This window comes from Salvelinus namaycush, chromosome 14 (genome assembly GCF_016432855.1).
Source record: "Salvelinus namaycush isolate Seneca chromosome 14, SaNama_1.0, whole genome shotgun sequence".
NCBI lineage: Eukaryota > Metazoa > Chordata > Actinopteri > Salmoniformes > Salmonidae > Salvelinus > Salvelinus namaycush.
The window spans coordinates 42,469,085-42,613,263 of record NC_052320.1 but is presented as its reverse complement, the minus strand read 5'-3'; the positions used below and the strand labels follow the sequence as shown (position 1 = coordinate 42,613,263).

Sequence of the window (144,179 nt, the reverse complement as noted above, 5' to 3'; positions counted from 1 at the left end):
GGGTAGATTTTATATAGAAAACATTGTTTTCTGTAAAATGTTGGGAAAGGGGTCAAAACGGCCAGTTGTTTGTGAAAGTTTAAAAAACACATGGTAGTGCATTTAGTAAAACTGCTGTAACGTAAGTTCCATACTGAATAAACCTTCTCCGCATTTGACAAGCAGAGAAGTAGAGGGAAGTTTTAATCCAATATATTTTTGTCAAAAATCTTTGGTTTAGTGGTCAAAATTGATAGTTGTTTTGAATTAATGAATCTGCTAACTTCTGACATTTTTTACCGAAGCCAGAAAAACAGGCGAAGGGTTACAAAAATAGCTCTAGTTACAGATTGGTAGCCCCGATTTGAAATCCGACTTCTTGCTTGAAAAGCAGAAGAGTAGGGGTAGATTTTATATAGAAAACATTGTTTTCTGTAAAATGTGGGAAAGGGGTCAAAACGGCAGTTGTTTGTGAAAGTTTAAAAAACACATGGTAGTGCATTTAGTAAAACTGCTGTAACGTAAGTTCCATACTGAATAAACCTTCTCCGCATTTGACAAGCAGAGAAGTAGAGGGAAGTTTTAATCCAATCTAACAGAAAAAAATGTTTGCTATATAAAATCTTCCCCTACTCTTCTGCTTTTCAAGCAAGAAGTCGGATTTCAAATCGGGGCTACCAATCTGTAACTAGAGCTATTTTTGTAACCCATCGCCTGTTTTTCTGGCTTCGGTAAAACATGTCAGAAGTTAGCAGATTCATTCAATTCAAAACAACTATCATTTTGACCACTAAACCAAAGAGTTTGACAAAAGTATATTGGATTAAAACTTCCTCTACTTCTCTGCTTGTCAAATGCGGAGAAGGTTTATTCAGTATGGAACTTACGTTACAGCAGTTTTACTAAATGCACTACCATGTGTTTTTTAAACTTTCACAAACAACTGCCGTTTTGACCCCTTTCCCAACATTTTACAGAAAAAAATGTTTGCTATATAAAATCTTCCCCTACTCTTCTGCTTTTCAAGCAAGAAGTCGGATTTCAAATCGGGGCTACCAATCTGTAACTAGAGCTATTTTTGTAACCCATCGCCTGTTTTTCTGGCTTCGGTAAAACATGTCAGAAGTTAGCAGATTCATTCAATTCAAAACAACTATCATTTTGACCACTAAACCAAAGAGTTTGACAAAAGTATATTGGATTAAAACTTCCTCTACTTCTCTGCTTGTCAAATGCGGAGAAGGTTTATTCAGTATGGAACTTACGTTACAGCAGTTTTACTAAATGCACTACCATGTGTTTTTTAAACTTTCACAAACAACTGCCGTTTTGACCCCTTTCCCAACATTTTACAGAAAAAAATGTTTGCTATATAAAATCTTCCCCTACTCTTCTGCTTTTCAAGCAAGAAGTCGGATTTCAAATCGGGGCTACCAATCTGTAACTAGAGCTATTTTTGTAACCCATCGCCTGTTTTTCTGGCTTCGGTAAAACATGTCAGAAGTTAGCAGATTCATTCAATTCAAAACAACTATCATTTTGACCACTAAACCAAAGAGTTTGACAAAAGTATATTGGATTAAAACTTCCTCTACTTCTCTGCTTGTCAAATGCGGAGAAGGTTTATTCAGTATGGAACTTACGTTACAGCAGTTTTACTAAATGCACTACCATGTGTTTTTTAAACTTTCACAAACAACTGCCGTTTTGACCCCTTTCCCAACATTTTACAGAAAAAAATGTTTGCTATATAAAATCTTCCCCTACTCTTCTGCTTTTCAAGCAAGAAGTCGGATTTCAAATCGGGGCTACCAATCTGTAACTAGAGCTATTTTTGTAACCCATCGCCTGTTTTTCTGGCTTCGGTAAAACATGTCAGAAGTTAGCAGATTCATTCAATTCAAAACAACTATCATTTTGACCACTAAACCAAAGAGTTTGACAAAAGTATATTGGATTAAAACTTCCTCTACTTCTCTGCTTGTCAAATGCGGAGAAGGTTTATTCAGTATGGAACTTACGTTACAGCAGTTTTACTAAATGCACTACCATGTGTTTTTTAAACTTTCCCAAACAACTGCCGTTTTGACCCCTTTCCCAACATTTTACAGAAAAAAATGTTTGCTATATAAAATCTTCCCCTACTCTTCTGCTTTTCAAGCACGAAGTCGGATTTCAAATCGGGGCTACCAATCTGTAACTAGAGCTATTTTTGTAACCCATCGCCTGTTTTTCTGGCTTCGGTAAAACATGTCAGAAGTTAGCAGATTCATTCAATTCAAAACAACTATCATTTTGACCACTAAACCAAAGAGTTTGACAAAAGTATATTGGATTAAAACTTCCTCTACTTCTCTGCTTGTCAAATGCGGAGAAGGTTTATTCAGTATGGAACTTACGTTACAGCAGTTTTACTAAATGCACTACCATGTGTTTTTTAAACTTTCCCAAACAACTGCCGTTTTGACCCCTTTCCCAACATTTTACAGAAAAAAATGTTTGCTATATAAAATCTTCCCCTACTCTTCTGCTTTTCAAGCACGAAGTCGGATTTCAAATCGGGGCTACCAATCTGTAACTAGAGCTATTTTTGTAACCCATCGCCTGTTTTTCTGGCTTCGGTAAAACATGTCAGAAGTTTGCAGATTCATTCAATTCAAAACAACTATCATTTTGACCACTAAACCAAAGAGTTTGACAAAAGTATATTGGATTAAAACTTCCTCTACTTCTCTGCTTGTCAAATGCGGAGAAGGTTTATTCAGTATGGAACTTACGTTACAGCAGTTTTACTAAATGCACTACCATGTGTTTTTTAAACTTTCCCAAACAACTGCCGTTTTGACCCCTTTCCCAACATTTTACAGAAAAAAATGTTTGCTATATAAAATCTTCCCCTACTCTTCTGCTTTTCAAGCACGAAGTCGGATTTCAAATCGGGGCTACCAATCTGTAACTAGAGCTATTTTTGTAACCCATCGCCTGTTTTTCTGGCTTCGGTAAAACATGTCAGAAGTTAGCAGATTCATTCAATTCAAAACAACTATCATTTTGACCACTAAACCAAAGAGTTTGACAAAAGTATATTGGATTAAAACTTCCTCTACTTCTCTGCTTGTCAAATGCGGAGAAGGTTTATTCAGTATGGAACTTACGTTACAGCAGTTTTACTAAATGCACTACCATGTGTTTTTTAAACTTTCACAAACAACTGCCGTTTTGACCCCTTTCCCAACATTTTACAGAAAAAAATGTTTGCTATATAAAATCTTCCCCTACTCTTCTGCTTTTCAAGCACGAAGTCGGATTTCAAATCGGGGCTACCAATCTGTAACTAGAGCTATTTTTGTAACCCATCGCCTGTTTTTCTGGCTTCGGTAAAACATGTCAGAAGTTAGCAGATTCATTCAATTCAAAACAACTATCATTTTGACCACTAAACCAAAGAGTTTGACAAAAGTATATTGGATTAAAACTTCCTCTACTTCTCTGCTTGTCAAATGCGGAGAAGGTTTATTCAGTATGGAACTTACGTTACAGCAGTTTTACTAAATGCACTACCATGTGTTTTTTAAACTTTCCCAAACAACTGCCGTTTTGACCCCTTTCCCAACATTTTACAGAAAAAAATGTTTGCTATATAAAATCTTCCCCTACTCTTCTGCTTTTCAAGCACGAAGTCGGATTTCAAATCGGGGCTACCAATCTGTAACTAGAGCTATTTTTGTAACCCATCGCCTGTTTTTCTGGCTTCGGTAAAACATGTCAGAAGTTAGCAGATTCATTCAATTCAAAACAACTATCATTTTGACCACTAAACCAAAGAGTTTGACAAAAGTATATTGGATTAAAACTTCCTCTACTTCTCTGCTTGTCAAATGCGGAGAAGGTTTATTCAGTATGGAACTTACGTTACAGCAGTTTTACTAAATGCACTACCATGTGTTTTTTAAACTTTCCCAAACAACTGCCGTTTTGACCCCTTTCCCAACATTTTACAGAAAAAAATGTTTGCTATATAAAATCTTCCCCTACTCTTCTGCTTTTCAAGCAAGAAGTCGGATTTCAAATCGGGGCTACCAATCTGTAACTAGAGCTATTTTTGTAACCCATCGCCTGTTTTTCTGGCTTCGGTAAAACATGTCAGAAGTTAGCAGATTCATTCAATTCAAAACAACTATCATTTTGACCACTAAACCAAAGAGTTTGACAAAAGTATATTGGATTAAAACTTCCTCTACTTCTCTGCTTGTCAAATGCGGAGAAGGTTTATTCAGTATGGAACTTACGTTACAGCAGTTTTACTAAATGCACTACCATGTGTTTTTTAAACTTTCACAAACAACTGCCGTTTTGACCCCTTTCCCAACATTTTACAGAAAAAAATGTTTGCTATATAAAATCTTCCCCTACTCTTCTGCTTTTCAAGCACGAAGTCGGATTTCAAATCGGGGCTACCAATCTGTAACTAGAGCTATTTTTGTAACCCATCGCCTGTTTTTCTGGCTTCGGTAAAACATGTCAGAAGTTAGCAGATTCATTCAATTCAAAACAACTATCATTTTGACCACTAAACCAAAGAGTTTGACAAAAGTATATTGGATTAAAACTTCCTCTACTTCTCTGCTTGTCAAATGCGGAGAAGGTTTATTCAGTATGGAACTTACGTTACAGCAGTTTTACTAAATGCACTACCATGTGTTTTTTAAACTTTCCCAAACAACTGCCGTTTTGACCCCTTTCCCAACATTTTACAGAAAAAAATGTTTGCTATATAAAATCTTCCCCTACTCTTCTGCTTTTCAAGCACGAAGTCGGATTTCAAATCGGGGCTACCAATCTGTAACTAGAGCTATTTTTGTAACCCATCGCCTGTTTTTCTGGCTTCGGTAAAACATGTCAGAAGTTAGCAGATTCATTCAATTCAAAACAACTATCATTTTGACCACTAAACCAAAGAGTTTGACAAAAGTATATTGGATTAAAACTTCCTCTACTTCTCTGCTTGTCAAATGCGGAGAAGGTTTATTCAGTATGGAACTTACGTTACAGCAGTTTTACTAAATGCACTACCATGTGTTTTTTAAACTTTCCCAAACAACTGCCGTTTTGACCCCTTTCCCAACATTTTACAGAAAAAAATGTTTGCTATATAAAATCTTCCCCTACTCTTCTGCTTTTCAAGCACGAAGTCGGATTTCAAATCGGGGCTACCAATCTGTAACTAGAGCTATTTTTGTAACCCATCGCCTGTTTTTCTGGCTTCGGTAAAACATGTCAGAAGTTAGCAGATTCATTCAATTCAAAACAACTATCATTTTGACCACTAAACCAAAGAGTTTGACAAAAGTATATTGGATTAAAACTTCCTCTACTTCTCTGCTTGTCAAATGCGGAGAAGGTTTATTCAGTATGGAACTTACGTTACAGCAGTTTTACTAAATGCACTACCATGTGTTTTTTAAACTTTCACAAACAACTGCCGTTTTGACCCCTTTCCCAACATTTTACAGAAAAAAATGTTTGCTATATAAAATCTTCCCCTACTCTTCTGCTTTTCAAGCAAGAAGTCGGATTTCAAATCGGGGCTACCAATCTGTAACTAGAGCTATTTTTGTAACCCATCGCCTGTTTTTCTGGCTTCGGTAAAACATGTCAGAAGTTAGCAGATTCATTCAATTCAAAACAACTATCATTTTGACCACTAAACCAAAGAGTTTGACAAAAGTATATTGGATTAAAACTTCCTCTACTTCTCTGCTTGTCAAATGCGGAGAAGGTTTATTCAGTATGGAACTTACGTTACAGCAGTTTTACTAAATGCACTACCATGTGTTTTTTAAACTTTCCCAAACAACTGCCGTTTTGACCCCTTTCCCAACATTTTACAGAAAAAAATGTTTGCTATATAAAATCTTCCCCTACTCTTCTGCTTTTCAAGCAAGAAGTCGGATTTCAAATCGGGGCTACCAATCTGTAACTAGAGCTATTTTTGTAACCCATCGCCTGTTTTTCTGGCTTCGGTAAAACATGTCAGAAGTTAGCAGATTCATTCAATTCAAAACAACTATCATTTTGACCACTAAACCAAAGAGTTTGACAAAAGTATATTGGATTAAAACTTCCTCTACTTCTCTGCTTGTCAAATGCGGAGAAGGTTTATTCAGTATGGAACTTACGTTACAGCAGTTTTACTAAATGCACTACATGTGTTTTTTAAACTTTCACAAACAACTGCCGTTTTGACCCCTTTCCCAACATTTTACAGAAAAAAATGTTTGCTATATAAAATCTTCCCCTACTCTTCTGCTTTTCAAGCAAGAAGTCGGATTTCAAATCGGGGCTACCAATCTGTAACTAGAGCTATTTTTGTAACCCATCGCCTGTTTTTCTGGCTTCGGTAAAACATGTCAGAAGTTAGCAGATTCATTCAATTCAAAACAACTATCATTTTGACCACTAAACCAAAGAGTTTGACAAAAGTATATTGGATTAAAACTTCCTCTACTTCTCTGCTTGTCAAATGCGGAGAAGGTTTATTCAGTATGGAACTTACGTTACAGCAGTTTTACTAAATGCACTACATGTGTTTTTTAAACTTTCCCAAACAACTGCCGTTTTGACCCCTTTCCCAACATTTTACAGAAAAAAATGTTTGCTATATAAAATCTTCCCCTACTCTTCTGCTTTTCAAGCAAGAAGTCGGATTTCAAATCGGGGCTACCAATCTGTAACTAGAGCTATTTTTGTAACCCATCGCCTGTTTTTCTGGCTTCGGTAAAACATGTCAGAAGTTAGCAGATTCATTCAATTCAAAACAACTATCATTTTGACCACTAAACCAAAGAGTTTGACAAAAGTATATTGGATTAAAACTTCCTCTACTTCTCTGCTTGTCAAATGCGGAGAAGGTTTATTCAGTATGGAACTTTACGTTACAGCAGTTTTACTAAATGCACTACCATGTGTTTTTTAAACTTTCACAAACAACTGCCGTTTTGACCCCTTTCCCAACATTTTACAGAAAAAAATGTTTGCTATATAAAATCTTCCCCTACTCTTCTGCTTTTCAAGCAAGAAGTCGGATTTCAAATCGGGGCTACCAATCTGTAACTAGAGCTATTTTTGTAACCCATCGCCTGTTTTTCTGGCTTCGGTAAAACATGTCAGAAGTTTAGCAGATTCATTCAATTCAAAACAACTATCATTTTGACCACTAAACCAAAGAGTTTGACAAAAGTATATTGGATTAAAACTTCCTCTACTTCTCTGCTTGTCAAATGCGGAGAAGGTTTATTCAGTATGGAACTTACGTTACAGCAGTTTTACTAAATGCACTACCATGTGTTTTTTAAACTTTCCCAAACAACTGCCGTTTTGACCCCTTTCCCAACATTTTACAGAAAAAAATGTTTGCTATATAAAATCTTCCCCTACTCTTCTGCTTTTCAAGCAAGAAGTCGGATTTCAAATCGGGGCTACCAATCTGTAACTAGAGCTATTTTTGTAACCCATCGCCTGTTTTTCTGGCTTCGGTAAAACATGTCAGAAGTTAGCAGATTCATTCAATTCAAAACAACTATCATTTTGACCACTAAACCAAAGAGTTTGACAAAAGTATATTGGATTAAAACTTCCTCTACTTCTCTGCTTGTCAAATGCGGAGAAGGTTTATTCAGTATGGAACTTACGTTACAGCAGTTTTACTAAATGCACTACATGTGTTTTTTAAACTTTCACAAACAACTGCCGTTTTGACCCCTTTCCCAACATTTTACAGAAAAAAATGTTTGCTATATAAAATCTTCCCCTACTCTTCTGCTTTTCAAGCAAGAAGTCGGATTTCAAATCGGGGCTACCAATCTGTAACTAGAGCTATTTTTGTAACCCATTCGCCTGTTTTTCTGGCTTCGGTAAAACATGTCAGAAGTTAGCAGATTCATTCAATTCAAAACAACTATCATTTTGACCACTAAACCAAAGAGTTTGACAAAAGTATATTGGATTAAAACTTCCTCTACTTCTCTGCTTGTCAAATGCGGAGAAGGTTTATTCAGTATGGAACTTACGTTACAGCAGTTTTACTAAATGCACTACATGTGTTTTTTAAACTTTCACAAACAACTGCCGTTTTGACCCCTTTCCCAACATTTTACAGAAAAAAATGTTTGCTATATAAAATCTTCCCCTACTCTTCTGCTTTTCAAGCAAGAAGTCGGATTTCAAATCGGGGCTACCAATCTGTAACTAGAGCTATTTTTGTAACCCATCGCCTGTTTTTCTGGCTTCGGTAAAACATGTCAGAAGTTTAGCAGATTCATTCAATTCAAAACAACTATCATTTTGACCACTAAACCAAAGAGTTTGACAAAAGTATATTGGATTAAAACTTCCCTCTACTTCTCTGCTTGTCAAATGCGGAGAAGGTTTATTCAGTATGGAACTTACGTTACAGCAGTTTTACTAAATGCACTACCATGTGTTTTTTAAACTTTCACAAACAACTGCCGTTTTGACCCCTTTCCCAACATTTTACAGAAAAAAATGTTTGCTATATAAAATCTTCCCCTACTCTTCTGCTTTTCAAGCAAGAAGTCGGATTTCAAATCGGGGCTACCAATCTGTAACTAGAGCTATTTTTGTAACCCATCGCCTGTTTTTCTGGCTTCGGTAAAACATGTCAGAAGTTAGCAGATTCATTCAATTCAAAACAACTATCATTTTGACCACTAAACCAAAGAGTTTGACAAAAGTATATTGGATTAAAACTTCCTCTACTTCTCTGCTTGTCAAATGCGGAGAAGGTTTATTCAGTATGGAACTTACGTTACAGCAGTTTTACTAAATGCACTACCATTGTGTTTTTTAAACTTTCACAAACAACTGCCGTTTTGACCCCTTTCCCAACATTTTACAGAAAAAAATGTTTGCTATATAAAATCTTCCCCTACTCTTCTGCTTTTCAAGCAAGAAGTCGGATTTCAAATCGGGGCTACCAATCTGTAACTAGAGCTATTTTTGTAACCCATTCGCCTGTTTTTCTGGCTTCGGTAAAACATGTCAGAAGTTAGCAGATTCATTCAATTCAAAACAACTATCATTTTGACCACTAAACCAAAGAGTTTGACAAAAGTATATTGGATTAAAACTTCCTCTACTTCTCTGCTTGTCAAATGCGGAGAAGGTTTATTCAGTATGGAACTTTACGTTACAGCAGTTTTACTAAATGCACTACCATTGTGTTTTTTAAACTTTCACAAACAACTGCCGTTTTGACCCCTTTCCCAACATTTTACAGAAAAAAATGTTTGCTATATAAAATCTTCCCCTACTCTTCTGCTTTTCAAGCACGAAGTCGGATTTCAAATCGGGGCTACCAATCTGTAACTAGAGCTATTTTTGTAACCCATCGCCTGTTTTTCTGGCTTCGGTAAAACATGTCAGAAGTTAGCAGATTCATTCAATTCAAAACAACTATCATTTTGACCACTAAACCAAAGAGTTTGACAAAAGTATATTGGATTAAAACTTCCTCTACTTCTCTGCTTGTCAAATGCGGAGAAGGTTTATTCAGTATGGAACTTACGTTACAGCAGTTTTACTAAATGCACTACCATGTGTTTTTTAAACTTTCCCAAACAACTGCCGTTTTGACCCCTTTCCCAACATTTTACAGAAAAAAATGTTTGCTATATAAAATCTTCCCCTACTCTTCTGCTTTTCAAGCACGAAGTCGGATTTCAAATCGGGGCTACCAATCTGTAACTAGAGCTATTTTTGTAACCCATTCGCCTGTTTTTCTGGCTTCGGTAAAACATGTCAGAAGTTAGCAGATTCATTCAATTCAAAACAACTATCATTTTGACCACTAAACCAAAGAGTTTGACAAAAGTATATTGGATTAAAACTTCCTCTACTTCTCTGCTTGTCAAATGCGGAGAAGGTTTATTCAGTATGGAACTTTACGTTACAGCAGTTTTACTAAATGCACTACATGTGTTTTTTAAACTTTCACAAACAACTGCCGTTTTGACCCCTTTCCCAACATTTTACAGAAAAAAATGTTTGCTATATAAAATCTTCCCCTACTCTTCTGCTTTTCAAGCAAGAAGTCGGATTTCAAATCGGGGCTACCAATCTGTAACTAGAGCTATTTTTGTAACCCATTCGCCTGTTTTTCTGGCTTCGGTAAAACATGTCAGAAGTTAGCAGATTCATTCAATTCAAAACAACTATCATTTTGACCACTAAACCAAAGAGTTTGACAAAAGTATATTGGATTAAAACTTCCTCTACTTCTCTGCTTGTCAAATGCGGAGAAGGTTTATTCAGTATGGAACTTTACGTTACAGCAGTTTTACTAAATGCACTACCATGTGTTTTTTAAACTTTCACAAACAACTGCCGTTTTGACCCCTTTCCCAACATTTTACAGAAAAAAATGTTTGCTATATAAAATCTTCCCCTACTCTTCTGCTTTTCAAGCAAGAAGTCGGATTTCAAATCGGGGCTACCAATCTGTAACTAGAGCTATTTTTGTAACCCTTCGCCTGTTTTTCTGGCTTCGGTAAAACATGTCAGAAGTTAGCAGATTCATTCAATTCAAAACAACTATCATTTTGACCACTAAACCAAAGAGTTTGACAAAAGTATATTGGATTAAAACTTCCTCTACTTCTCTGCTTGTCAAATGCGGAGAAGGTTTATTCAGTATGGAACTTACGTTACAGCAGTTTTACTAAATGCACTACCATGTGTTTTTTAAACTTTCACAAACAACTGCCGTTTTGACCCCTTTCCCAACATTTTACAGAATTTTTTTTGCTATATAAAATCTTCCCCTACTCTTCTGCTTTTCAAGCAAGAAGTCGGATTTCAAATCGGGGCTACCAATCTGTAACTAGAGCTATTTTTGTAACCCATCGCCTGTTTTTCTGGCTTCGGTAAAACATGTCAGAAGTTTAGCAGATTCATTCAATTCAAAACAACTATCATTTTGACCACTAAACCAAAGAGTTTGACAAAAATATATTGGATTAAAACTTCCTCTACTTCTCTGCTTGTCAAATGCGGAGAAGGTTTATTCAGTATGGAATTTACGTTACAGCAGTTTTACTAAATGCACTACATTGTGTTTTTTAAACTTTCACAAACAACTGCCGTTTTGACCCCTTTCCCAACATTTTACAGAAAAAAATGTTTGCTATATAAAATCTTCCCCTACTCTTCTGCTTTTCAAGCAAGAAGTCGGATTTCAAATCGGGGCTACCAATCTGTAACTAGAGCTATTTTTGTAACCCATCGCCTGTTTTTCTGGCTTCGGTAAAACATGTCAGAAGTTAGCAGATTCATTCAATTCAAAACAACTATCATTTTGACCACTAAACCAAAGAGTTTGACAAAAGTATATTGGATTAAAACTTCCTCTACTTCTCTGCTTGTCAAATGCGGAGAAGGTTTATTCAGTATGGAACTTTACGTTACAGCAGTTTTACTAAATGCACTACCATGTGTTTTTTAAACTTTCACAAACAACTGCCGTTTTGACCCCTTTCCCAACATTTTACAGAAAAAAATGTTTGCTATATAAAATCTTCCCCTACTCTTCTGCTTTTCAAGCAAGAAGTCGGATTTCAAATCGGGGCTACCAATCTGTAACTAGAGCTATTTTTGTAACCCTTCGCCTGTTTTTCTGGCTTCGGTAAAACATGTCAGAAGTTAGCAGATTCATTCAATTCAAAACAACTATCATTTTGACCACTAAACCAAAGAGTTTGACAAAAGTATATTGGATTAAAACTTCCTCTACTTCTCTGCTTGTCAAATGCGGAGAAGGTTTATTCAGTATGGAACTTTACGTTACAGCAGTTTTACTAAATGCACTACATTGTGTTTTTTAAACTTTCACAAACAACTGCCGTTTTGACCCCTTTCCCAACATTTTACAGAAAAAAATGTTTGCTATATAAAATCTTCCCCTACTCTTCTGCTTTTCAAGCAAGAAGTCGGATTTCAAATCGGGGCTACCAATCTGTAACTAGAGCTATTTTTGTAACCCATCGCCTGTTTTTCTGGCTTCGGTAAATACATGTCAGAAGTTAGCAGATTCATTCAATTCAAAACAACTATCATTTTGACCACTAAACCAAAGAGTTTGACAAAAATATATTGGATTAAAACTTCCTCTACTTCTCTGCTTGTCAAATGCGGAGAAGGTTTATTCAGTATGGAATTTACGTTACAGCAGTTTTACTAAATGCACTACATTGTGTTTTTTAAACTTTCACAAACAACTGCCGTTTTGACCCCTTTCCCAACATTTTACAGAAAAAAATGTTTGCTATATAAAATCTTCCCCTACTCTTCTGCTTTTCAAGCAAGAAGTCGGATTTCAAATCGGGGCTACCAATCTGTAACTAGAGCTATTTTTGTAACCCTTCGCCTGTTTTTCTGGCTTCGGTAAAACATGTCAGAAGTTAGCAGATTCATTAAATTCAAAACAACTATCATTTTGACCACTAAACCAAAGAGTTTGAAAAAAGTATATTGGATTAAAACTTCCTCTACTTCTCTGCTTGTCAAATGCGGAGAAGGTTTATTCAGTATGGAATTTACGTTACAGCAGTTTTACTAAATGCACTACATTGTGTTTTTTAAACTTTCACAAACAACTGCCGTTTTGACCCCTTTCCCAACATTTTACAGAAAAAAATGTTTGCTATATAAAATCTTCCCCTACTCTTCTGCTTTTCAAGCAAGAAGTCGGATTTCAAATCGGGGCTACCAATCTGTAACTAGAGCTATTTTTGTAACCCTTCGCCTGTTTTTCTGGCTTCGGTAAAAAATGTCAGAAGTTAGCAGATTCATTCAATTCAAAACAACTATCATTTTGACCACTAAACCAAAGAGTTTGACAAAAATATATTGGATTAAAACTTCCTCTAACTTCTCTGCTTGTCAAATGCGGAGAAGGTTTATTCAGTATGGAACTTACGTTACAGCAGATTTACTAAATGCACTACATTGTGTTTTTTAAACTTTCACAAACAACTGCCGTTTTGACCCCTTTCCCAGCATTTTACAGAAAAAAATGTTTGCTTCATAAAATCTTCCCCTACTCTTCTGCTTTTCAAGCAAGAAGTCGGATTTCAAATCGGGGTTACCAATCTGTAACTAGAGCTATTTTTGTAACCCTTCGCCTGTTTTTCTGGCTTCGGTAAAAAATGTCAGAAGTTAGCAGATTCATTCAATTCAAAACAACTATTATTTTGACCACTAAACCAAAGAGTTTGACAAAAATATATTGGATGAAAACTACCTCTACTTCTCTGCTTGTCAAATGCGGAGAAGGTTTATTCAGTATGGAATTTACGTTACAGCAGTTTTACTAAATGCACTACATTGTGTTTTTTAAACTTTCACAAACAACTGCCGTTTTGACCCCTTTCCCAACATTTTACAGAAAAAAATGTTTGCTATATAAAATCTTCCCCTACTCTTCTGCTTTTCAAGCAAGAAGTCGGATTTCAAATCGTGGCTACCAATCTGTAACTAGAGCTATTTTTGTAACCCTTCGCCTGTTTTTCTGGCTTCGGTAAAAAATGTCAGAAGTTAGCAGATTCATTCAATTCAAAACAACTATTATTTTGACCACTAAACCAAAGAGTTTGACAAAAATATATTGGATTAAAACTTCCTCTACTTCTCTGCTTGTCAAATGCGGAGAAGGTTTATTCAGTATGGAATTTACGTTACAGCAGTTTTACTAAATGCACTACCATGTGTTTTTTAAACTTTCACAAACAACTGCCGTTTTGACCCCTTTTCCAACATTTTACAGAAAAAAATGTTTGCTATATAAAATCTTCCCCTACTCTTCTGCTTTTCAAGCAAGAAGTCGGATTTCAAATCGGGGCTACCAATCTGTAACTAGAGCTATTTTTGTAACCCTTCGCCTGTTTTTCTGGCTTCGGTAAAAAATGTCAGAAGTTAGCAGATTCATTCAATTCAAAACAACTATCATTTTGACCACTAAACCAAAGAATTTGACAAAAATATATTGGATTAAAACTTCCTCTACTTCTCTGCTTGTCAAATGCGGAGAAGGTTTATTCAGTATGGAATTTACGTTACAGCAGTTTTACTAAATGCACTACATTGTGTTTTTTAAACTTTCACAAACAACTGCCGTTTTGACCCCTTTCCCAACATTTTACAGAAAAAAATGTTTGCTATATAAAATCTTCCCCTACTCTTCTGCTTTTCAAGCAAGAAGTCGGATTTCAGATCGGGGCTACCAATCTGTAACTAGAGCTATTTTTGTAACCCTTCGCCTGTTTTTCTGGCTTCGGTAAAAAATGTCAGAAGTTAGCAGATTCATTCAATTCAAAACAACTATTATTTTGACCACTAAACCAAAGAGTTTGACAAAAATATATTGGATTAAAACTTCCTCTACTTCTCTGCTTGTCAAATGCGGAGAAGGTTTATTCAGTATGGACTTTACGTTACAGCAGTTTTACTAAATGCACTACCATGTGTTTTTTAAACTTTCACAAACAACTGCCGTTTTGACCCCTTTTCCAACATTTTACAGAAAAAAATGTTTGCTATATAAAATCTTCCCCTACTCTTCTGCTTTTCAAGCAAGAAGTCGGATTTCAGATCGGGGCTACCAATCTGTAACTAGAGCTATTTTTGTAACCCATCGCCTGTTTTTCTGGCTTCGATAAAACATGTCAGAAGTTTGCAGATTCATTCAATTCAAAACAACTATCATTTTGACCACTAAACCAAAGAGTTTGACAAAAATATATTGGATTAAAACTTCCTCTAGTTCTCTGCTTGTCAAATTCGGAGAAGGTTTATTCAGTATGGAAGTTACGGAACTTATGTCTTGTGTATTGTTTCAAAACGTTGTGGTTTGTAAAGTACTTCACACTAACATTGGACCATCTTCACGGTTCAGCTGCAATGTGTATACTGAAATTAGCACTGTATGTGTAACTAAACTTATATATGGCAGAGGCTCCTCCTAAAACCACAAGGTTATTTCAAGTAATCCCCAAATGTAGTCTATGTGTCATCACATAGACTACATGTATGTTTTTATCTTCATCACCTAGGTGTTGTACTGAGGAAACCTAGTTTAAATGTCTCACTGTGGCTCAACCACTGATATTTCTATGGGCTTCCACGGCTCCAAACACTGCTGAAACGTCCGAACCCTGTTAAGGTAACGGGGCTATATATCATCCAAACAAAGCTAGATCCTCCAGCCATGACCTAGTCCGCCCCAAGGCTGTTATGTATATGTGGCTCCACCACTCCAACCACTGCTGAATCGTCCGACTGCTGTTCTGCTAACGGGGCTCACAACATCAAACCACTGCTGAATCGTCCAACCCCTGTTATGTATATGGGGCTCCACCACTCCAACCACTGCTGAATCGTCCGACTGCTGTTCTGCTAACGGGGCTCAAAACATCAAACCACTGCTGAATCGTCCAACCCCCTGTTATGTATATGGCGCTCCGAACAATCAACCACTGATGTGGCTTCCGAACGCTGTTATGTATATGAAACTCAGATGGTCCAAGCTCACTCACCCAAATAATATTATGTCCATGGGGCGCATACATCCACACCTGCTGAATCGTCCAAACCCTGTTATGTATATGGGGCTCCGAACACCCAACCACTGATGAGTCTTCCGACCTCTGTTATGTATATGAAACTCAGACAATCCAACCAGTGCTGTATCCTCTAGTTATGACCGAATCCTCCCATTACTGTCATCTCTATGGGGCTCAAACAATGTGAGATGTTCAGCTTAGCTAGGTCAGTTACAGAATGACAAGGTTTTCTGTTTGGGAGTCTAACGGGGGCGGAGTTACTAACTGCTTGCCATTCTACCTACGACTGTACTATCCAACCACAATTAGGTATAAACAACATAACCTTATAAGGTATCGTTTCTTCAGCCAGCACCCTTTTCAGAGCGCATAGAAACAATAAAGGCAACCTGCAATGTGAACATTGGAAAGTGCTATGTCTACCAGTTACACCGTTTGTCGATGGTGGGTGATAATGATGAATCTGACAAATACATAGTCACAGGTCTATTAAAGGAGGACCAAGCAATCCGGTAAGCACGGCAACTACACCATACACCATAATAGTGAGTAACAGAAACAACTGGGAATAACTTTGATGATTGTTGGGAGCTATAACAGTTGGTTAAGCATGGCAGTCATAGAATGCGTGCTTTTAAAGGCTATTTGTGATTTTGCTCTCAGTTGTACTCTACGTGGCCCGTTTGCATGTGTCTATGTGTATATATAAATTGGAACAGTAAAGATATTTTGTCACTCAGGTTTATTGTCCAGTATATCAACAAAGCATATAAGTGGTTTAAATGAGCATACACAAGTTGTACACATCAGCAAGCCATAGGGTAATACAGACATGTTGCAATGGCACATTTATAGAACTAGTACTGTTCAGTGTAGTAAACACAGTGTATCATTGACTCTAGTCTAACATGTCCTAGGGAATGAGGCCAGCTATGTACTTGTTCAACTGGTCTGCCTGGCTGTTTTGTCTGATTTCCCGCAGTGTTTTGTAAATGGTATCCAGGTAATGGATCATGTCATGTTGCACATGATCCTTGAGCACTTTTGCAAGGTCAGTTGCATTTCTGATAAGTTCAACCTTGCTGCTTGGTAGGTTCAATGTCCATACGAATCTTTTCAAATGTCCTCTGTTAAGGTCAAAAAGTATATTCAACACCTTCTCCATCACCGCACCTTTATGTGTATCGATAGCCATGCCATATGTAGCGAAGGTCACAGGCTGTAGCTGACTTGAGGTGTGAGTAGAGTCACTGCCTTTGACGGGCTTCACCAGGTCATTGCGATGGATTTTTGCGAGAAGGATGTTCAACACTGCCCGTGCTTCAGCACCGTACCGCAATGCGATAGCGTCTGCTAACCGGGTTCTATCTATCACAGAATCCAGGTCCACAGTACTGCTGCGTTGTTGACGCTTGATCTCTATCTCGCTCAAAAGAAACTTAATCGTCTCAATAACTGCACTTTGGCTCTGCTATGCCTAATAATGTATCAAGATGTCTTGTTTATAGACGGATTCTGGTTGGATGTGTGTTGGACAGTCGTATATGTGGTGTAACGTGATTCCGCTATAGATTTACATTACATTTAAGTCATTTAGCAGACGCTCTTATCCAGAGCGACTTACAAATTGGAAAGTTCATACATATTCATCCTGGTCCCCCCGTGGGAATTGAACCCTGGTCCCCCCGTGGGAATTGAACCCACAATCCTGGCGTTGCAAGCGCCATGCTCTACCAACTGAGCCACACGGGACCACAGCATATACAGTGCATATACATATACAGTGGTCTGATACATGCTCTAGGGTTGGATGACTGAGCCCACCTTGGACAACAGGGGTAGTGTTGCCAGAATGAGTAATAGGGGGTTGGAAAGGTCGCATCTGTATATAACAGCAAGGGTTGGATGATACGGTGGTGGTTCGATATCCAGCTCCCAAGGAGGTATCATTGCTGTATTATACTATTCAGGTAGATGCTTAGAGCTTGGTCGTAAGTGTAATCGGATCAACATACAGTATATACTGTCCTCTCCTACGGTGATCTGAGATCCGTGACAGGTACACCGTAGGACCGTAGAGCCGTGGGTTGTGTCAATGTATAAGTAAGAAGGTTATTTCCCCACTCTTGTCTCTGTGTAACACCTTAAGCATGTCTCTCCAATTGTAGTAGAACGTGGGCTTGTAACTACCCACTGAGCCTTGAAAGTTGACACGGTAACCTGGATAGGCATCTATGTACACCTCCGCAAGCCCGACATCAAGGGCCAGTTTAACATTGAAGTAATATACGGGACCGCTCGGCTGAGGCTCTAGGTGTAGACCTTCGGGACTGACCATCTGTGCGACGGCAGCGGACTGGTTGAACAGGAGACAGAGGATACAGCAACAAGGGTTGATCTGCTCAGACTCTCCGGTTTTTGCTGTGCTCAACATAAAGTTGCTGTAAGACTCGGGTGAAATCAGTGAGGGTAGCGGCTTGGGGGTGTTCGGAACGTTCAACAGCATACCCTTACACGAGGCTCCGTTTGCACACAAAGGCAGTGCATGCTCGTTTAGCATGCTCAACAACAGGGCTCTGTCGTACACGTTCCGAGCCAGGGACCTGCCTGGTATAGCACGCTCTGCTAGGGAGGCTACAAGAGGACATAGGTTCCTGGCAAGGAGTTGCATCACGGTCAGCACGGGAGTGCAGCTACCGCACATGGGGTTTCGGTCACTGTCGGAATGGCAGGTGCACACTTGAGGCGCGAAACACTCGTGGAACAAGGTTCTGATATCCGAAGCTGACAAGTGTCTACTCTGCGATACCTTGTCGAAAACGCGCAATCTGATCAAGTCCCTATAATTGGCAATCTTCTCCTCGGCATATGACACCATGGTGTGGCTGTCGGTTTCCTCGACCGTAAGACTGGCGCTGCACCATAGTGTACGGGTCTCACGTCCTGGGCTGCGATCCACGCTCCGGGAACACTTCAAACACGAGGTGCCCTGCTTCTTACATTCAGAGGAGCAGCTGGGGCACATCCAAACGCAGCACACTTTCTCCTTCAGGCCTTGGAAGCAGGCGCAGATTGAGCAGATGAAGCCTGGTAGGGTTGGACACTTTGTAAAGTGAGGCTTGGTCAAAAAAACGGGTTGTTTCTGAAGCAGGTCGTGCATACCCTAACGTTACACTGGCAGCGGACTTTAATCCCCGCTCTTTGCCTGTCTTTACTGCTTTTAACCAAGGACACTAGGCAAACGAGACACTTGGCTCTGGACACTTTGAGATGCTTCTTATTGACTTTCCCAATGTTTCTATATTTTACTGTGGCTACTCTCCTGTATAGGTTTGTTGCTTTTCGGACTGAGCTCACTAGTGTCTCTGTGCGCCTCTTTCCGCAATCTCTCAGCAGGCCCTCGGGAACATCACCGGTGAAGAACGGGTTGTCTTCGATGGAAGGGCTGTGCTTTCCGCTGCACAAGGCGCTATCGCTGGATCCCATCCCTGTGATAGGTGACATGATATATGTACCCGGAGCGGAAGGTTTCAGGTTGAGTGATCTGACAGAAGAGATCGTTAAGCCTTGCCAAGCTCACAAGTACAACTTTAAACACACAGCGGAGCTGTTGCTTCGGTACGCTCCAAGGGATAGTCAGTGCCCTTGTGAGAGTTCCTCTTGTGTGTCTGTGGACCAGGGGAAGGACATATCGGAAGTACCATCTCTCCTTTTGTACACAATGACCCTGACAAAGCCCTCAGTAAAAGACCAAGGGGAGGAGGGAGAGGGGGGAAGAAAGGGGGTTCCGGGCGCACCACCAGAACCCTTTGGGCCTACGAAACTGACAACGTAGTAACGGCATACAGGTGGCTGATGCAAAATCGAAGCTACAGGTACACAAAGTGCTGCGACACAGTGATTGTGTATCAGCTGAGGAAGTCTCAAAGTCTCCCTTCGGGTCTGTACTTGTACAGAACTCACCCTCCTCACTTTGGATGCACACCGGAGAGACCCTTGACTGTTGTGGACCAGTTCAACTTTGTCAGTCAATCCAAGCAGGTCGCTGGTACAGTTATTCAATTCTAAGTACACTCCTATCCCCGAGTCATTCTTATTCTTTATCATATATTCTGTGGTTGTACTGACCATCATTTTGCGAACATCACGGTCACACTTGCCATTGTCTCTGATTACACCCATTAGTGCAGCTACGGTGTGGAATCGGCAGTAGTTATCCGATGCCACTCTGACAACCTTAAGATCGTTCAGCCTGCAGTAGGCTCCTAATGTGCCCTTGTGATAGCAGTCAGCTGTATGCGGCTCATGGGTATCGACACGGGTAGGTTCAGATCTTTGACCATCACGTACCAGACGCCATTATTGTAGCAGATGGAACCGGGAGCCCATAGGCCATGGTAGTGTTGGTTCGTGATATAATAGTTGAAGCCGTTGACATTTACCTCCATGTTGACTCCACACAGGCCTCCTACAATTGCCGTGATGGGTATAAATTGGGACTCTTGATAGCACGCGCCGTTGTGCATTGCATTTATGTCATTGCAGACTCCAAGCGACGTGACAGTGGCCGTTTCGAGGCTGAAACTTTTCACTGCTAGGTGTACCATCACGGCCAGGGATGGCGTGTATGGTTCCTCAGGTACAGCAGTGGCAGTCAAGCCTGGCCCCCGTGATGTTGTTACGGGGCCACTCTTTGAGTACATGAAAAGGACCCACAGTGCCTCTATGAGTGTACCATGGGTGATGAGACATGTGCTCACGTCCACGCTGACCTGCGTCTTCATGTACACAGTGGAGGCGATGTTTCCCATGCAAGGCGTTTTCAATACAGTAGCTGAAACAGGTTGCTTGGTGTCTAATCCGGGGCTCAATCGTGTCACAGTTAGGAGTCTGTGGCCTTTGTGAAACCCAAACTTATCTACATTCTCCACCAGTATCCCTTTGCATAACCGCCGATAGTTGATGGCATCTTCTCGTTCGGGTACCCCAGGTGCCTCATCTTCACTAGATTGGGAGTGAAGTTGGGGTGCAAGGGAGCCAGATGGCTCAGAGGTCCAGCTCTCACCTGAGGGCTGATCTTCTTCAAGGTCATCTGAATTGAAATAGGTCTCCTCCGCTGCGTCTTTGATTGCATGTGTAAAGTGTCATCGATTCCTAACCGATCCTGATCCTCGTTACAAACCCAGAGCGAATTGCACCACAGGCCAAACTCGCTGTCAGGTCCATGCAGGGACTGAGCGATCGGTCTAGCGTGACACCTAGTTAAGCTACCCTTGATGCTACTTTGAAGCCCGTGCGCCAGAGTGCCAAGGTACGCGAAGGGAGATTCATTCTGTTCGAGGTACGCCTCGTCCCGGTGCTCCTTGACGAACCACCTGTCTCGGCTCTCTATTGCGCTCTTGACACTGTTCGGAATCAAGTTAAGATTACTAGCGTAGGGCAGCTGCACCAGCAGTTCCAGAATGTATAGCTCCGCGATGCGTAGTACGGTGTCCGTGTCGAGCAGGTCACAGAACACTATCCGTAGAGCCTGTACGATCTCTCTAGTGTCGAGGACTTTGCAATCGTAGGAGCTAGGCATAGGTGTTTGTCAGCATCAAAGCCGGTTCAGGACAATCGCTTCTTCAACGTGGGTTGCAAATGCAACGTCCCAATGTACACCAGCACGTACCAGGCTGCGAAGTACAACATCCCGGCAGAGGTAACTGTGAGGTGGGCGCCTGTGGTGTCATCAGCCTTGGCTAACTCAAACACGCGTGCACCGCAAGCTGCGAACGTTAAAGCTATGGTAGAGCTCACGAGTTGATCAGGCACACTGTCACCCTCTGCCGCAAAGCACGGTAGCAAACCTTTGTGCAACAGCTCGATGGTTAGGTTCTTTTCTGATTCGCTTATCAGCCTGAGACCGACTAGAGTGTTGACGGGACCCAAAATGTGCTTTGTGTAATGATCGGAGCTGACCTTGACACGGCCCCCTGTGCTCATGGCTATGAAACGTTCCAAAACTTCTGGCCTTACGCATCTCCACCCTCTCGCTAGCAGCTCAAGTGTGTACACGGGGCTGGGTGACACAGGGAGGGCCAGCGCTTTGAAAAGCTGATAACACGCTCTGGTGCTGTTGACAAAGACGGGCCATATCCTAGCTGAGAACCTGAGCGTGTTAGGAGTCCTCAAGGTGAGGTCGTCGAGAGCTGAGGCTGCAACTCTAGGGAAACACAACACAAGGGCTCGTGCTATCACGTCTACCTCTTGGGCTCTGGCTTCCATATCATCTGGGGCCTTGGTTAGTAGGTCCACGGCTGTCGAGATGTTGAAGTCGTCCTCGCTTCTAATCGGGTACACGACAGGCTCTCACTTTGGGGAGAATCTGTCGTTTTGAATAATGAACTGTAACAGCTTGTGGTTGGGATCGGGGCCGCCGTTGTCCTACCTGTGGTTGGGGCACTTGCCTTTGGTTTCAGATACGACTGGCAGGTGATCATTGGCGAACATCACAACGAGAGCCTCTAGGTCAGACGACGCTGCCTTCACTTTGTAGTCCTGGTACCTTGCTGAGTGTATCACTGTGGACTCTGTCCATGCTTCTAGCAAGTGCAGGACATCACACCTCTGAGGCCTGTGGATGTGATACAGGAGCCAGCACAGCTGAATCACAGCTTCGTTTCGCACCAGCCAGTCGCGCTAACGAGACGCCTCCACTGCGACACACCCCATGAGAAACACGCACGATGTCAGGAGTCGACTCTGACATTGGACACAGGTTCTCCTGCTAATGCGACCTTCAGAGCAGCGCACTGCCTGCACAGCGGACCAAGGAGTGTAGCCGCACCATCTCATCTTGTCCAAGATGAACGTTACCATTTTGTCACTGTGCGCATTGATGGGGTGATCTGACATTTTCGACAGTGAGCAAATACCATGGAACCGGTCCTGTTTTTCATGACACTGTTCCAATCATAAAACTCCTGGGCCCATCCTAGCTTCAGCTCGTTGTTGGTCTCGCCTACTTCTTTGCGCTCTTCGATCCAATCTGAACGAAAGATTTCATGAAGCACCGGAGCTAGCATGGCGTCAGACAAAGGGCCCGAATAACTCTATGCCTTCGTTCATGTTGCTTTTGTTCAACAGCCACTTGTTTGCCAGATAAAGTAGCCCATCGTCGTTATTTTGTTCAAGGACTATTCTGTTTAGTTCTGGCATATGTGTGCAGATCAGACCTGCTTGTCTCAACCGCAATAACAAGTGGCTACACTCATCCTGTTCAGATAGCCATGTGCCGTTAGGCGACACGTCCTGCGTATGTATCGCACCTTGTAGGGATATAACCGCGCCATTGTATACATAGAGTATGGGAGTCTCAGACTTTTCAAATGTTTTACATTTGGCCTGAGTTGCCTGGTCGGTAGCTTCGAACACCACCACGTAAGGTACCATGCGCTCGGTCCGCGCTACTTGGAAGGGTACTTCGGGGCTGTTGTGTATGCAGTTGCATCTTATTGACTCTGCTTGACTCCAATAATGAGAACAGTGTAGACACGACTCGTAGTCGACATCGTCCTCTTCTCGGTTATCTTCTCCTCTGCTGTAGAGCAGGTAATCACAATCCGAATCCATACTGTAGGAGCCCTATCCGCGATACAAGTGCTAGATTAGTACCTACACACACCGCTCCAACGTTGCCTCGCAGCCGGCGGGGTTTGGTCACTGCAAAACGTTCATCTCAGCGTACCGGCACCGAGACACCGAGTCTCTGAGCTCTGTTTGAACATGAGCAACTTGCAGCTCGAGAGAGCCCTGGTTCCTGGTCATCTTTCTCACTTGGGAGACAAGCATAGACCTCTCGTACAGCAGAGTCTTCACGGAGATCTCCCCAGCCCCGACCAGGGCCTCGAGTACCGTGAGGTCGCTGCGGATGTCAAAGTGCAGATCCTTCATGCATGAGTCCCAACTACACGTTGCTGAACTGCTGTCTAAACGGTTGCGGATGTCCTGTATCGAGGCGTCAACGAGCCCTCTACTTTTGTTCCCCCTAGGCGCTGACGAGAGGTTGTAATCTATATTCTTGAGCGCCCGGGCGCAAGCTTCTCCCACGGCCCTGGGGGTGATAGAGCCCACCTTGTGTAGCATGCGAGCCAAGTAGGCCTTTGCCTCAGACCAAGGCTCTCCGTGGCTTACACCAGGCCTGTCCTGAGTCAGGTTGATGAACTCCATCACCGTGATGTCCCTTGATACCTTGGAACACATCTCTCTCCACACCTCTATGTATCTAACGTACAGTTTGGTGTAGCACTGGAGGATCATCCTGAGTGTCTCGTGGTCGGTATAGCACGTGTTGAGGGCTTCGTGTACGGCAACAATGTCACTGTTGCACTTACCATCTTCACGCTCAGGCTCAGTTTTGACAGCATCTAGAGCCTGTCTCTTTGCAGCCAGCCGAACCATCTCCTGCACGAGGTTGTTGCGCCCGAGTGCAGCCTGCACCATGTAGTGGAGATGCTCGTCGCTCAAGTCAACTCGGGGTACCTCTCTAGGATCTTCTTGAAGCCTATCATAAGCTCAGAAACGGTCTTGGTGTAGCTGGCGAGGGTCCATCTGTAGTTCTCAGCTGCGGCCAAAACTCCAAAACGTATAACTCTAAGCAGGTTCCTATGTACATCGTCGAAGGAATATTCCGAACTCATACTGATGTCATGGAAATAATCATGATTCTTCACGCTCTCATATTCATATTTCACAGAGCCTTCTTCCATTGATTCCACCGTGTCTCCCTTTACAGGGTCCAGCGCGCTGGTTGATCGAGCCGAGCCTGGCCTCACAGAGGACATCGCCTCAGCCCTGAAGACATTGTCATACTTTGAGAAGATATCTGTAACCACCCTGGTCAAGGTGGCTCTCAAGGGGAGAGAATGATCAAAAGTGTCAGCCCTCTTCCAGAGCGAAAGGGTTCCCTTCCCGCTGGCCATTGCATTGATACAAGCCTACCCGTTCGTGCTGGATACAACTCTATCTCTGCTATGAGCCCCAACAAGTGTAGTGCGAAATCTCTCGTTCGTATGTGTGATAAGTACATCTTCTACATCTACACCTGTCTCAGATGGCAAAAGCTTCGGCTCACGGGCGATGAACTATCGAGCCCATTCGGCGCCCACAGTGAGATGTTCGCCCAGTTAGATCCTAAATGGCTATCTAGGTTCATGGTGAGGTGCAGGGTCTTGTACGAAGAGGAACTCAAGAGATCTCTTGGTTTGTCACCCCTCAGTATATCCAATAACGTGTACAGGGTGCGGACCGGCCAGGGTACGTTCACAAAGTTTAACAGCAGAGGTCATGTCGTCCATATCGAGAATTACACAGACCTCCGTCTCCCCAGGAAACTGTCCGTTGGGGAGACTGCATTTGCAGTCTTTGAGGAGACCCTATCCGTGTTCTCAGACGTGGCGTTTAGGATACAAGGCGGCGGAGCGCCATCGCCTCCTTCCCTGGTGATCTGTCGACGCTCAGACTCACATGGTTCCGTGGCAGGCTTGTATTCAAACTGGCGGACGTGTTACACTGTCAAGGAGCGCGACTTTTGAGGCCTGAAGGTGGGAGCGGGCTACATCTACACAACAGACGGTGTATCTCTGTAAAGCAAAGACACAGGTGAGGAGGAAAGTAACTACGCCTGTGAGGAAGAGAGTGAGTGTCGTAGCTCTGATCGCGAATCCGAGGATGACACGGACGATGAAGATCGAGTCATAGCAAACATATCCACAGTCATCGCCACCAGTTCGAGGACCGGACAGAGAACGGGACATTTGGTCCTGTTTGGCCGCGGGCGAGGTTGCAATTCAAGTTTCAAGTGGATCACCATCGGGATACGGACTCTGGGGCTGGTTAACCTGAGAATATTGAGGGCTTGCGGGGTCTTCAACTCAAAGCACGGATACAGCAGAGCTGTGTTGAAGATGCCGAACACGACCGGCGTTGTACCCCAACCCAGCTGGGCAGGGGAACCTACATTGCTTACCGATGACTTCTGTGTCATTGTACCGGAGAAAATACCCAGCCCTGCAAACGCAGTTACTCGATACCAACGACTGCTTCTTTCAACTCAATTACTCTCCCAAGAGCGGCAGGACGAAAGTTGATTCGGGTTCCTTTGCCGATGGGGTTATAGTCGTGAAGATGTCGAGGATTGAGCAGGCCATATGTAGCGAGAACGCGAGAGGCTACGAGGAACATAAACTCTTTCGTCTCTTCAAGACCTGTCGCAGGAAGGTACAACAGTGCCTGTTCGACGTGGCCGTCGACAACCCCGATATCTGAGACCCTGGATGTAAACAGCCTCTGTACAAGAGATCTTGGCTTAGGTTGCAAAGGCAGAAGCTGGGCTCCTCGGTGGCCCTGTCCACCATAGGAGATGTAGAGTTCTTCCCTTCTATCGAGATAGCGAAAGAAACCGAGTTGAACGAGAGTGACGAAGATATGCTATCCTACTCCCTGTCGGAATACAATCTCAACCTCACAATCAAGTGTTACCCGAATCACTACTCCATGGTCAGGGCAGACAGGGCTCCAGGTGAATGCAGCTCCCTTTACGAGGCGTGCTTAGGCGAGGCAGTGGTACTGGGACACTGTGCCAGGGTTTCTGTCACACGCGGTGCCAAGAGGAACTTTGACGTGAGCGCCTGTCTGACCTGGTTCTACAGATCGGTTCACCCGTGCGTACCGGACATGACCGTAGGAGACATGATGCTCGACTACGAGTTCACCGTGCACGGCAGGGGCGAGCTGTCGCCGGTCTACGCTCTCCTGAGCCATTTGGCGGAAAGCTGCAGGGTAAACTGCTTCCCCATGTGCAAGTTGATCACCCTCACTAGACACAGAGGATCATCGGTGTGGACGAGGGGCACGGACGAGCCGTTCCACTCGTAGAGGCTGAGGACAAACACCATCGGGACCTTCTTGTGCGCTCAGTATCACAGGCTAGCGCCTCTGCTGTCGAGGTGTTGCAACCCCTCTCCCATACAGGCTTTCGAACTCTGGGAAGGGTGCGAGCTGTTGCCTCGCGGAGACGAAGAGCAGCTCCTCTTGCGAGCCTACTCCAGTACGCTGGGCCCCGTGTTTGAGTTTGAGAAGGTGGACTGTTTCCCGAGTAAGGTCAGGACCAGTCTGGGCGATTGGACGTTCATGCGGCTAGCGAGCAGGTCCTACGGTGTCAACCGATACCCTGGCACCACGGTAGTAGACGGCTCCACTATAGCGTTCGCGTCCGAGTCCCCGCTGTTTTACCTGAGGGACGAGGGGCCATTGGTGCAGAAGCTGGAGTCTGTGGCAGTAGTCGTAGAGAGCAGCTCTCTGTACAGAACGGATGTGTTGAAGAAAGAGGACCCCGAGTGGCCAGGTCCCGATCTGATAGACTCGCGAGAACGCATCAAGTGTAAAAATAAGAGCTCCGTTATCAACAACATGTTCATGCACAGCGGAGGACGGGACCCCTTAGAGGGGTACGAGGCAAACCAGAGGTCTTGGAAAAAACTGATAGCTACTCAGTGGACGTTCCAAAGGGCCCCCGGTGAGGCATCGCAGGATCAAGACTGGGAGCTGGAATACTCTCTCTCCGAGAACCTGAACTCGATAGGGAGCCTGGGTTCTCACGTAGCTACTGTAAAGTGACTGTGTGACGCTCCTCCTGCCAGTGTTCCATTGGGGCTGAATAGTTCTCGAGGCAAAGGGGTGATAGGAAGGCTCCCAGCGCTCGAGCGTGTGGAGACAGACTCTAGAACGGCTCGAATCCGAGACCCCGCGGCGTGGAAAGGCTTTGGCGACTTTTGCCCCCGGGTGCTGACGTGCCCTACCGAAAAGGTGTGGACGAGAGGTATTTGTAAGGTGGTGAACAAAGGACTCAATATGTTCAGACGTGACGCTCTGGTGCCAATCTCCAACCTAATCCTGATAGTCGAGCCCGGAGAGTGGTATGAGTCCCCCTGTCGCGATTGCAATGGCCACAGTGATGACACCAAGCGGGACAGTCCGGTTGACGTGAGTCTGATTTACCACAACGAGGTATGCTCAGCTTCAGAGTTTGTTGCGGCCCTAGCATGTAGAATGCTCTCGGGAGAGGTGCATGAAGAGCTCGAGATAAAATGCCTAAGACGTGGGGTCTAAAATTACCTGCAGCGGGCACTGGCCTGGTTCGTGGGTGCATCGGGACCGTTCAGATCCCGAACGGTGACTGTCTTCACGCCCGAGGCTGACTCCAGTACACAATGGTGGACTCACAAACTTACCGGTTTAGACGTTCTGAAAACAAGTAGCACCGGGTATCTAGTCTCCTGTAAAGAGCCTTGCTGCACAAGGGAGGACGTAACCGTTCTGCTCGCAAAGTCTAAAGGGGTTATTCGTGTCAACTCCTCCGGAAACCTGGTGTGACAGTGGCCGTTTCGAGGCTGAAACTTTTCACTGCTAGGTGTACCATCACGGCCAGGGATGGCGTGTATGGTTCCTCAGGTACAGCAGTGGCAGTCAAGCCTGGCCCCCGTGATGTTGTTACGGGGCCACTCTTTGAGTACATGAAAAGGACCCACAGTGCCTCTATGAGTGTACCATGGGTGATGAGACATGTGCTCACGTCCACGCTGACCTGCGTCTTCATGTACACAGTGGAGGCGATGTTTCCCATGCAAGGCGTTTTCAATACAGTAGCTGAAACAGGTTGCTTGGTGTCTAATCCGGGGCTCAATCGTGTCACAGTTAGGAGTCTGTGGCCTTTGTGAAACCCAAACTTATCTACATTCTCCACCAGTATCCCTTTGCATAACCGCCGATAGTTGATGGCATCTTCTCGTTCGGGTACCCCAGGTGCCTCATCTTCACTAGATTGGGAGTGAAGTTGGGGTGCAAGGGAGCCAGATGGCTCAGAGGTCCAGCTCTCACCTGAGGGCTGATCTTCTTCAAGGTCATCTGAATTGAAATAGGTCTCCTCCGCTGCGTCTTTGATTGCATGTGTAAAGTGTCATCGATTCCTAACCGATCCTGATCCTCGTTACAAACCCAGAGCGAATTGCACCACAGGCCAAACTCGCTGTCAGGTCCATGCAGGGACTGAGCGATCGGTCTAGCGTGACACCTAGTTAAGCTACCCTTGATGCTACTTTGAAGCCCGTGCGCCAGAGTGCCAAGGTACGCGAAGGGAGATTCATTCTGTTCGAGGTACGCCTCGTCCCGGTGCTCCTTGACGAACCACCTGTCTCGGCTCTCTATTGCGCTCTTGACACTGTTCGGAATCAAGTTAAGATTACTAGCGTAGGGCAGCTGCACCAGCAGTTCCAGAATGTATAGCTCCGCGATGCGTAGTACGGTGTCCGTGTCGAGCAGGTCACAGAACACTATCCGTAGAGCCTGTACGATCTCTCTAGTGTCGAGGACTTTGCAATCGTAGGAGCTAGGCATAGGTGTTTGTCAGCATCAAAGCCGGTTCAGGACAATCGCTTCTTCAACGTGGGTTGCAAATGCAACGTCCCAATGTACACCAGCACGTACCAGGCTGCGAAGTACAACATCCCGGCAGAGGTAACTGTGAGGTGGGCGCCTGTGGTGTCATCAGCCTTGGCTAACTCAAACACGCGTGCACCGCAAGCTGCGAACGTTAAAGCTATGGTAGAGCTCACGAGTTGATCAGGCACACTGTCACCCTCTGCCGCAAAGCACGGTAGCAAACCTTTGTGCAACAGCTCGATGGTTAGGTTCTTTTCTGATTCGCTTATCAGCCTGAGACCGACTAGAGTGTTGACGGGACCCAAAATGTGCTTTGTGTAATGATCGGAGCTGACCTTGACACGGCCCCCTGTGCTCATGGCTATGAAACGTTCCAAAACTTCTGGCCTTACGCATCTCCACCCTCTCGCTAGCAGCTCAAGTGTGTACACGGGGCTGGGTGACACAGGGAGGGCCAGCGCTTTGAAAAGCTGATAACACGCTCTGGTGCTGTTGACAAAGACGGGCCATATCCTAGCTGAGAACCTGAGCGTGTTAGGAGTCCTCAAGGTGAGGTCGTCGAGAGCTGAGGCTGCAACTCTAGGGAAACACAACACAAGGGCTCGTGCTATCACGTCTACCTCTTGGGCTCTGGCTTCCATATCATCTGGGGCCTTGGTTAGTAGGTCCACGGCTGTCGAGATGTTGAAGTCGTCCTCGCTTCTAATCGGGTACACGACAGGCTCTCACTTTGGGGAGAATCTGTCGTTTTGAATAATGAACTGTAACAGCTTGTGGTTGGGATCGGGGCCGCCGTTGTCCTACCTGTGGTTGGGGCACTTGCCTTTGGTTTCAGATACGACTGGCAGGTGATCATTGGCGAACATCACAACGAGAGCCTCTAGGTCAGACGACGCTGCCTTCACTTTGTAGTCCTGGTACCTTGCTGAGTGTATCACTGTGGACTCTGTCCATGCTTCTAGCAAGTGCAGGACATCACACCTCTGAGGCCTGTGGATGTGATACAGGAGCCAGCACAGCTGAATCACAGCTTCGTTTCGCACCAGCCAGTCGCGCTAACGAGACGCCTCCACTGCGACACACCCCATGAGAAACACGCACGATGTCAGGAGTCGACTCTGACATTGGACACAGGTTCTCCTGCTAATGCGACCTTCAGAGCAGCGCACTGCCTGCACAGCGGACCAAGGAGTGTAGCCGCACCATCTCATCTTGTCCAAGATGAACGTTACCATTTTGTCACTGTGCGCATTGATGGGGTGATCTGACATTTTCGACAGTGAGCAAATACCATGGAACCGGTCCTGTTTTTCATGACACTGTTCCAATCATAAAACTCCTGGGCCCATCCTAGCTTCAGCTCGTTGTTGGTCTCGCCTACTTCTTTGCGCTCTTCGATCCAATCTGAACGAAAGATTTCATGAAGCACCGGAGCTAGCATGGCGTCAGACAAAGGGCCCGAATAACTCTATGCCTTCGTTCATGTTGCTTTTGTTCAACAGCCACTTGTTTGCCAGATAAAGTAGCCCATCGTCGTTATTTTGTTCAAGGACTATTCTGTTTAGTTCTGGCATATGTGTGCAGATCAGACCTGCTTGTCTCAACCGCAATAACAAGTGGCTACACTCATCCTGTTCAGATAGCCATGTGCCGTTAGGCGACACGTCCTGCGTATGTATCGCACCTTGTAGGGATATAACCGCGCCATTGTATACATAGAGTATGGGAGTCTCAGACTTTTCAAATGTTTTACATTTGGCCTGAGTTGCCTGGTCGGTAGCTTCGAACACCACCACGTAAGGTACCATGCGCTCGGTCCGCGCTACTTGGAAGGGTACTTCGGGGCTGTTGTGTATGCAGTTGCATCTTATTGACTCTGCTTGACTCCAATAATGAGAACAGTGTAGACACGACTCGTAGTCGACATCGTCCTCTTCTCGGTTATCTTCTCCTCTGCTGTAGAGCAGGTAATCACAATCCGAATCCATACTGTAGGAGCCCTATCCGCGATACAAGTGCTAGATTAGTACCTACACACACCGCTCCAACGTTGCCTCGCAGCCGGCGGGGTTTGGTCACTGCAAAACGTTCATCTCAGCGTACCGGCACCGAGACACCGAGTCTCTGAGCTCTGTTTGAACATGAGCAACTTGCAGCTCGAGAGAGCCCTGGTTCCTGGTCATCTTTCTCACTTGGGAGACAAGCATAGACCTCTCGTACAGCAGAGTCTTCACGGAGATCTCCCCAGCCCCGACCAGGGCCTCGAGTACCGTGAGGTCGCTGCGGATGTCAAAGTGCAGATCCTTCATGCATGAGTCCCAACTACACGTTGCTGAACTGCTGTCTAAACGGTTGCGGATGTCCTGTATCGAGGCGTCAACGAGCCCTCTACTTTTGTTCCCCCTAGGCGCTGACGAGAGGTTGTAATCTATATTCTTGAGCGCCCGGGCGCAAGCTTCTCCCACGGCCCTGGGGGTGATAGAGCCCACCTTGTGTAGCATGCGAGCCAAGTAGGCCTTTGCCTCAGACCAAGGCTCTCCGTGGCTTACACCAGGCCTGTCCTGAGTCAGGTTGATGAACTCCATCACCGTGATGTCCCTTGATACCTTGGAACACATCTCTCTCCACACCTCTATGTATCTAACGTACAGTTTGGTGTAGCACTGGAGGATCATCCTGAGTGTCTCGTGGTCGGTATAGCACGTGTTGAGGGCTTCGTGTACGGCAACAATGTCACTGTTGCACTTACCATCTTCACGCTCAGGCTCAGTTTTGACAGCATCTAGAGCCTGTCTCTTTGCAGCCAGCCGAACCATCTCCTGCACGAGGTTGTTGCGCCCGAGTGCAGCCTGCACCATGTAGTGGAGATGCTCGTCGCTCAAGTCAACTCGGGGTACCTCTCTAGGATCTTCTTGAAGCCTATCATAAGCTCAGAAACGGTCTTGGTGTAGCTGGCGAGGGTCCATCTGTAGTTCTCAGCTGCGGCCAAAACTCCAAAACGTATAACTCTAAGCAGGTTCCTATGTACATCGTCGAAGGAATATTCCGAACTCATACTGATGTCATGGAAATAATCATGATTCTTCACGCTCTCATATTCATATTTCACAGAGCCTTCTTCCATTGATTCCACCGTGTCTCCCTTTACAGGGTCCAGCGCGCTGGTTGATCGAGCCGAGCCTGGCCTCACAGAGGACATCGCCTCAGCCCTGAAGACATTGTCATACTTTGAGAAGATATCTGTAACCACCCTGGTCAAGGTGGCTCTCAAGGGGAGAGAATGATCAAAAGTGTCAGCCCTCTTCCAGAGCGAAAGGGTTCCCTTCCCGCTGGCCATTGCATTGATACAAGCCTACCCGTTCGTGCTGGATACAACTCTATCTCTGCTATGAGCCCCAACAAGTGTAGTGCGAAATCTCTCGTTCGTATGTGTGATAAGTACATCTTCTACATCTACACCTGTCTCAGATGGCAAAAGCTTCGGCTCACGGGCGATGAACTATCGAGCCCATTCGGCGCCCACAGTGAGATGTTCGCCCAGTTAGATCCTAAATGGCTATCTAGGTTCATGGTGAGGTGCAGGGTCTTGTACGAAGAGGAACTCAAGAGATCTCTTGGTTTGTCACCCCTCAGTATATCCAATAACGTGTACAGGGTGCGGACCGGCCAGGGTACGTTCACAAAGTTTAACAGCAGAGGTCATGTCGTCCATATCGAGAATTACACAGACCTCCGTCTCCCCAGGAAACTGTCCGTTGGGGAGACTGCATTTGCAGTCTTTGAGGAGACCCTATCCGTGTTCTCAGACGTGGCGTTTAGGATACAAGGCGGCGGAGCGCCATCGCCTCCTTCCCTGGTGATCTGTCGACGCTCAGACTCACATGGTTCCGTGGCAGGCTTGTATTCAAACTGGCGGACGTGTTACACTGTCAAGGAGCGCGACTTTTGAGGCCTGAAGGTGGGAGCGGGCTACATCTACACAACAGACGGTGTATCTCTGTAAAGCAAAGACACAGGTGAGGAGGAAAGTAACTACGCCTGTGAGGAAGAGAGTGAGTGTCGTAGCTCTGATCGCGAATCCGAGGATGACACGGACGATGAAGATCGAGTCATAGCAAACATATCCACAGTCATCGCCACCAGTTCGAGGACCGGACAGAGAACGGGACATTTGGTCCTGTTTGGCCGCGGGCGAGGTTGCAATTCAAGTTTCAAGTGGATCACCATCGGGATACGGACTCTGGGGCTGGTTAACCTGAGAATATTGAGGGCTTGCGGGGTCTTCAACTCAAAGCACGGATACAGCAGAGCTGTGTTGAAGATGCCGAACACGACCGGCGTTGTACCCCAACCCAGCTGGGCAGGGGAACCTACATTGCTTACCGATGACTTCTGTGTCATTGTACCGGAGAAAATACCCAGCCCTGCAAACGCAGTTACTCGATACCAACGACTGCTTCTTTCAACTCAATTACTCTCCCAAGAGCGGCAGGACGAAAGTTGATTCGGGTTCCTTTGCCGATGGGGTTATAGTCGTGAAGATGTCGAGGATTGAGCAGGCCATATGTAGCGAGAACGCGAGAGGCTACGAGGAACATAAACTCTTTCGTCTCTTCAAGACCTGTCGCAGGAAGGTACAACAGTGCCTGTTCGACGTGGCCGTCGACAACCCCGATATCTGAGACCCTGGATGTAAACAGCCTCTGTACAAGAGATCTTGGCTTAGGTTGCAAAGGCAGAAGCTGGGCTCCTCGGTGGCCCTGTCCACCATAGGAGATGTAGAGTTCTTCCCTTCTATCGAGATAGCGAAAGAAACCGAGTTGAACGAGAGTGACGAAGATATGCTATCCTACTCCCTGTCGGAATACAATCTCAACCTCACAATCAAGTGTTACCCGAATCACTACTCCATGGTCAGGGCAGACAGGGCTCCAGGTGAATGCAGCTCCCTTTACGAGGCGTGCTTAGGCGAGGCAGTGGTACTGGGACACTGTGCCAGGGTTTCTGTCACACGCGGTGCCAAGAGGAACTTTGACGTGAGCGCCTGTCTGACCTGGTTCTACAGATCGGTTCACCCGTGCGTACCGGACATGACCGTAGGAGACATGATGCTCGACTACGAGTTCACCGTGCACGGCAGGGGCGAGCTGTCGCCGGTCTACGCTCTCCTGAGCCATTTGGCGGAAAGCTGCAGGGTAAACTGCTTCCCCATGTGCAAGTTGATCACCCTCACTAGACACAGAGGATCATCGGTGTGGACGAGGGGCACGGACGAGCCGTTCCACTCGTAGAGGCTGAGGACAAACACCATCGGGACCTTCTTGTGCGCTCAGTATCACAGGCTAGCGCCTCTGCTGTCGAGGTGTTGCAACCCCTCTCCCATACAGGCTTTCGAACTCTGGGAAGGGTGCGAGCTGTTGCCTCGCGGAGACGAAGAGCAGCTCCTCTTGCGAGCCTACTCCAGTACGCTGGGCCCCGTGTTTGAGTTTGAGAAGGTGGACTGTTTCCCGAGTAAGGTCAGGACCAGTCTGGGCGATTGGACGTTCATGCGGCTAGCGAGCAGGTCCTACGGTGTCAACCGATACCCTGGCACCACGGTAGTAGACGGCTCCACTATAGCGTTCGCGTCCGAGTCCCCGCTGTTTTACCTGAGGGACGAGGGGCCATTGGTGCAGAAGCTGGAGTCTGTGGCAGTAGTCGTAGAGAGCAGCTCTCTGTACAGAACGGATGTGTTGAAGAAAGAGGACCCCGAGTGGCCAGGTCCCGATCTGATAGACTCGCGAGAACGCATCAAGTGTAAAAATAAGAGCTCCGTTATCAACAACATGTTCATGCACAGCGGAGGACGGGACCCCTTAGAGGGGTACGAGGCAAACCAGAGGTCTTGGAAAAAACTGATAGCTACTCAGTGGACGTTCCAAAGGGCCCCCGGTGAGGCATCGCAGGATCAAGACTGGGAGCTGGAATACTCTCTCTCCGAGAACCTGAACTCGATAGGGAGCCTGGGTTCTCACGTAGCTACTGTAAAGTGACTGTGTGACGCTCCTCCTGCCAGTGTTCCATTGGGGCTGAATAGTTCTCGAGGCAAAGGGGTGATAGGAAGGCTCCCAGCGCTCGAGCGTGTGGAGACAGACTCTAGAACGGCTCGAATCCGAGACCCCGCGGCGTGGAAAGGCTTTGGCGACTTTTGCCCCCGGGTGCTGACGTGCCCTACCGAAAAGGTGTGGACGAGAGGTATTTGTAAGGTGGTGAACAAAGGACTCAATATGTTCAGACGTGACGCTCTGGTGCCAATCTCCAACCTAATCCTGATAGTCGAGCCCGGAGAGTGGTATGAGTCCCCCTGTCGCGATTGCAATGGCCACAGTGATGACACCAAGCGGGACAGTCCGGTTGACGTGAGTCTGATTTACCACAACGAGGTATGCTCAGCTTCAGAGTTTGTTGCGGCCCTAGCATGTAGAATGCTCTCGGGAGAGGTGCATGAAGAGCTCGAGATAAAATGCCTAAGACGTGGGGTCTAAAATTACCTGCAGCGGGCACTGGCCTGGTTCGTGGGTGCATCGGGACCGTTCAGATCCCGAACGGTGACTGTCTTCACGCCCGAGGCTGACTCCAGTACACAATGGTGGACTCACAAACTTACCGGTTTAGACGTTCTGAAAACAAGTAGCACCGGGTATCTAGTCTCCTGTAAAGAGCCTTGCTGCACAAGGGAGGACGTAACCGTTCTGCTCGCAAAGTCTAAAGGGGTTATTCGTGTCAACTCCTCCGGAAACCTGGTGTTACATTCAAACCCAGGGACATTGAAAGTCTCTGCGATGCAAGGGGAAGCAGGCGTGCACGCTCTCATCAAGACACCCCTGGACAGCGCGCAAGGAGAGGAGAGTGACAGTTCGGAGGTACACGTTCGTTGCAACCGTTCTCTTACAGAATTCTGTGTCTACCGAAGGGAATTCGAGGCCCGGAAACCTGGAAGAGACCCTTGCCGTGGTCAAAGAGGGACCCGGGTTCATTTTGCACCAAAGTGTCAGAGTTTATGTACAGATGGGTGTCTGGGCGAGCGGACTCCACTGAGGCACTCGCTCGAGACTCAGCGGGTTGCTTTTGGTACGGCAAGCAGCTGCGAGAATGGAAGAGGTGCTCTGATGGGAAACTGATACCTAGGAGAGAGAGGTTTTGGTACCTGATCGACTACAGTCCTTTGCTAGACATAAGAAAGGTGAAGTCGTGAGCTGCGATGAAAGCAAACCCGTGAGCTACGATGAAAGCGAACCCGTGTTCTCTGACAGCAACGGAGAGTACTCGGATGGGGACTCTGAGGATGACAGCGGATCCAGGGGAGTTGATGATCACGACGACAGCGGATCGGAGGGAAGTGTAGCCGATGAAGCCGACAAAGAAGATGCGAAAGAAGACCAAGACCACAAAGAAGATGAGCAAGACGACAACGAAGAAGACCAAGACGAAGAAGACCACGACGGGACCCCAGGGCCCATTATGGTCAACTCTGAGTGGCGTGAGAGGGGAGTTTCATGTTTCATGTTACTCAATTCATGTCTCGAAATTGAGTTCATCCCCAGGCTCCCTCGTGACGGAGTACATGTGTTTTTCGAACCCGTCCACAACGAGGACTACAGGACCAAGGCGCAATTGGGCAACAACGGCAGGCTAGTAAAGTATTACAAACCTCACAAGTTCTTCTCCACGATGTTTACACCGTGCTTGTTTACGGGTGCGGACTGAGACCCGTGTTTGTACACGGCGAGTCGGACACCGCTGGGTCTATGGTTCTTAACACGGTAATGGCAACGCTTGCCCTAGCCGAAAGAGTCTCCCTGGATGTATATCCTATAAACCAAAGGATTGCGATTGTGGTGAGTGAGGGGAGAGAGGAGATGCTTAAACTAGCTTGGGAGATCAGCCGCTGCATTGTCGTTGCCACGGGCTGTAGGAAGAGAGCGGGCGCCCTAGCCTACGCGTTCAGGGAGTTACCAGCCAACCTAGAAAGTTAGGCCAGCTTGCAATGGGCGGGGAATGACAGGCTCACCGCTCACTACGCATTGCCAGAGAAGTTTATCGGTGACGCTGGAATATCTGCATTTGCGCAACTAACGACACTTTGGCCCTCTGTTTCCAAGAGAAGCGACGTGAACCAACCAGCGTGCTCACGAGACCCCAGATGGATAGGACTCATGGTGTGTCTAGAGGAGTGGGAGGGACAGACTCAGATCACAGATGCCGTAGCCCCGGGAGCGCTAGAGGCTCTGATGTCGAGCATCAGGAAGGGCGAGAATGACAATGACAGTGATCGACCTGTACAATTTGGCGTGCAGAGCGAGATTACTGGGAGAGATTGACTCACGCCTGGAGATATTCCTAGACTCATTTGAGGAGCCCAAGCGATCGTCATCAACACCGGAAGAACCTTGTGAGAAACAGGAGAATGAATACACAGTGTGGCTCACGTGCCGAGGCTTAGAAAACCATAGTCGGTAACCCAAATCAACCGCTTACACTGTCAGAAGCAGTCGGTGTATTCGCGAAGCTGGGCAGAGAAGTCATCACGTGCTCCCACGAAGAGTCCCTCAACACCTTGGATTCCCTGCAGGACTTCTTTTCGCTCATGCTCCGGTACCCCATGGTGCCGCAGCTGGCTATGGACACCAAGGAGTGTCCCGAGTGTTTATTCAAAATGGAAATCACGGTCGATACCTGGGAAGAAGTGAGGAGGAAGATTATGTGCTACCACTTCACGCTCAGGCACGAGCAGTTCACGTTCGGACAGAAAGACATCCCCGTTGAAGCTGCGGAATCGTGTCAACTACGCATCGATGACAACGACGAAATGGTGCGAGCCGGACCTTGTGGTAGTGTTTTCCTAACCGCTGACAGCAACGATGATCAATGCACCGGTGAAAACCTGAAACCCATCAAGTTCCTAGAGCAGTTGGAGTCCCTGAAGAGACGTGATGAGATAACCAAGCAGAAGACGTTGGGTAAAGACATATTCCACCAACTCCAATCACATAGCCACACACTGGAGGAGCTAGAGGCACCTAGATATCTGAGCTCCTATCCCCTGCGTTGCCTCTACCAATTTTACGGATCTCTGAATAGGAGTCGGGAGAGAGCCCAGTTCCTGTCTGGGCAGTACCCCGAAGCGAAGCGGGACAGACTCAGGGCTCTGTTGCAAGTCGAAGATCTGAGAATGAACCTAAGGTCAACCGCGTCCACAGGCACCAACAATAAGCTGCTCTCTTACATGTGCATGGTGATGATAGGGCACGTGCGTAGATACAAGTTGAGGTATAACTGCACGGCTGAGAGAGTCGTGTTATTCAATTACTTGATAGCATCCAGCTTCCCTATAGAGACTGCGTTAAGTCTGGTGAAGAGCATAGTCCAAGAGAGTCTCTATGATCGCTTTACCCTTGGACAAGGGGGTTGAGCAACAGTTGAAAAAGACAGTCCAACCTACCACCTATAACAGAAAGATAGCTTCTCTCATATGGTTATTCTCCCACCTCACTGCCTACTGTACGCTTCGACAGCTGACTCATGGATACGTACGAATGGAAGTCTCACCAAAGGACATGGCCTGTGAAGGAATCTACGTCTTTGACCAAGATCATGTTGGCTTCAGATTGTCCCGAGCGCCTGGGCTCACAGATGCAACACATTCCGTGTGTCCAGGAGCGGCAGCCTCGGCATACATGCCCTTCTCACGAGTTTTGGAACTGCTTGCACTGCGGGATAGTGTTCAGGAGAGACTTTGCCGATAGAGTCATCAGATCCGGCCCCGAGCACTCGTACGACGCACTGGTGCAGTTCGGTGACGCCTCATAACCAGCATTGTCAACTTACAGTGGAAACGCGAGGCATTGGAAAAGCACAAGTCGGAGCGCTCAAAATACTCTGATGCCAATTACGAAACATTACTCTGTGATTACATGGAAAAGAGACAGAGTCGGCAGGCTGTGCGCCCTAGGCAGCAACGTAAGAGTAATGCTACAATTAAGTGGAAAAGACCTGTGTGCATGCAAAACAAGAAGAAGAAAGGGTCGGGTAAATCACTGAGTGAAGGACAACCCCAAGGATCACCTGTACCACTTTGACACTATGGACACCAGACTCACTTGAACCTGTGTTGTTAATATTGTCGTGTCTTTGGCTATGCCGGATTTTGAGTAGAACCATGTTACTCTGGGTAACGTTCAACAAAACTGCCTGCATGTTATCAAATTGCGCGCTCCTATTTGTAGATAACTCAACAGATTTATCTAGTTTGGAGTGGACTACCTCGTATTTAGTTTTGGCTAAATCGAGTTGTTCCTGGAGACAACGATTTTGTTGAAGAGTTTGTGCTCGTTCATCGTCATAAGTATTTGCAATTACTTTCAATTGTTCAGATTTCAAATGCAGTTCCTCGACTAGCAGAATGTTTTCATTTCCTGCTTTTGTCAATAGTTGCTCAGTTCTCTCCACCTGTCCCCTCATGTTAGCCATGTCTGGCACGTGCTTCAGCTGTGCATGGTGGTATTGGACCGATGCCACATTTTTATGGCGATACATCAGTGCAAAAGTGGGGAGAACCGTCACAAAGCCTGTGTTTGATGGTTGATTTTGGAGATCGTTCGCAATTTCGGCTGTTTTTCGCTAATGGCATAATTAGGGTTGGTATCGCTGCTGAGGTCAGAGATCAATCCTTTTATGGGTGGAGGTTCACTACTTAGCGGAGGAGTGGTGACCACCTCCTTTGATAGCTTGCACATTATTAGAAAAATTTAGAGGAAAAATGTTCCCTAAATTGATTCAAAGTTTGGGTTTGGAATTCATTGGAAGCTGCAAAGACAAGTTTAATCTATTTATAGATGTTGACGAACTAAAGTAGTGTACATTTAGTTCTAGGTTATGCCCATTTCAAATTGAATCCATGAAGAATCATCTGTTTTCAAAATATCCAAAACAGAGAAAGTTGCTGTAGACAGCTGCACTTCCCAGAAAGACAGATTTGCGCAACAAACGGACACGTCTGTTGCTGTTTATAAGGTTACAACTGTGAACACGCCTACACAAGGCATGTATCCAATCATTGCTGAATTAACAGTAGTATTTAGAATTGTGGTATAATCACAATATAGCTTGGTTTAAGTATATGAATATTCATTGTCCTACTACCAAAGACTGTCTATTATATTGACAAATAGTCAAGAAACTGCCCTAACAATGGAAATACATGTCCTCGAAGACAAAATAAAGGCAGGAGAGATCAGGTGGGATTATTCTAGCCAATGAGAGGGCAGATACACTTGTGAACAACAGAGATAAATAGAGTATTCATCTTTGTATCTGTGACAGCATCGTTGAGACCAATTTACTTAATCTTCATTGGCTGATTGCTCCCAAATCATAAGAATCCCCACCCAGTTGACTAGGCCTACTTTAAATTGAGGGAAGCCCCCAATGGCCATGCTAAAACAGGTTATATCAATCATCACTCCTCTATCTATGACAACAGGCACAACTCTGATATAAAGTCTTTTTTTTCAGTTGCTGAAATGCCTCGTGCGTCCACATATATCATTGCATTCGAAACAACCTAACCATTACGAAACTTCTATTAGATCAAAAAAGCCTTACGTAGAAAATGTACAATTACATATTTTTAGACCAAATTCGACACTCTCTCATTGACCTCATCCATACAACAATTTCTTACTTCATGGGGTTATTTACGTGGACAGATTTTGGGCAGAGTAAAACCTCTAGTTTCACCTCTTCCTTTCTGCTACTTATGCTTGTCTATGAATTACTGTGCTTCGAGTACATTCCGGTAAATGAGCGCTCTTTTGATGAGAAGCACCAACTAGTGGTCTTTGTTAATGCTTTTGCATTCAGCAACTGACTTTTGCACGCACACATATTAAATATTTTACTATAGTTCTGTATTTAACCCAACCCCTCTGAATTAGAGGTGTGTGGGGCTGGCTTAATCGACGTCCACATCATCAATGCGCGGGGGGGAGCAGTTGTTGCAGCCACATTTCCAGCACACATAATAAGGGTTGTTGATATTTGATATACTTAATCGTTGCAGATTAAGTTGTGAAAGAAATGCTGCCAGAAAGTTTGTTTATTTTGGGTGGGAGTATATGGCGCCGAAAGAAGCTCTGCTTACCTTATTTACATATGTATTCAGACCCTTTGCGAAGAGACTCAAAATTGAGCTCAGGTGCATGCTTTTTCCATTGATCATCCTTGCGATGATTCTACAACTCAATTGGAGTCCACCTGTAGTAAATTCAATTGATTGGACATGATTTGGAAGGTCCCACAGTTGACAGTGCATGGCAGAGCAAAAACCGAGCTATGAGGTCAAAGGAATTGTCCGTAGCGCTCCGAGACAGGATTGTGTCGAGGCACAGATCTGGGGAAGGGTACCAAAACATTTCTGCAGCATTGAAGGTCCCCAAGAACACAGTGGGACCATCATTCTTATTCTTATTCTTATATATTCTTATTCATTCTTATTATCAATCTTCAATGGAAGAAATCTGGAACCACCAAGACTCTTCCTAGAGCTGTCTGCCCGGCAAAACTGAGCAATCGGGAGAGAAGGGCCTTGGTCATGAAGGTGACCAAGAACCCAATGGTCACTCTGACAGAGCTGCAGAGTTCCTCTGTGGAGATGGCAGAACCTTCCAGAAGGACAACCATCTCTGCAGCACTCCACCAATCAGGCCTTTATGGTAGAGTGGCCAGACGGAAACTACTCTTCAGTAAAAGGCACGTGACAGTCCGCTTGCAGCCAAAAGGCACCTAAAGACTATCAGACCATGAAAACAAGATTCTCTGGTCTGATGAAACCAAGATTTAACTCTTTGGTCTGAATGTCAAGCGTCACGTCTGGAGGAAACCTGGCACCATCCCTAAAGGTGAAGCATGGTGGTGGCAGCATCATGCTCTGTGGATGTTTTTCAGTGGCGGGGACTGGGAGACAAGTCAGGATCAAGGAAAAGATTAATGGAGCGAAAGACAGAGAGATCCTTAATGAAAACCTGCTCCTGAGCGCTCCAGAGGACCTCGAGGCAAAGGTTCACCTTCCAACAGGACAACGACCATAAGCACACAGCCAAGATGATGCTGCTGGAAGTTGTGTTGGAGGGCCAGTAGGAAGCACCATTTCCTCTGGTCTAAAAAAATATCCCAATGCCGCAGGGCAGTGATTTGGGACATTGCCCTGTGCAGGGTGAAAGTCTTTCGGATGGGACGTTAAACGGGTGTCCTGGCTAAATTATCAATCTGGTCTTCATACTGTACCATCATGGCCACCTAATCACCCACAGCTTACAATTGGCTCATTCCTCCTCTCCCCTGTAACTATTCCCCCAGGTTGTTGCTGTAAATGAGAATGTGTTCTCAGTCAACTTACCTGGTAAAATAAGGGTAAAATAAAAAAATACTCCCTGTTCATCCATGACTGCATGGTCACACACACTTCCAACTCAATCATCAAGTTTGCAGACGACACAACAGTAGTAGGCATGATTACCAACAATAACGAGACAGCCTAGAGGGAGGAGGTGAGGGACCTGGTGGAGTGGTGCCAGGAAAATAACCTCAACATCAACAAAACAAAGAAGCTGAGCAGCAACACTCCCCCTCAAACCTGGCAGAGCTTGAGCGAATATGCAGAGAAGAATGGGATAAGCTCCCCAAATACAGGTGTGCCAAGCTTGCAGTGTCATACCCAGGAAGGCTCGATGCTGTAATTGTTGCCAAAGGTGCTTCAACAAAGTACTGAGTAAAGAGTATGAATACTTAGGTGAATGTGATATTTTTTATAAATTACCAAATTCTTAAAGAACAGTTTTTGCTTTGTCATTATGGGGTATTGTGTGTAGATTGATGAGGAGAAAAAAACGATTTAATCAATTTTAGAATAAGGCTGTAACTTAACAAAATGTGGAAAAAGTCAACGGGACTGAATACTTCACGAAGGCACTGTATATATATTTTTTGGTAAATTTCTTACATTTTAGCCCAGAACGTTTTTTTTGTGTTATTACATACAGCTGGGAATAACTTTTGGATATCAGAGCAGCAGTAACGCACCAGCATTGCGACCAGAAATACGACTTTCCCGAATTGGATCCATTGTTGGTACCCCCCAAGGCAATTGAACTTATCCCAGAGGCTGCTCCAAGACGTCGCTGGTGGAGAAGAGGTATTCGGAGGGGACTTCTAGTCCGACTCAGGAGGCGTAAACACCATCCACCGCTTCGGAGTATATTACTTGCCAATGTTCAGTCAATAAAGTAGACAAGGTCAGGGCGAGGATGTCCTTCCAGAGAGACATCAGGGAACATATTCTGTTTCTCGGAATCATGGCTCTCTCCGGATATACTGTCCCCGTCCATACAGCTAGCTGGGTTCTCAGTAAATCTCGCAGACTGGAATAAAGAACTCTCCGGGAAGAAGAAAGGAGGTGGTGTATGTTTCATGAATAACTAATTGTGGTGTGATTGTGGTAACGTACAGGAACTCAATACTTTTTGTTCACCCAACCTAAAATGCCTCACAATCAAATGCTGACCCAAGATAATTCTCTTCGGTTATAGTCACAGCCGCGTATATTCCCCCTCAAGCCGATACCACAACGGCCCTCAAGAAAGTACACTTGACTTTGTGCAAACTGGAAAACACATATCCTTAGGCCACATTTTATTTTTTTACCACCTTTTCTCCCCAATTTCATGGTATCCAATTGTTAGTAATTACTATCTTTTCTCATCGCTACAACTCCCGTACGGGCTCGGGAGAGACAAAGGTCGAAAGCCATGCGTCCTCCGAAACACAACCCAACCAAGCCGCACTGCTTCTTAACACAGCGCGCCTCCAACCCGGAAGCTAGCCGCACCAATGTGTCGGAGGAAACACCGTGCACCTAGCTACCTTGGTTAGCGCGCACTGCGCCCGGCCCGCCACAAGAGTCGCTGGTGCGCGATGAGACAAGGATATCCCTAACGGCCAAACCCTCCCTAACCCGGATGACGCTAGGCCAATTGTGCGTCGCCCCACGGACCTTCCGGTCGCGGCCGGCTGCGACAGAGCCTGGGCGCGAACCCAGAGTCTCCGGTGGCACAGCTAGCGCTGCGATGCAGTGCCCTAGACCACTGCGCCACCCGGGAGGCCTCCTTAGGCCACATTTATTGTATCCGGGGACTTTAACAAGGCAAATATGAGGAAAACGTTTCCAAAGTTATGTCAACACATTGCATGTAGTATTTAAGCTTAAAAAACTCTGGACCACTGTTACTCTCCTTTCCGGGATGGCTACAAGGCCCGACTCTCTAAGGCAAATCAGATCACGACTCTATTCTGCACCTACCTTCATATAGGCAGAAACTCAAACAGAAAGTACCCTTGCTAAGGTCTTGTCACGACTTGCCCTGTTGGGTGAGGATTATAGGCGCCCCATCTCTCTCCCCCTCCAGTTTAATGATCGGTCGTGAAAACTCTGCTTTTGGGCTCTGCAGTATTGAGAGTGGAATGTGTGACTGTGGAACACAGAGAGACTTGGCATAAAAAGGTTGAATGATGAAACAATATATCTGTATTCCAACCAGTTGTAAGGGTCCGTGGGCAGTTAAATAACAATCCTGTTGAATTTGTTAATAATTTGCAATGTAACTAAGGACAGTAGAACAACATAACTGTATCTCTGAATGTGTATAATTCTCAGTGATCAGAATCACATCCAAATGTTGGGGAACTGATATGATTAAATATGAAACTATTTGTGAGAAGGTGTATTGTGATGTTAGCCTTCCAAATGAGAGAATTGTTTTTCATATGAAGTCTTAACCAAGTCAGTGGCCATGCCCACGTGAACACAGACATTATGACAAAAGAGGGGAACGCCCCTTTTTTTACCCGAGTGCTTAAATAGCACTCGTGACAAAATGTACATTTAGTAAAAAAAACGCAGGGTCAGGAATCCCCAAGGTTGAAATGGCTACTACTCTATAGACCATGCATGCGGACGGTGTGAACCTTTCACGTCCTGACCATAGAGAGTCCTTATTTTCTATGATGGAGTAGGTCAGAGCGTGACTGGGGGGTTAGTCTAGTTTATATTTTCTATGCAGGGTTCTAGTTTTGTTTTCTATGTTGGTGTTTGGCACGATTCCCAATTAGAGGCAGCTGGCTATCGTTGTCTCTAATTGGGGATCATATTTAAGTAGCATTTTTCCACCTGTGTTTGGTGGGATATTGTTTATGTGTAGTTGTACGTCAGCACTCCATTGTCGTCACGTTTTGTTATTCTTTATTGTTTTGTTATGTGGTTCACTTACTTTAAATAAATAAAGATGTGGAACCCAGATCACACTACACGTTGGTCTGAGTATGCTTCCAACAATCATGACAGAACCAGAAGTCACGAATGGTTAAGAAATCTATAAAACTAAAGACTACACATTCACAGTCTGCAGCTGTATATGTAAAATAGTCTATGAAACTCGACCGAAGAAGAGAGTGAAGAACAATTTCCTTTCACCACTATAGATACCTATAAAGTATCTATTCTAGTAGCCTCAACCGAGAACCACCGGGTGGTACTCGTGAAAGATCCATTCTAGAGAACACTTCCCTATCAAACAACCGCATGGTATTCTGAAAGATCCCTTCTGGAGAACATTTCCCTATCGAACGACCATTGGTATGTCTGACATATCCATTATAACAGAGCTACAACTACGGAATTTGATCTCTGGTGGACAAACCAGAGACTTTCTGTCGACTGACTCTCCAGCAGACGGACCAGCGATTTCAACAGAGAGGCAAGACATACAAGTGTAAATATATACATTGAAATTCCTTTCGAATGAGTGGTTGTTCATGTGAAAAGTATTAGCAATTCAATGAGCCTAGTTATCAACTGTGTGTATTGGGTCCCATTCTGTCTTTCCCGCTCTCTATCTGACCCTTTTCCATTGTCTACCAAGCCGTCATATAGGTTTAGTCCACTAGGGACCTTTCATTGCATTGTGTTAGTAACCAATAGCCAACTGTTTGTGTGTTTATGTAATTCTGTGTGATTATTTAGTTAGTAAATAAATAATTCAGCCAATTTGTATATAGCGGATTCATCATTTATGCTAGGGTTCGTGTAGATATCCAAGGATTTTGCGACATTCAGAATGAGACTGATAGAAGGTAAACAATTAATTCATGACTGATTGATGACTGAAATGTAAGAGATATATTTATATCTAACAGTTAATTCGGAAAACTAACTCTTTACAAACGTTTTCCGTGGTGCCCCAAGATTACTACTTAGTTAGTTGTTACATGGTAATTTAATCATCGTAATAATTAGACATAATTAATCTATTTGATAAAACAATCGTCTTAACATCAATGATAGTCCAAAGACACGACTGTCTATTCAACGCTGGTCTGAGCAATCGGAATCGATACTTCAAAATTGCTTTGATAACTCGGATTGGGATATGTTCCGGGTTGCCTCTGAGAATAAAATCGACTTACACGCTGACTGAGTTAAACAGGAAGTGTACAGGGGATGTTGTTCCCACTGTGACTATTAAAACCTACCCAAACCAAAACACATGGATAGATGGCAGCATTCGCACAAAACTGAAAGCGTGAACCACCGCAATTAACTACGGAAAGGTGACTGGGAATATTGTTTAATACAAACATTTCAGTTATGCCCTCCGTAAGGCAATCAAATAGGCAAAACATCAGAACAGAGACAAAGTGGAGTCGCAATTCAACGGCTCAGACACAAGACGTATGTGCAAAGGACTCCAGACAATCACGGATTACAAAGGGAAATCCAGCCATGTCGCGGACACCAACGTCTTGCTCCTGGACAAGCTAAACATCTTCTTCACCCGCATTGAGGATAACACAGTGCCACAGACGGGGCCCGTTCCCAAGGACTGTGGGCTCTTGCTTTCCGTGCTCAAGAGCACGTCCTCAAGAGCATACACAGACCAGCTGGCAGAAGTTAAGGACATATTCAACCTCTCCCTATCCCAGTCTGCTTTCCCCACTCGCTTCAAGATGTCCACCACTGTTCCTGTAACCAAGAAAGCAAAGGTAAATTAACTTCTTTGGGCTGCAAGCCCGAAGCCGGGCACAATATGACAACAGCCACTTCAAGTGCAGGTTGCGAAATTCAAAATATATTTTTTAGAAATATTTAACTTTCACACATTAACAAGTCCAATACAGCATATGAAAGATAAACATCTTGTGAATCCAGCTAACATGTCCAATTTTTAAAATGTTTTACAGCGAAAACACCACGTATATTTATGTTAGCTCACCACCAAATACAAAAAAGGACAGACATTTTTCACAGCACAGGTAGCATGCACAAAACCAACCTAACTAACCAAGAAACAACCAAACTAACCAAGAAACAACTTCATCAGATGACAGTCTTATAACATGTTATTCAATAAATCTATGTTTTGTTCGAAAAATGTGCATATTTGAGCTATAAATCAGTTTTACATTGCAGCTACCATCACAGCTACCGTCAGAAATAGCACCGAAGCAGCCAGAGTAATTACAGACACCAACGTCAAATACGTAAATACTCATCATAAAACATTTCTGAAAAATACATGGTGTACAGCAAATGAAAGACAGGCATCTTGTGATTCCAGCCAATATTTCCGATTTCTTAAGTGTTTTACAGTGAAAACACAATATAGCATTATATTAGCTTACCACAATAGCCAGAAACACAAGCCATTTACCAGCAGCAAAAGTTAGCGATCGTAACAAACCAGCAAAAGATATATAATTTTTGACTAACCTTGATAAGCTTCATCAGATGACAGTCCTATAACATCAGGTTATACATACACTTATGTTTTGTTCGAAAATGTGCATATTTAGAGCTGAAATCAGTGGTTATACATTGTGCTAACGTAGCATCTTTTTCCCACAACGTCCGGATATTTTTCTGACACTCACATATTCTGACCAAATAACTATTCATAAACATTACTAAAAAATACATGTTGTATAGGAAATGATAGATACACTAGTTCTTAATGCAATCGCCGTGTTAGAATTCTAAAAATAACTTCATTACGACATGCAGTTTACGTTATGGCGAGAGCGTGCCCAAAATCTGGGCGCAAACTACTAGTTCACATGTTCGACAGATATATGAAATAGCATCATAAAATGGGTCCTACTTTTGATGATCTTCCATCAGAATGTTGTACAAGGGGTCCTTTGTCCAGAACAATCGTTGTTTGGATTTAGAATGTCCTCTTCTCCAGTCAATTAGCACGGAAAGCTAGCAAAGTGGCGCGAAGCTCTCCTTCCTGAACATACGCAGACAAAGCAACACGCCTAACGTCCCGAAAAATTTTCAATAATCGAATAAAACTATATTGAAAAAACATACTTTACGATGATATTGTCACATGTATCAAATAAAATCAAAGCCGGAGATATTAGTCGTCTATAACGACAGCTTTACAGAAGGCAATACCAGGTCACTTCTCGCGCGTTCCAGAAAACAGGAAATTGGGGTCACGTCATGCCAAGAGCTTTTATTCGACCTCAGATCATGTTATACACTCCATTTCTTCTCTCACTGCCTGTTGACATCTAGTGGAAGGCGTATGAAGTGCATGTATACTAATAAATATCAAGCACATTTATAGGCAGGCCCTAGAACAGAGCATCGATTTCAGATTTTCCACTTCCTGTCAGGAAGTTTGCTGCAAAATGAGTTCTGTTTTACTCACATATATAATTCAAACGGTTTTAGAAACTAGAGAGTGTTTTCTATCCAATAGTAATAATAATATGCATATTGTACGAGCAAGAATTGAGTACGAGGCCGTTTGAAATGGGCACCTTTATCCAAGTTACTCAATACTGCCCCTGCAGCCATAAGAAGTTAACTAAATTACTATCGCCGCGTAGCACTCACTTCTGTCGTCATGAAGTGCTTTGAGAGGCTAGTAAGGATCATATCACCTCCATCTTACCTGCCATCCTAGACCCACTTCAATTTGCTTACCGCCCCAATAGATCCACAGACGATGCAATCACCATCTCACTGCACAATGCCCTATCCCATCTGGACAAGAGGAACACCTACAGTTGAAGTCGGAAGTTTACATACACTTAGGTTGGAGTCATTAAAACTCGTTTTTCAACCACTCCACAAATTTCTTGTTGACAAACTATAGTTTTGGCAAGTGGGTTAGGATATCTACTTTGTGCATGACACAATTAATTTTCCAACAATTATTTACAGATTGTTTCACTTATAATTCACTGTATCACAATTCCAGTGGGTAAGAAGTTTACATACACTAAGTTGACTGTGCCTTTAAACAGCTTGGAAAATTACCGAAAATTATATCATGGCTTTAGAAGCTTATGATAGGCTAATTGACATCATTTGAGTCAATTGGAGGTGTACCTGTGGACATATTTCAAGGCCTACCTTCAAATTCAGTGCCTCTTTGCTTGACATCATGGGAAAATCTAAAGAAATCAGCCAAGACCGCAGGGGAAAAAATGTAGACCTCCACAAGTCTGATTCATCCTTGGGAGAAATTTCCAAATGCCTGAAGGTACCACGTTCATCTGTACAAACAATAGTACGCAAGCATAAACACCATGGGACCGTTATACCACTCAGGAAGGAGACGCGTTCTGTCTTCTAGAGATGAACGTACTTTGGTGCGAAAAGTGCAAATCAATCCCATAACAACAGCAAAGGTCCTTGTGAAGATGCTGGAGGAAACAGGCACAAAAGTATCTATATCCACAGTAAAAGGAGTCCTATATCGACATAACCTGAAAGGCCGCTCAGCAAGGAAGTGGCCACTGCGCCAAAACTGCCATAAAAAAGCCAGACTACGGTTTGCAACTGCACATGGGGACAAAGATCGTACTTTTTGGAGAAATGTCCTCTGGTCTGATGAAACAAAAATAGAACTGTTTGGCTATAATGACCATCGTTATGTTTCAAGGAAAAAGGGGAAGTCTTGCAAGCCGAAGAACACCATCCCAACCGTGAAGCACGGGGGTGGCAGCATCATGTTGTGGGGGTGCTTTGCTGCAGGAGGGACTGGTGCACTTCACAAAATATCATGAGGTAGGAAAATGATGTGGATATATTGAAGCAACATCTCAAGACATCAGTCAGGAAGTTAAAGCTTGGTCGCAAATGAGTCTCCCAAATGGACAATGACCCCAAGCATACTTCCAAAGTTGTGGCAAAATGGCTTAAGGACAACAAAGTCAAGGTATTGGAGTGGCCATCACAAAGCTCTGACCTCCATCCTATAGAAAATGTGTGGGCAGAACTGAAAAAGAGTGTGCGAGCAAGGCCTACAAACCTGACTCAGTTACACCAGCTCGGAGGAATGGGCCAAATGGGCCAAAGTTCACCCAATGCTACCAAATACTAATTGATTGTATGTGAACTTTTGACACACTGGGAATGTGATGAAAGAAATAAAAGCTGAAATATATAATTCTCTCTATTATTCTGACATTTAACATTCTTAAAATAAAGTTGTGATCCTAACTGACCGAAGACAGGGAATTTTTACTAGGATTAAATGTCAGGAATTGTTTAAAACTGAGTTTAAATGTATTTGGCTAAGGTGTATGTAAACTTCCGACTTCAACTGTATGTAAGAATACTGTTCATTGAGTAGAGCTCAGCCTTCAACACCATAGTATCCCCCAAACTCATCATTAAGCTCGGGGCCCTGGGCCTGAACCCCACCCTGTGCAACTGGGTCCTGGACTTCCTGATGGGAAAATAACCTATCCCTCAACATCAACAAAACGAAGGGACCGTGGACTTCAGGAGACAGCAGAGGGAGTACGCCCCCATCCACATCAAAGGGACCGCAGTGAAGAAGGTGAAAAGATTCAAGTTCCTCGGCGTACACAATATTGTAACAGATTGTGTGGTGAAGGTGCAACGACGCCTCATCAACCTCAGGAGGCTGAAGAAATTCGGCTTGGTTCATAAGACCCTCACAAACTTTTAGATGCACCATTGAGAGCATCCTGTCGGGCTGTATCACTGCCTGGTACGGCAACTGCACCACCCGCAACCGCAGGGCTCTCCAGAGGGTGGTGCGGTCTGCCCAACGCATCCCCGTTGGCACACTGCTTGCCCTCCAGGACATGTACAGCACCTGTTGTCACAGGAAGGCCAAAAAGATCATCAAGGACATCAACCACCCGAGCCAAGGCCTGTTCACCCCTCTATCATCTAGAAGGCGAGGTCAGTACAGGCGCATCAAAGCTGGGACCAAGAGACTGAAAAACAGCTTCTATCTCAAGGCCATCAATAGCCGGTCTCCACCGAGCACCCTGTGCTGAACTTAGTCACTGTCAGTAGCTACCACCTGGACTCAACCCTGCACCTTAGAGGCTGCTGCCCTATGTACATACACATGGAACACTGGTCACCTTAAATGTTTACATACGGTTTTATTGATTTCATATGGTGTATTCTAGTCAATGCCACTCCGAAATTGCTCATCCTAATATTTATATATTTCTTAATTCCATTCTTTTACTTTGAGATGTGTGTGTATTGTTGTGAATTGTTAGATACTACTGCACTGATGGAGCTAGGAACACAAGCATTTTTCTACACCCACAATAACAGCTAAATATCTGTATGTTACCAATAAACATTTATTTGATTTTGAGTAAAAGACCATTCCCACAAGTGAAGGAAACAGTGAAGGGTGGATGCTGGTGGGTGGAAATAACAGAAAGAGCAAACAACTCCTCACATAAATGGTAATTCCATTGCACTTGTTATCCATAAATCAAATTAAGTATTCAGGTAGAACGCAAATAAACATTTAGAACTGTGTATCCATCTGAGTGGGTGCAGAAGAGTACACACCATGAAATTAAGTACAGTTACAGCAAAAATAAACAAAAGTGCTGTTTTTCAGAAAGATATCCTCTTTTATTCCAAGAAAAAAGGTATTTCCATCCCAAACAATAAAATAAACATATTAAATCAATCATTAAGAAGATAATACTTTTTTTTTGTTTTATATGACAATATTGGTTGTGTTCAATTAAACATGCAGCTTGAAGGGACAGTAAAAAAAAAAGTCAACTTCATCTCCAACACAAGCCCATTATCAACATAAACTACTGTCAAAAGTTTTAGAACAGCTACTCATTCAAAGGTTTTTCTTTATTTTTAATATTGTCTACATTGTAGAATTTAGTAAAAATGACGAAAAACCCTTGAATGAGTAGGTGTTCTAAAACTTTTGACCGGAAGTGTATATGAAAATAGCGCTTTTCTACGTTTAGTAGTCAAAAAGATAGAGGAAGACACAGCTGAAGTTGGAAGTTTACACACAGCTTAGCCAAATACATTTAAACTCAGTTCTTCACAATTCCTGATATTTAATCCTAGTAAAAATTCCCCGTTTTAGGTCAGTTAAGATCACCAGTTTATTTTAAGAATGTGAAATGTTAGAATAATAGTTTATTTCAGCTTTTATTTCATTCATCACGTTCCCAGTGGGTCAGAAGTTTACATACACTCAATTAGTATTTGGTAGCATTGCCTTTAAATTGTTTAACTTGGGTCAAACGTTTTGGGTAGCCTTCCACAAGCTTCCCACAATAAGTTGGGTGAATTATGATCCATTCCTCCTAACAGAGCTGGTGTAACTGAGTCAGATTTGGAGGCCTCCTTGCTCGCACACTCTTTTTCAGTTCTGCCCACACATTTTCTATAGGATTGAGGTCAGGGCTTTGTGATGGCCACTCCAAAACCTTGACTTTGTTGTCCTTAAGCCATTTTGCCACAACTTTTGAAATGTGCTTGGGGTCATTGTCCATTTGGAAGACCCATTTGCAACCAAGCTTTAACTTCCTGACTGATGTCTTGAGATGTTGCTTCAATATATCCACATAATTGTGCACCAGTCCCTCCTGCAGCAAAGCACCGCCACAACATGATGCTGTCACCCCCATGCTTCACGGTTGGGATGGTGTTCTTCGGCTTGCAAGCCTCCCCCTTTTTCCTCCAAACATAACAATGGTCATTACGTCCAAACAGTTCTATTTTGTTTCATCAGACCAGAGTACATTTCTCCAAAAAGTACGATCTTTGTGCAGTTGCAAACCGTAGACTGGCTTTTTTATAGCGGTTTTGGAGCAGTGGCCACTTCCTTGCTGAGCGGCCTTTCAGGTTATGTCGATATTGGACTCGTTTTACTGTGGATATAGATACTTTTGTACCTGTTTCCTTCAGCATCTTCACAAGGTCCTTTGCTGTTGTTCTGGGATTGAGTTGCACTTTTCGCACCAAAGTACGTTCATCTCTAGGAGACAGAACGTACCTCCTTCCTGAGCGGTATGACGTCTGCGTGGTCTCATGGTGTTTATACTTGCGTACTACTGTTTGTACAGATGAACGTGGTACCTTCAGGCATTTGGAAATTGCTCCCAAGGATGAACCAGACGTGTGGAGGTCTACCATTTTTCCCCTGAGGTCTTGGCTGATATCTTTTGATTTTTCAATGATGTCAAGCAAAGAGGCACTGAGTTTGAAGGTAGGCCTTGAAATACCTCCAATTGACTCAAATTATGTCAAATAGCCTATCAGAAGCTTCTAAAGCCATGACATAATTTTCTGTAATTTTTCAAGCTGTTTAAAGGCACAGTCAACAACATAACAACGTATGTGAACTTCTGGCCCACTGGAATTATGATCTGTAAACAATTGTTGGAAAAATGACTTGTGTCATGCACAAAGTGCATGTCCTAACCGACTTGCCAAAACTATAGTTTGTTAACAAGAAATTTGTAGAGTGGTTGAAAAACGAGTTTTAATGACTCCAACCTAAGTGTATGTAAACTTCTGACTTCAACTGTAAGTGTTTCCAATAACATCAACCAAATAGTAGGCAATGCCTACACATAATTGGTTAAAATCACATGATGTGCATCAATTATGTAATTGGAAACATGCCATTTTCACATATGTTAATGTTGGGGTGGTGCTGGAGATGAATATGAAGTTTAAAAAAATCGGAATTTCCCTTTAATAAGTCCAATGATGGTGTCAATGGTATTAGAAAGGAAGGGGTGAAGTCTTATTATGCTGGATCTTTATTGGTAGGTGTGGACAGGTAGAGATGGAGGGATAGGGAGAACAGAAGACTGGATGGTTGCATGATGACGTTTGGATTTTTCTCTTGTTTTGTCCTCTTCCTTTCAGGGGAAGTTGCTTGTGTGTGCTTGATCCCCTTTATCAACTGCTGTCCGGAGAAGGTTCTCTATGCATAGAATTCTTCTTCATGCTGTCAAGGTACTCTTGTTGTGAAACAGCCAAGACTGAGGCCAGAATTTCATCATCCTCCCAGTCTGTTAAACCTACACCATAAAAAGAGAAAAAAATACATTCAAAGGCAACACCTACAATTGTAGTTATTTTAAATCATGAGGGGTACTGAAATTACTAGTTTGTAACATATCTTTAGTTGCTGGTTACATTCTGTACATTGGAGTGACAGTGGATAACAAAGGTTTTGTTTGGTTTTGGGATGATAAAGCGTGTTCTCAAATAAAAATGGGGTGGCTATGCACCCAATCACAACCCAGCAATTTGAGAGGGAGGTAATTTCAGGTTAGGTGCATCTGCTCTCAGTTGTGCCACTGTACCACACCCTGGATTAAAGTTTCTACTATTATATGTTTATTATTTGCTTTCCGATACAGTGTAGCTAAGCAATCAAACACTTTATAATGATAAATTATCAAACAAAATATATGTCAGACCGAGGGTGAACCAAATACTTTGCAAAGCAAAAAATAACTCATTAATCTCTACTTGCTGTGTTGTTATTCAAATGTCTTCACTCTAGCAGCAGCTAAAGAGCCATGCTTTCACAGAGGTGTAATAATATCTGTCTATAACACTGTGATTGATATTACTTATGTTAAGGATTGCAGCTAAAACAGTAGTAATTGCCTAAAGGGGACAAATAAAGTTTGAATTTAATTGAATGCATTCATTTGAATACGTTTTTAAGTGAAGAGCTATGCAATGATTACTTTACCAAAGGAGGTGGGTGACATTTTTTGCATGATAGCACGGTACTCCAATGCAGGGTACAGAGACTTTAGTGTTGAAGAGGTGGGTCTATCAGGCCTAACACAAGCCTGGTTGCTGGGACCTAGAGTAGGGAGCAGAGAGAGGAAACCCATAATCAAAACATTTATGTTCAATTCATTTGATATGCCACCCTCTAAGTTGATTCAGGACACTTCTTAAGGTTTGTCACAGTGACTTACCAGGCGCACAAGGTGATGGGGGCTTGGACATGATGAGGGCCGCTCCACCCATGGAGGTGGGCTTTGTGCTTGTATCTGAGTGGGAGGGGTCAGTGTTCTCTGGTGAGGGAGCTGAGCTGCGCTGCCAGGGCGAGCGAGCGCTCCACTCTTCCAGACCACTGCATGTTGCTGCAGTGGCCGAGCTGCAGGTGGCACTAGCCTTACTTGGCTGGGAGGAGAGGGAGACAACAACCTCATTAAATGCCAGCTGGTGCAACATTTCAATACCCGATACTAGATTCATATGAACCAAATGTGCTAGTATTGTTTTTCTAAGAAGGATGTCACTGGAATGATTTTCAATCTACCATTTACTTGCACATTCTCTCTCACCTGCCGTGCCTGCTTTTCCTGGTCCTGGAGCCACTGCAGGTAGGACTCCCTGGCCACCTGCTCCTCGATGGCCTCATTGGTAGCCTCCCAGTCTGTTGCTCTCTTCTTGTCTTCCAGCATCTGTTGCTCGATCCACGACTCCTCTGAGGTTTTAATGGCGTTCTTCATAAGTGACTGGTCTGCATACTGCTGGGAGGGAGGGAGAGGCAGAGGACAGAGGTCACTAACTGGACATGAAACCAGACATAGCAATCAAAAAACAGTGAGATGGATATAGTTTAAGTGAGTGAATATAAGTGTGGAAATGTGTACTAACCAAATAACAATAGGTAACAACCAAGTAACAATAGATAGTAGCAATGTGTACAAAGTAGCAATGTGTACTGTACCAATATGGATCAACCAAGACAAAGTCTTCAAATCTTCCACACTTTAAGATTTGACCTGGTCCTCAAATTAAAATGGTATATTTTCCCATTTAGGCTATTTTTCTTCCTCCGCCTGTTTCGATTATTTATATTGACAGACCAGTTCCCTCCCTACTGCTGCCACCTCCATTTTTGGAGTAGTGCTGCAATCAATTGATTGTAATCTCCAATTTACAATATAATTTAAAAACAAAAACCCCTTCTCAAACATATGTTCCATGAACACAGGTCTTTTATCAAGCACATTTGAGTTCAAACATAATATTTGTGGTAATACTTGTTCAATCTTTTCTGGGGGATGAAATTCAAACCATTGCTTGTCTGTAAAAGAGAGATACATGGAATAAAGATTCATTTTCAATTAATTGAAAATGAGAAATGGCAATCTGCACAAAGTCAAAAAGGCCGGTATTAAACAAGGGTTGAGCTTTTTTTAGTAATCTACTTCAGAACCATTTTGGGTTCAAGTAAAACTTTGGTATAAGTGAAGCTTTTAGAGAGAAGTTTAGTGCTTTTATACTGAATAATCGCAGCCCACCCAGTTTATATTCATTATATACTGTTGATAGTCACGCTTGATCTTTTCTAGTTTAGTATCCCATATAAAAGCAAAATATTTTTTTCTCATATGATTTGAAAAACAAATCATCAGGAGTAGGCAGCTCCATAAGTGAGTAAACTGACATATGCCTAAGAAGTTAACTTCTTATGGCTGCAGGGGCAATATTGAGTAGCTTGGATGAAAGGTGCACAGAGGTGCCCAGAGTAAACGGCCTTCTCCTCAGTCATAGTTGCTAATATATGCATATTATTATTTGTATTGGATAGAAAACACTCTGAAGTTTCTAAAACGGTTTGAATTATGTCTGAGTATAACAGAACTCATATGGCAGGCAACAACCTGAGAAGAAATCCAAACAGGAAGTGGAAATTCTGAGGCTGGTCGAGTTTCAACCAAGATCCCAGTGAAATCACAGTGAGATATGAATGAGTATTCACTTCCTACGGCTTCCACTAGATATCAACAGTCTGTAGAACTTTGATGACTCTACTGTGAAGGGGGGCCGAATGAGAGGAGAATTAGTCACCACTGCCATGAGGTGACCATTCTTTGACCATGCGCGTTCACATAAGAGGGAGCTCCGTTCCATCGCTCATCTGAAGTCAATGTAATTCTCTGGTTGGAACGTTATTCAAGATGTATGTTAACCTGTCTGGCACCGGGGTTCCGCTAGCGGAACTCCTCCCACATTCCACTGAAAAGGCAGAGCGCGAAATTCAAAAAAATATTTTTTCTTTCACACAATATCTTTCACACATTAACAAGTCCAATACAGCAAATGAAAGATACACATCTTGTGAATCCAGTCAACATGTCCGATTTTTAAAATGTTTTACAGCGAAAACACCACATATATTTATGTTAGCTCATCTGTTAATCATATCAGTGACTCTTCTCAGATCTACACATATAGCTGGGGATGCAACCAAAGAGAAAGCCCTGTTTACATTCAATCTAGCATCTAAGCATTCAAACGTGTAGCATTGCACCTGCTTTAACTTCTTCTGGCTGCAAGCCCGAAGCCGGGCACAATATGACAACAGCCACTTCAAGTGCAGGGCGCGAAATTCAAAATATATTTTTTAGAAATATTTAACTTTCACACATTAACAAGTCCAATACAGCATTTGAAAGATAAACATCTTGTGAATCCAGCCAACATGTCGATTTTTAAAATGTTTTACAGCGAAAACACCACGTATATTTATGTTAGCTCACCACCAAATACAAAAAAGGACAGACATTTTTCACAGCACAGGTAGCATGCACAAAGCCAACCTAACTAACCAAGAACCAACCAAACTAACCAAGAAACAACTTAATCAGATGACAGTCTTATAACATGTTATTCAATAAATATATGTTTTGTTCGAAAAATGTGCATATTTGAGGTATAAATCAGTTTTACATTGCAGCTACCATCCCAGCTACCGTCAGAAATAGCACCGAAGCAGCCAGAGTAATTACAGACACCAACGTCAAATACCTAAATACTCATCATAAAACATTTCTGAAAAATCGATGGTGTACAGCAAATTAAAGACAAACATCTTGTGAATCCAGCCAATATTTCCGATTTTTTAAGTGTTTTACAGCGAAAACACAATATAGCATTATATTAGCTTACTACAATAGCCTACCACACTACCGCATTCATTCATCAAGGCACGTTAGCGATAGCAATAGGCACGTTAGCGATAGCGAATAAACCAGCAAAAGATATTAATTTTCACTAACCTTCATATACCTTCATCAGATGACAGTCCTATAACATCAGGTTATACATACACTTATGTTTTGTTCGAAAATGTGCATATTTAGAGCTGAAATCAGTGGTTATACATTGTGCTAACGTAGCATCTTTTTCCCAGAATGTGCGGATATTTTTATGACACTCAACTATTCTGACCAAAAAACTATTCATAAACGTTACTAGAAAATACATGTTGTATAGGAAATGATAGATACACTAGTTCTTAATGCAATCGCCGTGTTAGAATTCTAAAAATAACTTCATTACGACATCCAGCTTAGTTATAGCGAGAGAGTGCCCAAAATCTGGGCGCAAACTACTATTTCACATGTTCGACAGATATATGAAATAGCATCATAAAATGGGTCCTACTTTTGATGATCTTCCATCAGAATGTTGTACAAGGGGTCCTTTGTCCAGAACAATCATTGTTTGGTTTTAGAATGTCCTCTTCTCCAGTCAATTAGCACGGAAAGCTAGCAAAGTAGCGCAAAGCTCTCGCACACAACGCAACACGCCTAACGTCCCGAATAAATTTCAATAATCTAATAAAACTATATTGAAAAAACATACTTTACGATGATATTGTCACATTTATCAAATAAAATCAAAGCCGGAGATATTAGTCGTCTATAACGACAGCTTTTCAGAAGGCAATACCAGGTCCCTTCTCACGCGCTCCAGAAAACAGGAAACTGGTGACACGTCATGCCAAGAGCTTTTATTCGACCCCAGATCAAGTTATACACTCCATTTCTTCTCTCACTGCCTGTCGACATCTAGTGGTAGACGTATGAAGTGCATGTATACTAATAAATATCAAGGACATTTATAGGCAGGCCCTAGAACAGAGCATCGATTTCAGATTTTCCACTTCCTGTCAGGATGTTTGCTGCAAAATGAGTTCTGTTTTACTCACAGATATAATTCAAACGGTTTTAGAAACTAGAGAGTGTTTTCTATCCAATAGTAATAATAATATGCATATTGTACGAGCAAGAATTGAGTACGAGGCCGTTTAAATTGGGTACGATTTTCCCCCAAAGTGAAAACAGCGCCCTCTGTCCTCAACAGGTTAACAACATTCTAAAGATTGATTCAATACATCGTTTGACATGTTTCTACTGACCGTTACGGAACTTTAGGACATTTCGTCAGGTTTTAGTGAACACGCTTCGTGACTTTGGAATTGTTTACCAAACGCGCTAACCAAAGTAGCTAATTGGACATAAATAACGGACATTATCGAACAAATCAAGCATTTATTGTGGACCTGAGATTCCTGGGAGTGCATTCTGATGAAGATCATCAAAGGTAAGGGAATATTTATCATGTAATTTCTGGTTTCTGTTGACTCCAACATGGCTGCTAATTTGACTATTGTTCTGAGCGCCGTCTCAGATTACTGCATGGTTTGCTTTTTCCGTAAAGATTTTTTGAAATCAGACACAGCGGTTGCATTAAGGAGAGGTATATCTATAATTCCATGTATATAACTTGTATTATCATCTACATTTATGATGAGTATTTCTGTTGAAATGATGTGGCTATGCAAAATCGCTGGATGTTTTTGGAACTAGTGAATGTAACGCGCCAATGTAAACTCAGATTTTTTTATATAAATATGAACTTTATCAAAAAAAAACATACATGTATTGTATAACATGAAGTCCTATGAGTGCCATCTAATGAAGATTATCAAAGGTTAGTGATTCATTTTATCTCTATTTGTGCTTTTTGTGACTCTTATCTTTGGCTGGAAAAATGGCTGTGGTTTGGTGTGACCTAACATAATCGTTTGTAGTGATTTCGCTGAAAAGCATATTTGAAATCGGACACTTTGGTGGGATTGACAACAAGTGTATCCTTAAAATGGTGTGAAATACTTGTATGTTTGAGGAATTTTAATTATGAGATTTCTGTTTTTTTAATTTGGCGCCCTGCACTTTCACTGGCTGTTGTCATATCGATCCCGTTACCGGGATTGCAGCCATAAGAACTTAAATTAAAAAGGTAAGATTTTTTGTGAATATTTTAAATGAAAGACCAAGAGGATAAACAGCAGACATTTTTTTTTACAGCCCGTTTTGCTGATATTTTCCAAAGGTGCCAATATAAGTGGAGGGCACTGTAAATTGTTCTTAACTATGAAGTTGTTAATGTTCTTAGCTTTATTCTTTGAAAATAGACACGTAAAAAGATGCTGGGGATGAGAATGCACATCTTCAATATTTATACCCATTGTTTCTCTTGTCCCTTTTCCACATTCTAAAATGGATTTAAAAAAATGTTCCTCATCAATTTACACACAATAGCCCAAAATCACAAAGTGATAATAGGTTTGTAGAAAACGTTAAAAAAATTCTACAAAAAAAGAAATACCTTACATAAGTCCTCAGACCGTTTGTAAATTCAATTGATTGGACATGATTTGGAAAGGCACACACTTGTCTATATAGGGTCCCACAGTTGACAGTGCATGTCAGAGCAAAAACCAAGCCATGAGGTTGAAGGAATTGTCCATAGAGCTTCGATACAAGATTTTGTAGAGGCACAGATCTGGGGAAGGGTACCAAAAAATGTCTGCAGAATTGAAGGTCCGCAAGAACACGGTGGCCTCCATCATTCATAAATAGAAGAAGTTTGGAACCACCAAGACAAGACTCTTGCTAGAGCTGGCCGCCCTGCCAAACTGAGCAATCGGGGGAGAAAGGGTCTTGGTCAGGGAGATGACCAAGAATCCGATGGTCACTCTGACAGAGCTCTAGAGTTCCTCTGTGGAGATGGGAGAACATTCCAGAAGGACAACCATCTCTGCAGCACTCCACCAATCAGGCCTTTATGGTAAAGTGGCCAGACAGATGCCACTCCTCAGTAAAAGGCACATGACATCCCACTTATAGTTTGCCAAAAGGCACCTAAAGGACTCTCAGACCATGAGAAACAAGATTATCGGGCCTGATGAAAACAAGATTGAACTCTTTGGCCTGAATGCCAAGCATCACATCTGGAGGAAGCCTGGCACCATCCCTACAGTGAAGCATGGTGGTGGCAGCATCATCCCGTGGGGATGTTTTTCAGCGGCAAGGACTGGAAGATTAGTCAGGATCGAGGGAAAGATGAACGGAGCAAAGTACAGAGAGATCCTTGATGAAAACCTTCTCCAGAGTGCTCAGGACCAAAGACTGGAGTGAAGGTTAACCTTCCAACAGGACAACGACCTTAAGCACACAGCCAAGACAACGCAGGAGTGGCTTCGGGACAAGTGGCCCAGCCAGAGTCCGGACTTGAACCTGATTGAACATCTCTGGAGAAATCTGAAAATAGCTGTGCAGCGACGCTCCCCATCCAACCTGACAGAGCTTGAGAGGATTTGCAGAAAAGAATGGGAGAAACTCCCTGAATACAGTTGTGCCAAGCTTGTAGCGCCATACCCAAGAAGACTTAAGGCTGTTATCACTACCAAAGGTGCTTCAACAAAGTACTGAGTAAAGGGTCTGAATACTTAGGTAAATGTGATATTTCAGTCTATTTTTAATACATTTGTAAACATTTCTAAAAACCTGTTTTTGCTTTTTAGAATAAGGCTGTAACCTAACAAAATGTGGAAAAAGTCAAGGGGTCTGAATTCTTTCCGAAGGCACTGAATATCATTCCTGTAAGACGAAAAAGGCATGGCATGTTGCACAAGCCCTTCGCTTTTAAAATGGCTGTGTCCCTATGGGAATTTGCACATGTTTAGAGCACCAATCAGGTAAAAGATTAAACCAGTTATTATTTTCAACAACAAAAAATCATTTTGGAACAGTAATTGGCATCATATTTTATTTCAAACCTAGTCTTTCAAATTCCTTGTCCCCCAACACCCCCCCCCCCCCCCCCCCGAAGAAAAAAACAAACAAAAAAACTGTACATTTCAGGGGGTTTCTCGGGCTCTGTAGTAGTCACGTTGTTTCACCGTTCTTACCTTTATAACAGTACTAAGCATGTGATTGTAGATTTGAAACCAAAATGTACTTTACAATTTTATGCATTATTTAGAAAATGCATAGGTGTCAGAGTTTGAGAGGTTATTAAGCTATGATAACACAACAACTGTCACCTTTATAACACTTTCCCACTCCAACTGACAGCCTGGCTGGCTGACTGTGTCTGGACGGACCCATGGACGTCATCCATTTCATCCAAGCCTGTATAACTTCATGCAGCTAATCAATTCAGTAAGATTTTATGTAATCTTCATGACAGAAGAAGACAATGGAAGTGATGACAACACTAACAACAATGCCAGCTAACTGCTAATGTTATCAACGAATCAAATTATAATTTAACTAAACTTAAACGGCCTGTCACTGAACTGACACTGCAATGTAAGATGCATCTGTGCCTCAGAGGCAATGCAGGCTGGAAAGCATAACATGTCAATGCACTGAAAGCCAACAACAATTTAGGCAATAGTGCTTAGAGAGACAAAGGGGTCAACTGAGTCACACAAAGGAAGTGAGCCACACCGTCATTAACAGGGTCATTATCACCACCATCATGGGAAGAGAATAAAGGTGAACCTAATGACTCTCTCCAGAAGACACATAACACGTACGCTACCATTTGTCCTCAATCACTTGTAACCACAAAAAAATATGTATTTTCTAATAATATAAAAACTACAAGGATATATTACTCACTTAAGTGTTAGGTCCTACAGACAAAATGTAGGTACCCACCCCTGGTTTGAAAGCAGGAAGTCCAAGGCCTACTCCAATTGTGGCTTTGTTGGGGTTCACCACAGAGTTGTAGTGAATGTTACGATGGTAGCTGACTCTGATTGGTTCGTCATTATTTTGATGAATGCCATGGAATGTGTTGATTGGTTCTGGAAGAGGGGGGGGGGGGATAGTTAACAGAACTACTTGATCAATGTAGTGCACTACTATGTCTACACATTCAGAAATCAAAGGTCAAGAATTAAAAACTGTGTACAGTACCAGGCAGCTCTGCTGATCATGCAGCTGGCATGGCCCACTACTGAAAAACACACCTGTGCCCTCTTGGTAAACTTCCACTGGCCGATTGTACATCTCTGCCATAGCCTGCATCTCGATGTGATTCCCGTGGCAGTTGTTTTTCCTCTTCCTGTTGATGTATGTGGTGAAGTCTTCTGTCACGTAGTTCGAGAAGTAGTCTGCATTCTTCATCTGAAATTACAGTACACATTTCATTAAGAAAAAGCCCAACAGGTGAAATTTGACTGGTAACTATGGTAGAAAATTACAAGATTATGTTTTAATAATGTTTATGCATCAAATAGCTTTGATGAGTACTCTCTCATCTGTGTCTGTGGGACTGAGTTGGGCCTCTGGCAATTGATTTATGATAGCTTGGTGATAAAACCTACAGCCTGCATTCCATATAATGAGTTGGTGTTTGTGAACTATGAGGTTTGAAAAATTAAAGGAGAGCTGCACACTCTAGGAGCTCAGATGCAATAACTGAATAACCTAATGTGTACTATGAGGTACCAGGAAGGAAATGTATCTGGTGTGGATAGCTGACGAGAGGAACCTTGTCTTTGGGGCCAAAACCTGGTTTATATGCAATTAGAACAGTCTCCACAGTAAATGTTATCTGGCTGGGGGGGTTACTTCTTTCTCACATACAAAACCTCACCTTTGACCCATTCCACACATCTGTTGTTTGTCACGTACTCAGAAGGATGTGCTTAGTCTATAAAAGGAAGTAAATCATCTCTGCTCGTTGTGTTCTCAACAATCACCTCCCGGGGTGGTTGTTGACGGCTCCATTACTGCAGTAATTAAATAATAAAGTTCAATTGTTTTGAAGAAATCTAAAAGTCTCTCTCCTTTGGTTAGAATTAATTCCACAACATAACCAAAGAAAGAAGACAACTTACCAAGTAGTCCATGCAGTGTTTACGAACAACTTCATGCATATCTTGGTCTCCATATACTTGATCAGCTGCAAACAAGAGGGAATCAGGTGTTACAACATGCATACCAGTTCAACAACATTCTCATCTATTCAGGCACATTTTCAAGTCTTTCTGATGAAGTCTATATTAAATGAATAAGTATGAAATAGCCTTTGATTGACAAAGTATGACAAAGCATATTTAATGCAATTGTATGTAGTTTAATCAATACAGATCTATAGGACCATTTTATTTAACCTGTTTGGGCTGCAGGGGCAGTATTGAGTAGCCGGATAAAAGGTGCCCATTTCAAACGGCCTCGTACTCAATTCTTGCTCGTACAATATGCATATTATTATTACTATTGGATAGAAAACACTCTCTAGTTTCTAAAACCGTTTGAATTATATCTGTGAGTAAAACAGAACTCATTTTGCAGCAAACTTCCTGACAGGAAGTGGAAAATCTGAAATCGATGCTCTGTTAAAGGGCCTGCCTATAAATGTCCTTGATATATATCAGTATACATGCACTTCATACGTCTTCCACTAGATGTCGACAGGCAGTGAGAGAAGAAATTGAGTGTATAACTTGATCTGGGGTCGAATAAATGCTCTTTGTATGACGTGTCACCAGTTTCCTGTTTTCTGGAGAGCGCGTGAAGGGACCTGGTTATGCCTTCTGTACAGCTGTCGTTATAGACGACTAATATCTCCGGCTTTGATTTTATTTGATACATGTGACAATATCATCGTAAAGTATGTTTTTTCAATATAGTTTTATTAGATTATTGAAATTTTTTCGGGACGTTAGGCGTGTTGCGTTGTCTGCGTTTGTTCACGAAGGAGAGCTTAGCGCCACTTTGCTAGCTTTCCGTGCTAATTGACTGGAGAAGAGGACATTCTAAATCCAAACAACGATTGTTCCTGACAAAGGACCCCTTGTACAACATTCTGATGAAAGATCATCAAAAGTAGGACCCATTTTATGATGTTATTTCATATATCTGTCGAACATGTTGTACTAGTAGTTTGCGGCCAGGTTTTGGGCACGCTCTCGCCATAACGTAAACTGCATATCGTAATGAAGTTATTTTTAGAATTCTAACACGGCGATTGCATTAAGAACTAGTGTATCTATCATTTCCTATACAACATGTATTTTTTAGTTATGTTTATGAATAGTTATTTGGTCAGAATATGTGAGTGTCAGAAAAATATCCGGACGTTGTGGGAAAAAGATGCTACGTTAGCACAATGTATAACCACTGATTTCAGCTCTAAATATGCACATTTTTTAACAAAACATAAGTGTATGTATAACCTGATGTTATAGGACTGTCATCTGATGAAGCTTATCAAGGTTAGTCAAAAATTATATATCTTTTGCTGGTTTGTTACGATCGCTAACTTTTGCTGGTCGAGAATGGCTTGTGTTTCTGGCTATTGTGGTAAGCTAATATAATGCTATATTGTGTTTTCGCTGTAAAACATTTTAAAAATCGACATGTTGGCTGGATTCACAAGATGTTTATCTTTCAAATGCTGTATTGGACTTGTTAATGTGTGAAAGTTAAATATTTCTAAAAAATATATTTTGAATTTCGCGCCCTGCACTTGAAGTGGCTGTTGTCATATTGTGCCCGGCTTCGGGCTTGCAGCCAGAAGAAGTTAAAGCAGGTGCAATGCTACACGTTTGAATGCTTAGATGCTAGATTGAATGTAAACAGGGCTTTCTCTTTGGTTGCATCCCCAGCTATATGTGTAGATCTGAGAAGAGTCACTGATATGATTAACAGATGTAAACATGTAGGGTAGCCCAGCCTGAGAAGTAACTCATGCAAGAAATTGCTATGTGTTGTCTTAGGAATTCAGCATTCTCTGTGTTGGTCTTGGAGGTTAACTTTACAGTAATACTATTATTATTACAACTCAGGTTTTGAATCCAAACAATTTATATTCTTATAAAAGGGTCTAAGATTAATTGTTCTTTGTCTTATTTGTTCCTGACCTGCTGGGGTGAGATACTCTTTCTTTCCTTCTCTCTCCACCCCATGGACTTTTGGGGCCTGGCATTTCAGGCTATGATTTCTCTCTCTCCATGATTAGAATAATTCCTTGTACTGCTTGTTAATGTCTTGTTACTTAAGATTTATGCCTTGTATGTGAATATATATTTTTTTACAAAGTAGTTAAATAAACTTGTATTTAGAATTCTATTCTCAGACATTTCTTCATTGCCTATTACTGTAACTCAACCATAGTCTCCTTGCATATTCCGATTTATCAGAGTCAGATGAAGACAACTAATTTAATGAGCTAATTGCTTAGTCTTATTAGGTGTCACGTGAGGTATTTATAATAGCATACATGAGAAATATTATTCCCACTACAAACAAAGCTAAAAGGGTTTCTCTCCACAGCCCCCAAAAAGTCCCTTTTTTCCCCTCTACAAGCACTGAATATGCAAATGAGCATCAGCTTCAGTCACATGTTAAATCCGCAAAGACTGGGAAACTCTTGGTCAATTTACTTTGTCAGTCTCAACCTGCTCTAGAAGGGTGGGGACAGAAATTTGTGAAAAAAGTTTGCAAATGATTCCTTCTTTTTGAACAGCTCTTTTTACAGTCATGATTTGTTTTTCATAGTGACTCCTTCATTTTAGACGTTTGTTTTGACTTGCTGGCCGCAATGAGTCCTACAGCAAGTTTGATACACGCTCCTCAGGCTCAGTGACTCCAGAGACATGCTGCAACCAACAACTGTCTGTCATGCAGGTACTGTATAGGCGTATGCATGCAGGAAAATAGATAATGCTGTAGGCAGCATAGAGAAGAAAAATATATGTTCAGAACTGATAATTGATCGCATGTGCAAGAATGAATGCAATTAATTGATTATTGAATGTTATGGACACAGCTTTGTAGAACCAAACATACACAGCCTTTGCTCAACAAACTCGAACTCGAGAACGAAATGCTTCGAGGCTGCAGTTTGAGTCAAGCAATGCATTCCACCAAGAGTTGTTCATAATGTAGTCGGTTGCGGCCACAACTAGACCTCGTTTCAAAACTATAATAAAGTATCCAAACCAAAAACCATGGATTACAGGCAAAATCATAGAATGGAGTTGAGATGGCTGCTGTTTTACGGGCTCCTAACCAATTGTGCTATTTTGTGTGTTTTTTCACGTTGTTTGTAACTTCTTCTGTACATAATGTTTCTGCCACTGTATCTTATGACCGACAAGAGCTTCTGGATATCAGAACAGCGGTTACTCACCTCGAACTGGATGAAGATTTTTTCTTTAACAAGTCGGACGCAAAGGATTTACTTCAGATACCCGACCAGGCCCAAATCTACGTAATTTGCATGAAGAGAAGACGCCAATACAGGGGACGTAGGTCCGGGTGCCTTGTGAGAATTCGTCGGAGAGTGGGTAACCCGCCTCTACCATCCATCCTATTGGCCAACTTTCAAATCATTGGAGAATAAACTGGATGAGCTCCGTTCAAGACTATCGTACCAACGGGACATTAAAAACTGTAATATCTTCCGTTTCACGAAGTCGTGGCTGAACGACGACATGGGTAATAAACAGTTGGCTGGTTTTTCCATGCATCGACCGAACAGACCGAACAGCTGCCTCCGGTAAGACAAGGGGTGGCAGTCTCTGTCTATTTGTCAATAACGGTTCGTAGCTGTCTATTTACCACCACAAACTGATGTGGGCACTAAGACCACACTCAAAGAGCTGTATAAAGCCATAAGCATACAAGAACATTCTCATCCAGAGGCGGCGCTCCTAGTGGCCGGGGACTTTAATGCAGGGTAACTTAAATCTGTTTTACCTCGTGTCTACCAGCATGTTACATGTGCAACAAGAAAGAAAAAAAAACAACTCTAGACCACCATTGCTCTACACAGTTGCGTACAAAGCTCTCCCTCGCCCTCCATTTGGCAAATCTGACCATAGTTCGATCCTCCTCATTCCTGCTTAAAAGCAAAAACTAAAGCAGGAAGTACCAGTTACTCGCTCCATACGGAGGTGGTCAGATGACGCAGATGCTAAGCTACAGGACTGTTTCGCTAGTAGAGACTGGAATATGTTCCGGGACTCATCCGATGGCATTGAGGAGTATACCACATCAGTCACCAGCATCATCAATAAGTGCATTGATGACGTTGTCCCCACAACTAGAAGCCATGGATTACACTGAGCTAAAGGTCAGAGCTGCCACATTCAAGGAGCGGGACTCTAACCCAGTTGCTTATAAGAAATCCAGCTATGTCCTCAGACGAACCATCAAACAGGCAAAGCGTAAATACAGGACATGACATGGCTTGCAAACTATTACGGACTACAAAGGGAAGCTCAGCCGCGAGCTGCCCAATGACACAATTCTACCAGACTAGCTAAAGTACTTCTATGCACGCTTCGAGGCAAGCAACACTGAAGCATGCATGAGAGCACTAGCTGTTCCGGACGACTATGTGATCACGCTCGCCGTAGCCAATGTGAGTAAGACCTTTAACTTCTTATGGCTGCAATCCCGTTAACGGGATGATATGACAACAGCCAGTGAAAGTGCAGGGCGCCAAATTCAAAACAGAAATCTCATAATTACAATTCCTCAGACATACATGTGTTTTATACAATTTGAAAGGTAATCTTGTTGTTAATCCCACCAAAGTGTCCGATTTCAAATATGCTGTTCAGCGAAAGCACCACAAACGATTATGTTAGCTCACACCAAACCACAATAAGCACAGCCATTTTTCCAGCCAAAGATAGGAGTCACAAAAAGCACAATAAGAGAGAAAATGAATCACTAACCTTTGATGATCTTCATCAGGTGACACTCATAGGACTTCATGTTACACAATATATGTATGTTTTGTTTGATAAAGTTCATATTTATATAAAAAAATCTGAGTTTACATTGGCGTGTTACGTTCACTAGTTCCAAAAACATCCAGTGATTTTGCATAGCATCTATTCAACAGAAATACTCATCATAATTGTAGATGATAATACAAGTAATACACATGGAATTATAGATATACCTCTCCTTAAAACTTCTTGTGAATAGGGGGCGCTGTTTTCACTTTGGTGTTTTCACTTTCACAATGCCCAATTTAAACGGCCTCGTACTCTATTCTAGATCGTACAATATGCATATTATTATTACTATTGGATAGAAAACACTCAAGTTTCTAAAACTGTTTGAATTATATCTGTGAGTAAAACAGAACTCATTTGGCAGCAAACTTCCAGACAGGAAGTGAAAAATCTGAAAACGATGCTCTGTTCCAGGGCCTGCCTATTCAATTGCTTAATATTTATGGATTTGCATGCACTGCATACGCCTTCCACTAGATGTCAACAGGCAGTGGAAGGTGGAATGGGGTGTCTAGCTTGATCTGAGGTCGAACAAGAGCTCTTGGAATGACGTGACCAGAATTTCCTTTCTCTACCTAGGCGCGGGAAGGACATCAACATTGGCTTCTGAAAAGCGTTCGGTATACACGGTGGATGTCTCCGGCTCTGATTTTATTTGATAGATGTGATAAAAACATCATAAAGTAGTTTTATTCAACCGAGTTGTATCAGTTTATTCAACGTTTATTGCGACTTTTGGAATTTTCCTTTCTTTGCGTCAGAAGATGGGCATGTTCGCGCCACATGGCTAGCTAAGGTTGCTAATTCGACAGGAGAGAAGGACATTCTAAAACCAAACAACGATTTATTCTGGACAAAGGACTCCTTGTACAAGATTCTGATGGAAGCTCAGCAAAAGTAGGAACAATTTATGATGTTATTTCGTATTTCTGTGGAAAATGTTGAGTCCTATTTTCCGCCCTTTTTGCGGGCGCTGTCTCGCTATAACGTAAGTTGTTTGTTATGGTAAAGTTATTTTTAAAAATCTAACACGGCGGTTGCATTAAGAACTAGTGTATCTTTCATTTGCTGTCCAACATGTATTTTTTAGTAAAGTTTATGATGAGTTCTTTGGTCAGATTAGGTGAGTGTCCAAAATATCTCCGGACAATTTGGTGAATCGATGCTACATATTCACAACGTATAACCAGGATTTGCAGCTCAAAATATGCACATTTTCGAACAAAACATAAGTGTATTGTATAACCTGATGTTATAGGACTGTCATCTGATGAAGTTGGTCAAGGTTAGTGATTCATTTTATATCTTTTGCTGGTTTTTGCGAATGCTATCTTTGCGGTGAATGAATGCGGTTGTGTGTTTGGCTATTGTGGTAAGCTAATATAATGCTATATTGTGTTTTCGCTGTAAAACACTTTTTAAAAAATCGGAAATATTGGCTGGATTCACAAGATGTTTATCTTTCATTTGCTGTACACCATGTATTTTTCATAAATGTTTTCTGATGAGTATTTAGGTATTTCACGTTGCTCTCTGTAATTATTCTGGCTGCTTTGGTGATATTTTTGATGGTAGCTGCAATGTAAAACTATGATTTATACCTCAAATATGCACATTTTCGAACAAAACAAATTTATTGTATAACATGTTATAAGACTGTCATCTGATGAAGTTGTTTCTTGGTTAGTGACTAATTATATCTCTATTTGGTCAGTTTTGTGATAGCTACCTATGCGGTAGAAAAATGGTGAAAATATGCGGTTGAGTCTTTTGCTATTGTGGTTAGCTAATAGAAATACAGTGTTTTCGCAGTAAAACATTTTAAAAATCGGAAATGATGGCTGGATTCACAAGATGTTTATCTTTCATTTGCTGTATTGGACTTGTGATTTCATGAAAATTATATTATATGATATCCCTGTCGCGTTAGGCTAGGCTATGCTAGTCAGCTTTTTTGATGAGGAGGATCCCGGATCCGGGAGAGAGAAGCGGTAGAGGTTAATGCAACCGCTGTGTCAGATTTCAAAAAAACTTTACGGAAAAAGCAAACCATGCAATAATCTGAGACGGTGCTCAGAACAATAGTCAAATTAGCCGCCACGTTGGAGTCAACAGAAACCAGAAATTACATGATAAATATTCCCTTACCTTTGATGATCTTCATCAGAATGCACTCCCAGGAATCCCAGGTCCACAATAAATGCTTGATTTGTTCGATAATGTCTGTTATTTATGTCCAATTAGCTACTTTGGTTAGCGCGTTTGGTAAACAATTCCAAAGTCACAAAGCGCATTCACTAAAACCTGACGAAAAGTCCAAAAGTTCCGTAACAGTCAGTAGAAACATGTCAAATGATGTATTGAATCAATCTTTAGAATGTTGTTAACATAAATCTTGAATAACGTTCCAACCGGAGAATTACATTGACTTCAGATGAGCGATGGAACGGCGCTTCCTCTTATGTGAACGCGCATGGTCAAAGAATGGTCACCTCATGGCAGTGGTGACTAATTCTCCTCTCATTCGGCCCCCCTTCACAGTAGAGTCATCAGACAAAGTTCTACAGACTGTTGACATCTAGTGGAAGCCGTAGGAAGTGAATACTCATTCATATCTCGCTGTAATTTCAATGGGATCTTGGTTGAAAATCCACCAGCCTTCCTGTTTGGATTTTTTCTCAGGTTTTTGCCTACCATATGAGTTCTGTTATACTCACAGACATAATTCAAACAGTTTTAGAAACTTCAGAGTGTTTTCTATCCAATACCAATAATAATATGCATATATTAGCAACTATGACAGAGGAGCAGGCCGTTTACTCTGGGCACCTCTGTGCACCTTTCATCCAAGCTACTCAATACTGCCCCTGCAGCCATAAGAAGTTAAACAGGTCAACATTCACAAGGCCGCAGGGCCAGACGGATTACAAGGACGTGTACTCCGAGCATGCGGTGAACAACTGGCAAGTCTCTTCACTGACATTTTCAACCTCTCCCTGGCCGAGTCTGTAATACATATGTTTGGAGCAGACCCCCATAGTCCCTGTGCCCAAGAACAACAAGGTAACCTGCCTAAATGACTACTGACCCGTAGCACTCACAACTGTAGCCATGAAGTGCTTTGAAAGGCTCACATCAACACAATCATCCCAGAATCCCTAGACTCACTCCAATTTGCATACCGCCCCATCAGATGACGCACTCTCTATTGCACTCAACACGGCCCTTTCCCATCTGGACAACAGGATCACCTACGTGAGAATGCTGTTCATTGACTAGAGCTCAGCATTCAACACCACAGTGCCCTCAAAGCTCATCACTAAGCTAAGGACCCTGGGACTAAACACCTCCATCTGCAACTGGATCCTGGACTTCCTGAAGGGCCGACCCCAGGTGGTAAGGGTAGGCAACAACACATGTGCCATGCTGAACTTAAACAAGGGGACCCCCAGCGGTGCGTGCTTAGTCCCCTCCTGTACTCTCTGTTCACCCATGACTGTGTGGGCAAGCACGACTCCAACAACATCATTCAATTTGCAGACGACACAACGGTGGTAGGCCTGATCACCGTCAACGATGAGAAAGCCTATAGGGAGGAGGTCAGAGACCTGTAAGTGTGGTGCCATGACAAAAACCTCTCCCTTAACATGATCAAGACAAAGGAGATGATGGTAAACTACAGAAAAAGGAGGGGCGAAAACGCCCCCATTCTCATCGACAGGGCTGTAGTGGAGCAGGTTGAGAGCATCAAGTTCCTTGGTGTCCACATCAACAAACTATCATGGTCTAAACACACCAAGACAGTTGTGAAGAGGGCACGACAATGCCTATTCCCCCTCAGGAGACTGAAAAGATTGAGCATGGTTTCTCAGATCCTCAAAAAGTTCTACAGCTGCACCATCGAGAGCATCCTGACTGGTTGCATCACCTCCTGGTACGGTAACTGCTCGGCCTCCAACCGCAAGGTGCTACAGAGGGTAGTGCGTGGGGCCAAGCTTCGTGCCATACAGGACCTCTACACCAGGCGGTGTCAGATGAAGGCCCTAAAAATTGCCAAAGACCCCAGCCACCCTAGTCATAGACTGTTCTCTCTGCTACCGCACAGCAAGCAGTTCCAGAGCGCCAAGTCTAGGTCCAAAAGGCATATTAACAGCTTCTACCCCCAAGCCATAAGACTGCTGAACAGCTAATCAAATGGCTACCCTGACTATTTGCATTCACGCCCCCGCCTTTTTTACACTGCTGCCACTCGCTGTTTATTATCTATGAATTATCCCCTACCTACTTGTATATATTACCTCAATTACCTCGACTAACCTGTACCCCCGCACATTGACTTGGTACCGAATGTATATAGCCTTGTTATTGTTATTTTATCGTTGCACTTTTATTTTTTACTTGTAGTTTATTTAGTAAATATTTTTCTTAACTCTATTTTTCTTAAAACTCCATTGAGGTCTACACCGGTTGTATTCGGCGCATGTGAAAAATTATTTGATTTGAAATCCATGCTGGGCTAAAGGCTAGAGCTACCGCTTATAAGGAAAGGGACATGGAAAAGAAAGCCCGCTACAACCTCTGAGGAGACATCAAACATGCTAAAGGCCAATATAGGAGGAAGGTTGAATCCTACTACACCGGGTCCAACGCTCGTCGCATGAGGCAGACGATAACAGATTACAAAGGGAAACCCAGCCGGGAGTTGCCCAGCGATGCACAACTCACATGAGCTAAATGCCTTTTGATCCCCATTGTCCTTGTTCCCAAGAGCTCCTGATGGGCCGCCCCCAGGTGGTGAGGGTAGGCAACAACACCTCCGCATGATGATCCTCTACACGGGGGCCCCCCCGAAAACATGACAGTGGTAAGCCTGATTACCAATGGCGATGACAGCCTACAGGGAGGTCAGAGAATAACAACGTGGTGCCAGGACAACAACCTATCCCTCAACTTCAGTAAGACCAAGGAGCTTATCGTGGACAATATGATAAACAGGGGAGAGCATGCCCCCATCCAAATCGACAATGCTGTTGTAGAGCAGGTCAAGAGCTTCAAGTTCCTTGTCATCCACATCACTAAGATCTTAACATGGTCCACACACACTCATACAGTCGTGAAGAGGGCATGGCAGTTCCACTTCCCCCTCAGGAGGCTGAAAAGATTTTACATGGGCCTTCATATCCTCAAAAATTTGGGCTGGGGGAGAGAAATGTGAGTGAGACAGATTAAGTGAATGAATAATGTTTGTGGTGGAAATCAGCTTTGAAATCTGCATATTTTTCATTATTGTTTGGATATTATCACAAAGTACTAGGGTAGTGAACTTATGTTAGTTTCAGCTGTAAAATAGCAAGGAAAGTTAATCTACAAAGCTGGAAGCTACCTGTATCTTCTTCCATTGAAAAGTGTTCTAGCCTGTATGGACATTGTTTTGCGAACAGTAATTAACAGCTTCAACATTTCTACGTGCCGCGTCACATTATGGAAGTGTGTTAACTTCTGTGCAGCATGAGTGGGGAGCTAAACAAGATGCAGCCCAGACTCCCAGTGCAGGCTAGCAATGAATATGAGGTGCAGGCACGGTGCGCTCTGTGGGAGACATCGTTTCCACTGATAGACAGACCTGAGACACACATTTGACAGACGACCGAAAGTAACACAAATTCTAGTACTGAAATGTTTTTCATGTTCTAGTATCGAAAAAGATTTGAAGTATTGGTATACTGTGCAATACTAATGATGAGTGTAAACGTGTGTGTATATGTGAATGTGTCCGGGTAATAGGGATCGGAGGTATCCAGATTTTCATTTCGTCATACCGTCCTTTTCTTATCCCGGTATTTACAGAATTACAAGGTTGCAAGATCAAGGTTGCAAGATCGAATCCCCGAGCTGACAAGGTAAAAATCTGTCGTTCTGCCCCTGAACAAGGCAGTTAACCCACTGTTCCTAGGCTGTCATTGAAAAGAAGAATTTGTTCTTAACTGACTTGCCTAGTTAACTAAAAGGTAAGATAATAAAAAAAGTTACCGGCTTAGTACACAAGGGGCGCCCAAAAATGCAACAAAGCCCATTGGGTGTCTATTACCAGAATGCTTACAAAATTAGCACAAGTAATAGCGAAATTTCATGTAGGCTGCTAGCTAAATATGCTAACGAACGCAAACGAAAATAAACGAATTGCTAAAACTGCCGATCCAGCTCATGAAGTTATACATATATAGGTAGGAGCTACTGAAAATAATTTTTGGTGAGTTTGGACATTTGCAAAGGAATGTGAACGAGAGACATTATACAAATGAACAAAGTTTTGACGCATGCTTGTCTGAAGGAAGAACAGTACTGGCTCTGGAGCAGCATGTGTACACGCTATGTCTGTGTGGAGTCTGGAGTCACTAGGGCAACGGCCTGCTTGGCTCGGAAAAGATGAGGGTGGAGCAGACAGGCCGAGAATGTTTTGTAAAACACAGATCTAAAATGCATCTTATTGTAATTTCTGCTCGGCATCAGACAACTTTTGTGCATCAGTTGCACTTCTCCACTCCGATGAGAATTCACAAATGGGCATTCTATTAGGAAACAGAGCTCTGACTGATGTGTAGCTACTTTTCTCTGGTACTTTTCTAGGTGTAGCCAGACTACTTTTACCGGTAAAATGCTAGATTAACTTTAAGCAAAACATTTCCATGATAAACATTAGAAATATGAATTTTTATAAAAAATACCTTGCTTTTTTTTTTGTTGCTTCATTTACTTGTGTGGCTGCTAGATAAATAGCGTTGCACTTATGTTGTCATGTGATGAAAATGAAGCCATTTTCTACCGAATGTGTTGCACTAATGTATTTTCTGTGAAGGAAAACTATAATTGCACATCCCTGATCACTATCTTGAAGCAAAATAACTAAGGCTGTCAAATGATAAAAATAATGAATTGCGATGAATCACGTAAAATTCTGTAGTTAATTGCCGTTAATCGCTAATTTTGTATTTCATCAAATTTGGTGCTAAAGAAAGAAAAAAAGCAGTTTATTGTGTTATAGGTATGTAAGAACCGAAGCACAAAAAATATTCTGTATCAGAATGTTTAATAGCATATTCACCATAAACAAGTTAAGTAATAAAAAAGTTATGTATTTGTATTTATTATGGATCCCCATTAGCTGCTGCAAAAGCAGCAGCTACTCTTCCTGGGGTCCAGCAAAATTAAGGCAGTTTATACCATTTTAAAACATTACAATACATTCACAGATTTCACAACACACTGTGTGCCTTCTCCACCACTATCACATATCTACACTACTAAATCCATGTGTATGTATAGTGCGTATGTTATCGTATGTGTGTATGTGTGTGAGTATGCATGTGTCTGTGTCAATATTTGTGTTGCTTCACAGTCCCCGCTGTTCCATAAGGTGTTTTTAAATCAAATTTTACTGCTTGTGTCAGTTACTTGATGTGGAACAAAGTTCTGTGTAGTCATGGCTCTATGTAGTACTGTGTGCCTCCCATAGTCTGTTCTGGACTTGAGGACTGTGAAGAGACCTCGTGGCATGTCTTGTGGGGTATGAATGGGTGTCCGAGCTGTGTGTCAGTAGGTTAGACCCGACAGCTCGGTGCATTCAACATGTCAATACCTCTCATAAATAGAAGTAGTGATGAAGTCCACTTTCAGCCAGGAGAGACTGACATGCATATTATTAATATTAGTACATCCAAGGGCCAGCCGTGCTGCCCTGTTATGAGCCAATTGCAATTTTCCTAAGTCCTGTTTTGTGGCACCTGACCACACGACTGAACAGTAGTCAAGGTGCGACAAAACTTGTTGATAGTGTTGTTCAGAAGGCAGAGCAGCACTTTATTATAGAGACTTCTCCCCATCTTAGCTACTACTGCATCAATATGTTTTGACCATGACAGTTTACAATCTAGTGTTACTCCAAGCAGTTTAGTCATCTCAACATGCTCAATTTCTACATTATTACAAGATTTAGTTGAGGTTTAGGGTTTAGTGAGTGTTTTGTTCCAAATGCAATGCTTTTAGTTTTAGAAATATTTAGGGCTAATTTATTCCTTGCCACCCACTCAGAAAGTAACTGCAGCTCTTTGTTGAGTGTTGCAGTCATTTCAGTCGCTGTAGTAGCTGACGTGTCAAATCAAATTTTATTTGTCACATACACATGGTTAGCAGATGTTAATGCGAGTGTAGCGAAATGCTTGTGCTTCTAGTTCCGACAATGCCGTAAAAACCAACGAGTAATCTAACCTAACAATTCCACAACTACTACCTTATACACACAAGTGTAAAGGGATAAAGAATATGTACATAAAGATATATGAATGAGTATAGTGTTGAGTCATCCGCAAACATAGACACTCTGGCTTTACTTAAAGTCAGTGGCATGTTGTTAGTAAACATTGAAAAAAGCAAGTGGCATAAAAAGCTACCCTGGGGAATTCCTGATTCTAACTGGATTAAATTTGATAGGCTTCCATGTGTCCTGTGTCCTGTTAGACAAGTAACTCTTTATCCACATTATAGCAGGGGGTGTAAAGCCATAACACATACATTTTTCCAGCAGTAGACTATGATCAATAATGTCAAAAGCTGCACTGAAGTCTAACAAGACAGCCCCCCCCCAATCATTTTATCATCAATTTCTCTCAGCCAATCATCAGTCATTTTTGTAAGTGCTGTGCTTGTTGAGTGTCCTTCCCTATAAGCATGCTGAAATTCTGTTGTCAATTTGTTTACAAGAGGTATTTATTAGAGAGGGGTAGATAAAGAATTTGTTCGGACGCCAGGCAGGTATTAACCATGCAGAAAGGAAAAGAGTAGAATAGAGAGAGTACCACTACCAGACCCATACACATCAGCAGAAGAGACTGCCTAGAGTGTAGCCTGTTTACCAGATAGCCAGTGGAGAGAAAAGAGAATAATTGTACGGCCGAGTGTAAGAGTACAGACCTCACTGTTCATCTCCAACATCTGGGAGAGCTGCCACCTCTCATCATCCGACAGACATGCCTGTTCCACTGCTTGTTTGATGTAGAAATCAGCATCAGGTTTGCTTTGCTCTCGGATAGAAGGGGGGGGTACGGCGGTAATCAGGGTGATAGTTGGGTTCTCTGACTTCACTGGTGGAATGTGTTTTTGTCTTTGTCTCTTTGTATTTTCTGTCTTTGTCTTCAAACTTGACCTAGTCCAGATTCTGCATAATGTAGCAGGCTCCAGCCTGAAATCAGTGCATTACCAGGTTGAAATGGATGAGACTGGGAATAGTCAGAGTGCAGCCGATAGGATGGTTCAGACATCGAGATGGTCAGTCCACTGAAGAACAGGAAGTCTAGGCCAAGGACTACAGCAAATGCAAGGCTTGAATGTGCAAGAATAGCCACAGGAAGGTTAATAGTCTCATCATACAGTTTTATTGTTATACAAATCCAGCCCAAGGGGTGGTAGGTTATCCATTGGCCAAGTACAATGGTCCCTCCTCCCATGTTCGTAGCTCCTCATGAGGTAATTCCATGTTCTGCCACAGGGCCTCGTGAATCAGTATGTAAGTTGCTCCTGTGTCGATTATGGCCTGCCCTCTCCAGTTCCTAACAGTCAGAGGAACCAATAGTTGTTGCGGAATAGGAATAAGACCACTAGTTGTGCTGCCTAAAGGCTTCATGGTGGGCATTAAAGCTGACCCAATTGTATGCAAGCCACCACGCCTGTCTAGACTTTCGGTCTTCTGTCCTTTCTGACCCTTTCCTGAATCCTGACACTTACTTACTGACTTTATTGTCCCCATGGGGAAATTTTGTTGCAGTGTCATGTACACATTTAAAGTGGCATTTAAATACAAAACAAAATTGACAATACAACTTTCATAACAGTTACGTACCAATAAAAATAATAATAAGAAATAAAACATTTAAAAAAAATAAAAGACTAGCCTGCTGGCCTTAGGGAGTCGATGGGAACATTCGCCCGAGCTATTTAGGAGGGATATCACACCTGGCACAAATTATTGTCTCGTTCTGTTTTTCCTGCTGAGGGGTGCCCTATAACTGCGCCCCGAGGGGAGTAGTTCAAAGTCCAAGTACAGGGCGTGGCTTGGGTCTAAACTGATTTTGTGAGCCTTACGGAGGGCCCTGACCTTAAAGATCTCATCCAGGCCTGTCTCTTTGACTCCAAGTACCTTGCTTGCTGTGGTAATAATCCTTCTCAGCATATTTCTCTGGCTGACAGTGGCATTGCCAAACCAACAAATACCGTAATTTCCGGACTATAAGCCACTACTTTTTCCCACGCTATGAACCTCGCGGTTTATACAATGACGCGGCTAATTTATGTTTTTTTTTTTTTCCCCACAAGATTCATGCCGCCAAAAAACTGAGCACCGTCACATAATGTGACGTAAATCAAGCGCGCTCAAACTTGCCATCATTCTGATTACGGTAGTCATTTTGTCACCCTCATCATGGCAAAGACACGGAGAAATGCATATGATGCAGCTTTCAAGTTGAAGGCGATCGATCTGGCTGTTGGAAAAGGAAATAGAGCTGCTGCACGGGAGCTTGGCCTTAATGAGTCGATGATAAGACGTTGGAACTGTGCAGATCCGACTGAAAGCCAAAACAATCGCCACCGCAATGAAGTTTGACTTTCTTGGTAGGCTACTGTTTACTGCTATTTATTTTTTATTGTTGTTACAAGCCGTGTTTCGTTAAAGCCTATTTATTTTTGTTACAAGCCGTGTTTCGTTTAAAAGCCTATTTATTTTTGTTACAAGCCGTGTTTCGTTTAAAGGCTGTGTAAAGTTAATTTGTTTCAATGTACCGGTAGGCACTTGCGGCTTATAGACATGTGCGGTTTATTTATGTACAAAATACATATTTGTAAAAAATTCAGTGGGTACGGCTTATATTCAGGTGCGCTTAATAGTCCAGCAATTACGGTAATACAAAAAGTTAAAACACTCTCAATAAAAGATTTGTAAAACAGAGTCAATATAGTACAGTCTACATTAAAAGATCCCTTCAAGCCTATCAACTCCCGAGATTAGGCTGGTGTAACCGATGTGAAATGGCTAGCTAGTTAGCGGGGTGCGCGCTAATAGCGTTTCAATGGGTGATGTCACTCGCTTTGAGACCTTGAAGTAGTTCTTCCCCTTTCTCGTGATGGGTAACAACGCTTCGAAGGTGGCTGTTGTCGATGTGTTCCTGGTTCGAGCCCAGGTAGGGGCGAGGAGAGGGATGGAAGCTATACTGTTACACTGGCAATACTAAAGTACCTATAAGAACATCCAATAGTCAAAGGTATATGAAATACAAATGGTATAGAGAGAAATAGTCCTATAATAACTACAACCTAAAACTTCTTACCTGGGAATATTGAAGACTCATATGTTTCATATGTTCTCATGTTCTGAGCAAGGAACTTAAACATTAGCTTTTTTAGATGGCACATATTGCACTTTTACTTTCTTCTCCAACACTTTGTTTTTGCATTATTTAAATCAAATTGAACATGTTTCATTATTTATTTGAGGCTAAATTGATTTTACTGATGTATTATATTAAGTTAAAATTAAAGTGTTCATTCAGTATTGTTGTAATTGTCATTATTACAATTTTAAAAATAAATAATAATAATAATACATTTTTTAAAATTAAAATTAAAAAATATTTGGCCGATTAACTTCTCTAGGGTACGTGAGACGGTAGCATCCCACCTCTTCAACAGCCAGTGAAACTGCAGGGCGCCAAATTCAAATACAGAAATACTCATTATAAAAATTCAGAAAACAAAACATATTTTACATAGGTTTAAAGATTAACTTCTTGTGAATCCAACCACGGTGTCAGATTTAAAAAATGCTTTACGGCGAAAGCATACCTTACGATTATTTGAGAACATAGCCCACCAGACAAATCATTACAAACAGTAACCAGCCAAGTAGAAGAGTTACACAAGTCAGAAATAGAGATAAAATTAATCCCTTACCTTTGATGATCTTCATATGGTTGCACTCAGCAGACATTAATTTACTCAATAAATGTTCCTTTTGTTCGATAAAGACTCTTTATATCCAAAAACCTCTGTTCTGTTCGTGCATTTTCTTCAGTAATCCACAGGCTCAAACGCAGTCAAAACAGGCAGACAAAAATCAAAATTGTATCCGTAAAGTTCATAGAACCATGTCAAACCATGTTTATATTCAATCCTCAGGTTGTTTTTAGCCTAAATAATCGATAATATTTCAACCGGACAATAACGTTGTCAATATAAAAGGTAAACAAGAAAGGCACTCTCTCGGTCTCGCGCATGAAAAAGCTCTGTGACACTTTAGGGTCCACTCATTCAGACTGCTCTTACTTCCTCATTTTTCAGAATACAAGCCTGAAACAATTTCTAAAGACTGTTGACATCTAGTGGAAGGCATAGGAACTGCAATTGGAGTCCTAAGTCAATGGATACTGTAATGGCATTGAATACAAAACCCCCCAAAAAACTACTTCCTGAATGGATTTTTCTCAGGTTTTCACCTGCCAAATCAGTTCTGTTATACTCACAGACACTATTTTAACAGTTTTGGAAACTTTAGAGTGTTTTCTATCCAAATCTACCAGAGCCCGAGTAACAGGCAGTTTAATTTTCATCCAAAATTCCGAATGCTGTCCCCTACCCTAGAGAAGTTAATCAGTATCGGCGTTGAAAAATCATAATCGGTCGACCTCTAGTCTACACCCATTCAGCAACGTTCACACCCTCTTCAGCTTTAGGCCCACCAATCTCGTTTCGCTCTCGGAGCGTTCAGAGCACACACTTGAGGCTCTGGCCAATGATTTACTTACATCTGGATAACATGAAAACAGTCTAACCAGCTCTGCTGGCAACAATTTCATTACTCGTTTTTGCCGACGTTTACTAACACTGGCCATATTCAACAGGCGTTGTACACTTTAACTTAAGACATGTAGCTAGGTAGGTAAATAATGAACCTAGCTAGGTAAACAAAGTGTGCGATCCCACACGTCACGTAACGTTAGCTAACAAGCCAGCCAGCTAACACTAGCTAGTTAACCAAGTCAACCAGGTTCAATGTTAGCTAGCTAACATTAGGCGCTAACTAGAAAAGCAAACAGCTCTGGGATACAAATAATATCAGCATGGGAGCCAGCCAGCTAATGTTAGCTAGCTAGCTAACAGAACATTTTAGCTTGAAATGAAAGCACTTTGTCAAAAAAAAGAAACGTGTAATATCTGAAAATGTAGCTAGCTAACCCTAGACTATCTTACCTGTATACATGATCAAGCATGATGGACATGTCTCCCTGTCACAAATGCCATGCCATGGTTGCCCTTAGTTTGAAGATGTAATCCGGAGACAGGTGTTTTCTCCATCTCTTTAGCTATCATACTCTAATTCCACTGATTTCAAAACTTGATCCTCCAGAAAGTGGAGAGCAACACTTATGCAGCTCCAATACACAATAAATGTTTTAAAAAGCCGTGTTTGACAGGATTACCAACACAGACTGACCAGCTCAAATAGACAAAAGCCTTCCATTTGGCAGATCAATCCAAACTCCTCTATCAGCATGTCCAGCCCACTCATTATCTCAGCCAATCATGGCTAGTGGGAAGGTTGCTGGCTTTTCTGTGGCTTAACCAACAGGGCTCATAATTTAACAATTGTATTCGCACAGATGGCATATCGGTTTGTTATTAAGGCACATGAAAGTTTACGTTCAAAGTTTTTTGATTAAAAACATTTTTTTTAACGTTCAAACGGCTTTCCTGTGAAGTCGTGACTTGCGACATACGAATACTTTCCTGACGGAAATCCTTTGGAGTGACGGAGAACTTTAACCCTTGGGGAGATCCCAATTGTCCATCACTTGTTTTTTTGTTTGTTGCAAATATGAAAACCACACCACGAAAAAACCATATAGAATACATAAATTTAAAAAAGTTTGTTAAAACATAAAAACCTACTAATTCTAAATATATAAATTAATTGATCAGCAATCACAAAAAAACTAACATTTATTTTGTTTAAATGTTTGTGAATATGAGAATGTGAGAGTTAGGCTATATGGAGGGGATTATTTAGTAGTTTGGTTCATCAGGCTGACCCCCAGTGTTGAAGTTATTGAGGGATGAGGATGTTTTAGCAATGTGAAGACAGAGTATGGTACCTCTGTATCTGCATCTGATAGAGAATTGACTATGTGAGGTGAGGCAGTGGGGAGGGTGAAGGTTATCGCAATGTCTTGTGTTATATAGATGGATTTAAGAATTAACCTGGAAGAATCCATTGAAGGGTTTCGGTAAACTGTCTGGGAGGTATGAGTATTTGTAGACGAAAGTACGTAATTGGTAAACATAAATAGACAAGATATAACCCAAGATAGAGTTTCTTAAACAAATGTGCAGATGGAGCAAGGTATTTATAGCAGGTTGCTAGTCTTTAAATGTATTTTGTATGATGAGTAATTTGTGTTGGTAGGAGGCATATGTACTAGCCCAGACCATATTATAGTAAATGAGATATGGATAAATTAAACTATAGTATAAAGTTAGGAAGCAAGCCTAATGAACCAAACCATTAATCTTTCTGATGATACCAACCGATTTCATCACTTTGCTGTAGTACTAAGATGGCGCTGACAGAGGGCTGCCTCGCTTCTAGTCCTTAGGAAATTTAGCAGTATTCTGATTCCAGAGGCTGATGAAAATTACAGGCCTCTCTCATCTTTTTAAGTGGGAGAACTTGCACAATTGGTGGCTGACTAAATACTTTTTCGCCCGACTGTACATGTGGAAGCTATGCTCATGAAAAATGAATGCTTTGCACATGAACGACCGCTCATTCGAAAAGAAATGCAACACATATTTAAGCTTGTATGAGTGCTGAAACCACTCGTCCATCTATGGTGAGTAGTAAGTCTCTGGTTGTGTAAGTCTCTGGTTGTCCACCAGCGGTCACAATGTCCTTAGTTGTAGGAGGCTTCTTTGTCTCTGAGTGTTTGTTAGACTGGATACATCAGACGTACCGCACGGTGTTGAGAGGGGTCTGTTCTTCCTCCTGTTTGTTAGAATAGAGACCTCAAAGGTATATCACATGGTGGTGATAGGGAAATGTTTCTCTTTTCTTCAGTCGAGTTTCCTAGACTACGTTATATACAGAGCTGCAGGCAGTGCATGTCTTAGTCTAATCTTCTTCTCTGCTGAAAGTTTCAGAGTTTCTAACCATTTTGTAATGTTCAGCTCACGCTGCACGTGTACTGGTCTTGTAGTTATAAACCATTTCAACATGTAGGCACCGCTCCACGCTTTCTGGTCTAATGTAAATTTCATTAGCAGTCCTTTCATGCACTCACCTTGGAGGGCGGTTACATCACGTTGCCACAATGTCTGTACTCACGTGGGCATGGACAAAAGTTTATAAGTTTACAATTATCTAAAATTACATTTAATCTTCTCATAAATAGTTTCATATTTAAATCATATACGTTTTACAACATACAATCTGATAACTGGGACATATACATTTGTAGAGTTAGTTATTTAGTTATACCACAAAACCAACTTTTGACAGGATTTATTGTTTGGATCCCCACTAACCATTCCAGACGTTTGAATTTCAAAACTAACGTTCCAATCTTTTGATGTTTGAAGTTTTGGCAAGTCTCTCTCTCTACACACAAAGGATTTTGACTTCTCCATACTGCAGTGCAGGAGAGAGAAAGTTTACAACCGGTTGTTAAAGTGGGGGGGGCTCTATTTGATCCTCATCCAAGAGGGAAAGTCATGACAATCTCCCACGCCATCAATGTCCTTCACTAGAATTTATGCAATCTGGAAACCATATATCCTGAGGCTGCATTTATTGTAGCTGGGTATTTTAACAAATAAAATTTGAGAACAAGGCTACCTAAATTCTATCAGCATATCGACTGTAGGACTAGAGCTGGAAAAACACTGGATCACCGCTACTCTAACTTCCGAGATGCATACAAGGCCCTCTCCCGCCCTCCTTTCGGCAAATCTGATCACGGCTCCATTTTGCTCCTACATTCCTACAGGCAGAAACTCAAACAGGATGTACCTGTGCGAAGGACTATTCAACGTATGTCTGACCAATTAGAATCCACGCTTCAAGATTGTTTTGATCACGCAGATTGGGACATGTTCCAGGTAGTCTCAGAGAATAATATCAATATATACGCTGATTCAGTGAGTGAGTTTTTAAGTAAGTGTATAGGAGATGCTGTACCTACTATGACTATTAAAACCTACCCTAACCAGAAACTGTGGATAGATGGGGGCACTCACGCAAAACTGAAAGTGTGAACCAACACATTTAACCATGGAAAGGTGACTGGGATTATGGCCGAATACAAACAGTGTAGTTATTCCCTCCGCAAGGCAATCAAACAAGCAAAATGTCAGTATAGAGACAAAGTGGAGTCGCAATTCAACGGCTCAAGACACGAGCCGTATGTGGCAGGGTCCACAGACAATCACGGACTACAAAGGGAAAGCCAGCCACGTCACGGACACCGACGTCTTGCTTCCAGACAAACTAAACACCTTCATTGCCCGCTTTGAGGATAATACAGTGCCACCGACTCGGCCCGCTACCAAGGACTGTAGGCTCTCCTTCTCCGTGGCCGACATGAGTAAGACATTTAAACGTGTTAACCCTCGCAAGGCAGCCGGCCCAGACGGCATCCCTAGCCGCATCCTCAGAGCATGCGCAGACCAGCTGGCTGGTGTGTTTACGGACATATTCAATCTCTCCCTATCCCATTCTGCTGTCCCCACATGCTTCAAGATGGCCACCATTGTTCCTGTACCCAAGAAAGCAAAGGTAACTGAACTAAATGTGTATCGCCTCGTAGCACTCATGTCTGTCATCATGAAGTGCTTTGAGAAACTAGTCAAGGATCATATCACCTCCACCTGTCAACCTAGACCAGGGGTGGGCAATTCCAGTCCTCGAGGGCCTGATTGGTGTCACAGTTTTGCCCCAGCCTCAGCTAACACACCTGACTCCAATAATCACTGAATCACAATCTTCAGTTTAGAATGCAATTTGATTAATCAGCTGTGTTTGCTAGGGATGGAGAAAAAGTGTGACACCAACCATGCCCCCGAGGACTGGAGTTTCCCACTCCTGCCTGAGACCCACTTCAATTTGCTTACCGCCCCAATAGGTACACAAACGATGCAATCGCCGTCACACTGCCCTATCCCACCTGGACAAGAGGAATATATATGTAAGAATGCTGTTCATTAACTGTAGCTCAGCATTCAACACCATAGTACCTGGGTCTCAACCCTGCCCTGTGCAATGGGGTCCTGGACATCCTAACAGGCCGCTCCCAGGTGATGAAGGTAGGAAACAACATCTCCACTTTGCTGATCCTCAACACTAGGGCCTCACAAGGGTGCATGCTCAGCCCCCTCCTCTACTCCCTGTTCACCCAAGACTGCGTGGCCATGCACGCCTCCAAATCAAACATCACATTTGCAGACGACGCAACAGTAGCAAGCTTGATTACCAACAACGACGAAACAGCCTACAGGGAGGAGGGGAGGGCCCTGGGAGTATGGTGCCAGGAAAATAACCTCACCCAACGTCAACAAAACAAAAGGAGATGATCGTGGACTTCAGGAAACAGCAGAGGGAGCACCCCCCTACCCAAATCGATGGGACCGCAGTGGAGAAGGTGGAAAGCTTCAAGTTCCTCTGCATATACATCACTGACAAACTGAAATGGTCCACCCACACAGACAGTGTGGTGAAGAAGGCGCAACTGCGCCTCTTCAACCTCAGGAGGCTGAGTAAATTTGGCTTTGCACCTAAAACTTTAACAGATGCACAATTGAGAGCATCCTGTCGGTCTGTATCACCGCCTGGTGCGGCAACTGCACCGCCCGCAACTGCAGGGCTTTCCAGAGGGTGGTGTGGTCTGCCCAACGCATCACCGGGGGCAAACTACCTGCCCTCCAGGACACCTACAGAACCCGATGTCAAAGGAAGGCCAAAAAGATAAATCAAGGACAACCACTTGAGACACTGCCTTGTCACCCCGCTATTATCCAGAAGATGAGGTTAGTACAGGTGCATCAAAGCTGGGCCCGAGAGATTGAAAAACAGATTCTATCTCAAGGCCATCAGACTGTTATATAGCCATCACTAGCACATTAGAGGCTGCTGCCCTATACATAGACTTGAAATCACAGGCCACTTTAATAATGTTTACATATTTTGCATTACTCATCTCATATGTATTCTGTCAAATTCTACTGTATCTTAGTCTATGCCACTCTGACATTGCTCATCCAAATATTTATATATTCTTAATTCCATTCCTTTACTTTAGATTGTGTGTATTGCTAGATATTACTTGTTAGATATTATGGCACTGTTGGAGCTAGTAACACAAGCATTTTGCTACACCCGCAATAACATCTGCTAAACACGTGTATGTGACAAATAAAATGTGATTTGATTTATTCAAAGAATTTGTAAACATTTTATAAGTGTGGCAGATGAACTGGTCACTCTTGTGGGCTTACTTTTTAATACGTTTGTTGTAATCACCCAATAGAAGAAAAAAACGTATCTTAATTATTAATCAAATCCCAGGTTGATGCAAGGATAAATTAAATTACCAATGTTAGAATCGGGTGGCCGATAGATGCATCCAATTACCACTTTTTTACCACACAAAAAAATTAGGAGGGAATTTCTATGAAAAGAGATTACATTTTAATCAGATGTACATTACATGACCAAAAGTATGTGGACACCTGCTCATCTAACATCTCATTCCAAAATCATGGGCAATAATATGGAGTAGGTCCCCCCCTTTGCTGCTATAACATCCTCCACTCTTCTGGGAAGGCTTCCAACTAGATGTTCCATTCAGCCACAAGAACATTAGTGAGGTCGGGAATTGATGTTGGGCGATTAAGTCTGGATCGCATTCAGCGTTCCAATTCATCCCAAAGGTGTTTGATGGGGTTGAGGTCAGGGCTCACTGCAGGCCAGTCTAGTTCTTCTACACCGATCTCGACCAACCATTTACGTATGGACCTCACTTTGTGCCCGGGGGCATTGTCATGATGAAACTGTTGCCATGAAGTTGGAAGCGCAGAATCGTCTAGAATGTCATTGTACGCTGTAGCGTTAAGATTTCCCTTCACTGGAACTAAGGGGCCTAGAACGAACCATGAAATAGAGATCATCATTCCTCCACCAAACTTTACAGTTGGCACTATGCATTGGGGCAGGTAGCGTTCTCCTGGCAGCCGCCAAACCCATTCGTCCGTCGGACTGCGAGATGGTGAAGCGTGATTTATCACTCCAGAAAACGCATTTCCACTGGACCAGAGTCCAATGGCGGCGAGCTTTACCACTCCAGCTGATGCTTGCCATCGTGCATGGTGATCTTAGGCTTGTGTGCGGCTACAAGGCCATGGAAACCCATTTCATGGAGCTCCCGACGAACAGTTCTTGTGCTGACATTGCTTTCAGAGGCAGTTTGAAACTCGGTAGTGAGTGTTGCAAAGGACAGAATTTTTCCACGCTGCACGCTTCAGCACTCGGCGGTCCCGTTCTGTGAGCTTGTGTGGCCTACCACCACGCGGCTGAGCCGTGGTGCACCTAGCAGTTCCACTTCACAATAACAGCACTTACAGTTGACCGGGGCAGCTCTAACAGACCAGACAGTTGACGAACCGACTTGTTGGAAAGGTGGTATCCCATGACGGTGCCACGTTAAAAGTCACTGAGCTCTTCAGTAAGGCCATTCTACTGCCAATGTTTGTCTATGGAGATTGCACAGCTGTGTGCTCTATTTTGTATACCTGTAAGCAATGGGTGTGGCTGAAATAGCAGAATCCACTCATTTGAAAAGGTGTCCACATACTTTTGTATATACAGTGTAAGTGCAAGGTCCTCTCTTACAAAGAACTGAAAACGTTTATGAACAAAAATGGACACTCCTCCACTCACTCTTGATATTCTACAGTGGTGAACAGCATTATAAGGAGACATGTCAAAGCATGGTTGTCTCTTCAGTCAACCATGTTTCTGAAAGGGCAAAAATGAAAAATTCATGATTGAAAGAAGGCAGATAATGCACAAGGTGGTCATGATTTTTTAGGAAGACGCGAAGGTTCAAATGAAAGGTAGAAAATAAGCTTGTCTTGGAATTAGATAAACTGCTACAGGTTGTTAAATTGCTAACCATTATAGTAATCACAAGTGATAGACAAATCTCTGTTAAATTTCAGAATTTTTTTATCTGGAGGAAATTAATGATTAACAGCAGCCGTCCAAGCCACCTACTTTTTTTCAATCTTTACTTGAGTAAAGCCAGTGTGGCTATTATGCATGTGGATGACTCAACACGATACACGTCAGCTACTACAGCGAGTGAAATCACAGAAACACTTAACAAAAAGCTGCAGTTAGTTTCAGAATGGGTGGCAAGGAATAAATTATTCCTAAATATTTAAAAAAACATTGAGCAGAGATCGGCTGATCGTCCTCTAGTGGCAAAATAACAGCCCAAAATGCACAATTCAAGAGGAGAATAATTATTCTATCAAGGATTTATTTTAAACAGAGACAAAAGACATGTGACACAATGTGAAAATTGCAGGAAATGAAGAAATTGATTCAAATTGTGGAAGTGAATGCTGGAATTAAACAATTAACTATGTTAATTAGCAAAAGCTGTGTGCATTAAGAAAATAGGTTCTTGTCTCAAATAGAAGCCTGTTGTGTTTTATGGTATATAAATATGTATAGTGTAATTGTTGTTTATTGAGGAATTTGTATTTATTACGGATCCCCATTAGCTGCTGCCAAGGCAGAAGATACTCTTCCTGGGGTCCAGCAAAATTAAGGCTTTTTATACAATTTTAAAAACATTACAATACATTCACAGATTAGCCCTCAGGCAACTCCCCCACTACCACATATCTACAGTGCTAAATTCGTGTCTGTGTGTGTGTGTGTGTGTGTGTCTGTGTGTGTGTCTGTGTGTGTGTCTGTGTGTGTGTCTGTGTGTGTGTCTGTGCTGCTTCACAGTCCCCGCTGTTCCATAATTCGTTTTTTACATATAATTTTACTGCTTGCATCAGTTACTTGATATGGAATAGAGTTCCATGTAGTCATGGCTCTATATAGTACTGTGCGCCTCCCATAGTCTGTTCTGGACTTGGGGACTGTGAAGAGACCTCTTTTTGGGTATGCAGGACTCATCTGCAAAAGAGACCGTGGTCTCAGCATGACTCCATGCTTGAATAACAGTTCAATTAAAATGGTTTCCTCCATCAGGTAACAAAACATTTAGTGAAATGTTTTCCCATTGAGTGAGAAGGAAGTAGCCACGTATTTTATGAGCACATGGCTGAAAGGGAAGTGGTAGGGTCATTTCAGGCCTGCTCTTCTTTAACTCCATTCTTGTTGGACTATCCCAATTGTTTGAGAATGGACTGATTTCACAACGGAAGTACTGGGACTGTGAAGGGAAATGTTCCTTGTGGGAATTCATACATCTAGGTCAATAGGAATGTGGTTTCCATCCGCGCCTAAGGGGCAAAACCAAGCTATGAGACCATGATATGAGGAGCCATTCACAGCCTGTTCTCACACCTGCAGATGGACGGGTCATGGCTACTCTCAATCGACAGAACACATTTTTTTCACAACAATGCCTAAAACAAATGCATCAAAACCTTTAAAATGTAAGCCAAAATAAAGTTGTTTGGGTCAGGAAAATTAACAGATTGATAAATCATTGTTTCTATACAAGTTAGAAGAAATTTACGATGAATTCCAAGAAAAGAAATGTATATGTATATTGTCATAACTTTTTTTTTTTATATAAATATTATCCACTTCACTCATGATTTAAATATTAAACAGACAGTTCTCAATGTATAAGAATTTCCATGTGCTTTTGACTGTGTTTAAAGTAATTCCACAATAGAATTCACTATGAATTGCCATGGTAGAGTAGAGTCATCTAGTGTTATAAACTGAAATGACTAAACGTTACCTTGATACATTCAATGTCTGGAAGACAAAATGTAGACTAACGACACTAATGTGAAGAATTTGTACATCATATTCAAGCTTCTCCATGGAATCCATTATTGAGTACTACCATCAAAATTATTTCAGCATTTCATTGGAGCATTTCAAAGCAAGGTGATCAGCACATTTTTGCTGCAAGTTTTGTGTTGATGGACTGAATGATTTTATAGACGAGGCCTGGGTCTATTGGAGATCAAATGAGAAGAATGTCTACTTACCAACAGCCCTGAAGAGACATGCTCCATCCTCTTTCATTTTTTTTATGACGAATCCTTTCTTTTCCCCAAGTGCTTTCTCAAACCAGTGCTCCTGCTAAGAGAAACAGAAAACCTGTCATTTAATGCAGTGGGTTATATAGGCAGGCCTAGCCTATAGGAGGTAATGTTACATTACTGTCTCAAGTGAGCCACGACCTTCCAAGAGCAAAATTAGGCTACTTAAATTTTGTTCGTTTTAACTACACATTTGTTTACAAAGTCTCCAATGAAATTTTCCGTGCCCATTAAAGCGCTCCCGAGTGGCGAAGCATTCTAAGGCACTGCATCTCAGCGCAAAGAGGCGTCACTACAGTCCATAGTTTGAATGCAGGCTGTATCACATCCGGCTGTGATTGGGAGTCCCATAGGGCGGCACACAATTGGCCCAGCGTCATCTGGGTTTGGCCGGGGTAGGCCGTCATTGTAAATAAGAATGTTCTTAACTGACTTGCCTAGTTAAATAAAGGTTAAATAAAATTTAAATATTTTTTTTTTTATTAAAATAAAAAGCGGACCTGAGTGCCAGCAAAGTGTGAGGTTGTAGCGAACATCCTCCAAGCCATCTACGCCCTCTCGAGAAGTAACACACTAAACCAGGGATCATCAACTAGATTCAGCCGGGGGGCTGATCTGTTCTTGAACAGATGGTCAGGGGGCCAGAACATATTTACAAATAATTATTTTACTGCAAATTGACCGCAAGAAACCCAAAAAGATATACTGCTGTATTCGACTAAAACATAATGATTTCAAACCTTGCATACATTTGCATACGATCACATACAGTGCATTCGGAAAGTATTCAGACACCTTGACTTTTTCCACATTTTGTTATGTTATAAGGCCATTCTAAAATGGATTATATAAAAATTGTCCACATCAATCTACACACAATACCCCATAATGACAAAGCGAAGAAAAATAAATTGCTGCCAAAGGTGCTTCAACAAAGTACTGGGTTAAGGGTCCGAATACTTATGTACAGTTGAAGTCGGAAGTTTACATACACTTAAGTTGGAATCATTAAAACAAATTTTTCAACCACTCCACAAAATTCTTGTTAACAAACTATAGTTTTGGCAAGTCGGTTAGGACATCTACTTTGTGCATGACACAAGTCATTTTTCCAACAATTGTTTACAGACAGATTATTTCACTTATAATTCACTGTATCACAATTCCAGTGGGTCAGAAGTTTACATACACTAAGTTGACTGTGCCTTTAAACAGCTTGGAAAATTACAGAAAACGATGTCATGGCTTTAGAAGCTTCTGATAGGCTAATTGAAATAATTTGAGTCAATTGGAGGTGTACCTGTGGATGTTTTTCAAGGACTACCTTCAAACTCAATGCCTCTTTGCTTGACATCATGGGAAAATCAAAAGAAATCACCCAAGACCTCAGAAAAAAACCTCCACAAGTCTGGTTCATCCTTGGGAGCCATTTTCAAACGCCTGAAGGTACCACGTTCATCTGTACAAACAATAGTACGCAAGTATAAACACCATGGGACCACGCAGCCGTCATACCCTCAAGAAGGAGACGCATTCTGTCTCCTAGAGATGAACGTACTGTGGTGCGAAAAGTGCAAATCAATCCCATAACAACAGCAAAGGTCCTTGAGAAGATGCTGGAGAAAACAGGTGCAAAAGTATCCATATCCACAGTAAATCTAGTCCTATATCGAAATAAGCTGAAAGGCTGCTAAGCAAGGAAGAAGCCACTGCTACAAAACCGCCATAAAAAAGGCAGACTACGGCTTGCAACTGCTCATGGGAACGAAGATCGTACTTTTGGAGAAATGTCCTCTGATCTGGTGAAACAAAAATAGAACTGTTTGGCCATAATGACTGACCATTGTTATGTTTGGAGGAAAAAGGGGGAGGCTTGCAAGCTGAAGAACACCATCCCAACTGTGAAGCACAGGGGTGGCAGCATCATGTTGTGGGGGTGCTTTTCTGCAGGAAGGACTGGTGGACTTCACAAAATAGATGGCTTCATGAGAAAGAAAAATGATGTGGATATATTGAAGCAACATCTCAAGACATCAGGAAATTAAAGCTTGGTCGCAAATGTGTCTTCCAAATGAACAATGACCTCAGCATACTTCCAAAGTTGTGGCAAAATGGCTTAAGGACAGCAAAGTCAAGGTATTGGAGTGGCCATCTCAAAGCCCTGACCTTAATCCTATAGAACATTTGTGGGCAGAACTGAAAAAGCGTGTGCGAGCAGGGAGGCCTAACAAACCTGACTCAGTTACACCAGCTCTGTCAGGAGGAATGGGCCAAAATTCACACAACTTATTGTGGGAAGCTTGTGGAAGGCTACCCGAAACGTTTGACCCAAGTTAAACAATTTAAAGGCAATGCTACCAAATACTATTTGAGTGTATTGTAAACTTCTGACCCACTGGGAATGTGATGAAATAAATAAAAGCTGAAATAAATCATTCTCTCTACTATTATACTGACATTTCACATTCATAAAATAAAGTGGTGATTTTTAAAATAAAGTGGTAACTGACCTAAAACAGGGAATATTTACTAGGATTAAATGTCAGGAATGTCAGTTTAAATGTATTTGGCTAAGGTGTATGTAAACTTCCGACTTGCAACTGTGTGTGTGTGTGTGTGTGTGTGTGTGTGTGTGTGTGTGTGTGTGTGTGTGTGTATTTAAAAAAATATTTAAATAAATTTAAACAATTTAAAAATACCAATAATTTATTTATATATATATATATATAAATAAATTAATTATTATTTTTTTTTTTTTTTTTTTTTTTTATACAAATCGGCCGATTAATCATTATCGGCTTTTATTTGGTTCTCCAATAATCGGTATCGGTGTTGAAAAATCATAATCGGTCAACCTCTAAACTGAACCATGCCACAACTGCGTCACGGCACATGCACAAAAGTTATCCACCAATCACAATCTTGGGCAGCCTTTCCCAAGTTGTAACCATGCCCATGAAGTGTAGTGGCAAGCACTCTACCAAAATGGACAATGAGGAAGCAAGCTCAGCAAGCCCAGGATGAAATCATCCCCAAAAAGGGCATCAATGTTTGTTCTATAATAAGGCAGTGGTTCGGGTTTGTGAGGTCAGATGCTCAGCAAACTTATGTCCTGTGCAAAGTGTGTCGAAAAACAATTGCTATGAAACGTAGCAGCACAACTAGCCTCTCCCAGCACCTGAGACAGGAACACGAAGTGAAATGGGAGGAATGTATGGAAATACGTGATGCTGATGTTTCCAATCATCCCACTCCCAAAAAGTCCTGTAAATAACCATAGCCACATAATTTTCAAATGTCATCCCATATGACAAGAACATTTTGAGGTAGGAGATAAAAGATGTGGTGACCTATCACACCTAGCAAAATATATGGTCCCCATCTATACAGTGGAAAAGTCCAGCTTCAAAAAGCTGCTAAACACAATTGACCCCAAATATCAGCTACCAAGCTGCAGGTATTTTGCAGAACAAGCATTGCCACGGTTATACATTGCTACCCATGAAAGAGTCACCGAGAAGCTGGCTAATGTGTCTTACTTTTCTACCACAATCGATCTATGGTCAAGCAGAACATCGGACCCATACCTAAGCTTGACTGTCCACAACATACAGTGGCAAGAAAAAGTATATGAACCCTTAGGAATTACCTGGATTTCTGCATAAATTAGTTATAACATTTGATCTGATCTTCATCTTGGTCACAACAATAGACAAACAGTGTGCTTAAACTAATAACACAAGAATTATTGTATTTCTTGTTTAAATTGAATGCATAATTTAAACATTCACAGCGATCTCAGAAGACCTAAGATTAAGAATTGCTGACTTGCATAAAGCTGGAAAGGGTTACAAAAGTATCTCTAAAAGCCTTGATGTTCATCAGTCCATGTTAAGACAAATTGTCTATAAATGAAGAAAGTTCAGCACTGTTGCTACAGCACAGCGCAGAACTGCAACAGCACAGCGCAGAATGCTCAATGAGGTTAAGAAGACTCCTAGAGTGTCAGCTAAAGACCTACAGAAATCTCAGTAACATGCTAACATCTCTGTAGACGAGTCGACGACACGGAAAACACTAAACAAGAATGGTGTTCATGGGAGGACACCACAGAAGAAGCCACTGCTGTCAAAAAAAACATTGCTGTACATCTTAAGTTCACAAAAGAGCACCTGGATGTTCGACAGTGCTTCTGGCAAAATATTCTGTGGACAGATGAAACTACAGTCGAGTTGTTTGGAAGGAACACACAACACTATGTGTGGAGAAAAAAAGGCACAGCACACCAACACCAAAACCTCATCCCAACTGTAAAGTATGGTGGAGGGAGCATTGTGGTTTGGGGCTGCTTTGCTGCCTCAGGGCCTGGACAGCTTGCTATCATCGACAGAAAAATGAATTCCCAAGTTTATCAAGACATTTTGCAGGAGAATGTAAGGCTATCTGTCCGCCAATTGAAGCGCAACAGAAGTTGGGTGACGCAACAGGACAACGACCCAAAACACTGAAGTAAATCAACAAGAAGAAAATACGCCTTCTGGAGTGGCCCAGTCAGTCCTGACCTCAACCCAATATAAAATGCTGTGTCATGACCTCGAGAGCGGTTCACAAAAGAGATCCCAAGAATATTGCTGAACTGAAACAGTTTTGTAAAGATGAATAGTCCAAAATTCCTCCTGACCGTTGTTCAGGTCTGATCCGCAACTACAGAAAACGTTTGGTTGAGATTATTGCTGCCAAAGGAGGGTCAACCAGTTATTAAATCCAAGGGTTCACATACTTTTTCCACCATACACTGTGAATGTTTACACGGTGTGTTCAATAAAGACATGAAAACGTATAATTGTTTGTGTGTTATTAGTTTAAGCAGACTGTGTTTGTCTATTGTTGTGACTTTGATTTTATAACCAATTTATGCAGAAATCCAGGTAATTCCAAAAGGTTCACATACTTTTTCTTGCCACTGTAGATGAAGACTGGAGGTTACTAAATGTATGCCTCCAGATATCATACTTACCCCAGTGAAATAATAGCCCAAGGTCTCAAAGATGCACTGGCATCGTGGAAGCTGAGCGAAGACAGACAGTTGTGCATGACAACTAACAGCAGGAGCAACATGATAAAAGCATTGGGCTTGAACAAGTGCTTTGGACACAAATTATGCTTTATACATACATACATACATACAAAAAAATGTTATGGTCTGAAAGACTCACGGATTGACAGTGCCATCGAGGTACGCAAAAAGGTTGTCCGCAGCTTCTCTTCCAGCTGGAAGAAGAGGCGAGATACAGTTTTGGTACACTCTATCCACTCACCAGCTCATCACAGAGTCCCCAACCAGGTGGGGTTCAGAAGAGAAGATGATTGAACGAGTACCTGGAGCAGGAAAGTGGCATAGCCCGGGTTCTGGGCTCAGAGAAGAAAAGCAGGCACCTGGTGCCCAGCTAACAGGATAGCGTTGTGTTGGAGTCAGTGAACAAGGCCATAAGCCTACTACAAGAATTCACTGACACGCTGTCTGGTGAGGACTACGTTAGTGTCTCTTACCTCAAGCCTCCGGTCAAAGGAGGGTGAGAACAATCTCACAAAACAAATCAAGAGCATCACACTGGAGTATCTAAATGTGAAGTACGATCCAGCTTGCCACAGTTGACCTCCTGGATATGGCGTCTTTGATGGATCCCCGGTTCAGGACAAAAATACATAGCAGACAAGATTGAGAGCATCAAACGAAGAGCGGTTTTGGAGCTGAAGTCTCTGCTAGCTGAGAAAAGTACACCTTAGCCTGGCACAGCTTTGCATGTGCGCCAAGAAGAAGCTGAACCTGTGGCTAAGAGCAAGAAAACACTTGCAAACTTCTTAAAAAAGACAGTGCCGTATGCCTCCCAGTCAGAGGAGAACTCCATCAAAAATGAGCTGTCAAGCTACTTGATGTCCCTTGACACAGACCCACTTGAGTGGTGGAAGCTTCATGAGGCCAACTTCCCAAGACAAACCTATGTTGCTAAGTACCTATGCATTCCTACTAGTGTGCCCTTCAGAGAGGGTCTTCAGCAAAGGTGGGAACATTGTAACATGCCACAGGGCACACCTAAAGCCAGAGTCAGTAGACAGGCATGTAATTCCTTTTCAGAAACAAGCAAAGGAACTTTGATTTCTTTGACAGCAATTTAGTATTTGTTTTGCACATTGCTTTTTCAGGGATACAAGGCATTTTTTTCTCTCCATTATTATAAAAAAAATCCTATGTTTCATGATGACAGCCTGGCAAGTGATGTTGTTCATTTGTTAGTTTTGCACATATAGGCCTTGTTGATACAAAAAGTGGCATTGTTTATTTCTAATTTTAATAAATGAATTATTTGAATTATGTCTGTCTTTTTTTTTTGTTTAGAGAAAAACAAGAAAAATTGAGATGTACAGTATTATCGTGAATCGTCGAAACCGTTTTTTCAGATATGCACCTACTGTAATGTCATCTGCCTGTATGGAACATTTTATTTTTGCTGCTAATAAATGGGCAAAAGACCCAACCAATAATCTATGTTTGGAAAGCCATTTATTTGTTTACATATTTATGAACATTTGCAATCTCACCTTTGCTAGAGTAGTTCAGGAAGGTTAGCCACTGCCACACACAGTGACATTCCTATCACTTCTATGATCTGAGTCCACCTGTGTCATGTGTCATTTTGGTGCCATTAAAAATAAATAAAAGGCTTTTCTCATTTAGCTGTGCATTATCTCCAGCGACCTTTTGACCCGGAATTTGGACACAATTTTTTTTTTATGTTAGTAATTTTAGCAGACAGTTACTCAGAACATCTTACAGGAGCTCAAGGGCACATTGACAGATTTTTCACACTGGGCTCGGGAATACGAACCAGCGCCCTTTTGGCAACGCTTTTTAACCACTAGGCTACCTGCCATAATATCTCAACAACGGTAAAGCCTACATAAATGAAACAATGTGCACTGTGCTTCTGGGAGTCTTGTTTTATTCAGCACGTTCTGCTCTAAAAGCAATGTTAAGTTTACCCCCCTAATACCCTAGTAAAGTCAGTTACTTTCAAGTTTACTCAACATTCTGACTTGTAATGGGATGTTCTGGCATGCTGAGCATACTTGTTAGAGATTAGTCTTTCACTCTAGGATTCTAAAAGACGCTACATTTTACACTGGTTTACCTGCTCTACTGTCGCTAGGTCCTCAGACTGCAGTCTTGAAGCATTCTCGTACTCGTCTTCACTGTTGTAACCCGCACCTTCCTCCGAATCAGCACTGGGACCTCCGCCGCCACCTCCAACTACGCCAGGTGTTCCACCACCAGCCACACCAGTGCAGGTTGCTTGTCTTCGCCTTTTACTCAGACCGGGTCCCAAACAGCAACTTCCAATTCCTCCACCACAGCAAATGCTGCATGACAGTTCCCCGCGTGTCCCAGTAACGCATGTTATTCCTCCATTCCCATCCCCAGGTCCAACAGGAGAGCCTGAACCCATGGGAGGAGGCGAGGCCTGCTGCGGCCGAGAGCTAGCCTCGTTCCGTCTATCTTCCCTTGTCGAAGGTGGAGCGGGATGATACGACCATGGCGGCGGCGGCGAGGCCCTTGGTCTTGCACCTGTACGACCTCCGTGAGGATGTTGATGCGTGTCAGAGCCACTTCTTCTGTCAGTTTCGTCCGGGTGGTCCGAAACATCGACACTCGAGTTCGGCTTCTTCTTTGGAAGAATCGTCATGGTTGTCTGTTAGGGAGGGGGTAAAAGGGGTGACGATTCTTCCTTTCCAGAATGTAGCCTACGCCTACTTTGCCGTTTGGGACGTCCGTTTTTGTGCAATATTCGACCTTAAACAAGTAGGTGACAGAATATATCGATTTAATCTGTTATTGGCTTTGTTTTCTGGGGATAGGTGAACAAAAACATACCTGCTCCCTCTTGCCGTCCTCCAAGCTCTCCAGTCACCACAAAAAAATCAACACAGACCTGACGACACAGGAACGTCACTTCCCCAGTGCAACAGCATTTTTTTTTACTTTGGACGTTTTCCGTGTCAATGGTCTTTCTGCCTAGCAACCATAAAATGGCCCTTTGATGAGAACGAAGAATTTGCTTTATGTAAAGTATAAACGTTAGTTTAATTTAATTCGTTTTCTTCATTTATGTGCTTCTACACCTGCATTGCTTGCTGTTTGGGGTTTTAGGCTGGGTTTCTGTACAGCACTTCGAGAAATTAGCTGATGTACGAAGGGCTATATAAATAAATTTGATTTGATTTGATTTATCCAGGTGTAATTGATTAATTGTTTTTTGTTTTGCAAGATAAACAGTAAATGTTTTCCTTTATGATTATTGGACAGACATAATTGTTATTTGATTTTCATTCATTAAGCATGCTTTACTTTATTTGAGTGATTTGCTAAAATAGTAGGTCTAGCTAATAAAAAAAAAAATTTGCAAAGATGTTCCGACATGCTCCAAGACCCAATGCACAAACCTTACTGTATCTAAATCAAATCAAATCAAACGGTATTTGTCACATGCGCAGAATCCAACAGGTGTAGTAGACCTTACAGTGAAATGTTTACTTGCAAGCCCTAAACCAAAAACGCTGTTCAAGAAATAGTTAAGAAAATATTTACTATATAAACTAAAGTATAAAAATGGCATCAAAAAGTAACACACGAGAATGACATAACAATAACAAGGCTATATACAGGAGGTATCGGTACTGAGTCAATGTGCGGAGGTACAGGTTAGTTGAGAATTTGTAAAGTCTTCTTGATCATGTTAACAAACGTGCATAGGCTATATTTACTCTGTTAGTCTTGAAGAATGGATGAGCTGGGTCATCACATCTCATATCAACTGAAGTTCCTTCTGGAAAAATAAAGTAATTATTTTCTCTAGGCCTACCTCACCCATAATGTTATGCAATTTCTTCCCATTCTTTATGCTATTCATTCTGGAAATAACATTTAGAACATTGACAAAGGACCTGTAGTTCTTGAAATAATCAAATGGTTATTATGCTGCCCTGCCTTACCTTCACAATTTATTAATATTCTCAATCTGAAAAAATATTAAATATAGTGTTTATTGAGGTAGAGTTACTGGCAATTTTATCATATCCACAATTACAATGGATTTCTTGGTCTTATCTCATCTCCACAGGTACCCTATACACATCATTCTTGTGTTGCAGATTTCTAAAATGTGCATTTCGAGAGCTTGGGACGAAAAGGTTCTATCTGCATAAAGATTATTCTGAGATAATTGGCTTTAAAGTTCCAAACCCTCATTTGTTTGAATGGTGTCAGCCATTTTTATATTGTATTCTTTTGAACTTAACATGAATATGGGTATTTAGAATACTACTGTATATACAGTACCAGTCAGAAGTTTGGACACACCTACTAATTCAAGGGTTTTTCTTTATTTATACTATTTTGTACATTGTAGAATAATAGGGAAGACATCAAAACTATGAAATAGCACATATGGAATCATGTATTAAGCAAAAAAAAGTGCTAGACAAATCAAACTATATTTTACATTTTTAGATTCTTCAAAGTAGCCACCGTTTGCCTTGATGACAACTTTGTAAACTCTTGGCATTCTCTCAACCAGCTTCACCTGGAATGCTTTCCCAACCATCTTGAAGGAGTTCCCACATATGCTGAGTACTTGTTGACGGCTTTTCCTTTACTCTGTGGTCCAACTCATCCCAAACTATTTCAATTGGGTTGAGGTCGGGTAATTGGGAGTGGCGCAGCAGTCTAAGGCACTGCATCTCAGTGCTTGAGGCGTCACTACAAACACCCGGATTCGAATCCAGGCTGTATCACAACCGGCCGGGATTGGGAGTCCCATAGGGTGGGGCACAATTGGCCCAGCGTCGTCCGGGTTTGGCAATGTAGGCCGTCATTGTAAATAAGAATTTGTTCTTAACTGACTTGCCTAGTTAAATAAAGGTTAAATAAAAATTCCCACATGAAGGAGGTGTTATGGTGTGTGGGTGCTTTGCTCGTGACATTGTCTGTGATTTATTTAGAATTCAAGGCACACTTAACCACCATGGCTACCACAGCATTCTGCAGCGATACACCATCCCATCTGGTTTGCAATTAGTGGGACAATCATTTGTTTTCAACAGGACAATGACCCAACAAGTAGTTCCCACATATGCTAACCACTTGTTGGCTGCTTTTCCTTCATTCTGTGGTCCAACTCATCCCAAAACTATCTCAATTGGGTTGAGGTTGGGTGATTGTGGAGGCCAGTTCATCTGATGCAGCACTCCATTCTCCTTCTTGGTCAAATAGTCCTTACACAAAATGGATTATAACAGAACGTGGCCAAGATGTTCAAATGTTCATAAATTACCAGCATGGTCAAATAATAATAATCACAGTGGTTGTCGAGGGTGCAGCACCTCAGGTTAGATTACTTATTAGCTATTACTGCATAGTCGGAACTAGAAGCACAAGCATTTCGCTACACTCACATTAACATCTGCTAACCATGTGCATGTAACAAATAAAATTTGATTTGATTTGTATGGAATCAGGTGAATTAACACTCCTCAGTTAGCAGGCTCAAGCAAGCTAAAACCCCCATGGTAGCAAAAACTAACTAGCAGAAATTGTTAAGACGTTAGAAATGATTTAAACACACTTTGCTGTAGGCTACTATTTACTAGTTAGCAAAAAATCATGTATGTCATATAAAATATATTCACCCCACCCAGTATTGTAATCAAAACTTACCAGAAAGCATGTAGTTCTTGGCTCAGACAGTGTAGTAGTGTGGTCTCAATAGCATCTCATTAGTGTGCAAGATCTTGAGAATCAGCTGTACATGTGATGGAAGAGTGCACTGCACATGTGATGGAAGAATGCACTGTGCATGCAGAGGGTTGCAATTCCATTGAATTGGGGATAGTTTAACCAAAATATGCCACAAGACCTAGAATTGCCTTGTGTATCACACAAAAATGGTTCACTGTTATAAGCTAACTTTTTTTGATGAATGTAAGCGAAATTCCCAGGCTTAACTTCCCATGGAAAATGTCCGGAAAATTTCCGACCCTTTTGCAACCCTAAGTGGCAATATCGTTCACTATTATCCTCAGTAATTTTCCATCCAAGTTGTCATACCCAGGTGGCTTGTCATTTATTGATAGACAACAATAATTTGTTCACCTCTTCAAAATTACAATGCTTGTCTTCCATAATTTGGTCAGCTATACTTGGATGTGTAGGGTCGGCGTTTGTTGCTGGCATGTCAGGCCTAAGTTAGCTAATCTTGCCAATGAAAAAATCATTAAAGTATTTGGCAATATCAGTGGGTTTTGTGATGAATGGACCATCTGATTCAGTGAATGATGGAGCTGAGTTTTCCTTTTTACCCAAAATGTAATTTTAAGGTGCTCCAAAGCTTTATTATTCTTGTAATTTATCTTTGTTTCATAGTATTTTTTTATTCTGTTTAGCCACGTGATTTTCCATTTTGATGGAGGGAAACTGGGTGGATTATTGACAGAAGCGCGCCAACTAAACTAAGTTTCTATGGATATAAAGAAGGACATTATCGAACAAAAGGACACTGTGATGTAACTGGGACCTTTTGGAGTGCCAACAGAAGAAGATCATCAAAGTTAAGGCATTTTTTATATCGCTATTTCTGACTTTCGTGTCACACCTGCCTGGTTGAAATATGTTTTTTAACTTCTTATGGCTGCAGGGCAGTATTGAGTAGCTTGGATGAAAGATGCCCAGAGTAAACGGCCTGCTCCTCCGTCCCAGTTACTAATATATGCATATTATTAGTAGTGTTGGATAGAAAACACTCTGAAGTTTCTAAAACTGTTTGAATGATGTCTGTGAGTATAACAGAACTCATATGGCAGGCAAAAACTCGAGAACAATCCAAACCAGAAGTGGGAAATCTGAGGTTTGTAGTTTTTGAAAGCTTGGCCTATCGAATACATAGTGTCTATGGGGTCATTCTGCACTTCCTAAGGCTTCCACTAGATGTCAATCGTCTTTAGAAACTTGTTTGAGGCTTCTACTGTAAAGGAGGGGCTCATAAGTGGGGTGGCAGGGTAGCCTAGTGGTTAGAGCGTTGGACTAGTAACCGAAAGGTTGCAAGTTCAAATCCCCGAGCTGACAAGGTACACATCTGTCGTTCTGCCCCTGAACAGGCAGTTAACCCACTGTTCCTAGGCCGTCATTGAAAATAAGAATTTGTTCTTAACTGACTTGCCTAGTTAAATAAAGCTTAAAAAAATAAAATAAAATAAGTGCTCTTTGAGTGAGTGGTCTGGCAGAGTGCCACAAACTCTGACGCTCGTTCACGTGAGTGGTAGCTCTCGTTCCATGGCTTTTCTACAGACAAATGATTTCTCCGGTTGTAACATTATTGAAGATTTATGTTAAAAACATCCTAAAGATTGATTCTATACATCGTTTGAAATGTTTCTACGGTCTGTAACGGAACTTTTGGACTTTTACTGGGCTGAACGCGCTAACAACAAGGAGGAATTTGGACATAAATGACGACCTTTATCGAACAAATCCAACATTTATGTTGGAACTGGGATTACTGGGAGTGCATTCTGATGAAGATCATCAAAGGTAAGTGAATATTTATAATGCTATTTCTGACTAATGTTGACTCCAACATGGCGGATATTTCTTTGGCTGATTTTGTCGTCTGAGCTCTGTGCTCAGATTATTGCATGGTATGCTTTTTCCGTAAAGTTTTTTTGAAATCTGACACAGCGGTTGCATTAAGGAGAAGTCTATCTTTAATTCTGTGAATAACACTGGTATCTTTTATTAATGTTTATTATGAGTATTTCTGTGAAATGATGTGGCTCTCTGCACAAATCACCGTATGTTTTGGAAGCAAAACATTACTGAACGTAATGCGCCAATGTAAACTGAGATTTTTGGATATAAATATGTACTTTATCGAACAAAACATACATGTATTGTGTAACATTATGTCCTATGAGTGTCATCTGATGAAGATCATCAAAGGTTGGTGATACATTTTTGTGACTCCTATCTTTGGCTGGAAAAATGGCTGTGTGTGTTTTTGTGACTTGGCTCTGACCTAACATAATCATATGTTGTGCTTTCGCTGTAAAGCCTTTTTGAAATCGGACAGGATGGGTAGATTAACAAGAAGTGTATCTTTCATTTGGTGTATTGCACTTGTTAATGTGTGAAAGTTACATATTTCAAAAAAATATTTTTGAATTTCCCGCGCTGCCTTTTCAGCGGAATGTTGTCGAGGGGTTCCGCTAGCGGAACAAAGGGCTAACCAGACCCCTCTTTTACGCTGCTGCTACTCTCTGTTTATTATCTATGCATAGTCACTTTAACTCTACATACATGTACATATTACCTCAATTACCTCGACTAACTGGTACCCCCTGTATATAGCCTCGCTATTGTTATTTTACTGCTGCTGTTTAATTATTTGTTACTTGTATTTTCAATTTTTTACTTATCTTTTTTACTTAACCAACAATGCAGTTTTAAGAAAAAGTGTTAAGGGCTTGTAAGTAAGCATTTCACTGTAAGGTTGTTGTATTCAGCATTCATACAATTTTATTTTATTTGATTGGCTTTTCTCTACAAGTAGGGTCGGTCAATGTTTTTTTCTACACATACACACATTCTTGTACAACTAACCTTGTGGTGACACACAATTCAGTCCCATTCAAAATCCTATTTTCCCAAAACCCTAACCTGTACCCTAACCTTAACTCTAGCTCATAACCCTAACCCTAAAACGAACTCTAGCTCCAAACCCTAACCCTAATTCTAACCTCAACCCTAGAACCCCTAGAAATTGCATTTGGCCTTGCGGGGACTAACAAAATGTCCTCAGTTGGACACATTGTTTGTTTACTATTCTTGTGGGGACACACACACACATGAAGAGAAATCAGTACCATGGACAGCCACAACATACATTATTTAACTCATTGGACTAAATAGTTTTTGGTATATTTTAGTTGTCACTGTATTAGACTAAGAATGGTGATTTTATGATGTTGAAATGTTCAAGTTGAAATGGTACTTGAATAGTGGAGGCTGCTCCTGCTTTCTTTGCAACTTGAAGTAAATCAATAGTTGTTAAGTAGTCCGAAAATGTCGGAAACATTAGCTAACTTTCTTGACCATGCTGTAGATTTTTTGTGATGATTTGTGATGAAACAAAGGGCGCACAAAGGGTGTAACATTTCTAGCTGAGGAACAATTTTAGAGTTTTCTCACAAAGTTTATAGTTTTAGACTGCAGTTGCAATTAGTTTTTTCACAAAAAATGATATCTAACCATACAAAGGGCGCTCAAGATGGCGGCATGAGAGGGTGTAACATTTCTAGCTGAGGAACAATTTTAGGGTTTTCTCACAAAGTTTCTAGTTTTAGACTGCAGTTGCAATTTGTTTTTCACTATTTTGAATACATTTGTAATTAATCAAACATTGAAATATATTTTTGGCAATTTCCAACGAACAAGCTAGCTATCTAAAAGTTTCAGCATGTGTAGTGAAGTTAGCCTGCTAATGTCTTCATAGCTAGTAGCATGGAATCAGGACATGACCAAACTGTTGCTGAGATAATGGATGTTGAAACTTCCAAGGAGAAAAGAGGCATTGTTGAAACTCACATATGCTTGCAGTGTAAAAAAGGGGGATGAATGTGATTCATACTCGAATACCCCAACCAAGGAGCACTTCCAAAGAAGCTGAGATGTGACCCATCAATGAGCCAGCTACATGACAACATTGTCCGCATCCTCATGGCTAAAATCAAAGAGAGCGCAGATGACATCATGAATTTGGTGAAAAAGAACACTATCAGTGTCGTTAACCTGAAGAAATCGATTGATTTCAATGCTGAGGAAGTAAAAACTCTGAAGCAGCAGAACGCAATATTGAAAATTCAGGTTGCAAAGCAGGAGAAGAAACTCACTGAAATGGAGTCAAAGGTAAACGAGAATGACCGGTATGGTCGGAGATGGACTCTTCAAATTTATGGAATAGCAGAAAAATCTGACGAGAACATCAAAGCAAGAGTGAAGGACATTTGCAGGGCAATAGTCCCGGAGGAGGAGCGAAATGTTGTTTCAGGTTCTCTGGATGTAGGCACCGCCTGGGTAGGCTGAGAGATGGGGAAAACAACCAGCCACCACGACCAGTGATCATGAGATTCATCTCCAGGACAGCGAGGGATATGACATGGAAAAATGCAAAGAAAAATGACTATTTAAAGAAGAACGACCTGAGGTTCAAGAAGGATCTGACAGCATTTGACAAAGAAGCTCGGGATCGTCCGTGGCCGATGATTGAGAGAGCAAGGAAGGAAGGGAAAAGTGCATACTTTGCGGGAACCAAGGCTTTTGTTAATGGAAGGGAAATTCACGGTGACGCCTAGCTTGTTGACTGCTGGGTTTATCAAGTGAGTTGTGCAGGACTGAGCTTTATTTGATCTGATAAAAATGTATATTTCTTGAGGAAAGAGCATTGTTTGTGTGAGCCAAACTGTTTTTATATATATTTTTTTATGGCAGGGAAATTTGCACTGACACTTAATGTTAGCTTGATGGCTATTCGTTTTGCCAATCTATGGTACAATGTTATTTGCAATGGTATAATTGTATATACACTGCTCACAAAAATAAAGGGAACACTTAAACAACACAATGTAACTCCAAGTCAATCACACTTCTGTGAAATCAAACTGTCCACTTAGGAAGCAACACTGATTGACAATAAATTTCACAAGCTGTTGTGCAAATGGAATAGACAACAGGTGGAAATTATAGACACCCCAATAAAGGAGTGGTTCTGCAGGTGGTGACCACAGACCACTTCTCAGTTCCTATGCTTCCTGGCTGATGTTTTGGTCACTTTTGAATGCTGGCGGTGCTTTCACTCTAGTGGTAGCATGAGACGGAGTCTACAACCCACACAAGTGGCTCAGGTAGTGCAGCTCACCCAGGATGGCACATCAATGCGAGCTGTGGCAAGAAGGTTTGCTGTGTCTGTCAGCGTAGTGTCCAGACCATATGCTGGTGCGGTTGGCCCTGGGTTCCTCCTAATGCAAGACAATGCTAGACCTCATGTGGCTGGAGTGTGTCAGCAGTTCCTGCAAGAGGAAGGCATTGATGCTATGGACTGGCCCGCCCGTTCCCCAGACCTGAATCCAATTGAGCACATCTGGGACATCATGTCTCGCTCCATCCACCAACGCCACGTTGCACCACAGACTGTCCAGGAGTTGGCGGATGCTTTAGTCCAGGTCTGGGAGGAGGTCCCTCAGGAGACCATCCGCCACCTCATCAGGAGCATGCCCAGGCGTTGTAGGGAGGTCATACAGGCACGTGGAGGCCACACACACTACTGAGCCTCATTTTGACTTGTTTTAAGGACATTACATCAAAGTTGGATCAACCTGTAGTGTAGTTTTTCACTTTAATTTTGAGTGTGACTCCAAATCCAGACCTCCATGGGTTGATACATTTGATTTCCATTGATAATTTTTGTGTGATTTTGTTGTCAGCACATTCAACTATGTAAAGAAAAAAGTATTTAATAAGAATATTTCATTCATTCAGATCTAGGATGTGTTATTTTAGTGTTCCCTTTATTTTTTTGAGCAGTGTATATATATGATTTAGGTCAACCACTTGCGTGGTGCAAAGGACTGTTTTAATTTGCAACTAGTAAGAACTTTTCTTTTTGTGAGAACCCGATTCATGTGAACGTATACAAGTTTAATATTCTAGATTATCATGTAAAACTGTATTAAAATCTCCACCCCATATTACTTTGGCCAATGGAAATTTAGACATCATTTTACTTATTTTCCTCTCAAAGTCTCTGAATAAAATACAGTTACTTGACTTGTTATTGGAAGCATAAGTATTTCCAACAATGAATTGAATGTGGTTGACATCTACCAATAGTATAATCCATCTCCCTGTATTATCTGCTTCATGACTCAATATATGACCCTTAAAGTTGCCTTTTAAAAGTGACACCTGCTGACTGATTTAGTACAAAATGAAAACCAGATATCATTCCCCATTGACACTTCCAAAACGCAGTATCTGTGGAACAGGCATGAGTTTCTTGAATTAAATAAAAGTCGGCACGCTTACCCTTACAATACAAAAATAACGATTTCCTTTTCAAAATATTACGGATTCCCCTGGCATTAATAGAAAAAACAGAAATGGACATTTACTATCACAGTGACTAAATGAAGATAGATGGCCTCCTAAGGATAGCAATTATGTTTGTGAGATAAGGAATACATGTCTAAGGTTAGGTGTTCTAGATATTTGGAGACTTAAGAACTGAGATAAGATTATGTTAACATGGAGTACCAAAGATTTATCTATACAATCCCGTATTAATTTCTGGCTTATATCTGAAGATATGGCTGACAAGGTTGATGTAACGTCTGGAGAGTGATGGGTGTGGAGTCAGAAGCAGAGAGCAGAAGGTTGACGGGAAAAACGCTTTAATGTCCTTTAGCACAGTAACCAGTTACAAACATGGGTGAAGCCCAAAACACAGGCGCAACAAACCCAAAACCATAGTTACCAAAATACCGGACAGCGAAAACCCAAAAGTACACAAACACCACTAACGTCAAATAACAACAAGCCCGCACAACCACCAGCGGGCTAAACAAACTTAAATAACACTCATCCCAAAACCCCAACAAGGAACAGGTGAAAACAATTAGACAAAAACAAACGAAAAGGAAAAAGGGATCGGTGGCAGCTAGTAGACCGACGACGACGACCGCCGAGCGCCACCCGAACAGGAAGGGGAGCCACCTCCGGTGGTATTCGTGACAGTTGATACAGTCTCGATTGAACCATTGATTTTAACAGACCACAAAGGGATCTCAATAAAGATAAATATGCATGGTTTGTCAACAAAAAAAGTTAGTAAAGGTCACTGTAAAATGAACAAGACTTTACTAGAGAATGAAGTATTTAAGAAGGAAGTAGCAGGAATGAATGATAACAGTGGAATTGTGCCTGTGTTATGAATACGTTTGGAAGTTACTGGGAGCTAATGAAATTTGATATTAGGCTTTTGGCAGTTTCAGTGGGAAAAGAAATTGCTCGTGCCAAGAGAGAGAAAGAAGATGATATCATAAAGGGAATAATGGATTATTCTAAAAAAAAAAATCAGGAATTAGTGGAGCTATCATCATTGCAAATGCAGTTAGACTGTATCTACGAGGAAAAGGCCCAGGGAGCGTTTGTAAGATCAAGATGAAAATGGATGGAAGAGGGAGAGAAAAACTAAATATTTCTTTAATTTAGAAAAAAGGGCAGGCGAAAAGACTTCCATATGTAAATTAATGATTAATAATACCCCCAATGGAAAATCAAAAGAAATCTCTCAGCATGTTGCCCAGTTTTATCAGAATCTGTATCTATCAGCCCAGCCAACTTCCAATATGGATCTTTTCTTAGACAATGTAGCAAACATTGCTAAGAAGATAGATAATGATTTCAGGGATTTTTGTGATGATGAGTTATCTGAAACGGAGATAAAAGACTGTATTAAAAGCCTTAAGGACAGTAGGTCCCCTGGAAATGATGGTTTAATAAGTGAGTTTTATAAAGCATTCAATGATAAATTAATTCCTTTCATTCTTGCTATGTTTCAAGAATCAATAGAAAAATTGGAGTTACCGGCTTCCTTAAAGCAAGGTGTAATTACTTTGATTCCCAAACCTAATAAGGATACTCTTTATGTAGACAACTGGAGACCCTTGCCCTTGTATTTGCTAAGAAGTTGAAACAAGGCTTGCATCATATAATTGATGAAGAAATATCTGGTTTTATGCATGGTCGACACATTAGTAATAACATCAGGTTGATCTTAGGTATGATTGACTATAATGACCTCATCCTTGATGATAGTTTTCTTATGTTTGTTGATTTTTATAAAGCTTTTGACACTGTAGAACATGAGTTAATGTTCAAAGCAATACGTTTTTTGGGGTTTGGTGAGTTTTTTTTAAAAGCAGTCCAAACTTTATATAGTGGTTGTACTAACTCTGTAAAATTAGACATCCCAAAGATTTGATATTGGCCGTGGCATTAGGCAGGGCTGCCCAATTAGTCCATTTTTATTGGTTACTAGATTATGGCTCTTCATATCAAGAAAGGGAATTTTCAAGGTGTTTCAGCACTTGGAAATTAATTTAAACTATGTCAACTGGCTGATGATACCACTATATTTTTAAGAAACAGGAACGAGGTTTCTAAAGCAGTTTCCTGTATTGAAGACTTTTCCTTAGTTTCGGGTTTGAAAATTAATATCAATAAGTCAGTCTTATTTCCACTCAAGGATTGTGTTTTACAGGAAGTATATGGTATCCCAATTAAAGATAAGGTTACTTATCTTGGAACTGTTATATGCAAGGACGAAAAACAAAGGAGTGAATTAAACTTTAACCCCATTATTGAGAAAACAAAGAAGAAATTGAACCTCTGGTTGCTGAGAGATATTTCGTTATACGGTCGGGTTTTATTGTCCAAAGCTGAAGGGTTATCCAGATTGGTTTATGTCACGTTATCACTTGAATTATCCCCTAAAATTGTAAAGGACTTAGATAAGATTCTTTATAATTTTACTATCTACAAAAATATATTCTCACTAATACGCAAGAACAAGGTCTTGAGGTTTTAGATTTCAATACGGTACTCTAAAAAATTATTTTAAAATAAATTGGATTCTGAAGTATGTTAAGAACCAGAACAGTATTTGGAATGTCTTTCCTAAGTATTTATTTGACTCTGTTGGTGGTTTAGAATTTTTGCTTCGATGTAATTTTGATGTTGATAAAATCCCAGTAAAGTTGGCCAAATTCCAAAAGCAGGCGATTTTAGCTTGGATGTTAGCGTATAAACACAAATTTCCCCTCACAGATACTTTATATGGAACAACAAAGATATACGATTTAAAAATAAGTCTCTTTTTTTTGTAACTGGTTTGAGAATAAAATTATTTTGGTTGGTCAGTTATTGAATGAGGATAGATATCTATTCTCATATGAGGAATTTCTTGTTTAAAATTCCAATAACCCCGAATAACCCGAATAACCCCGAAAGAATATGCAATTGTTTTTGATGCGATTCCAAGGGGGGTTGTATCTCTTTTAAAAGCCTTTGTGGTTGATGTAAGTAACATAGATTTACATGAAAATATATTCATTGGCAATATTAACATCAAAGATAAATGTAGTAATAAACAGATTAGGAATATTGTTTGTGATACTACAATTCCCCCAGCAAGATTCTTTTGGTCAAATATCTATGGTGATATACAATGGGGGAAAGCATGGAAAATTGCGAACAAATATTGTTTCAGTAACAAGGTAAATGAAGTTTCATTTAAAATGTTACATAGAATTTATCCTGTGAAACATGTTTTGGAAAGATTCAAACTGTATATTGACTATAAATATGGAATGGAGGAGACCATTTTACATTTGCTTTTTGCCTGTATTTATACTATGTAATGGTTTTGATATAATGATTTATTTCAGAAATTCTGACATAGATAAAGATGTAGTATATTTAATTAAACTGCTAATAATACTAGGTACATTTCATATTCACAAATGAAAATGGAAATGAAAATGTCTAATTCAAAACCTAACTTTTTTCACTTTATAAATGAATTTAAACAATATGGCACCAGTTTAACTAAAATTAAAAACAAAAAGACAATTAAAACTTGTTGTATTATTAATGAAAATTATTTGTTTGTGTAGGATTCCTGGCAATGTAAATAGTTTGTACGTATGCTTGTTTGCATGTGACTAATCCTCTTTTGTTTGTTGATATTTGTTAATAAAAAAAATTAAAACATCTCACTGAGAAAAGCTGGATCTCTTCTAACCATCGCGCTCTCCGCTTCGCTGATTCCAAAAATCCATGACCCGGAAGTACTTAGATATTTTTGCTTGGTAGGGTTACCCAGCATATTTTTACAATTTATCTTAATAAAATCCCTTAACCACAGTGCTAGCCTTATGCCTAACCCTAACCTAAATTAAGACCAAGAAGTTCTAATACATTTTACGATATTGCCAATTGTTACTTTGTGGCTAGAGTAACTAGCTAGTGGAAAGTGCTTTACAGCGATACGGTTACCCTATCACATATTCTATGCGGTAACGTTAGTTGACTTCAGTTGTTTCCTTGCAGAATCCTGATATTTGTGAGTGATCATGGCTGCTACGACTTCAGCCGCGGTTACAGAATCTCCTGGGCTAGAGACTCAACGCAAGGAAATCGAGTCTCTGCTTCAGGAACATGAACTCCGTGCAGGGGATACTTGGTGAGACTCTTGCCGCCCTCTGCTCTGAACTGACACCCACACTGAGTGATGTAGCTACTATAGCTAGCTACCACGACAACAACAAATGACAGCGACGAGTCCTTGACTGTATTTGCCGTTGCGTACATTACATATATCATAATCAGCATAATATACCATTATCTTTAGATAAGGACAATTTTTATTGGCAAATTCAATGAATAAACATTGGTTGGAGTGTTGTCATTCCTCTTGCCTAGGATCTCAGCGCTGGTGTTTGGCGAATGACGTTTGATCACTGCGTTAGCATTTTAGGGAGAGTATTCTGTGGAAAAGCTTACATTTTGATATTAATATGACGATTAACATCACGTCCCAGTTGGGGAACATCTGGTCAAAGTGTTGGCTTTAGCAAGCAAGATAACATTAACTAACGTTAGCTACACGGACAGCATGCTAGCCCGCCAGAGTTAGCTAGCTACAAGACAGGAATCTTTTCGGTTTAGCTTGACATTTTTGGTATTCAGTTTTTTTTTTCCTACGTGTGTATTATTTGTGTTATTTGTGTAATATTATTTTTGACAGAGTGAGCGCCATCTAAGTTAGCTAGCTAACTGCATAGCTAATGTTAGCTCGCTAAACCAAATTAGCTTGCTAGCTGGCTGCTACTTTCGTTTTGACCAGTAAAGTTTCGTTTTGTCAGTGTCACACCCAGATTAGGAAATGATATCGTATCTACCATTGTGGTTATAAAGTTCAGGATATCAGTTGAAGTGGGAATGAATGAAATTCCATTTATGAACAGTTTTGTCCTAACAAACTCAATTAAAAAGGAAACTAGACATTTGGCTGTAATTTGCCAAAGCCTAGCTGCCCAAATAAAAGATCCATTGCTGCAATTGTGGTTATGCCATTATAGTATTGTATCAGTAAATACACCAAATACCCCAATCGTAGAAAACGTTACTGATCAAATACTAGCCTAGGGAAATGTGATGTTGGTTAATGTAGGCAAGCAAAATATAAGCCATATAAGCCTCCCCAATGGAGTTGTTCTTAACCAACACATGCAGGTACCTGCTGGAGAGGCGATGGTATGAGCAGTGGAAGGAGTATGTGGTGACAGGAGACCAGAACTCCTCATCTTTCCCTGGACAGATCGACAACACAGAGCTGTTTGAGGGTAAGTGCCACATCACAAAGATATCATGTAACAACAGAAGACCCATTATTCAATGTTTGGTTCATTTACTTCTACCCCACATATGCTGTTGTGTCAACATGAAAAGTGAGCTGTCAAATGATGATTATGATACCCACAGAACTGGATTCCTACCATCTGAAGGAGCGTCTGGTGGAGAATGAGGACTTTGTGTTGATCCCTGCCGAAGCATGGCGCAATCTGCTGGCCTGGTATGGCATGGTAGATGATCAGCCTGCCCTGGAGCGGAAGGTAAAACAGTGGTCACAGAGATGCAGATATGTGGTCCCTGTGGTCATATCACATAGACTGATTGCCTGACAACTAGGGTTAGGAATTGCCATGAACCTTACGATACAATATTATGACAATACTTAGGTGCAGATATGATATGTATTGCCATTCTCACAGTTCTACAGTACCAGTCAAAAGTTTGGACACACCTACTGAATCAAGCATTTTTCTTTATTTCTACTACATTGTAAAATAATAGTGAAGACATAAACTATGAAATAGCACATATGGAATCATGTAGTAACCCCAAAAAAGTTTTCAACAAATCAAAATATAATTTATATTTGAGATTCTTCAAAGTTGCACACTCTTGGCATTCTCTCAGCCAGCTTCGTGAGGTAGTCACCTGGAATGCATTTCAATTAACAGGTAATAAGAAGAGACTTGCTTGAGCCAAGAAACACGAGCAATGGACAATAGACCAGTGGAAATCTGTGTTTTTGGTCTGATGAGTCCAAATTTTAGATTGTTGGTTCCAACCGACATTTCTTTGTCAGACGCGTAGGTGAACTGATGATCTCCGTATATGTGGTTCCCACTGTGAAGCATGGAGGTGTGATGGTGTGGGGTGCTTTGCTGGTGACACTGTCAGGGATTTATTTAGAATTCAATTTATTTAGAATTTAGAATTCACTTAACCAGTATGGCTACCACAGCATTCTGCAGAGATATCCCATCTGGTCTGTGCTTAGTGGCACTATCATTTGTTTTTCAACAGGGCAATGACCCTACACACCTCCAGGCTGTGTAAGGCCTATTTAACCAAGAAGGAGAGTGACGGAGTACTGCATCAGATGACCTGGCCTCCACAATCACCCAACCTCAACCCAATTGAGATGGTTTGGGATGAGTTGGACCGCAGAGTGAAGGAAAAGCAGCCAAGAAGTGCTCAGCATATGTGGGAACGCCTTCAAGATTGTTGGAAAAGCATTCCAGGTGAAGCTGGTTGAGAGAATGCCAAGAGTGTGCAAAGCTGTCATCAAGGCAAAGGGTGGCTACTTTGAAGAACCTCAAATATACAATATAGTTTAATTTGTTGAACACTTTTTTTTGGTTACTACATGATTCCATATGTGTTATTTCCTAGGTTTGATGTCTTCACTATTATTTTACAATGTATAAAATAGTAAAAATAAAGAAAAACACTTGAATGAGTAGGTGTCCAAACTTTTGACTGGTACTGTATATGTTTTGCGATTCAATACAATGATTTTTTTGTTATTCCATCGTCAGAACATATTGCTCACCATATGTCTGTTTTGATCAGATTGAAAAAGAAGTGATGAAAACATATTGGCTCTCTATTTAAAAAAAATTGAGAACAAGCTATGAAGGAAATAGTTTTGGTGCAGGTACAGCCAACTAGCACAAATATAATGTTGGGAACGTTTTAAGATCCCCCCCCCCCCAAAATCATAAAAATTATGCACGTGCATCAATGTGGCAGAAGGCTGTGCGTTGTTATAATTCTGAACGGTCAGATAGCAAGCAACAATGACAAGAAGCTTCCATGTGGGGAATCGTAGGTGACTTGTTTCAGCTAGTTGTCTTGTTTTCACTTAGTTCATGCTACTACGGCTAAAATTATTTAGCTAGCTAACCAACAACTGTAATGATGTATTTGAGACAAGTGCTTATTGTGAAAATGCATTTATGTTGTCAAAAAATCCTTTGGAGTTGCCCCAAAGTTGGTCACACATCCAATTGTTTTTTAAACAACCTATCATGCACTGACTGTACATTCACATCTGTCTACAAACTACTATGTGAACGTGGACCTGACTAGTGTAGTTGTATGTCCCACAGACCCTCATTCGATGGACAATGTTGTGTCTATGAAAAGACACAACTGCCATTGAAGTGTTTAATTTGTATTTGGCAGTTAATTGAATGTGATTGCTTCGTCTATTTCAGGTGGTGGATCTACCCAGCACAGTCAAGGTTGAGGTCTATCCTGTGGAAATCTTCCTGTGTCTCCATAGCAACATGGAAAATGTTGTGACCGCACAGTTTAGCCGTGCAGATCACATCCGTAAGTAGAAACACATCGAAGAGGTGCAATAGTAGCTATGATGGGTTGGTGTGCAAACTATGCATCTCTCTCTCTATATATATATATGTGTGTGTGTGTGTGTGCGTTTGTTAATGTTTTCCCCTTCAGATACGATTCAGAAGGTGATGATGAAGCAGTTTGATGTGGTCGAGGGAGCAGAGACCCGGCTGTGGATGAAGAGCTCAGACACCTGCTGTGAGAGGCTGCGGAACGTTCACGTCAATGTCCTCGACTCCAGCCTCAGCTCTGGCATGGTATGTCTGTTCTCTCTCTCTGACCCTTATCCCACCCTACCCCACACCTACCTGCTTGCATCCCTCTGCTGCTTCCTGAGATACAGTGATAGTGTGTTTAAATGGCAGCTGTGTTCTAACATGACCTGTCTGCATTGCAGACGGTGATCATGGAGATGAGGAATGCAGATGGTACCTGGCCCAGCTCCAGACCACAGATCATGTGGGGGTTCCTTCTTTTTATTTATTTTTTTATCAGTGTGTAGAGAATGTACTATCTACCAAAATTAGTGTTGCTGATGTAGTGTAATGTTTGTGGTAAACGTGATTCCCATAAGTGTGACTACAAAGGAGAGAGTACTGTAAATTACCTTTTGTGTTATTGTAGTGTTCGTTAGGTGATTTATATTTCTGCTTCCATGTCTTATAGTAGGAACTCTGTGGAGGAGCAGGAATCATACCGAGGCCAGCCAGGAGTCTGTGGCCTCACCAACCTAGGAAACACATGTTTCATGAACTCTGCCCTGCAGGTACAGTGCTGTGAGAAAGTATTTGCCCCCTTTCTAATTTTCTCTACTTTTGCATATTTTTGATATTGATTGTTATCAGATCTTCAACCAAAACCTAATAATAGATTTTTGTATTATTATTTATTTATTTAACCTTAAGTTAACTAGGCAAGTCAGTTAAGAACAAATTCTTATTTACAATGACGGCCTACCCCAGCCAAACCCGGACGATGCTGGGCCAATTGTGCGCGCCCTATGGGACTCCCAATCACGGCCGGATGTGATACAGTCTTGATTTGAACCAGGGACTGTAGTGACGCCTCTGCACTGAGACACAGTGCCTTAGAACGGGAGTAAAGGGAACCTGAGTGAACAAGTAACACAACAATTACATACTTATTTTATTTATTTCATAAACAAAGTTACGCAACACCCTGTGTGAAAATGTAATTGCCTCCTTACACTCAATAATTGGTTGTACCACCTTTCGCTGCAATGAATCCAATCAAACTCTTCCTGTAGTTGTTTATCAGTCTCTCGGGTCGCTGTGGAGGAATTCTGGCCCACACATCCATGGAGAAAAAATATAAACGCAACATATAAAGTGTTGGTTCTTGAGCTGAAATAATAGATCACAGAAATGTTCCATATGCACAAAAAGCTTATTTCTTTCAATTTGTGCACAAATTTGTTTATATCGCTATGAGCATATTTACTTTGCGAAAAAAATAATGAATCCACCTGACAGGTGTGGCATATCAAGAAGCTGATGAAACAGCATAATCATTACACAGGAACAACTTGTGCTGGGGACAATAAAAGTCCCCAGCACTCTAAAATGTGCAGTTTTGTCACACAACACAAAGCCACAGATGTCTCAAGTTTTGGGGGGGCGTGCAATTGGCATGCTGACTGCAGGAATGTCAGGGATCTGGACTAGTATGGACTATCATTCATGAGTACTGTATGTTTCTCTCCCTGCTTTGTACAGTGTCTCAGTAACACCCCTCCACTGACTGAGTACTTCCTGCGGAGTGCCTATCTGGAGGAGCTCAACTTCACCAACCCTCTGGGCATGAAGGGGGAGATAGCAGAGGCCTACGCTGATGTTATCAAACAGATGTGGTCAGGGAGGCACTACTCTGTCGTTCCCCGGCTCTTCAAGGTAGTTATCCGTGTGAAGTGTGAAACTCAGTCCACATTTTTATAATGGATTAAAGAGACTTGTCAGTCAGTCATGCTTAAGTATTGACCATGCGTACCTTGAGATAACCTCATGTTTTATGTTTATTACCAGACCAAGGTTGGCCACTTTGCCTCTCAGTTTCTTGGCTACCAGCAGCATGACTCCCAGGAGCTGCTCTCCTTCCTGCTGGATGGGCTTCATGAGGATCTCAACCGGGTCAAGAACAAGGAGTACATTGAGCTGAGGGATGCCGATGGTAGGCCTGACCAGGTAACAACCTGTAGTAGAAAGAGAAGAATTGTATGGGGAGAAGAATTGTAAAATACCACCATTGCTCTCAAGGCTGAAGTAAACCTAAGGTACATTTGCATTGCATTTTTCCTCACACTCACCCTTTGACAACTTTCAGGAAGTGGCAGAGGAAGCGTGGCATAACCACCAGCGACGTAACAACTCTGTGATTGTTGACACCTTCCACGGGCTGTTCAAGTCCACCCTGGTTTGCCCCGAGTGCCGCAAAGTGTCGGTCACCTTTGACCCCTTCTGCTACCTCAGCGTGCCCCTGCCTGTTAGCAAGGACCGGGTGATGGAGGTCTTCTTCGTTTCTCTGGACCCTGTGGCCAAACCTGTTCAGGTACAAGATTAATCTTCCTATAGTTGGCCCTACATCATGCTTTTTATAGGTAATCATCTGTATTGATTTATTTGTATTCTTTCCCACCAGCATCGCTTAGTTGTACCCAAAGCTGGAAAAGTGTTTGACCTGTGCTCCGCTCTCTCGGAAATGACCAACGTCCCCGTCAATCAAGTGAGAGAACTTTTTAAAGCCTCTGTGGTAGAGCATGCTGTGGAAAAGCTATTGTCATTCATCACATGAAATATTGAGGTGATACTGACTTGTGCCTCTCTTATTTCAGATGGTTGTGGCTGATGTGTTCAACCACCGCTTCTATAAGATCTACCATGCTGATGAGTCTCTAAGCTGCATCCTGGACCGGGATGACATATTTGTGTATGTAAAACCAGCTTTTACCTGCTTTTACCTTTTCCTGTTTGCTTGTTAGCACCAGCATCTCTCCTGACCCCTGTCTGTGTGTTGCCCTGGCAGGTATGAGCTGAGCAGTGGCTCTGTGGAGGAGGAGGGGGATGAGGTGGTGCTGGCTCTGTACCTGAGGGAGCGTTCTCACTACAGGGACTCCGGCTCAGGGAGTAGCAGCTGCGGGACGACCCTGTTCGGACACCCACTGCTCATGGCTGTGCCTCGAGTCCAGTGCAGCCGCAACGCCCTCTATCACCTCTTCCTGCAGCGGCTAGCGTGAGTTACTGACACAGGCCAAACATCAGCTAAAATAGTTTTTTTTTTTTTATGGAATATAATTGTGATGGCAAGTTGTAAAGATGCTGTACTGTGCCTTGTCTGAGAGAGAGGCCTTTCTCTCACAAGAGGACGGTTCAAATTGCAGGGGACATTCTAGGAATGACTGTTTACGGTTTTTCGCTGCTGCACTAAGTGCAGCTGCTGTACGCTATGGGCACAGATAGAACAAGGAGCTCGTTATAAAAATATTTTTCATGGGTGCATCAAAAGTAAGTCTCCGGTCTAAAAAAATAAATAACGTCATTCATTCGTCCAATTTTTCTATACACTTGATGCTAGTTAGCTAGCTAAGGTAACGTTTGCAAAGCTAGGTAGGTAAATATTATAGCTATTATATTATAGCTAAAAGCTTAGCTTGCTGCAAAAGAGCTTGCTAGTATTATGTATATAATGTATACACAATCAAATATAATTTCAAAACATTAACAGAACGTAAGGCTTTTATAGCTCTAACATAGCTAACGTTAGCTAGCTAATTAGAAGCTGATCTCTGCTGGATGCATTTACGTTTAGCTCGTTTGAGTTTGTTGCTGTTAGCTAGCACATGCAAAAGCTGTACTGCAGTATTTGTATTTATTATGGATCCCCATTAGCTGCTACTCTTCCTGGGGGTCCAGCAAAATTAAGGCAGTTTATACAATTTTAAAACATTACAATACATTCACAGATTTCACAACGCACTGTGTGCCCTCAGGCCCCTACTCCACCACTACCACATATCTACAGTACTAAATCCATGTGTATGTTATCGTGTGTGTATGCATGTGTCGGTGCCGATGTTTGTGTTGCTTCACAGTCCCCGCTGTTCCATAAGGTGTTTCTTAATCTGTTTATTAAATAAAAAAATTCTATGGTGTTGAATGATGAGCTGTAGTCAATGAACAGCATTCTTACATAGGTATTCCTCTTGTCCAGATGGGATAGGGCAGTGTGATGGTGATTGCATCGTCTGTGGACCTATTGGAGCGGTACGCAAATTGAAGTGTGTCTAGGGTGACAGGTAAGGTGGAGGTGATATGATCCTTGACTAGTCTCTCAAAGCACTTCATGATGACAGAATTGAGTGCTACGGAGCGATAGTCATTTAGTTCAGTTACCTTTGCCTTCTTGGGTACAGGAACAATGGTGGCCATCTTGAAGCATGTGGGGACAGCAGACTGGGATAGGGAGAGATTAAATATGTCAGTAAACACACCAGACAGCTGGTCTGCGCGTGTGCTGAGGATGCGGCTAGGGATGTCGTCTGGGCCGGCAGCCTTGCGAGGGTTAACGCGTTTAAATGTCTTCCTCATGTCGGCCACGGAGAAGGAGAGCCCACAGTCCTTTGGTCCTGGCCTCGTCGGTGGCACTGTATTATCCTCAAAGCTGGTAATGAAGGTGTTTAGTTTGTCTGGAAGCAAGATGTCGGTGTCCGTGACGTGGCTGGTTTTCTTTTTGTAGTCCGTGATTGTCTGTAGACCCTGCCACATACGTCTTATGTCTGAGCCGTTGAATGGTGACTTGTATTCAGGCAGTTTGTGCAATGTCATCTTGAAAACAGTCACTAGGGTGTTGTAATGGATCTTGTCCATCAGTGGTTTGATTCTAGCTCAGAGAAATTGATGATCAATTATTTTGTGGGGGCTGTCTTAGACTTCAGTGCAGATTTTGACATTATTGAACATAGTCTGCTGCTGGAAAAACATAGTGGCAAGAAAGTATGTGAACCCTTTGAAATGACCTGGATTTCTGCATAAATTGGTCATGAAATTTGATCTGATCTTCATCTAAGTCGACAATAGACAAACAGTCTGCTTAAACTAATAATACACAAGTATACATTTTCATGTCTTTATTGAACACACCGTGTAAACATTCACAGTGCAGGGTGGAAAAAGTATGTTAACCCTTGGTTTTAATAACTGGTTGACCCTCCTTTGGCAGCAATAACCTCAACCAAATGTTTTCTATAGTTGCGGATCAGACCTGCACAACGGTCAGGAGGAATTTTGGACTATTCCTCTTTACAAAACTGTTTCAGGTCAGCAATATTCTTGGGATGTCTGGTGTGAACTGCTCTCTTGAGGTCATGCCACAGCATCACAAATCAGGTTGAGATCAAGACTGACTGGGCCACTCCAGAAGGCGTATTTTCTTCTGTTGTTGATTTACTTCTGTGTTTTGGGTCGTTGTCCTGTTGCGTCACCCAACTTCTGTTGAGCTTCAATTGGCAGACAGACAGCCTAACATTCTCCTGCAAAATGTCTTGATAAACTTGGGAATTCATTTTTCCGTCGTTTATAGCAAGCTGTCCAGGCCCTGAGACAGCAAAGCAGCCCCAAACCATGATGCACCATACTTTACAGTTGGGATGATGTTTGGATTTTAGTGTGCTGTGCCTTTATTTCTCCACACATAGGGTTGTGTGTTCCTTCCAAACAACTCAACTGTAGTTTCATCTGTCCACAGAATATTTTGCCAGTAGCGCTGTGGAACATCCAGATGCACTTTTGGAAAGTTCAGATGTGCAGCAATGTTTTTTTGGACAGCAGTTGTATCTTACGTGGTGTCCTCCAATGATCACCATTTTTGTTTAGTGTTTTACGCATTGTAGACTCGTCAACAGAGATGTTAGCATGTTCCAGAGATTTCTGTAAGTCTTTAGCTGACACGCTAGGATTCTTATTCGGTTCTAATTCTGAGTAAAATACTCAACGGGCATTATGAAAGCTTAACCAAGTTTATTCTGCGCAAAGGGTCAATACAGCTGCATTCACACTAAATGTTTCCATCACCACAAGTATATATACTCCAATTTAGGCATTCCTCCTTCTCTCCAATCCTTACATATATTATGGTTCGACAGGAATAGGGTAATAAACCATAATTTCTCCCTTAAGGGGATCTGACTTGACCTCGAACCCTCATTTGCCTAACCCAAAGATATAGCAATCCTGTGACTTCCTCCCGTACACCCAACACATTCCAAAGCCACCTGGCTCCTACAGATAACCATTTAACTTCTGATGTAAAAAACAGTCTCTTTCACCCCTGAGATACTATACTGCTGAGTATAACAATGTTCCAAGTTTAACCCAGAATAGAGAACAGCGCAGAATGCTCAGTCATCTTTGAAGGACGGCCACTCCTAGGGAGAGTAGCAACAGTGCTGAACTTTCCATTTATAGATAATTTGTCTTACCATGGACTGATGAACATCAAGGCTTTTAGAGATACTTTTGTTAGCCTTTCCAGCTTTATGCAAGTCAACAATTCTTAATTTTAGTTCTTCTGAGATCTCTTTTGTTCGAGGCATGGTTCACATCAGGCAATGCTTCTTGTGAATAGCAAACTCAAATTTTGTGAGTTTTTGTATAGCGCAAGGCAGCGCTAACCAACCTTTTCAATCTTGTCTCATTGATTGGACTCCAGGTTAGCTGACTCCTGACTCCAATTAGCTTTTGGAGAAGTCATTAGCCTAGGGGTTCACATACTTTTTCCAATCTACACTGTGAATGTTTAACCTCTCTAGGGTACGTGAGACGGTAGCGTCCCACCTCTTCAACAGCCAGTGAAACTGCAGGCCGTCAAATTCAAATACAGAAATACTCATTATAAAAAATTCAGAAAACAAAACATATTTTACATAGGTTTAAAGATTAACTTCTTGTGAATCCAACCACGGTGTCAGATTTTAAAAATGCTTTACGGCGAAAGCATACCTTACGATTATTTGAGAACATAGCCCAGCAGACAAATCATTACAAACAGTAACCAGTAGAAGATTTACACAAGTCAGAAATAGAGATAAAATTAATACCTTACCTTTGATCTTCATATGGTTGCACTCAGCAGACATTCATTTACTCAATAAATGTTCCTTTTGTTCGATAAAGTCTCTTTATATCCAAAAACCTCCGTTTTGTTCGCGTTTTCTTCAGTAATCCACAGGCTCAAACGCAGTCACAACAGGCAGACAAAAATCCAAATTGTATCCGTAAAGTTCATAGAACCATGTCAAACTATGTTTATATTCAATCCTCAGGTTGTTTTTAGCCTAAATAATTGATAATATTTCAACCGGACAATAACGTTGTCAATATAAAAGGTAAACAAGAAAGACACTCTCTCGGTCTCGCGCATGAAAAAGCTCTGTGACACTTTAGGGTCCACTCATTCAGACTGCTCTTACTTCCTCATTTTTCAGAATACAAGCCTGAAACAATTTCTGAAGACTGTTGACATCTAGTGGAAGGCATAGGAACTGCAATTTGAGTCCTAAGTCAATGGATACTGTAATGGCATTGAATACAAAACCCCCCAAAAAACTACTTCCTGAATGGATTTTTCTCAGGTTTTCACCTGCCAAATCAGTTCTGTTATACTCACAGACACTATTTTAACAGTTTTGGAAACTTTAGAGTGTTTTCTATGCAAATCTACCAGTTATATGCATATCATATCTTCTGGGCCCAAGTAGCAGGTCATTTAATTTGGGCATGCTTTTCATCCAAAATTCCGAATGCTGCCCCCTACCCTAGAGAAGTTAAATGATGTATTCAAAATAGACAAACTAACAACTTGTGTGTCATTAGTTTAAGCACACTGTGTTTGTCTATTGTTGTGACTTAGATGATCAGATCAAATGTTATGACTAATTTATGTAGAAATCCAGGTAATTCCAAAGGGTTCACATACTTTTCTTGCCACTGTATGTGTTATGGCTTTACACCCCCTGCTATAATGTGGATAAAGAGTTACTTGTCTAACAGAACACAGGACACATGGAAGCCTATCAAATTTAATCCAGTTAGAATCAGGAATTCCCCAGGGTAGCTGTTTAGGCCCTTTGAAAAAAGCTATCTTTACTAATGACATGCCACTGACTTTGAGTAAAGCCAGAGTGTCTATGTATGCGGATGACTCAACACTATACACGTCAGCTAGTACAGCGACTGAAATGACTGCAACACTCAACAAAGAGTTGCAGTTAGTTTCAGAGTGGGTGGCAAGGAATAAATGATCCCTAAATATTTCAAAAACTAAAAGCATTGTATTTGGGACAGATCATTCACTAAACGCTAAACCTCAACTAAATATTGTAATAAATAATGTGGAAATTTAGCAAGTTGAGATGACTAAACTGCTTGGAGTAACCCAGAATTGTAAACTGTCATGGTCAAAACATATTGATACAACAGTAGCTAAGATGGGGAGAAGTGTCCATAATAAAGCGCTGCTCTGCCTTAACAACAATATCAACAAGGCAGGTCCTACAGGCCCTAGTTTTGTCGCACCTTGACTACTGTTCAGTCTTGTGGTCAGGTGCCACAAAAAGGACTTAGGAAAATTGCAATTGGCTCAGAACAGGGCAGCATGGCTGGCCCTTTGATGTACACAGACAGCTAATACGACCCTGGGTCGTTACAATAATATGCATGTCAATGTCTCCTGGCTCAAAGTGGAGGAGAGATTGACTTCACAACTTGTATTTATGAGAGGTATTGACATGTTAAATGCTCCGAGCTGTCTGTCTGAACTACTGGCACTCAGCTCGGACACCCATGCATACCCCACAAGACATGCCACAAGAGGTCTCTTCACAGTCCCCAAGTCCAGAACAGACTATGGGAGGCTCACAGTACTACATAGAGCAGGGATGCAAACTAGTCACCTTTCTGCGAAATTCACCGTTTTGAATCCAAAATAGGTGACCTATGTGATTTGTGTAGATCTGATGAGAAAAGTTTGGGTGGGGGGGTTGGATGACTACTGGCTGTATGCAAATGAGTGATGCGCGCTTGGAGCAATACTGGCTATATCCAAGGCTCAGCCAATTGTTCACATAACAGAATGCAGCACGCGCATGGAGAAGAGACAACCAATTCGCTAGTTACTGCCAGTGTTGCCAACTTAGTGACTTTGTCGCTATATTTAGCGAGTATTCAGACCCCTCTAGGGAACACATTTTCAAAAAAGCGACTAGCAACAAATCTAGCGACTTTTTCTGGTGTTATTGGAGACTTTGAGACTCTGACGAGAAAGCACGTATCGTTCTTACTCTTCTCAACGAGCAGCGGGTGCTGCCGTGGGCACCACCGCCGTCCCAAAGCACTTTCAGGTGGCCCTGTCCTCACGCAGCAGTCCCTCCCAGCTGCAGTCAGAGCAGGAGATGTTCACCCTTCCGCGTCCAGACTGCAAATGAATTGCGCATTGGGGAAGCCGCCGCTGGCTGATCCCGCCCTGGCTTACATTTAAAAAAACTATTAACCTGAATTAGGGCCAGACTAGTTACCATCATTTTCTCGCATTGCCATTGACAGTTTTTTCTATTGTCTGTTTTTGGTCCATTTAGATTGTTAATGTAAATTGTATACAAAAAAAATGTAAAAATGTTTAATGTTTTACTGTGTAGGCTCCTAAGTAGACCATAAGGTTAAAAACCAAACCAAATTAAGAAAACTAAAGTAAAAAAATTAAACTAAGTAACTCCGCCAGAGTGTCTCTTTTGGGTCACTTTCGCCGGTCCCAAGCCCGGATAAAGGAGGAGGGTTGGAATTGTGACATAAAAAAAAACAAGAATCGACAGAAGAAAGTTAATCTGTAGTTCTAAACATATTTAGGGTGTTTTTTACTCACTTTTTGTCTCTCCCACGACATTATTCCTCTCTCCTACAGCGTCCATCACAATTACATGCACATGGCCAATTATGCAAATTAGGCGATGACGTCATTTAGCGACGTTTAGGACAGCCAATAGCTACTTTCCTTACTGAGGAGTTGGCAACACTGGTTACTGCATCACGGCATGCTCTGGAAAGACAGCGGTAGAGTGGAAAGGCAGTTTGTCAGTTAATTTACAGGACTCCCACTTCCACAAGAAATTTTTGTTTTGTTCGATTACGTCCATATTTTTGTCCAAATACCTCTGTTTTGTTCGCGCGTTTAGTTCACTATTCCAAAGGCACAATGCGCGAGCGCAAAATCCAGACGAAAAGTCAAAAGAGTTCCATTACAGTTTGTAGAAACATGTCAAACGATGTTTACAATCAATCCTTAGGGTCTTTTTATAATAAATCTTCAATAATATTCCAACCGGACAATAGCGTATTCATTACAGAGGAAAAAGAAGGAACGGCGCGCACGTGTGATCGCGCAGTAAACAACTCATTGGCCACAGCTTAGTCCACTTGTTGAAACAGCTTTTATTCGACCCCCTTCCACAATAGAAGCCTCAAACAACTTTCTAAAGACTGTTGACATCTGCTGGAAGCCTTGGGAAGTGCAATCTGGCCCCATAGACACAGCATATATGATAGGCAATCACTTAAATGAAACTACAAACCTCAGATTTCCCACTTCCTGGTTGGATTTGTCTCAGGTTTTCGCCTGCCATATAAGTTCTGTTTTACTCACAGACATTATTTTAACAGTTTTGGAAACTTTTGAGTGTTTTCTATCCAAATCTACTACTTATATGCATATCATAGCTTCTGGGCCTGGGTAACAAGCAGTTTACTCTGGGCACCTTATTCATCCAAGCTACTCAATACTGCCCCCCTTTCCCAAAGAAGTGTAGCTGGAGCTGGGCCTGGCTTTAGCTGGATGCTATCCCTCTTTCTCACTTTTTCAATACAGTGGATAAAAAGGGGTATGCCAGGTGTACTCTCTGCCTGAAAGAGATCAATTATGCCAACAAAGGGTATCATGCTCTGCTGACACATTGTAGAACAGATCTATGTCCACAGGCAGAAAGTGTACAATGTAATAATGTGCAGTGTCGCCCAAAGATATTGCTTTTGTTGTGTTGAACTTGATAGTAACACTTGTTTGAGGGGGGATTATTACATGTTATTACTCAGTGAATGTTATTTTTGCACACAGGTAGCCTTGTGCACTTGCTCAATGTCTATAGTGGCCACTATAATAGAGCGAAAATAGAATGCATGTTTGTTTTGTTCTATATCTACTTTAAGATGTTTTTTTCCCAAGTGCAATATTTAGATGTGTGTGTGGTCACAAGCATTGTATTATAAAGGCTGTCATGGCTAACTGCAATATTAGTGTATTGTTTTTTCTCAAGACTTGAGTGTCATTTGCAGTAAAGTCTATGCAAATAACATTGGATTGCTTTCTTTACATTTTATTGCTGTGAGTTAAGTTCACATTAACCACTTTTTATTTTACACACAGAGACTGATCATGTAGATCATATTCTTTGTTTAATTAGTTAAAACCTGCATTTCTCCCTAGCATGGATTTTGTTTGCATGTTTCAGTCACCTTTTTAGGCCCTCATCAGTTTGCATCCCTGATAGAGCCATGACTACATGGAACTCCATTCCACTTCAAGCAACTGATGCAAGCAATAAAATTAGATTAAAAAAAAATTAAAAAAAATAAAACACTTTATGGAACAGCGGGGACTGTGAAGCAACACAAACATAGGCACAGACACATGCATACACACAGACACAATAACATATGTACTATACATACACATGGATTTAGTACTGTAGATATGTGGTAGTAGTGGAGTAGGGGACTGCGTGTGTTGTGAAATCTGTGAATGTAATGTTTTTTAAAAAAAAGTATAAACTGCCTTGGCAGCAGCTAATGGGGATCTAGAATAAATACAATACCAATACAACACGCCTTAGACCAGAGATATGATTTCCCAGATTTTCCCCAAAGCAGATGTCCTGCCCCAAAAATGAGAGAAAGGCCTATTGTGTGGTCATGTTTTCACAGACGGTATGTCCGACCACCAGATCCCTCAGAGGAGGATGAGGAGGATGAAGATGACGAGGAACTTTACAAGATCCAGACCAATGGTGTCAGCGATGGTAATCTGATCTCATTAAGCAAATTGTTAATACACTGGGCAGAATTGGTTTATACAAACTACGAGTTTTACTTATTGTATCTACTTTAGAATGTTGTCTGTCTCCACAGATGACGGTGAGGATAATGGTATGAGGCCAGGACACTTTAAGAGAGATGACCGTTGTGATGGTGGCCAATGGGATGGCCAAGCGGACGGCCCTGCTGTGACCCAAACTCAGCCAGAGCAGGCACAAACCCAGGAGTCTGGAAAACAGGCTCAGGCTGAGGGGGCCAGTAGTGAAGTCAGGGCAGGGTGCAGCACAGAGGACAGTGCCTCGGCATCCTGCAGTGCTGGAGCCAGTGCTGGAGTTCCAACAAACAGCCAGCAGGGTGCAGGCCTTCAGCAGCAGCAGCCATGTGAGACTGAGGAGGAGAAGGGTGAGTGCCCCCCGCAGACCAACGAGAGGCAGGCCAAGAGGAAGGGCTACCAGGCCAGACGCAGAAAGCTGCTCTTCTCCATCCACGCTGTCAACTCCAATGGCACTACGGAGAGAGGCATGGGAGAGGACGGCAGTGCCTTCTCTTTTAGCTGTGAGTCTGACTACACATCACATTCACACTGCCAACTGCTTTGTCACTGTTGTAGCTAGGCTTATATGCTCTTCATATGTTTTAGAGCCAATAGCTGTATGTGACACAGATGGTTAGCATCCACATGTGAGTATTTCATTTAATATTACTGTGTCCCTTTCACAGCTCAACCATATGTGGCCATTGACTGGGATCCCGACATGAAGAAGAAATGCTACAATGAGAATGAGGCAGAGGTATGTGTGAATCACGCTTTACATTAATAAAGTTTATGTAAAGTATTTAAGTTTGAAAGTGTGTTTGGGCCAGCAGTGTGAACATAGCCTGGTTGCTGGTCATTTAGCAAACTCCTGACATCTTTCCATCCACAGAAGTATGTAAAACACCAAAGCATGGAGGTCCCTCATCAGCAGACCACAGTGCAGCTGCAGGAGTGCATAGAGCTCTTCACCACTGTGGAAGTCCTGGAGGAAGAAAACCCCTGGTACTGCTGTCCCACACCTGGCATTTCATTATATGTATCTAACAATAATTATGCTGAATATAGTTAATGGTCCAATGCAGCCGTTTTTATCTCAATATCAAATCCTTTCTGGGTAACAATTAAGTACCTAACTGTGATTGTTTATTTTTGACCCTTTGAATTGAAAACAAAAATTGGTTCTTAGCAAAGAGCAATTTCTCAAGTAAGAATTTAGCTAGGACTCTCTGGGAGTGTTCTGAGAAGGGAGGGGAAAACTGAAAACTAGCTGTTATTGTCAGAGAGGTTTGGAACTCTTATTGGTCTATTAACTATACTAAATATAAATACAACATGCAACAATTTCAAAGATTTTATTGAGTTACAGTTCATATAAGGAAATCAGTCAGTTGAATTAAAGTCATTAGGCCCTAATCTATGGATTTCACATGACTGGGAATACAGATATGCATCTGGTCACAGATACAGTTGAAGTCAGAAGTTTACATACACCTTAGCCAAATACATTTCAACTCAATTTGTTACAATTCCTGACATTTAATCCTAGTAAAAATTCCCTGTCTTAGGTCAGTTAGGCTCACCACTTTATTTTATGAATGTGAAATGTCAGAATAATAGTTGAGAGAATGATTTACTTCAGCTTTTATTTTTTTCATCACATTCCCAGTGGGTCAGAAGTTTACATACACTCAATTAGTATTTGGTAGCATTGCCTTTTAAATTGTTTAACTTGGGTCAAACGTTTCGAGTAGCCTTCCATAAGCTTCACACAATAAGTTGGGTGAATTTTGGCCCATTCCTCCTGACAGCAATGGCCCAGTAACTGAGTCAGGTTTGTAGGCCTCCTTGCTCGCACACTCTTTTTCAGTTCTGCCCACAAATTTTCTATAGGATTGAGGTCAGGACTTTGTGATGGCCACTCCAATACCTTGACTTTGTTGTCCTTAAGCCATTTTGCCACAACTTTGGAAGTATGCTTGTGGTCATTGTCCATTTGGAAGACCCATTTGCGACCATGCTTTAACTTCCTGACTGATGTCTTGAGATGTTGCTTCAATATATCCACATCATTTTCCTACCTCATGATGCCATCTATTTTGTGAAGTGCACCAGTCCCTCCTGCAGCAAAGCACCCCCACAACATGATGCCACCCCCATGCTTCACGGTTGGGATGGTGTTCTTTGGCTTGCAAGCCTCCCCTTTTTTCCTCCAAACATAACGATGGTCATTATGGCCAAACAGTTCTATTTTTGTTTCCTCAGACCAGGGAACATTTCTCCAAAAAGTACGGTCTTTGTCCCCATGTGCAGTTGCAAACCGTAGTCTGGCTTTTTTATGGCGGTTTTGGAGCAGTGGCTTCTTCCTTGCTGAGCAGCCTTTTAGGTTATATCGGTATAGGACTCGTTTTACTGTGGATATAGATACCTTTGTACCTGTTTCCTTCAGTATCTTCACAGGTCCTTTGCTGTTGTTCTGGGATTGATTTTCACTTTTCACACCAAAGTCTGTTCATCTCTAGGAGACAGAACGCGTCTCCTTCCTGAGCGTTATGAAGACTGCGTGGTCCCATGGTGTTTATACTTGCGTACTATTGTTTGTGCTGATGAACGTGGTACCTTCAGGCATTTTGGAAATTTCTCCCAAGGATGAACCAGACTTGTGGAGGTCTACAAAAAGAAAAATCTGAGGTCTTGGCTGATTTCTTTTGATTTTCCCATGATGTCAAGCAAACAGCCACTGAATTTGAAGGTAGGCCTTGAAATACGTCCACAGATACACCTATTGACTTAAATGATGTAAATTAGCCTATCAGAAGCTTCTAAAGCCATGACATAATTTTCTGTAATTTTCCAAGCTGTTTAAAAGGCACAGTCAACTTAGTGTATGTGAACTTCTTACCCACTGGAATTGTGATACAGTGAATTATAGGTGAAACAATCTGTCTGTAAACAATTCTTGGAAAAATGACTTGTGTCATGCACAAAGTCGATGTCCTAACCGACTTGCCAAAACTATAGTTTTTTAACAAGACATTTGTGGAGTGTTTGAAAAACGAGTTTTAATGACTCCAACATAAGTGTATGTAATCTTCCGACATCATCTGTACCTTAAAACAAAAGGTAGGGGCATGGATCAGGAAACCAGTCAGTATCTGGTGTGACCACCACTTGCCTCATACAGCATGACACATCTCCTTCGCATAGAGTTGATCAGACTGTTGATTGTAGCTTGTGGAATGTTGTCCCACTTTTCAATGGCTGTGGGTAGTTGCTAGATATTGGTGGGAACTGGAACACGCTGTCGTACACGTCGGTCCCGAGCATCCCAAACATGCTCAATGGGTGACATCTTTGGTGAGTATGCAGGTCATGGAAGAACAGGCAGGTAATGGAAGAACAGACATGCTCACATTCCAGGAATTGAGTACAGCTCATTGCGACATGGGGCCGTGCATTATCATGCTGAAACATGAGGTATTGGCGACGGATGAATTGGCACAGTATCTCTGTGCATTCAAATTGCCATCTATAGTTGTGTTCGTTGTCCGTAGTTTATGCCTGTCCATACCATAATCCCACCGCCACCATTTTAGAGAAATAAGCTTTTTGTGTGTATGGAACATTTCTGGCATCTTTTATTTCAGCTCATGAAATATAGGATCAACACTTTACATGTTGCGTTTATATTTTTGTTCAGTGTAATTTACCGCCTGGTGACATCACCTGGCAGGCCAAAACTCCATCCCACCAAAACAGGCTGAAATGTCAGGTGGTCAGTTCATACACTAAAACGGCATTTTCACAATTTCACAGTATTATTCCAACCTCATAGTGTGGAAATGTATATAAAGCACAAGAACGTAACGTTTTTCACTGCGCTGGGCCTTTAACATTTCATTTTCCCCAGGAAAAGCTGAAGACTCAATTTTGAATATCAGTAACATATCACATCTTACTGCTAAATACTGTTAAAGCTCAGATTCACCGGTAGGATTGTCAAACGTTTGCCTGCCGACAGTACATGGCACCTCTGAACAGTGTCGGCAGTTAATCTCATTTGTGTTCACACAGCAAAGATCTCAGAAGTCATCAGACACTCAGCCATGTTTAAAATACTCCAAACCAGAAGGTGGCAGTAGTGTTGTTTGGCAATGCAAATAGTCTTTTTTGTTTTGTTTGAAAGTCCTTGTTGACACTAGCCAGATGGCCACAGCTAGATAACTACCTAGCAAGATGATGAAGACACAATTTATTTCACTCTCTGTAATTCCATACTGCCAGTGCCTGTTCATAGCCAGATTTTGAGCTTGCTAGCATATTCACTAGCTAGCACAACATAGTGCAGTGTCCTTAGCTAGCTAGCTAACTCATGGGAACTAGGTAATCCATTGTGATTTAATTATAATGTCAATACTAGCTACAGTGGTTAGCTAGCTTTGGGGAAGTATATAGTGGTGTGTGCATTTGCGTCTGTGCACTTAGCTAGCTACCATCCCATAGCCTACATTGCATATGAAGTGTGACTGGCTCATCCGTGGATGTACGGAAAAATGCCCTCTTAAAAAATATATATTGTTTTCCTTTCTAACGTGGGTTTTTGCTCTCTGATTGGCTCAAAGTCATGTTGTTCGCCACTGACAAGCGTTGCGATGCTGCTGAGAATCAATAGGTTGGTTGCTACCAGGTCAGCACGCAGCAGGTACTGCTTTTGTTCTGGCAAGAGAAGGAACGGCCTCCCACTGATAAGTACCTATCGGCAGTGAGATCTCTGTGTGTTTCATGCGTTATGTTAAGTAGCTGTGATTTGTGTGCAATTGTCTTCTGTGTTGTGTTGCGTATGTTTGCTGCAGGTACTGCCCAATATGTAAGAAACACCAACTGGCCACTAAGAAACTGGACCTGTGGTCACTGCCTGAGGTTCTCATCATCCACCTGAAACGCTTCTCCTACACCAAGTACTCCAGGGAGAAGTTGGATATCATCGTTGACTTTCCTCTCAGGTTGGTTATATCATGTCTGTCTCTTTTACTGTAATTTAAAACATTCTGTACATATTTACATTTTTAAGTGGGAAGGATGTCAGTGTGACTATTACTCTTCCAGACCTCCACTCAATCCACGACAGAGTTATTAGTGCACTTTTTCACAGGTGCTATCTTGATCCAACCCGTTTCTCTTTATTGCAGACACCTCGACTTCTCGGGTTTTCTGCTGAGGAAGACCGGTACAAACGGAGAGCCACCCAGCCGATATGATCTGATAGCAGTTTCCAACCACTACGGCGGACTCCGAGATGGACATTGTGAGATTTTGATTTTGTATGTCATACTTTGTCATATGTCTTCATTTTGTTCAACACATTTTTCTGCTCTCTCGACAGACACCAGCTATGCCCGGAACAAAGACAATGGACAATGGTATTACTTCGATGACAACAAGGTGACGTATGCAAGGGAGGAACAAATTGTGGTAAGTTTAGCTACTGAAAAGTTTAGAATTCCTTCTTTAAAAAATGTTTCTTGCAATGTCGTCATGATCTCCCCTCCCTTGCCTCTACCCTTCCAGACTAATGCTGCCTACCTCCTGTTCTACCACCGACAAGACAAGATTCGTCAGCCCACCTTACCCCCCCCCTCGGACAGCTCCTCCTCTCCCGCTCAGCCTGCTAATGTCACTTCCCACAAACATGATGGGATGGAGAGAGCCACTTCCTGTGTTAACATGGAAACAGACTGAAACAGATTTTTTTTTTTTTGTAATCTTTTTTTTCTCTGAGTTGATGGGGCTTTGATTTTATATTGTTATTTATTTTCTATTCCAAAAAACTTGAACCTTCTGCCTCTCCTCTGCATTGAACAAGGTGTGAGAAGCGGAGGCTAGATTCTCAGGCTGGTGCGTGAGGAATGCAATTTATGTTTCTTCTACATTTTCTTTACATTGGTCTCCCCAGATTTACTAGATCATTAATAGAAGAATGTTGAATGATGATTTCTGGTATTGCTTAATCACAGACTAAGGTATGTAGTGTCTGTCTATGCTGATGCCAACTGGACCCCTTCGTGATTGGACATAAGCAATTATAATTTAGTTTGTTCAATCAAGACCTATGAATTGTGAATATCTCTGCACCGCTATTAATCTCTGCTATGATGCATTGCTACCTCAAACTTTGATTACTGATGTTGAGCTCAATTTGAGGAAGATTTCCTTGAGGCTCTTTGAATAGAATTGAATACATTTTGCTCTAGAAGGTAAATCACAACATTTGAGGTTAACGACACGGATAACTAATTCAGTTTACTCCTGATTTAAAAATGAGATTACATTCCCCTGTTACTCAATGTTCTTTATATCAGGGACTGCATTAACAGAAAGACAAACATTGCAATGTGATTTATATACACTACATGGCCAAAAGTATGCTCGTCAAACAACGTATTCCAAAATCATGGACATTAATATGATTTTGGAGCCCCTTTGCTGTTATAACTGCATCCACTCTTCTGGGAAGGCTTTCCCCTAGATGTTGGAGCATTGCTGTGGGGACTTGTTTCCATTAAGCCACAAGAACATTAGTGAGGACGGGCACTGATGTTATGCGATTAGGCCTGGCTCGCAGTCGGCATTGCAAGTCATCAAAGGTATTTGACGGGTTGAGGTCAGGGCTCTGTGCAGGCCAGTCGAGTTCTTTCACACTGATCTCAACCAACCATTTCTGTATGGACCTTGCTTTATGCACGGGGACATTATCATGCTGAAACAGGAAAGGGCCTTCCCCAAACTGTTGTCACAAAGTTGGAAGCACAGAATCGTCTAGGATGTCGCTGTAGCATTAAGATTTCCCTTCACTGGAACTAAGGGGCCTAGCCCGAACGATGAAAAAGTCCCAGACCATTATTCCTCCTCCACCAAACTTTACAGTTGGCACTATGCATTTGGCCAGGTAGCGTTCTCCTGACATCCGCCAAACCCAGATTTGTCCGTCGGACTGCCAGATGGTGAAGCGTGATTCTTTACTCCAGAGAACGTGTTTCCACTAGCCCAGAGTCGTCTACTCCAGCCGATGATTGGCATTGCGCATGGTGATCTAAGGCTTGTGTGGCTGCTTGGCCATGGAAACCCATTTCATTAAGCTCCCGACGAACAGTTCTTGTGCTGAGGTTGCTTCCAGAGGTAGTTTGGAACTCAGGAGTGAGTGTTGCAACCGAGGACAGACCATTTTTACGCTCTACGCGCTTCAACACTTGATGGTCCCGTTCTGTGAGCTTGTGTGGCCTACCACTTCGCGGCTGATCTGTTTTTGCTCCTAGACAATTTCCACTTCACAATAACAGCACTTACAGCTGACCGGGGCAGCTCTAGCAGGGCAGAAATTTGACAAACTGACTGGTTGAAAAGGTGGCATCCCATGAGGTGACACATTGAAAGTCGCAGACCTTTTCAGGACAGGCCATTCTACTGCCAATATTTACCTATGGAGATTGCATGGTTGTGCTCGATTTTATACAACTGTCAGCAACGGGTGTGGCTGAAATAGCTGAATCTACTAATTTGAAGGGGTGTCCACACACTTTTGGCCATGTAGTGTAGAACAAAGGTAAACAAAGGACCATAGTATTCGAAAGCAACACTTTGAATACAGTTGCAGGTGCCATGGAATAGCTTTGTATATTTTCTCTTGTGATCCATTTTTTTATTATCAGAGCAGGTATTTGTTTTTACTTCACTTACAAATACACATTGGGCATCTCAGCACTTCTGCAGATCTTCCATTTCTGGTTAGGATTATCTTTCCACTATCAAGAATGATTTTGATCACCTCTGGTGCAGGACATTAACAGATGCATATTCTTGGGATTTAAAAGGAATTTGTACTCTTATCTTAGTAAAAGCATATAGCTACACATTACAATTTAGATATCACTGTTTTATTTTAGTCTGCGCAATTTCTTAATAAGGAATAATGAGGAATACAGCAAAGTGCTTTCTGGATAGAGCTCTTAAATAATTTTTTAAAGCCCATCTGTACAGTATTTTTGTATTGTAATAAATATATTCTTTGATCATCTGGATCAGATGCAGGGGATTGGCGACTTATTTACTTTACTTAATAATAGATGGAATATTTTATTGTATAATCTTTTGCAATTAATAACATATGATTCTGATGACAATAGGCATGAGGTAGATTTTACACTTTTACATGACAGCCTGGCTTTCCTGATATCTTTTTAACAAATTATCAGGATTCATAAACCCTTGATCTAAGGTGGCTGTGAGAGCTGGTTAACTCAAGCCCTTCTCTAGAGATGTACTGTAGTTTAGATTGGGCTGTGGCCATACTCTGATTCCCAAGGCCTGCTTCGTTTGGGTTCTTTATTTCCCTGAGATAGTAATATACAGTATATAGAAACAGGAACTGGAGAACATAATACTGCCAAGAAACCTGTGAAAGGACAATCTTCAAATTTTTGTCACATTGCTACAGTATGTTTAAGCACAATTTTGTATAGAAAACACCTTTTGGCTTCTACTGTAAACAGTGAGCGAACATGCATGAGGTTAATACCAACCTGACTACACAATTATCTTGCTCACCAACACCTGTTTGATCTGAAATTGCTGTTCACAACTTAGCAGCCATTTTGTACAAGGGAGTGACCGGAATGTTGTATTTTAGTGTTAACACATGATTGGTGATGCTCCTGTAAATGTCTGGGCTTTTAGTAGGAACAGGAAGAACTCCAAGGTGGTTTTGTGCTTCTTCTGAACTATCTGGAATAGATGACAGGTTGCCATACCAAACATATTAATTGGTCCTCCCAAACTACTTAACATCCAGTATGATACACAGGCAGCCCAACTCTGATATTTTTCCACTAATTGGTCTTTTGCCAATAATTGGGCAAAATATGAGAATTGAGCTGCCTGTCTAAACTCAGCCTAACATCCACATTTAGGATGTTATAGTGCACTGAATATTGTACCAACTTTATTATATGAGGAACTTTATATAAGGTAAAGTTTTAATATTTATACCTCAATGAAAATTGGCATTGCACACTTGCAATGCCAATGCCTTTCAGTTCAATGTGGCGTTGACTTAATGCAGTAAAGTTGCTGCTTTCCAATGAGTATGTGAAATAAAATAAATCTATGATGTATGTGTCTGATTCATTCTTATAATGTGTATAACACATTGTACTTCTGCCTCAGGATGACATGATTAAACATCCAATTAAGATGTACTTGTACATGTGTGCATAAAATGGGAAGTATGTGGAGATGTGGCGCCACAAATAATTTTACATAATTTACACATTTTTTAAGGTCTCTCCCCAGCTAGCACAGAATGCTCCTGTAACGTCTCATAAAGGTTCTCCTTTGGTTCTTAGAAAAATAACTTTAACAAAACATTCTGGGAACATTGTGGGAAAGTTGTTTTTCTAAGAACCAAAGGAGAACCTTTAAGGGAATCTTGCTATTTTGAAACACATTGTTCTGAGAACGTTCAAATAACTTCATAAAATAAAGTCGTTTTTTGGTGAATTTGAATTTTTACGTAATTTTCCCCTGTGGTTCCCGTTCGGTTGTTGGAAGAAAAAAGATATGTGAACATTCTGGGAAGGTTGCATATCTAAGGGCCATATTGGATCAAACTGTTGAAAGAGGAGATGAAGTGTGTGTGGAGGTGAGTGCACATCATTTTGTAAATAGCTAACTATTTTTTTCTTCCCCACTTATTCTGGGAAAATTGCAAGGCACATATTTTATTTACAAGACAGTCATGTGACACCTTGGTCACCATAGCAACTTTTGACATTTGGGGTAATGGCTGCCAGGCGGTTTAGCTTGTTTCAAGAAATGCTAATATGACTATTTTTACAGGTAAGGAGTCAGAGAAACATACTAAAACTACAACAACTGTTTATACTGTATGAACATGTTAGGGGGTAGCACAGTTATTTTTGAAGGTGTTGTGTATGCATAATATTGTTTCGTTTCATGCCGAAGTTAGCTTAGCTAACGTAAACTCACCCCATTCCGTACAAATGTGCGCAACCGCAACATTCAAACGAGGCTACAAAGAAAACTAATGGGACTGTAGCGACTGTGTTGACTTCAAAATCGGGGGTGTGAACTAGGTTTCTATTCAAGCGTTGATCGACATGGTAATGGCTCTATAGTATTGTAGAAAAGTTGAAAAAACGGACCCTCCGTTACATCGTGACGTGTCATGTCGTAACGTACAGCATGCATAAAGCAACTATTTCTGTCTTACAATCTCTCTCCACCAGGTGTAGCACTTCTCTCATCGTTTAAAAACAAGAAATGGACAGGGAAGGGGGGATACCTAGTCATTTTTTGCGTCATCATTGCATGCGATCATCATTCTCAAAGCCGCTGTTTACTTCTAAGATCACTTTAGCACCGCCCTAAAAACCCGATTCAAATTCGACACAAACCTTCAAATAGGTATGTAATGACACATTATATAAACTCTTTATAGTGTTTTATTTACATTTTAGAGGCGATAAGGTGCTAAGTTGGACAGATCGAGTGAAAAAAAGCAATTTTCCCACACAACATCTCTCCTCACTATCACGCATTAGTTTCGCTTCCCCACCCGCCATTTTTAAAAAGACCCGACGGGGCTCATTGCCTGCTTGAATTATGCAGAAACGGGCAGCGTTTAGGTCATGTAATTGATAATGTTGGAAAGGGGAGAAATTGTGCTTTACAATGGTATTGACATTACAGTTGATCTGGAAGTATTACGTTTTTGGGGTGCTAAAATAAGGGCAATTGTACAGACCAAGGCGATGTACGAGTTTACGTGAGTTTACGTTAGTATGTTCTCTAATTGCATTGGCTGCTAGCTAGGTCTAACCATAACAACTATTTTAAAAACTTGTTTCCATGGAGAGTGACAAATTAGGTCTGATAACCCTCTTGCTATGTCATAAGTTGGGTGGCAATAGATTTGATTTGTTGAATGAGTAGGCTACTTGGCTAGTACCTGACGATGTTAGCCATGTCACATGACCCGTCATGTAAATAAGGACGTGATTGCAATTAAATAGTAAAGAGAGGTTTAAAACGAATTTTCAATGGGATGTCACATTATTTCCACTGAAATACATTAGTAATTCATTCATTTTGGGGGGGTATTTTATTGGAATCCCCATTAGCTGTTGCAAAAGCAGCAGCTACTCTTCCAGGGGTCCACACAAACATGACATAATACAGAACATGAATAGACAAGAACAGCTCAAGGACAGAACTATATAAAAAAAGGCACGTGGCCTACATATCAATTTGTGTGTGTGTGTGTGTGTGTGTGTGTGTGTGTGTGTGTCTGCAGGGTTGTTTGAAAGAAAATGTTTTACCTAAACAATTCAACAATAGGAGGGCATATATACATAACTATACCCAAACAACAGGTGATTTTCCTAGGTTGGGGATCAAAGGAGAGCTGCTCTCCAGGGTGGGGGCTGTCACAGTCAATCATGCCAGGCTCTTTTTGAAAGGCCTTTACTTATGACTTAAACAGATTCATTTTCTACCCATCTTATTAATTAATGCTGTGGGGTAAATCAGGTGTTTCTTGGTGGTCTTAAATAAATCTACTGTGAAACAAAAGTGTACACTCTACACACATGTTTATTGACTTAAAAAAGACAACAGTAACATGACAGATATAGTAGAGACGATACAAAAATCTATTCGTCGGTATGTATTTTCCAAAGCCTGTCTGGATGTGAACTACAATGTGCCTTGAAAACTTACGGAGCCTTGACGGGGCGGGTGTGGGATATCCTGCGAGCAAGAGAGGCTGTCTTGACGACGGGGTGGAATTGGAAACGGCAGGATGTCAAAACCTATAACCGGGCCCTTTATCTGTAAGAAAGGAATAGTAAAAATGTTTAATTAATTATAACATGTTTTAAACTGTATGTACTAAAGATTTAGAATTAAAGGGGGATTAATGCTATATCTCACCCCTTAATGAACGGGAATCTCTCGTTTCAAAACAATGTCTTATTTTATACGAATACAGTCTTTCCTACAACAGTATGTTATAAACATAAACATTTAAAGGTTATTAAAATTGTAGTACTGTGTCTGGTAATGATGTACAACTGTTGTACAACAATGTTTATACATAAAACATTTGTGCATGTTTAAATATTCGCGCAGTAAAATTGTTAAAATAATTCTAACATGTTTTAAAAAGTTTTGTACTAAAGATTTAGAATGAAATAAAGGAATTTAAAAGCAGTATCTCACCTTTAACTAAGGGAATATGTCTTTTCACTCTATCACCAAGCATGTCCCGGAGAAAGGCTTTCAAAAAAGACGTGTGCGTGTGCGGGCGTGTATGTGTGTGTTTCAAAAACAAAGGGGGGTGAGGGTGTGTGTCTCTGCATGGGGCGTTTGAAACCAAGCTTTGCACTATCATGCAAACTGTATGTACAGATAACTGCCTACCCCCCATCAAAAAGTGTGTCGGCGTCTCTTCAATTGCTCTTTGCACCTTTGCTTAATTAACACACAAGCCTTTAAAATCCGAATTTATCACACCCCAGAGGATGTGGGGGTGCAAAAGTCAAACAGCTCAGACAGAATACAATATGTCGAGACTGCCCCTAGGGTTTAAAACAATGGTATACCGGTGACATATGCATACAGGGTTCCACAAAAAAAAAAACAGAAGGTGTTATATCCCTGAGGTTGTAGGTAATCAAAAGGCAATACAGCCAGCATAGAATAGGTCTAGACATCCCCTCCTGTTTTAAATCATTGTTTTGTTCTCTAAACATTCTGGGGGTACTACAGGTCCATTTTTTGCATACAGGATATCGCCCAAAAAAACGTCACCCCTGCTCTGTAAAGTCATTCCGTACTATCTCTCGTTAGGGACACGATCGCGGAACGAGTCTAGTGAAACAGATACTATCCACTCTGTTCGCACGGCTTTAGCCTCATTCTTCCACCTCAGCAACATTGCCAAAGTCAGGTCCTCCCACTCCCATCCAGCTTCTGAAACCCTCATACATGCATTCATCTCCTCCCGTCTTGACTTATGCAACTCCCTGTCATCAACTCAAGCTCCCTCGATTAGATCCAAATCTCATTAGCCGACTCCTCACCCACATTAAGACCTGGCAGCACATCACTCCTGTCCTCTGTGAACTCCACTGACTCACAACGCATTGATTACAAGATCCTCCTTCTGACCTACAAATCCCTTCACCACCTTTTTATTTAACTAGTTACAAACAAATTCTTATTTTCAATGACAGCCTAGGAACAGTGGGTTAACTGCCTTGTCCAGGGGCAGAACAACAGATTTTTACCTTGTCAGCTCAGGGATTCGATCTTGCAACCTTTTGGTTACTAGTCCAACGCTCTAACCACTAGGCTACCTGCCGCTACCTTGCCACCCCTTACCTCTCAGGCCTTCTTCTCCCCCACCAACCCACACGCGCACTCCATTCCACTACAGCAGGCCACCTTGCCATCCCCAGGTCGAAGCTCCAGAGCTTTGGCGACAGGGCCTTCTCCAGGGATGCTCCTAGGCTCTGGAACTCCCTCCAGCCATCCATGACTCGGAGTCCATCATTATCTTTCAGTCCCTCCTAAAGCCCCACCTCTGACACCTCTACCCTTAAGCCTCCCCAATGACACTCCTCTCTTCACCATACTGAGCAGCACTAAGCTAAACTTTTACCCTACCCCTTGCCCTAAACCGGATTCGTATCCTGAACCGGGTTCATAACCAAATCCCAACCCTACCCTCCCCACAACACTGATACGTCACAGTGAGCCCACCCCTATCTTTATTCATGTTTTGTTTAGTCTGATGTTTTTCATTTATATAATTGTAAAGTGACATATAAGTCCCATGTATTATTATTACTTTATTCTGTGCATTCCACATGGATTAGCTGAGGAATGGCCAAGTGATTCAGTGTTTATACATATTTCCCACAATGGTCCTGCATGCCTTGAATGTAATGACCTCGCCAGTCTAATAGATTGTCTGGCCCCTCGCCAGTCTAATAGATTGTCTGGCCCCTATTTCCTGTGTGTGGACTTGGGTCAGAGGTGGATATAAGAGAGGGATAGGGACAGTAGTGCCATACAAGCTACAGCCAAGTCTATTGACTTTTGTGCTGTTCCAGTGCAAGATACTGGAGGGCCGAGCAATGAATAGCTATCCTGATCTTCAGATGCGTCTCAATATAATTCCTCTCTTTGTCTTGTCTCATTCAGGAAAGTAAAAACAATATTGTAGTTTAGCAGGAAATATTTTTTACTTCTCACATATACATTTAATGAAAAGGACAGGAAGCCATGTTAGACTATTGAGACTTATCCCCTACCTGTCCTCCTGTTCTGCTAGGTAATGAGGAGGCCCTGACAAGTCTGGCTGAGCAAACAGGAGTCATGTCCAGAGTAGACGACAGAGGATGGGTCCCACTACATGAGGCCGCAGTACAGGAGAAGAAAAGTATACTGGTGATCGTTTTCTCAGGTACTGGTATAGAGACATACAGTGTATCTGTAACGATTGTTCTCCTCCTCGTCTGAGGAGGAGTAGGGATTGGACCAAAACGCAGCTTTTGTGGAATACATCATGAATTTATTTAAACAAGACGAACACGAAGCACACTTGATAAATTACAAAAACGACGTAGACCGACCTGGACATGAGAACTTACATAACACGAAGAACGCACGAACAGGAACAAACGAAACATTCCCGTGTGGTACAGACACGGAAGACAATCACCCACAAACAAACGGTGTGAACAGCCTACCTTTATATGGTTCTCAATCAGAGGAAACGTCAAACACCTGTCCCTGATTGAGAACCATATAAGGCTAATTACCAATGAACCTAAACATAGAAACACATAACATAGACTGCCCACCCAGCTCACGTCCTGACCAACTAAACAAAGCTAAACAAAGGAAAATAAGGTCAGGAACGTGACAGTATCTCAAGGGACCTTCTTGGTAAAATCTAGATAATATAAGTAATATGCAGCTCCATGTGTCCAGCCTCCCCCAGGGTGCAGAGCAGTGCCGGACTCTGAAGGGAGAAATGCCTCTCTTCTGGGAGAACGCTACATTCCTGCTACAGAACAGACGCTGTCCTGACCTCCAGAACAATGACGTGGAATCTCCGCTCGTGGCAGGTATACAAAACATATTTTAGATTTTTGTAGATTTAGA

The 144,179-nt window shown here is 42.0% G+C and overlaps 2 protein-coding genes across 4 annotated transcripts; one reads left to right on the top strand and one right to left on the bottom strand.

Moving 5' to 3' along the window:
* Positions 1–53,960: 53,960 nt before the first annotated feature.
* LOC120059534 (OTU domain-containing protein 5-A-like) lies at positions 53,961–99,794 on the bottom strand. 3 transcript variants are annotated; one of them, XM_039008664.1, is made up of 10 exons: positions 99,747–99,794; positions 99,007–99,564; positions 91,763–91,856; positions 64,502–64,566; positions 63,629–63,785; positions 63,315–63,463; positions 55,848–56,036; positions 55,476–55,683; positions 55,241–55,357; positions 53,961–54,554 (listed from the first exon to the last, which is right to left on the bottom strand). In XM_039008664.1, exons 2-10 carry the CDS (start codon positions 99,556–99,558, stop codon positions 54,433–54,435), a joined length of 1,653 nt encoding a protein of 550 aa, XP_038864592.1. In that variant the 5' UTR covers positions 99,559–99,564; positions 99,747–99,794; the 3' UTR covers positions 53,961–54,432. The 3 variants fall into 3 exon arrangements, with proteins under 3 accessions (XP_038864592.1, XP_038864593.1, XP_038864594.1); XM_039008665.1 differs by having other exon boundaries at positions 55,848–56,033; positions 99,007–99,781; XM_039008666.1 differs by having other exon boundaries at positions 91,763–91,853; positions 99,007–99,781.
* A 13,212-nt stretch (positions 99,795–113,006) lies between these two features.
* LOC120059533 (ubiquitin carboxyl-terminal hydrolase 11-like) lies at positions 113,007–135,426 on the top strand. The gene is made up of 21 exons (XM_039008663.1): positions 113,007–113,223; positions 114,276–114,385; positions 114,525–114,655; positions 116,612–116,729; positions 116,859–117,004; positions 117,145–117,206; positions 117,414–117,513; positions 118,484–118,657; positions 118,790–118,948; positions 119,088–119,312; positions 119,403–119,486; positions 119,596–119,690; positions 119,787–119,993; positions 128,786–128,880; positions 128,990–129,451; positions 129,617–129,687; positions 129,823–129,935; positions 133,784–133,933; positions 134,120–134,235; positions 134,314–134,402; positions 134,499–135,426. Exons 1-21 carry the CDS (start codon positions 113,114–113,116, stop codon positions 134,667–134,669), a joined length of 2,988 nt encoding a protein of 995 aa, XP_038864591.1. The 5' UTR covers positions 113,007–113,113; the 3' UTR covers positions 134,670–135,426.
* Positions 135,427–144,179: the final 8,753 nt, after the last annotated feature.

What these genes read in the sequence shown, in the direction of transcription:
- LOC120059534 (XM_039008664.1), bottom strand. Translation starts at nt 99,558, where the DNA reads ATGACGATTCTTCCAAAGAAGAAGCCGAACTCGAGTGTCGATGTTTCG. An exon ending in ATGTCTCTTCAGGGCTGTTG is followed by an intron (nt 64,567 to 91,762) that starts GTAAGTAGACAT and finishes TCTTGTTTGCAG; the next exon opens with CTGATCAAGTATATGGAGAC. An exon ending in TTCCTGCTTTCAAACCAGGG is followed by an intron (nt 56,037 to 63,314) that starts GTGGGTACCTAC and finishes CCTCCCTCCCAG; the next exon opens with CAGTATGCAGACCAGTCACT.
- LOC120059533 (XM_039008663.1), top strand. Translation starts at nt 113,114, where the DNA reads ATGGCTGCTACGACTTCAGCCGCGGTTACAGAATCTCCTGGGCTAGAG. An exon ending in AGCTCCAGACCACAGATCAT is followed by an intron (nt 117,207 to 117,413) that starts GTGGGGGTTCCT and finishes CATGTCTTATAG; the next exon opens with TAGGAACTCTGTGGAGGAGC. An exon ending in CCAACGTCCCCGTCAATCAA is followed by an intron (nt 119,487 to 119,595) that starts GTGAGAGAACTT and finishes CTCTTATTTCAG; the next exon opens with ATGGTTGTGGCTGATGTGTT.